Source organism: Dermacentor andersoni, chromosome 6, assembly GCF_023375885.2.
Source record: "Dermacentor andersoni chromosome 6, qqDerAnde1_hic_scaffold, whole genome shotgun sequence".
Taxonomy (NCBI): Eukaryota; Metazoa; Arthropoda; class Arachnida; order Ixodida; family Ixodidae; genus Dermacentor; species Dermacentor andersoni.
This window is the reverse complement of record NC_092819.1, coordinates 11,247,322-11,391,500: the sequence shown is the minus strand read 5'-3', so window position 1 is coordinate 11,391,500 and position 144,179 is coordinate 11,247,322.

The window sequence follows — 144,179 nt, the reverse complement described above, 5'->3', positions numbered from 1 at the left end:
CAAGCAGTTAAGAACAATGTTAACCAAAACGTCAATGCATACTTTGGCTGATTACAAGGGCGGATACTCAAAACCGATGCTAATCTCCTAATTTCTGCTGACCATATATATTGTTTTATTGCTATATAGCTTCATACCTGCAAATATAACATGAGCATTGGAATAAATCACTAAGCAGTTAATAACTGGCTCTTCTTGGAGATCGCGCAATAGCCAGCTACCTGGAGATAACAATTGATCATGCGGATAAATTACAGCTACAAGTTAGCGCGAAGACGACGTAGAAAAACAAACAAACTAACAAAGATGTGGTGTGCCTGGTGCTGTCAGTTTGCCGAGCCTTAATAAAAAGAGTAATATTGTCGCGATTGCAAACAACATTTCCCGTCATTATCGCTACAATGATGGTGCACAGTACACAGTAGTTAGTATGTCACCTTACAAAATCGTCATGCCTAGGTGGAAGCATCTTTTTCTATATTTTGTAAGAAAAAAACCTCAGAATTGTTGACGTAGAGAAACCCTCAAGTGACGTGGCGCTCTGCAAGCGCTTAATTTACTATCCGCCAGTTGCTTGACACGAACTCTGTTTCTTTGTGTCTGTGTGTTTGTGCGCGAATGTTGAAAGAAAAACCTGGAGTGAACAACGAGAAACATTCTTCTTACTAAAAATACCAAGAAACACAGATAGCAGCACTAGTAAAAGAAAAAAAAAATGTAGTTGATCCCTCTTTCGTAGGAATTGGTAGAACACGAAAATGAAACGGCCCCGTAGTCCGGCTCCGTAGTGTCTCGGGCAGCCAGTTGAAATGCGACGCGCTCAGCTTGATGGATTGCGAGTGGCATAGTTCGCAGCGTGCGCCGCCAACGCGCAAAGGCGTCTTGCTCGCCTGGTCAAAGGGAGATTCGCTCGTCGACCTCATTGCCTTACTGCGCCGCTTATCGCAGCACTTTTCTTAGTTCGTGTCATCGCAAACGAAGCAGTAGGCGGCGTGTCAGCCCTACTGATGCATGTTGAAGCTGCACTCCGTAGGCGAAGATGCGTCACTGGCTAATCAGACCCGAAAGAAAAACCATGTGCGGAAACTGCGCCGTCAACTCAGCAGAGGGCCTACACTGTCTACACCAGGCGAGACCGCGTTGGAGCCCCCGCTGCGCTGAGACTACCGAAGCGCTCAGTGTCTGCGCTCGTTAGTGTCATGATGCAGTATTTCGCTTCGCCATTGCTAGGTGACGGCGCCACCACGTTGAAGTTTGAAGGCTCAGTTTATTCATACACACAACGAACACATACATCTAGTATACAGACGAGCGGCCCCAAGTATTAGTACTGAAAATGGGACGCTCGGTTTGAAACTACAACATAATTGTACACTTGTTGGCAGCATAACAGTGTATGACGTAATAATATATAGATACAAGAAAACCGAATGTTAATAAAGAAAACCCAACAAACAATGCTCTAATGTCATGTAGCCTAACAGAAGTAACAACGGAAGTGTAAAAGATTATAAAATTTTGAAATGTTGAAGAACAAAGAAGAATGACCGAAAAATAAAAAGAACGTGTCGCAGTGAGAACACTGCAACGAAAAAAAAAGAACAGTTGCGTGATGAGGGCACGAGGCAGATGTAAAATACAAATATTTATTAAGGACACTTATCAGAGGTTACCAGAAAGTCTTTTAGCGAAGCTTTGAAACAATGAAATGTAGGCACTATTTTAAGGGAAGCCGGAAAACGATTCCAGAGTGTAATGGTAGCGATAGTAGATGTTTTTTTTTTTACCATAGTTAGTGCGAACGGATTGCCACAAAACATTATAATTAAAAGCGAAAGTAGTAGCGTTGGTATTCTTAAGGGAACTGCTTTGAATATATTGAAAGGTCAGCTGGGAATCAAGTAATTTGTAAAGCATTATTGCTAAATTGTAGTTGACTAACTTTTTACACGTGAATTTCGTACTGCTCAAGTAGGCCGATGACATTAGAATGGGGTGAATTGTCGGAGAATATAGGTATTGCTTAATTTTATATGTCCCGGACTGAAGACAAATAACATATATATGTATCACCCCAAATAATTAATCCGTAGTTAGTGTGCGAATGAATGTACGCAAAGTAGAGTAAAAACAAAGCTCAAGAAGAAAAGTAGTGCCGTGCCTTGATAAACGCACGGATACCAAAAGCGCACTTGCGCTTGACGTGGTTGTTGTGCAGGTGCAACTTCAGATGGCTGTCTAGGATAACACCTAGAAATGAGACGGAATCGCTAATGCGAATAGAATGGCTGCCTAAGGTTAACGAAGGAGCAATAATTAGCGACTCTTGGTCCGAATGGAAGACTAAAAATTTTGTTTTAGATGGAATAATAATTAGATGGTTGCCGTTGCACTATTGGATTAAGCAGCCAAGAGTCTTATTTAGTTTGATTAGTAGAGAAGAGATACACTTATCAGCTACAGATATAGTTGTATCGTCAGCGCACAGAACGTAATGATTTAAGTTGGTGACGAGGGGATATCATTATAGTAAACAGAAAAAAGCAGAGATTCCAGTATCGAACCCTGTGGTACCCCTTGGTTAGGTTCCGTTTTTAAACCGGGAAAAAATTTCCTCCCCATATACAATAAATTTCCTATCAGGCAAAAAAATTTTTAAAAACTCTACGGCAGGGCCAGTTATTCCATACGCTTCAAATTTACGAAATATAATTATGTGATTAACAGTATCAAAACATTTTCAAATGCCTCAAATGCGGTCTAAGAAAACGGAAACAACTAAGTCGTTATTGTCAGGACTATTCTTGTCAAAATTAGTTAGACAAAGTAGAGCTAAGTTAGTAGAGCTCCCAGACCGAAAACAGAACTGACAGTACATAATTATTTGAAATTTTTCCAAATACTTGCTTAATCTGATGAAAATATTTCTTCGATATTTTTTAATTAGAGAAGAAAGAATAGAAATTGGATGGTAATTTGATGTTAATTGTTTATTATATTTCTTAAAAACTGGAATTACCTCTGCATTATTTAGCTATGGCAAAAATTCACCAAATTTAAATATTAGGTTAATTACTACTCTCGAAATCTGGCAAATGACATCTGAGGCTAGTTTTAGGTTGCGCACTGAGATACCGTCTACTCGTGGACTTGTGTTACGAAGATGACGCGTAGTCGAAAACACTTCATCCAGAGTGGCAGGATGAAGGAAAAATGAATGGCTCAGGCGGTCCCGACATAAAACACACTCGTGTCAAATTAAAACAAAGTTAAAACAAAGGCGTAGATAGTTTAGATGCCAATATCGACATATCTTCTTTTATTTTCCGTTTCGTTTCTCTGCCTTCTGCTGTCATCCTCCGTTAGTATGCATTTCGAGCGTATCGAGGAGGTCGTCTATCATCGGCTCCTTAAAATCGTGCTGGATGTGTTTGCAAAAAATTTTTTCTCTATTTTCTCGATCTTGGAGTATTTCAAGGGTAATGAATGGTTCGTGAAACACCGTTCAGCTTCTAATAGTGTACGACCTATCACATAGCTTACTCTTTCTTTACCACCTTTATGATTTCGAGATTTTAACTAAAGCTCGAAAAGATTTTATATAGAGTGAATTCCACACATGAAAGCTTCGAACAATTATAAGCGTCAAGACAAAACACTAAACGGGGCATTTTCTTTCACAAAGATTTGTTATTAAATATTCACTTCCCCTTGGCCCGACACATTCAAGACGGAGCAAAATTGAAGCATTGGGCAATGCAAGCTATATTCTGTTTCCCACACTTTGTTAATATCCCAATAAAATTACGTATTGATAAATGTGATAATTTCCTAGAACGTTGCTTTTCCTCTTTTAAATGCAATGGTATAACAGCAAAACTATGTAAGGGAAATTTTCTGCACTCGTTACAAAGATTTTGAAGCAAACGCACATCGAAATAGATTGCACCGTAGTATTGTCGATTTCTATACCCTAAATTAAATTATTCTTTTTTATTTTTTATTTATTAAGATACCCTAAGGGCCCACAAGGGGTGTTACATAGTGGGCGGACAAAAAGCAGGACATTTTTCACAAGGAAGGAAGAAGGAAAACAAGAGGTCAAAGACAGAAGGGTTCACTAGATTAAGTGGCCGGTTGGTTACTCTGAACATGGAGCGGGTGTAAGTGCAGAAGCGATAGGAAAACAAGAGAAAATTAAAAGAAGAACGCATCAGTTCGCACATTCTATAGTTTGCAATGAGTGCTGTTTTCCTTAAAAAGCACACTAGCGTTTTTAAAGCAGTTTGTGCTGACGTCGGCTGGGACCACGACATGAATTTTGCCTTCCGTAAGGGGTGGGAGTCAATCCTATCGAGCGCGGTGCTGAGCACTTTTGTGCGTTGAAACTACGACAATCACACAGAAGGTGCGTTATCGTCTCTTTGCACCCGCGAACTTCACAATCTGGACTTGTGGCCATTCCGATGAAGTAAAAGCACGCATTGGTAAAAGCTACTCCAAGACATAGGCGACAGATGAGAGTTGACTCCAGTCGGGGTAAGCCATGTGGAAGGCTGAGCTTCCGATCAGGATCCAGGGAACAAAGGCGTTGGTTTTAAAGTCGGCTGAATTCTCTTGGGCCAACGTAAGCTTCGCGAGCAGGCGCACGGACCCTTCCCGCTGCGCCCGTTCTTGACAGCGGGATAGCGACGCAATCGGCACTGGCATGTGAAGTTCGAGTGGCTGCGTATGCTTGCTCGCTTCCAAGGATACCACGATGACTTGGCAACCATTGTAACACGATGTCATGTCTTTTCTCAACTGCCCAACTGCCTGATGGTAAATTTCACGTCTGTCCGCGACAAGTCGTTGGTGGGGTCCACGGCGTAATGCAGAGAATAAACTCTGGAGGGTGGCCTTGGAATCGCAGAAGATTGAGCATTTCTGGTGTGTTTCGTGATCAATCAGTTGAATTGCTGCACGCAGAGCTGCTAGTTCGACAGCCGTCGTTGATGTCAAGTGCGATGTCGTGAATTTTATCACTGTAGATTTCGCTAGGAGAAATACTGCAGCTGCTGAACTGGAGTGCGTGACCGACCCCTCGGTGTAAACATGTATAAGCGGTCACGGTGGACCTCACGTAATAGCAATTATGCTGCCTGCTTCAATGGTGCTGACTGCATTGATGGCTTCTTGATGTCTGGAATGGTAAGACATATTCGAGGGGAATTCAGAGGCCACAGTGACAAAGAAGGCCATGCCGCTGACACGTAATTAGATAGCGATGATCCGCGCGTAGTCGTAAAGTGGCTGAATCTCGTATGCGGCATAATTTTTGACAGACAGGCAAGATGATGAAAGAGTATCCATGCGACATGTCGTATTTGCAATCTTAAGGCGTCGACCGCAATGTCTGTTGCTATAGGGTGGTCACGCGCTATGGCGATTGTGGCTGCTGTGAATGCACACTTAGGGAGAAGTTGGGCTCGTATACTCTGGAGTGTGCGAAGGTTCGTTTTACCGGTGCTTCCAGGCCTGGGCAGGGTGTATCTCGAGAAGCCCATAAAAATACATGGTACAGCTGTAGCATCAAATGCACAGATGCGCCCCAAGACTTACTGCCGACAAATTCGAACACATGTACTATTGAAATCGACTTGTTTTTCATGCATGAAATATGTGACGTCCCAAGACAAATCACGGTCGATGATGACTACAAGGAAACAGTGTTTCGTTTCGTAAGCAATTGCTTGTCCGTTTACGCGTATAACATATGGAGTCATTGTTTTGCGTGTAAATGCAACTAATCGGCATTCTACTGAGGAGAGTTGTAGGCCTTTCGTGTGCAGGTAAGAATACGCTTGCGTGACCACCTTCTGCAGCCTGGCTCGCATCTGTGGACGTTCCACGCGGACGCCCAGATGAAGATATCACCTGCATAGATGGATACCTATACCGTCCTTCCGTCCTTGGCAATGATCCAACAAAGGCCCAACAGTGCTATATTGAAGAACGTGGGCTCCGCCTTGCGCCAAAGCTTTGCTGGTTAGATGGTGGGATGTCATTCCATCCTTTGTAAGCACGAAGAAGGGTCTATCCTCCAAATAGCTGTGAATCCAGCGCAGTGCACGGCCACCAATGCCCACACCAGTCAAAGCATCGAGGATTGCTTGGTGTGCTACATTGTTATACGCGCCTTTGACATCAAGAAACATCGCCACCGTTATTCGCTTCTTGCTCCTTTGGTGTTGAAAAGATGTTACCAAATCAAGCACGATATTGATGGGTGACCGACCGCATCTCGAACGCGTCATTTCATTCGGATGTACCTCATTTTGCTCTAAGTGCCATTCAAGGCGCATCAACACCGTCCTTGGCATTAGTTTCCGAGCGCAACTGGCAAGAGCGATGTGACGGTATGATGCCAAGTCTAATGCAGATTTAGAACTCTTAAAGGGCCCCTCACCAGGCCTCGCCATCTTGAGCTGACAAGCGCAGAGCATACAATACGCGCCGAAATCGTGTGTGCAAAAAATTACATCGCTATGCGCCGCGGAAAGGTCTGAAATTTCAATCGGAATGCCGTTTTCCCTTCTCGCGGCCGCTGCACTCCATGCCTGACGGTGGTGTACTGGCGTCCCTGCGCCTACGTACTCGGGTCCTTAGTGTGACGTCTCTCGTAGTGACACGTGACTCCGAGAATTATTCAAGGCACCATCTGTTGTTTGTGTGATCTGTTGCTTGAATTGACGAATTGAACTTTCGAGAAATATTAAAACACACAAACGGAATGTCGGCGTGTTTTTTTTTTGTTTTACTTCGCACGGACGCAAGGGAGATGTACTTCCGCTTCGTCTGCTTGTTCCTACGGTAGTGCAGTCTCGTGCGCAGATACCGAAACTATGCCATTTTCTACCGTGTTGCAGCGCATGATCATGTTCGGCGATCCGCTTGTTCTGCCTCAGTATTTGTGTAGCACTGAATTATACCGCTTGTCATGTGTCCTTGTGCACAGCGCGGAAAATCGAACGAGACAACAGCTCGCGCGAGACGCCGTCAGCAGAAGTGCGAGCGCCGAAAAAAAAAAGAAGCATGCAGAAAAAGAAATGATGGCGGGGCCTGTGACGTATGCGTCACGCGATCCTGGAGGTACGTTATGGGAGAACGCATGGAAGGAATTTTGCTTGCGGAGGCTAGACGGGGCGAGTGGAGAGAGCGTCTTGCTTGGCAGTCGAGCCCGCCTGCTGAAATCATGGTTTCGCGGCACTGAAATATTTCTTTCTCGGTTATTAGTAAGCCGATTGGAAAAATTTTTCCGGGAGAACACTCCCTAGACGACATGTAACAACTTGCAGCGTATGACCAAAATTTGCTATGAGGCCTGGTGAGGGGGCCTTTTGTAAACGTACTAAGCGGCTGACCTTACACTCACAAGGAATCAATTCTTTGCCAGGATTCATTGTGTCCCCTCAAGAGTACACTGCAGGCTTTTTGGCGAAGGTTTCCAAGGGCCTTGTATGTAACTCCACGGAGCCCAGGCGATGATAACTTCCCACAACACATTTCGGTGTTGGCGAGTAATCTTTCTTCCCTGAGCGAACGAGTAATCACGTTAATATTTTTTATGGCATTGGTGTTTGGGACAAACACCGTGGGATTCTTCTGTGCTCTGCAACCTTTTTTTTATATAGAATAAAGAAAATAGGGAGAATCATATTTCGGTCGTCTTTTTGTTGTGAATACAACCGTTTAGGCAGGACTCGCAGCGCCATTAAAACAAAGATCTAGAGAGCTCAGGAACCACTTTGTTTTTCACAGCAATGAGTTGTTTTTATTTTTATTTTTATTGACAGCTAATCAATTTCAAGCCGAAGACTGTTGAACTAAATTCACCTATCCCTTTCCTTAATGTTATTCTAAGTTCGATGGTTTTACTTTCATGCAATGAATACACCTTTATTAGCTACATAACCCTTTCATGCTTTAGATCAAGCTTCCCTGCAGTGTGCTAAGAGTCCTTCCATGATTTATATTCCGCATTTCACTGAAACCCTTCAGTTTAGAGATAACCTAGGGCGCCTGGGGCACTAACTCCGCTAGACGTCAGCACAAAAGTCTTAGCATTATTCAATGAACAAATCTTGCTCCCTACATTTAAATCCTCGGAGAATGTCTAGCACCCTTTTCACAGGCGCTAAGTGCGTTCTATCTCATGTTACACTGAAAGGTGCCGCAGTGACTGAGTGCTTGAAGGAAGGCTAAATCCTTAATGAGACTGTAAGTATTGAAACAACATATGTACAAGTGACAGTTTCACCAGCTGTGACAGGCATGTGGCCGACTTTTCAGCGGACAATAGGGGTGTGTTGGAAATGCGATAAACATTAGATGGATTGGTGTTCAAACAGTTGAGTGCTGCATTTTGCACCAAGGGGACTTTTTAACAGAGAAGCTGTATAAGCTTTAGTTCCGCCGTGGAGCGTTACCAGAAAACTCAGCCAAGCTGTGCGTCGCCTAGCTTTACCTAGCAATCACCTGCGAGAGCACCAAGCCACATAACCTCTTCGCACCCCACGCGCGTAAAGTGGAGTCGTGAAGTCACAGGCGAGTAAAAGATCAGAACAGCCGGTTCGGCGACACACCTCTCGCCTCCTCTACTGCGTGCGTACTTGCTGCTGCCATGGGAAGACCAAAGAAAGTCCGGATGCCCGAAGAAGAAGCGGCTTACCAGGAAGAGTGCCGTGCTGCCAAGCGAGAAGCGATGCATTGCCGCCGAGCTGATCCGAAACACCGCGCCGAAGCTGTGGCTGAGAAGAGGCGACGCCAGGTCGAGGATCCTGAGTTTGAGTCTAAGGAACGCGAGAGTTGGCGGCTGGACGCTCGACGTCGCCGAGAAAGCGATCCCGGCCTGCCACTGCTCGGAAACTTCTAGCGTGAAGCCCGCCGAGGCGACTTCGCAAAACCTTGCATAACCTCGCGAAATTTGGAAACAACTTAGACAAGCCTACCATAACTTCGCAAAACCTAGAGATGACTTAACCAAGCCTGCCAACAACTTAGCAAAACCTAGCATAACCTCGGAAAACCTGTAAGAAACTTAGGCAAGCCACATAAAAGCTAGGCGATCACAAGCTCCGCTGTATGACATTCTTTTTTTTTTTTTTGCTCCAAGACAGCCGCTGAGTTGAACATTCAAAAAGGACGCTTAATGCACTGCAAGCTAAGATAGGGTATTTATCTTGCAGAGGCGGCGGCTTCTCAGCAATGATGGTGATGTCGACATATACCAGCTTCGTGCTACCGTGCTCTTTTGTAAAGTTCACTGTTTCGGCAATGTGCTTTGAAAGTTGCAATGATTGTCATTGCTCTCATGCATCAGATTACCACATATTGCCACTGAGACGCCTAAAGAGCACATTTGACCCCTTTCACTTTTACTATCACACCATTTAGCTTGTTTACCGACTACACTCTATAGTGCTATGGCAAGCCAGCAAGTTTCACCACCATCTGGCTTCAAGCCTGCAAAGTTCCCAGCATCTGCATCATGGGGCCTCCAACTGCCTGACGGGTGCCTCTCGATTCTTGAGAATGTCGGAAAGAGGGATGCATGTCGTCACTTGCCCAGAACTAGCTATCTCCTTTTCTCTTGAAGGATTCCTGCTTTGACCTTGCACATGTTTACACAGAGGGTTCTACCCGTTACAACAGCACCAACATATCTATAATTTTTCCATCGAACTTCGTGTCTATACAATTCAAACTTTTGATTATTACAACATCGGCAGGACTTGGAGCTCTTCAAGGTGCCGTCAGTTATTTGCGTTGCCAGCCGCGTAATCGATGGAACGTTTTTTTTTTGCGATTTGAAGGAAGCTTTTCAGAATGTCTTCTTTCGAGCGTCGTGGTTCTCAGTAAACGTGAGACTATGCAATCCGGCAATAGCACTCCCAAGATGTCGTGAATGAATGTAACGATCTGGTACAATGGCGGCCGAGTCACTGCGGAATAGTCATTAACGGGAACGCTGGCGAAGCTGCGTGCTCGGCTGACGGACAACGTTAGTGCGCACCTATACCGCTGTCAGGAACGAATGTTCGATTTAAAGACCCATGTTGCAATAACGCTATTGCAGCGAAGTACTGCACGAGAAACTTGCTCGATCTTATAAGCACGATCTGTTGTTTAGATACTCGTCGACAAAATGTTTTTTTTTTCTAAATTCTCATTTTCAAAACAGGGCGTACAAAGCACGCACGAAGTGCAGCCCATGTTATGCTACCCATGCTGCCTACGTCCCTATAGTAGCGGAACGCCATTTCCACCGAGCCACCGTTCTTATGAAAGATGAGCGGAGCTCTTCCTTTTGCGTAAGGGATAAACAAGCCGATATACCGGGAAATGCATTTCTCGTAATTGCCTCGAGCGACAGTGGTATAGAGTTCTGTAATCGAAGTGAGAGAGGGGAAGGGTTAAAGCTCGCCGAAAGACGAGTCCAGTGGCGGCGGCATAACGATGGCACGACAAGAACATTGCGATGTAATCACATTGAATTTGGAAACATTCAAGAGGCCATATCTGAATCAGGCAACTATTCCGAAAAAGAATGGCTAGACTTTCCTTCAAGTCATTTCTTGATGTCAACTGTATGCTGCGGCAGATGAATCCCATTCCGTATCAAGTTTCTGTGTCTTAAAAGCGGTGTTCTAGCATTCTACAATATTGTGAGAGCATAGCTACAGATTTGCAGGCGTGACGTTTGTCATGAAAGACATCTTTACCCCTTGATCGCTTGTGTGACAATCTTGGTCCTCACTTGAACAAAGCATTCGTGCTATTATTGAGGTTATGAAGTATTCCCGCAAAACTTACGCTGTAAATTGCATTAGCGAAAACTCCTCTCTTACAAGAAATTTTGGACTGTGAACAGCCTAAAATTTGGGCTCTTTCGTCCGTGAGGTCGGGAAAATATTGAATAAACTGCGAAACGTAGTGCCGGTCTTCCGCCATCAACAGCACTTGAAAACAAAATTGCAGCAATGACAAGAGGAACGAAAAGTACAGGTGTAGTGAAGGAGACACGCGCAGTGACGCGAGGCGCGAGATTTGGTTGCTGTTGGTGCTGAGAGCTGGAACTGTTGGATCCCTGCGTGTCTCCGTCGCCTGACAACTGCTATAACAAAACGGCCTTAACACAAGAAATAACACGCATTTAGCGGTTAGCTGGAGTAACCAATAGCAATTCCCTTGCGCTTCAAAGAACTTCGGTGTATTAATTTCATTTTGGAGGAGGAGAAAAAAAGAAAACAGGGATGTTAACGAGAAATGCGTCTGGTTGGCTACCCTACTCTGAGGGACGGGAAAGCGGGAATATAAATATGAGATAGAGAGGGAGGGGGAAGACGCCGTAAGCTTGCGCACGCACGCGGAGGGCCTGAGCAAGTCAAAGACGTTTACATAGGCCAGTCGCTCTCAGGAAAAACAAAAGGGCTTCACACCTTTGTGGACCCATCAGCGTTAGGGACGGTGTTCAAGTAGCACTTGCATAGTGGGGTGTACATGGAGAAATCACAGTTCGTTTTTTGTTCGTTGGACTCCCGCTGTGAACATTTATTAAATTATATAGGCGAATCATCCCGTACTTTGCGGTCCGTGGCTCCTGCTGGGTGCTCCTGCGGCTGTCTTGCTGATTAGCTCAGACCTAGCACAGCACTCATACAAGAAATCGGCTTACATATAATTATATTTACAATGTGTGCAGATGTGCCGCTAGCCAGTTCTATTATTTACGTAATTATGTAATGAAGAAACAAATGCTACGTAAGTATCTTCACTGCAACAATAAAATATAGATATTTCAAGCGTAGAACCACTTATCAATTCCATGCCTTCTTTTCGGAGATTTGGCTCGTCTGCTAGGTCGGCTTCTTGCTGAGTAAAGTGGGCCGATCCTGACTGCAGTGAGCTGGGCTTATCCCGGATGCAGTGTAATCTGCGGTCGGGGTCTCCGCGTCTTGCTGATTTGGTGGGCAGGCAAGTAATCGCTACGATGCAAAAAGGATGGCAGAATATCAACAGTTTGAATACATTTAGTTAACCGCGAAAACCTAGCTTCACATAGATTCCACCATGTGCTTTGGATTTGTATAACGTTTTTGTTTTTTCGTACACAGCGTAACATAACGTTTTTCATCATACACTAGTAATGTTCGGTTGTCGAGTGCCGTTGGATATTTTACGCGCACTATTTCAAAATATTCAATATCCACTGTGGCTTTCGGAGAATTGCATGAGTGCTCCCAAGCACTATAGCCTAAACCACGTTTTAACGACATTCCAGTTTGTGCGACTGCCTATGATGGAGAGCAAACCGAGCACAAGGTAAAAGCGGGAGCCAACGTTTCCACTAGTAGACTTGCCTTTTTCAAGGGAAGACAAATCCACTTGTCGAAACGTTGGCTCCCGTTTTTACCTCGTTCTTGGTTTGCTGGTCGTCTTGAATTTCCATCTCCAGCCTTCCCCGTGTTTTCCCTGCCTATGATGGAGACAGCTATTAGGTTTATCTTATATTTTTTTTTGGGGGGGGGGGGGTTGACGAGCCCCTTTTACCTTCTTCCCAACGCATTTTCTTTTTCAACGCAGTGCAGGTAAGCAAACTGGAAACTCTAATCTATCTAACCTCCCTGCCTTTTTACTCCCTCTCTCTGGCACTCTCTGAGTTCATTCGGCTCACACACTCTGACTTCTATCAGTTCCTGCGTGCTGATATCTTGATTATAATATCGAAGTGATACAGTTTGTTTCCTGAAACAACAATACGCAGCACTCGCTAGAGACTGGGGGGCTTTTCAACCGGTCCTTCGTTTTCCTGCCCACACGAAAATTACGAATAGCCGAGCACTTTACGTCGGAGTGAACACAAAACGTGAATATTTACCCATGCGGCCGCAACTCGGCCATTTTCACGCCTGCAACGCTAGTAGTAAAATAGTCATTGTTTCTAGACTAGTAGATATACACGTAACGAACTTAAATAATGTGTGCATGATTCTTTATGCGCACGGTGACACGACCAATGCGTGAACCAAATGTTCTCAACGCCTTACGTTTGCGTGGACGCTGTTTACGAGCCTCGAATTGCAGCGCCTAACGTTTAGAACTACATGTGCGTGATTTTATACGCGTATAAATAGAGTTGCAAACCCTCGTCTGTCCTCTTAACTAATGAATGTTGATGTGGTGCTAGGCAGCAGTAGCTTCTTTCCCATGATTCGGTAGCGTGCGTATTTGCGGCATTATGCAAAAAAGAGGTGAGGCGTGCAGAGAGGACACAAGAGTAGAGAAGTGGACAACACAAGCGCCGGCGTTCGTGTTGTCCACTTTTCTATTCTTGTGTCCCGTCTGCATGCCTCGCCTCTTTTTTGCATAATGAATCCTTAACAACTAGCTCAGCTTTCTGTCGTTATTTGCGGCAGTTGACTTCATACCGCCTCGAGCCCCTGTAGAACATACACAACAGCAAGAATACTTATTTTCAAGTGAAGCCAGCTTGCAAAGCAAGAAGAATAGTGAACTAGGCGAGTTGGAGTACATTCACTCTGTACTGCAGCATAACAATGGTACATAAACGAGAGACACGAACTAAGCTAACAAAAGAAACCAAACACTATACAGGTGTCGTTACGTATTGCTCAGGCAAGTACATTCAACTTGGGTTAAAAAGATCTAGATGGTTGACTTTCACACACAGACTGGGCGATGCGTGAGTGTCCGTTTGAAAGGACGGTGCAACTCTTGAGAAGGCACGCCAAATTCTCACCCGCCGAGAAATTGCCGTTATTGTCATTGCACACCAGGCTTCTCAAACACGGCCATCGTCTTGAGACACTCAGATCAGTGCACACGAGAGGTGACTAAGGCTTATCATATCCACAAGCAGGCAAGTAAAGGTGCGGGTGAGTCAACTTTCTATCTATTCAACGCAGAATGAATTTGCTTACTTGAGTAATATGTAGCGACACGTATATGGTGTTTGATTTTTTTTGTTAGTTTACCTCTTGTTTCGTTTTTCGTGTGGTTCACTGTGTATGTATACATTTATCACGTGTCATTGAAACTTCAGCTGAAAGACGGCACTGGTGTTTTCTCTGCAATTTCTCCATCTCCACCAAAAAAGAAAAAAGAAAGAGAAAAAGGAAATCCATTGGTTGCTTACACTGTGCTGCGCCAGAAGGGACATTAATGTGTGGGTACGCTTCAGTGTTTGTCAGTGGATACGTCCTTTAGTTGAGGCCATTAAATTTGGGGTTCGGGTAAGAATGCGAAAAACATGGCAATAAAGAACATCAAGTGGCAAGCCGGAGGGGCTGAGATATTCTAATGGGTGGCGGCAATGGAAAAGAAACCTGCTATGAGTAACTACTTAAGAGGAAAAACGAAATCAGGAAATAAACAAATTATGATAACTGAAAGGGAAGCTCATTATTTTTCGAAGCGAGATCAGGATGCCTTAGAACACGCAATTATATAGCAAGATATAAGAAGGAAGAACAAGCACGTGCTTGCTGCGGTAAAGCGTGGGAAACAATGGAGCATGTTCCTCTTGAGTGGGCAGGAAAGCGCGGCTACAATGCGGACGCCCCAAATCTGTCTTTGCTTCTCGATGCAGGTCAGTTCTAGCCCTGCTTTGCACTCTAAAGGCTCCAGCAATACTAGCTTGCTGCTCTTTCCATGCCCAAACACCATGTTTAGCATTGTTTGTGACAGTGCGTATGTCATGAAACTTTTGCTTCTTTTTTTTGGGGGGGGGGGGGTGATGTCGAAATTAATTTCGGGCCTCTGAAGGAGGACCCTAGCAAAAATTCTAACGACCTTCTTTCTTTGATAAAGACAGTTAATGTTAAAATAGATAAAAATCGTGCAGAGGTGCTCTCAGAACTTCATACAGTAAAGGAAATTCAGGTGAATCTAAAAAAGCAAATGACGTATTTAAATGACAGGTTGACAGCTGTTGAAGAAACATTAGCAGCATCTGAAAACTGTGCTGAGGTAGAAGTTGCCCGAGCAGTAACTGAGGCTGTGGGTAGGGAAACGGCCTGCATTAATAGTCGTTTTGGCGAACTTGAAGGTCGGTCAAGGCGCGATAAGCTGATATTTTATGGCTTTGCTGATGGCCAGACAGAAGCATGGGCTGATTCTGAAAAAAAAAAGGGTGGGACATAATTTCTTAAGCGCTCAAAATTGAACTGTCGAATGAGGCCATATCTCGTGCCCACAGGCTGGGAAGGTTTTCGCGAAATAAATGCCCTCCGACAATAACAAAGTTCACCACTTTTAAAACAAAAAGCGAAATATTTTCCTCAACATCCCAAATGAAAATGACAGGTATCACTCTAAGCGAATATTTCTGCATTTCTACCCGCACAGCACGCAAAAAGCTATTCGAGTTTGGAAAAGCTAGCGGTGAACAATTTTCAGTACGCTACAACAAATTGATAATGAGGAAGAAGGCTTATATGTGCCACCCATCTACTAACAGTGTCTGTGAGATTGAGTCCGGAATCGAGGCTGATGAATCATGCTTGCCTCCTTCGCAAGCCGTCGTTCCATCTTCTGCGCATGACACACCTCCCGCATAACTAACCTCGGACACACACCGCCTTGCACCTGATATTAATCTGCTTTTTTCTCCCATTCGTAGTGTTGCAAATAAACGTGATGACATATATTCCATAATCGATGCATGCACTGCCGACATCGTCACTTTAACAGAGACTGGCTATCGTCAAAAATATCCAACAACAAAGTATTCGAATGCCAACAACATGAAATCTGTCGGTGTGACCTTGGTACTAAACGAGGTGGCGGCGTGCTTATAGAAGTGGCTGACAGGCTTAATTCACTTCACATTCCTCTTTCTTCCGGTTTAGAAGCAGTCTACACAGGAATTAGAATCAACTACCATGATGTTATTTTTTGCTCATGCTATGGGCCACCGAGCGCTTCCTCTACGTTTTGCGCTGAAAACTTCATGACCTGCTTAATACCGTCGTAACAAGCTTTCCACACTCACAAATTTTCTTAATCGGGGATTTCAATTACTCCAACATAAACTGGTCCTATCCTGTGCCAACTGTATCTGACTCGTCCAGTGATGGCAAGGCATTTCTCCATTTGTGTTTTGATTTCCATCTTACTCAGCTGATTACTCAATCCACTCGAACTACAGCAACCAGGGCTAACATCCTCGACTTAGTTTTGACTACCACTCCCGATCTTGTCAATTCTTTAAGTATTTCGCCAGGGCTTAACGATCATTGTTTTATTCATTTCCAGCTTAAAGAAAACATCACCCGTCCAAATAGCAAACAAAAACACATTTGAGACTACAGTAAAGCCGACTACGTATCAATAAACACACAACTTGAAGCTTTTGTAGAAGAATATATGCCGGACTTTTACACTCGGGGCGTTGGACAGAACTGGTAGCTTTTTCAAAAATTAAGTTGATGAAGTAGTACAAAAGTACACGCCCCTCCGAGTTTTTCGGTGTAACCATTGAGCAGCGTGGTTTAATGCAGCCTTAATACGTATCTTTAACAGGAAGAAGCGGCTGTTTTGCCAAGCTGAAAAACAAAAGACAACTGATAGCTGGATTGCGTATCAGCAGGTTGCTTCACTGTTCAAAAACACTGTCAAACAACCTAAACGCGTTTTCTTTTACGATACACTTCCATCTCTGCTGACTGAAAATACTAAAAAATTTTGGAAAACTTAAGGGCTCCGAATGTAGCAACAGTGTTAACTGATGTAGATGGTGCTGCTGTTCCCCAAGAATCATATTGTTCTGTACTCAATGAAATGTTTTATAAATAATTTTTGAATAACGTGTTGCCCTGTACTTCATTACCTGAAGTTGTTAAGATAAATTTTCCTCAGATGGAGCCCTTGCTCATTGATTACGATGGTGTCGTGAACTTGATTCGTAAATTAAAAATTTCGTCATCGTCAGGAATAGATAATAATTCCATGTTTTCCAAAAATACCGAAGTGTACTCCTCCATAATTTTGTGCAACATCTTTTCGCAGCCTATTCTGTCGGGATCATTACCAAAGGATTTTAAAGTTGGCAAGGTGGTTCCTTTATTTAAATGTGACGACGTGCATTAACCTTTAAATTACAGGCCGATTTCTCTACAAGTGTGGGATGCAAAATTCTGGAGCATATAATATACTCTAATCTCATCAACTTCCCAGAAACAAACTCATTTTTTTTTCATCTCGTCAGCATGGGTTCCGTAAATCGTTTTCCTGTGTTATTCAACTTATTTCGTTTACACAAGACATCAGTGCCGCGTAGGATAAAATATTTCACATTGACACCATCGTCCTAGACTTTTCTAAAGCATTTTATCTCGTCTCTCACCAGTTACTTTGTCTAAAATTAAATGCACTCAACATATTGACCTCAATATTATCTCGCGGATTGAAAACGTCTTATCCAATAGAATACAATTCGTATCTTCTAACAATTTCGACTCTTCACTTTGTCCTGTCAGTTCCGGGCTGCCGCAAGGTTCTGGTCTCGGACCCTTGCTTTTTCACTTTTATATTAATTATTTGCCTAACTGTGTAGCGTCCTCCACAATGTTATTTGCAGACTATTGTGTCATTTACAAAATAATATCATCAAATTCTGACACTCTAAAATTACAATCCGATTTAGATCTCGAAGTGTAGTTTAACTAGTACGACACTTGGAAACTGCGACTTAACAGCCAAAAGTGCAAACTAATGAGGATTTCCCGCTATACTGCTTAGTCTAACCTATACAATTATCACTTGATGAACTCTGTACTCGAAGAAGTCACTTCCTATAAATACTTAGCCGCCCACATAACATCTAATTTTTCCTGGCAAACACAGATAAACCACATCACTAACAATGCTAACCGCACGCTCGGTTGCCTCCGTCGCAATTTCTCTATGGGCCCCCCTAACTTAAATTTACTTCTATACAAAACACTAATACGTCCTAAGCTTGAATATGCCTCTTCTGTCTGGGACCCGGGCTTAGATTACTTAGCAAATGCAATAGAATCTATACAAAATCGTAGCGCGCACGTTTCATTCATACTGACTATTCTCGGAGATCAAGCATAACATCTATGAAGGCTACTTTAAACCTCCTTCACCTCTCATCCCGTAGGAAGTTAGCACGCTTATCACTGCTGCACAGAATTTATCGCTAAAATACGGAATTAAAAAGTGAACTTTTCTCCGAACCTGCATACATATCATCTCGTACTGACCATCGCCATAGTTTGAGCGTTCCGCATTTCCGCACGAACCTATTTTTTATTCATCTATTCCTAAAACTACCAATGAATGAAGTCATCTGCCGGCCTCAAGTGTTAACATAACCGATACGCCTGCTTTTAGAACTGCTATTGATGAATACTTTTGTTAATCTGCATTTTTTTATTTTTTATTATTATAACCTGTCATCTGTACATGCTCTGTATTTTGTTCCACTCAGTTCTGTAACGCCTTCGGGATTTGAAGGTATAATAAATAAATAAATAAATAAATAAATAAATAAATAAATGTTTTATTAAAATGTGGAAATATCTGCCCAGCGGTCAATTTAGGCATCTCTGGCCTCCTTGAAGTCCTTGTGTTCAGCGAAAGCAGGGGAAATGTAAACATGTCCGCAGGAGAGATTAGTAAGCGGCGATTGGAAGATTGGTGGAAGAAAAGTAGGGAAACGACAAACAACGGAGGCGTGCAAAAACAAAGTTCGCAATAGAGGTTCACGCAGTTTCGTTATGGGAATTCATCGTGCGGCTTTTTTTCTTTTTTTTCTTTTTTCTTCCATAACATAAGTATGTCATTAGGCAATATAATAACAAGAGATTGGTTGCGGTACCCACCACCCCGTTCCAATGGGGACGCTCATAGCATCCATCCATCCACAAAGCACACGCTGTTGTAAGGACCCAGATAAAGGTCCTTCAGCGACAGGTCAATTTAACATTACCCTAGCCATGTCGCGACTGGGATAGCAAGGGAATAACAGCCAGCAGTAGTAATCGTGTGCAAACTGGTCTATAATATCGGACTTGCTCTGTCATTGTTTTGCCATTTTTATAGACGTTTTACAGGTGTTGTTGGCCATACTCGTGACAAAACCTTTTTTTTACGTTTCATAGAAAGACAAGAAAGAAGAAGCGGCACTTTGTATCCGCACGGCCGCAGTTGCTGCACAATTTTTATGCTGTTGTACTTTCTCAATTGCAAAAGTACTTGAGCCGTGCAGAATGCAGTCTCCAAATGAAGTCTGTTGAGTGCTTTTGTTTTCGTGCCGCCATCTCGCCTCGTCTCCTCGGGCTTGGTCTAGCAACACACCGGAACTTCCAGCACGCGCAGTCAGCACCTCTCCAGAGGCACGGTGCGTGGCAAGGCGTGGTAAGCGCGCTGGCTAAAGAGGCTGCGAATTTCGCCTAGCGGGAGGCGCATAACGACCGCCCTCGTTTTCGCCATTCAAACCTCGCGCGCGACCATGTAAACAAACGTGTGGCTCGAGAAATTGTCTTCCTTGTTGCATACGTGCTCATGCAAATGAGGAAATGTGTTGGCGCGCAGCTCGCGGGAAGAAGAACTTTGCCTTGTTGCGTGTACACAAGCTTAATTTTTTTTTATTTTCTTGACTCGTAGCGGCAGCGCTTTGCCTTAGGGAACCGTCGTGTAGAATAGCTACTCGTTAGAAGCTGCCGAGATGGACTTGGACGCACTCTACAGCCCAAACTTTTCTTACATTTTTGCCGCTCTTTCGTTATCTCGAAAACCCCTCAGGTGCAATAAATGTGGGAAGTACTGCGTAACGGCACAGCTAAACACTCTGCGTATTGTACTCCTTTTGATTACATTGAGTACCTAAATGAGACTGTGTAAACTATTGCTTGGCGGCTGTTATAAAGCATGCATACAACCCCTTGTTGCTTCTTAAGAAATCAAACCATAGATACGTTACGCACAAATGGAGGATTACGATGTATCATGCATGTACGAGTCAAGGCAAGTGTTCGTATTAATAGGCCTGATGTTATTATGGCTTGAAAGCGCTTAATGAACAAGTTGTGGTGTATAATGCTTGAACAGTGCCGATTCGCTGGTGTTTTTTTGTTTACACATGTAAGTGTTTTAATTGGCATAATGCTCATTTGTACGCTGGCTCTGCTGTCTTGTTTTAGGCTGATTAGCTATGAGCTCTTGGGAAACTGAGTCACTGTGGCCTTTGCGATGAAGATCGACTATTTTACGGAAGTGTTTAGGTGCCACCATCTTGGGCTGTTAACGCTGCTGTTTTGTGTCTTTAACGAAGAAGTGTACATTACTACAGTCGATTCGCTGGCATAAAAATAGTTGTATAAATGCGTTGTATAAAGTCGCATTTCGGAATGGTCCAACCATTGAAACAGCAACTCGATGTAGCACAATATGATGCCTCCGCATTAAGAAAAAAAAGCTAATAACATAATCGGGTAAAATTGTGCCATCTTTCTCAATGTGGAGCGTCGATCATTACTAAGCGCGACACAAATACAAGATTGTTGTTCCACGAATCTCTTGCAGAAATAACATTCCGGACCATTCCATCGCCTCAAAAGACTCAATGATTTGTGTTTACATGCTACGAGTAAATACATGGAAATGCCATTAATTCCCTCTGAGAGCAACATAAAAAAGATCAATCAAATTCTTGGGTATTACGTGGCAAATTCACGATCTGACTATGAGGCACGCCTCAATGGGGAACCCAGGATTAATTTCGACTATCTGGGGTTCTTAAACGTGCCCCCTAAGTCAAAGTACACGAGCGTTCTTGCATTTCGCTCGAGCGCAGAAACGCAGCACCATAAACTGGGCTACCTCGGAGGGTATGAATATAATTTGTTTTTCCGGTGCTCATCAATAAACGGTTTGTCAGAGACAGTTTCTGCTCTGCATTCATGTCCTTCAGTAGCCTGTGCTTAAATATTCAATATTGTCACCCAGCTATGACAACTAAAACAGTTTAGCACCGACAGATTGAGAAAAAACGTCTGCCTTTAGCGATGGCTGGTCCTCAGAGAGCACGCGCGCAACCACGAACTTCGTCGTTCTCGCCTTAAGGGTCCCGTGTCAACACGTGCAAACCTATTTCGCGTCAATATGTGCACTGTCATGTAGAATAAAGTAGTGTTATAGTATTATCTCTATAAATAACAAATGCAGTGTTGTGACCCATAAGATATTCGGTACTTATGATATGCGTTGATAACAGTGATCCGTTAAGATTGCGCAGACGGCCATTCCAAGAATGTAGGGTTTAGCTCCAACGTTTCATTGTGTTTTACTGTTTTCGCACACTGGTAACTTTATGTTTCTTCACTGTATTGTACTCGTAGGCTAGCCAAAATGTAAATACTTCACGTGTTGTAAAATTGTACGGATTAGCAAAATCAGATGTCGAAGTGACACACGCAAGCGCACGTACATGCTAACACACACGTTAGTGCGCATGCACGCGTACACAAGGAGAGACAGATAGTCTACTTACCTCATTTTCCTCTATCGAGAACACAAAACATTGCAATAGCATGTTTCAGATCTATCGGGATAGATTGTGAGCATGTAGAGTAAGAAGCAGTGCTTTAATTTACTTGTGAGTTTTTTGCGGACTTCTTTTAGTCCTTATGACATAGCCGTAAATCAACGACACTCAAAGAATGCAGTTATAACATAATTGATGTGTTTATAGACAGTGACGCTTCGTTTTCACAATTCTAATTACAAAAATTCAAGTTCTTTTTCAACTTTTGAGCCCCGAATGACAGAACACTACTGTGCGAATAGGCCTATAGAAAGATAGCTTGGAAAGATTACCATGACATCTATCACGAAGAAAGTGATTCGGAAGGGCCGAAGGACAACTAAACTTAATCGTTTTTAGGAATGTCTAGTTTATCCTCGGCTTGCATGCGATGACAGACTTCTTTGACATTTTATGTGGAAAGCGTCTTACATGTACTAATATTAACATGCGAAAGGAGATATTGAAAGCTTTTTCGCAGTGTTCACTTCAGAAAACGCGATCTCTCTTCATGCTTTGGCAGTAATTTCAAAGGTTCCACTGCCATAATATTTACGCACTAATAGGTAGCTATACTAAGTTAGGGGCTGGGCCGCGGTGGCTGCATTTCGATGGGGGTGAATGCAATAACACGAATGTCCCCTGCATATTGGGGCACGTTAAAGATCCCCAAGTGGTCAAAATTAATCTGGAGTTCCTCCCTACGGTGTGCTTCACAATCAGACCATGGTTTTGGCATGCAAAACCAAAGAATGTAGTGTAATGTAGTTAGGGCTGTGGTCGGCCAATTGTAATTTAACGCCTTATTACTCACGGATTCTCACCAGAGACAGAAAGAGTACAATGCTGCCCGGAAAAACATCTTGTGTAATTTCTCTTTATTATTCACATAAAATATTTAACGACAGAACTTTTTCTAGTAAAGAGTCATTCCCCCAGCAGAAATACAGCTTTTAAGTACTGTTTTAAAATATGAGAATTGTAAAGGTGAAAAGATAGAATAATAGTTTGTGTCGATGATAAACTGCAGGAAAGAATTTGTTGACAGCCTTTAGTCTTCCCATTGGGAGAAGTAGAAGCCACCAGAGACTAAAATATTACTGCTCAGTCTTTGGTAACATGCCTATATCTGTTCAGCTGAGTTCAATTTTATTCGATTTTGGGGGTAGAAAGCGAGACTGGTAAGAAAAAGCTGCGATGTTCTGCACCAGGCGAAGTCAGTTTCAATACAGCCGTGAAAAAAGTTTTCAACAGCAAATTTTATTTGGCCTTGATCCACACAATTCATTTGCTTCAGCTTGGTACAGTCCATACTAAAGATGTCCTGTATAAGTTAAGAAAAAGTGGCAGCCCTACATGTTATTGCGAAGAGGCTGAATAAGACAGACTACGTTCTTGTTAACTTCAAAATGAGTATGCTAAGAGGCTTTAGGCAAAACTACAGTCTTTGCATAGACAAGCACATTATAGGAAACATTAGGAAAGCTTTTGAGGCTTTGGAAATCAGAAAAACTTCAACACAGAACTGCACGCGTGATGTTTTAATTCTCTGAGAAATCAGTAGTATTAAAAAGTTACTTTGTCAAGTAATGGTCCCGTTGATCTTTTCATTCTTAGTCAAGCTGGTATTTGTGTTCTTCTTTTAGAAATAGTAGCTATTCTTGAAGTGTTTCTTTATATACTTGTGTTTCTGGGGCTTTTGTGTCCGAGTAAAAGAGCTTAATGCATGGAATATGGCACTCAATAAACATGTCGTTTGCTGTTTCCCGAGAACACTCATATTATAGGAGTATTTATATTTTGCGAATATTATTCTTTCTCCTGTGAACATTTGTATTGTGTCAACATTACATTGTTGTAAGCGAACCTTTTCTACGAAAATGTCCAAGTGCTTTTTTTTAGAATGTCTTGGACTAACACGATGCGCCTCGACTCACGCAACAATCATGATTGCTAGACACTTCTTGGTTCCAACATATATAACGATTGACAACCTTAGAGCACACATTCAACATCTATGTCTAGTACCCAGTCATTATATTGCTGCTTTGCCAGCGCAAATACCTCAAGCCACATTTTCCAAACTTGCTGAAACACGACAAGGCTACCTTCCGTCGGGCTTCACACCAGCAGCAAGGCCACTGTTAGCCCTGTGATGTCTACAACAGCCACAGGTACTCCTTACTATTCCGAGAATTACGAAGAAGACCCGCCATTAAACAGTGGCTCTGCGTCAGTTCACACTGTCATTACTGAATGAGGCATATAAACAAAGGACCCACACTTACACCGATGGAGCTGTCTCGGCCAGCAGCTCCACAGCTGCTGTTATCATTCCGGCCTTACAAGTCACAATTATGTTCAAAGTGGCCCATATAATGACCTCTACGGCAACAGAACTTGTCGCTCAACGTGCGGCTGTTCATTACATCGCACAAGCCAAACCTTGGAAGTGGGTCGCTTTTTGTGACTCCAAGGCAGCCCTTCAGAGTCTGCAGTCAGCCTTACGACGTAAGACCCATGAACAACTGGCGTGTCTGAGACCAGATAGGTTCTTCATCAAGCCCTAATAAACGGACATGGCATCATTACGTGGCATCACCCCTACGTAATGGCATCACTCCTACGTAATGCCTTTATGGCGATGTAGGTACTCTGTAAATAAATAAATAAATTAATTAATTAAAATTTTGCAGTGGCTTCCGGGGCGCTGTGGCATCGTCGGAAATGGCCTTGCTGATGATGGCACCCGGCCACCCCATAAAGAAGCCCTGACCCTTTCCATACTCTTATGAAGGACTGACGCTTGAGACGGTTCTTCGTTTACTTGCTCAAACCAAGACGGAAACTTTATGGAACACCCCCATGTTTTCCAACTGCCGCCTACACGGGCTGGGTCCTACACTGAAGCTGCAGATTCCATCGAACTTCTCCCGCCATGATGCAACCTTAGTGTGCCGTGTACTTCCCAGGTAGGTGTCTTTTACGAAAGCCTACTCATTCCTTATTGGAATGTCCGACACACCGATATGTGACTCGTGCAACTGTGAAGAAACGATTGAGCACGTGTTGTGTTTTTCTGATCTCTATGACAACTAACGCGACGTTTTTCAGAGGGTGTCAAACCCATTAGATAGCATACCATTTTCAGAGACTAAGATGCTCGGACTATGGCCCCACGCGTCGCAGGCTTACAAAGCGAGGCGGACACTGCTACGTTTCATGAAATCCACTGGCCTCAGTGGCCGGGTATAGGCGTAAAGTTGTGGACAACCGCACGTATTCACACTGATAGTACCTTCTTTCCTCCCTATCCTTTCTTTTTTTCCCTTAGACCCCTTCCCCTGTGTATGGTAGCAAAGTAGACGTGTGTCTGCAGGGTTGACCTCCCTACCATTCCTTCCTTCTTTTCCTCCTCCTCCTTTCCAGGATTTTGCTTACTTTATGAGCATTATGATGAAAACTAGCATGTCGGAGAAGAGTAGCTGATGCCACACATCGGTACCAACCGCTTTTTAAACAGAGTTATTTTAAACAGTAGTGTTTGTGACATCACGAAACATCGAGGGATTCAATGTATGATTATTCATTCCATCAAACTTCAGTGCGGTGAATTTGATTTCCGAAATTTGGATTGCTTTCTATACATCCTGCCTTGTTCGCGAAATTAAGAAAAAAAAAAGATATATATATATATATATATATATATATATATATATATATATATATATATATATATCATAAACCGCACAACCAATAAAAGAAACTCCTCCTTATATGTATGCCAATCCGAACAACTCATGCATCGACGACAACGAAGCCGTAAATTTGAAGTATGCATTTCAAAGAAGACATAAATACAGAAGGAAATATCATTGTCAAAAGACTGAATACGAGACATCTCGTTAATACGTACATCAAAGAAAAATAACTACACACTGAACAGCATCAGGTTATGCAGACCGGCTAACACCACACAATGTAGAACAACTTTCAGTGAAAACAATAATTATGACACAAGAATTCTGGAAACGAAATGTCTATGTAACAAATATCTCTTTAAGCAAATTCCTTTAAAAAAATCAACGTAACCCTCTTTCATACGGGCAGGCAATCGCTTCCTTGTTGAAACAGTTGAAAAATTAGCAGTGAACTTGCCGTAATTAGTGTTGCGCTTAGGTAATGAGTAAATATTTGATGTTGCAAGACGGGTTGAAGGAATATATGGAAACTGACAGGGACGTAGGAAAGGAAATGTAAGCTTTCCAGACACGTACATGATAATACAAAAGAAGTCTGTTGAGATTGTGTACAGGTGATGTGTTCTGTGCAAAAGGTAACGACGAAGCATTAGATATGAAACCGATTATGTTTAGGATAAGTGAGTAACGTACGTGCTGCCCCATGATGAGATGCAGTAGATTATAGGACTATGAAGGAACCCGGCGTAATAGAGCGACGAATTTATTTTAAAACTTAAAAAATACGACCTTTTAGCAGAATTTTAATCACGTATGGCGCTTTGCGAGTAAGCAACGCTATATGGTTCCTGAACAAACAAAGAGAAAGCAAGGAAAATTTCGGTGAGCAGATAAGAAGATAATAAAATTACATTTGCTACCATTGATAAAGAGTCCATGCCTCTGATACCACTCAGTAATATTTATTATATAATAGTCAATTTTAAGGATTGGTGCATCGAATTGATTAGCAACAGTCAGAATAGTTGTATCATATGCACAAAGTATACAACTAGAGTGTACAAGGGATTGAGGAACATCTTTCACGTTTATGAGAAATAGAAGTGGACCAAATATTGAACTTTGAGGTACGGCGCAATTAGTTGTTTAGCGATAGAATAAGTGCCTCACACATAAACTACTTGTTCACGTTCTAGTAAGTAATTGTGAATAAGATTTGAAAGAGGACTGGTTGCACCAACAGAGTCCAGTGTGTTGAATTATAGGCTATGTACGATAAAATTAAACGCTCGAGGAAGGTCGAGGAATAATCCTCCCACAATATTACCGTCATCATTGGCAGTTTTAATTTCATTTGTTAAGAATACTGGAGCTAAATCGGCAGAATAGCTTTATCTGAAACCAAAGTTCTATTATGAAAGTGTCTGAAATATATTAAGATAACTTCGTAAGTCATCAAAAAAATTTTTTTCAATAATTTTGCCGAAAAATTTAAGAATTGCTCGCTATTCATCGATAGTTGGAAATAAGGCGACTGTCAACGTTCTTAAAAACATGGATAATCTTAGCTTTTTGAAGCCTACTAGGAACAATCCAATTTTAAGTGTGAGGTGTATGATGTGACAAAATACGTTACAGATTAAACGGCCTATCAGCTTTAATTGATAAGCGTGAAAGTTATCGAGTTCAGTGCTCGCATTTTTCAGGCTGTGAATAACAATGTACACTTGTCAGTCAGTCAGCAACTGGATAAAGAAAAATAGTGAATGTAGTAAGCGTGGGCGTGGGGAACCAAGATGCGCTGAAGGCACGGGTGCCCATACGCCGAACGAAGTGTTAAATGCGGTTGCTACATCAGACAGGTTGTCTGTCTATAAGCACAATTCACTCCGGAGTGAGTGGTGGTCATCGCTGCGTTAGACTTAGACCTGCCATGAAAACAATTCACCATTTTCAACTGTAGCTTGCTACCACTACCAGCTCACCTTATTTCGTTTTCAAAATATCTTCTTTTAGCGACTTTGCCCAATGTGTTAGAATAGGCTTCATACCGCATGGGTAGGTTAGCATTGAATGGTTGCCTTTTTGCCCTTACATACAAACTATCTTTTTTTTTGCAAGAATTTTAGAAGATTTGATGTCAACCAACGGCTAATAGGGGCGAACTATACTTGTTTTCGGAAGGTGCTACTGATGTGTCGGCTGTAGGCGCACTGGTGATGGAAGCGTAAAATACCGTGCAAGTAATTTCAGTATTTTCACACTTCTTAACTGAATACCAATCACATTTTTCAATAAGTCTAAAAAATAGAAAATTCTTGAACCATTTTCTGAAAGACCCATTCTGGTTTCTTTCACTAATAATGGTTAAACGAGGAAATATAAGGTAATGGTCACAAACTACTTCGATAGTGGCTGTGTCGGAGGAATTAACAAGATTAGATTAACAACAATATTAACAAGAACTAAGCCTAAACAGAAATCAGTTACTGAAGTCGGCAGTGATCGATAAATACAGGCAAAATCTATATTTTTATTATCATGGGAAAATTGTGGTTCATGGAGTTCAATTCATACTTATTTAAACTTAGTAAGATTTAACGGTAAGTCGACTCGTTTGTGATATTGGCTACATGTGGATATGGACATAGCTGCACTACCATAAGAACTTTCGTTTCGGGGACAAATTTCAGAACAATATGAAAGAAACATGTACCAATTCCTGTCGTCTTCGCATAACCATATTTCAGTAACACACATGACTGAAAATCTGTGACCAATGCATGATAACAAATTAGAGATGTCATCGGCATTACTTCTTAAACTGCGCGCATTGAAATTTATAAACTATCTGCTAGGTATGGAGAAATGTGTTGCAAGATCAGCAGGCAAAAGTATACATTATGAAAGCAGGCAAGAGCAACACGTGTGGAAAAGCAGTTCTGACACCCTTCGGAATCCTAGTGGTTTACGCAAACGCTTCAATCTATCACAGTTTCGTACAGAGACCAGTATTTCTCCGCTAGTATTATATAAAAAACGAAATTTTGTGGCATGCACATACATATAAAAAAATATGCTAAGGGAAGGTCATTGGGAAGGTGACAACAGCACAGGTGACCATGCACTATAATATGTATAGATAAAAGAAGCAATTGTTCTCTTCGTACGCACTCGATCACTGAGCACCAAAGGCTTCGGATCATTTAACCGCGAGAACATAAAAAATAAAACGTTCATCTTTGCCAAAAGCCCAGATGCGATAACCACAAACTGTTTGTAGAATTGCTTACCTCCAGCGCAGAGCCGGTAAAACGTGGTGTGAGAAACAAAAATTATCAATTACTGCCTAAAATAAGTCATGCAACAATGTTGCCTATTCGCGCGAGGCATATACAAGGCAATTTTTAATCTATAACCAATATTAGTTACATTGCAGAGGGTATTCGGGGCTTGGTCACAGGCTTGCGCTACTGGCTGTATTGTCATTCGATACTGCGCCTCTACACGCCGGCCTTCACCGACGGCTTTCACTGTCACCGAGTAAAAACTATTACGGAACTCTCCTTAACAGCACCGCTGTAAATAATTAATGTTGTAAAATATTACCACTAGCTGCATACTAACCACCAACTTGCACACTAAAGGCCAGCTCTAAGAAGCCAGAGTTGCAAAAAGGGCTTCAGTTTGTATTAGCATGCGGATTCCCTCCAAATTGGCACGTATATGTGTTATCTGGAGCCGTTGGTTTCAAACGTAGTAGAAACAAATGTATGGAGCGAAGCCTCTCTTACTGTGGCTGGCTTCATGATGATAGCAGGTATTGATTGTAACATGTGGGAGCACTTTTTCTGCAAGTTTTCGTGACTATGCGGAGAAGTTGTGCATGAATAGTACCATCAATATAGCGTTATGAATATTCTACAAGTTTCTTTTTTCATTGTTTCTTATAGAAAGCGTATGGTCTTCCAAGAGTGACGATTGCAGAGAAAAAAGTTACAGTGACGTTTCACTACGGGAACTCGGGTGAGGCACAAGCGTATGGACGTCGCGAACATGCACAGCGAGCATGACAGCGTCGAAACACAAACGAAAAGGGCGCGAACTTGGTCGCGGACGCTACACAGATATCGACGGTTCGACGCCTGGTGTGCCACAGGAAAAGCGCAAGTGCTACACATGCACAGAAGAGACGTCGCGAACATGCACACCAAGAACCGCGGCGTGGAAGCAAAAACGGAAAGGGCGCGAACGCGGCGATTCTCCTATCCACCTCCAGGCGCCTTCCTCCTCCGCCGCATGCTTCCCCCCTCGCGGCTTCGTACGTAGTCTCACCGATTTCCAGACGGGTGATCTACGCTCACGCGTAAAAAAGCAAGTGGTACAGGAACGCGTGCCGCAATAACATGTACGTTATACGGTCTGTTACTCGTCATGCGTCATGGAGAGTACGCCTATCTCGGGCGAGCACTAGGAATCTTGTGTTCAACCGGCAGAATTGAATGCCAAAGCCAGGTGTCGAAAATTCTTGAAGTAGACAACCAAGGACGCCCATTGTAGAATTCTTTATTGCGGAACCTTGCATTTTGTGGAAAGCAATTTTCCGCTTCCGTGCGCTCTCTAAATTTTCCATTTCCTACAAGCCGTTATCAAGTGCTTGATATATTCGAGGTCGAAACATGTGCTGCGTCACTATTACCGTTATGCTATCCAGCGTGCAATGGTCGGATGAACACGTCCCTCATATTTTGCAGTATGGGAAGACCTTTGCATGTACTTCGTCAATAAATCCGTGCAGCAGTGCGAAATGTAGAGCCAGTATTAGGTAATCAGACGTTGATGTTGCAATACTGGATGCTAGTAAAAACAATTGTTCGTTTGGCAGCGCGGTTGCTTTTAGCACAGGAGACCGCAAGAAGTAGAACAGTTAAGATGCTATTCAAGAAAGTACTGAATTACCAATTCGACTCTGTATTTATTCATCACTGCACGCTTCTAACTGCTGCAAATAAAACTGAACACGTAGCTATAGATGTTTCTCTTTCAGTTGTCCGGAAAACCATGTCGTGCAAACGACCATACGACACCACAATCTGCTTAAAGAGATATGCGGAAGTTGCTACAAAAGGACAAAAACCAAGCGCTCTCCTAAGAATACTGGGAAATAACCGGACACTTGAACAAATTGGGACGTGTAGACGTCCCTTCTTGCAGTCATGTTAAAGTAACGTCAGTGACAGCTCGCATTATAGTGTGTAGTTCTTGTTTTGGACTATATGCTTCGCAAGTTTGAGAAAGCTTCGCTTTAAAAATCAGTGAATGGCATGGGGATTGATGCTCCTAAGAGACTTGTTGTCCCTCGCAAGATCAACGTTTCCTCCTTTTAATTTTTTGACTTCCTCATTCAAAAAGTTCACACTGTTTTTTACGTCTCTTATTTCCTTCTGTAGTTCTCTCTCAATTGCAGATTTGAATTCAAGCATTTCTTTTCTCATTTTGTCTCGAAACTTTGCTAATTCGCTGATATTCACAACACCAAATTATCCCTTTAGTAGCAGAGAGGCAGCAATTTGAATGATACTTGTGTAGTAAGAAAATGATTGCTAACCTGCAATAAACGAAAACAGGCGTGTGAGGAACGAACTTTCGCTGCCCTCGCTGCTGCCAAGTGAGGTGCAGGGCTCCAATGCAGCAGGTTTGATAGGAGGGTTCCCCTGGCGGTGCCCTGCGTTGGTAGTGTCCCTGCTTCGTGATGCAGTGATCGTGCCTCGGCACGTGTCGATGCGTCGATTTGCCTCTCGATACGTGTGGTGCAGTCAGCAATGCGTGGCGGTACAGTCAGTAGACCACGTGTAGATGCGTCGATTTTGCCAGCGCGCCGTCAACTGCGATAAGCGAAAACAGGCGTGTGAGGAACGAACTTTCGCTTCCCTCGCTGCTGCCAAGTCTCGATGGATACGTCGATGGATACATCGCGATGGATACGTCACTTCTGGGCCATCAGTATGCGATGCGTTGGCTAGTGCTTGCACATCTCCCCAACATCCAGAAGTACATGTTGCTGGGCTAATCGGTTCATACTATACTGAGTAGACCTGAACATACATGATGCAATAAATACATCGTAAGAAAAAACGAAATTGTGGCCTAATGGTTAGAGCATCATGATGCTGTGCTGGAGGACCATCATCAGTCCCATCACCGTCCACGCGCTTCTTTTTTTGCAGCGAAGCTGGCAGCTCATAGTTGGTCGGAATTTTTCGCGGCGCGTCCTCATGGAAAGAAAAAAAATCATTGAGCGATTAAAAAAAGTACCTCCAGCAATTGAAGTGAGAAGAGCATACATTCTTTGGTATCACGCACACAACATACAGAACGGCATTTGTTTCAATAATGAACAAGCAATAAACAAGCATGCAAGCCACATCATTGATGCTAAGGCGCTCCTGATAACAATGCGAAGCACGCAGCGCTCCCCGCATACGTTTCCCAGTAAAGATTACTGTTGCGCAAGCTTCCGCGGCGACGGCAGCTTGCGACGAGAGGAGGTACGCCGCTAGTCTTTCATATGCAAAAGAACCAACCCACCAACCGATCACAGTTTTGTTGCAGCAGCGCAATGGGCAGGCAACGCATAGTTAGGAACGCATAGGAGCAGCGTGAATCAGAGAAGCGGCAAAGTCAAGAGAAACGGCTTGTCTAGATCATATGAACAAGACTAAACCCATTTTTGCTCGAACAGAACGATTCAAATGCTCACCTTTGGTCCTGGCTATCGAAGAGTGGAATTCGCTTCCTTCTAGCATTGCGGCTATCGCTGGAACATCATCATTTCAAACAGCTCTTTGGTCATACTTAGAAAATTCCAACGCAAAATGATGTGCTTCTTTGTTTTTTCCTTTCTTTTCTTTTTTTGTGCGTGCCGGCCGTATCGTTCCGTGAAATGTTAGATGCCATGTTTTGCAACTTCTGAAGGCGCTGTCTTTTTTTGTGTGTGTGTCTTGTGGAATTTGCTACATGTGCAATTTTCCCGATCCTGTTCCTAGCCATTTTTTCTCTTAATAAGTTGTACCTGGCTTCTTAACTTGTTTATTTCTGTCTTCAGCCGTTTATACCCTGTGTTGTATATTTATAAGTTTTCTTTGATGAATCCCCCCCTATGTAATGCCCGCATGGGCCCTTAGGGTATCGAAATAAATAAATAAATAAATAAATAAATAAATAAATAAATAATGACCAGCGGCAGCGCTCTGACAAAATTACCATTCCTCCCATTACTACCATTACTCTACAGCAATAAGGCATTGCAGAGACCCCTCAGCAGTTGTAGTGGTGGTTTTCAACAACTTCACTGGACATTCACGTTCGCAGGGATCGGGATGGCGAGTCAATTTCTTATTTTAAGGATGAAATATTCGGCAAGACCGTGGTAGCCCCGAGAAGCCGTGGCCAGCAATGTTTGGGAGAGATCGCAAAGAAAGCTTCGCTTTAAAAAGTGCCTACTGAAGATGCCCTGATAAGCGCTTCGTGAACGATCTCTAACATTCGAGAGTTCTTCCGCTTATATTCCATCTGAAAGCAATGAAGTCGTAGAACGAGTTCCTAATCAGGCTTCATTTTCCGAGAGGGCAAGAAAATAAGGATATTCAGGTTCTCGTTGTCTGAATGATAACCTTTGCCCTTTCAATCGCATTTTCCTTCCAGTTTATCGAATCATTTTCTTTCGCGTTTCCATCGACCAGCTTTGCGGTTTAGACATCGCAAAATGCGCTCGCAAATGTACGCAAAAAAAGCCACAAGTTATTTCCCGCTGACATTACGAAGGAAAATGGCGCTTCCTCATGTCATTTCAAGCTCCCAATTCTAGGTATTTTTCCTTTTATCATAAGCGATGCCAATAGAACCTTCCAAGTGCGTTTAATGAATACAGGAAGACGCCTAATCCTCAGGCATCGATGAAAGACTCAATTTCACAACCGAATTGATATTGCAAAAATCGATTAGATTTCATTGTCGTTTGGGCATGTGATGTTGCTTCCTGCATGAACGAAACTTTAGCGTTAGGTCGAAAGTCCCAGCCCCCTTAGTCAAGTGGAAACAAAGACCTATCTGGAGACAGAGACTACTTTTTGCTGAGTGTAGCCAACGTTTTTAGTGTTAACCGTGATACCGGAACGGAATATGAACTTGCGACAAGAGGACATGTATATAGTACTGTTTAGAAAAGTTGATTGCACTTGTTTGTTTGAAGAAGCTCTCTCAATTTATCTGGTTTCCTTCCTCTTATCTACCGTTTTGTTACCATTAGCTCTTTCACGGCAAGTTTAAGTCCTCCATTCGCTAAGAGATATACTTAGTTTTTTTCCGACATTCAGTATCAAATTACACACTTTTTTGACAGTTAGTTCTTTAAGCTATATAAACAACGAGGAAGGCACTGTGACGGCAAATTTCTACGAGGATGGCTCGTAATAATTTTAACCCTCAGTCAGTCACTTATATTTATGGAGCCGCTTTTTAATTGCAGTGCTAAAAGCTCTTTCAAGATGTCCAAAAGGAGGTCAGTCACTCAGCGATATTAGCAGCTTTCTGGTATTCCTATTAAGCCGATTGCGCATTAGCCCACCTGCTGGACTCGAAGACACCAAGACAAGTGATTCTTCAACTCCGATTACTTCTAAGGAACTCAGTTGCATTTACTTGTACCTAATCTATTAAGCATGCATCATACATTTACCATCACATTGCGGATTACCCCAACATTTATGAATCTAGCCTTGCGGCAGCGAATCTGGATCCACAACATTATGCGCGGCTTTGTCGATAGTTTTACGGGTACCTTCTTAGTCCATAATTTGTGTTGTCTAGGGAAAGGAAAACATCGTTTGCGCATAGTTATTCGTGTAGATTAAATCCTGTTGTTCTTTTTCTAGATCATGCTTTCCATTTGTTTTCGCGTAACTGAAACACCTGATATTGCTCACGAACGTTCCGTGTCGCCACAAGGCTTATTGACGACGAGCCAATCTTAACTCTCTCGGGCAATGCGGAAAACTTTTTTCGATTTCCTAGAATTCTGCATTGCGTTTACGGCCAACTTCAAGGCTATAATTTTCGGTGACGACGGAATAATGGGTGACTGAATTGAATATATGATATAAAGTGTGAGAAAGAGGATCTTGGATGTAATTAAAAGTATAGCTATTTAGAATTACAGTACATAAAATGCTACTCATAATCAAGGGAAGAACGAGAAAAACACGTGCTAAAGATAACAAAGAACACAAATCAGTGAGCCTAATGGATGTGCGGTGCGTGAAGAAGCGTGATGGTGACTGAAGTACACGTTGCTAATGAAGACGATAGAAGCAGCATGGGTATACGCTTGCGATAAGCTCTGGCTCCGGGCGAAACTGTTAAGTGGTGCAATCTGTTAGGAACGGCGAACGATGCAGCGGTAATTAATTGGGTAAGCTACGTTGCCCGCAAGCGATAAAATCGTGAAGAGAAAAAAAAGTGAGTGAGGAGAATATACGCACCACCCCCCTTTTTTTGCCTCTCTCTCTCATGTAATGCGTCAGAGAAGGATTTAAGAAAAGCGGCAGATGTGATGGTGTGGGAAAGAAAGCAAAGATGCCCGTGGTGCTCGAGATTGAATCAATTTTGCAGAACAGCGGGTCAATGCCTGCTTGGTGCTGCTCCCCCGTTGTAGCGGCGTCGCCGCTGGTGGGATCGTGACACAGATCGCCCGCGGCGTTAAATATTCCCGCGTCATTATCAGCCTCCGTTACCCAACCCCCCTCCAGCAGTGCAGCTCCGTTCTTCCGGCTCGCTATTATTTCGAGTAAAGCTATAAATAACTCTTGTAAACAGAGGCTAGGGAGAAGAATTGTTAGTGCTGCTACGCGTGGAGCACTTTGTCAGCTGTGTGAGAATGCGTACTTTTTCACAAAGATGCACGATTGGAAAGCAAGCTTTTAGTGTAGCCTTTTTCATTTTTAGAGTGACGTTGTTTATGGCACCCCGGCCCTCAGTCCCCAGCAGCTGCGAAGCAACTGACCACGGCGGCGGTCAGACCTGTGACGCTGCAGAGGGTGCTAAGAATCACTGGCTCCGGACAGGCCGCCATTGGAATATGAACCTGGCAACGTTTAACGCTAGAACGTTATCTAGTGAGGCGAGTCTAGCAGTGCTATTGGAGGAATTAGAGGGCAGTAAATGGGATATAATAGGGCTCAGTGAAGTTAGGAGGCCAAAAGAAGCATATACAGTGCTAAAAAGCGGGCACGTCCTGTGCTACCGGGGCTCAGAGGAAAGAAGAGAACTAGGAGTCGGATTCCTGATTAATAAGAATATTGCTGGTAACATACAGGAATTCTATAGCATAAACGAGAGGGTGGCAGGTATTGTTGTTAAACTTAATAAGAGGTACAAAATGAAGATTGTACAGGTCTACGCCCCTACATCCAGTCATGATGACCAGGAAGTCGAAAGCTTCTATGAAGACGTGGAATCGGCTATGGGTAGAGTGAAAACTAAATACACTATACTAATGGGCGACTTTAATGCCAAGGTAGGCAAGAAGCAGGCTGGAGACAAGGCAGTGGGGGAATATGGCATAGGCACTAGGAATAGCAGGGGGGAGTTATTAGTAGAGTTTGCGGAACAGAATAATATGAGGATAATGAATACTTTCTTCAGCAAGCGGGATAGCCGAAAGTGGACGTGGAGGAGCCCGAACGGCGAGACTAGAAATGAAATAGACTTCCTACTCTGCGCTAAGCCTGGCATCATACAAGATGTGGACGTGCTCTGCAAGGTGCGCTGCAGTGACCACAGGATGGTAAGAACTCGAATTAGCCTAGACCTGAGGAGGGAACGGAAGAAACTGGTACATAAGAAGCCGATCAATGAGTTAGCGGTAAGAGGGAAAATAGAGGAATTCCAGATCAAGCTACAGAACAGGCATTCGGCTTTAACTCAGGAAGAGGACCTTAGTGTTGAAGCAATGAACGACAATCTTGTGGGCATCATTAAGAAGTGTGCAATGGAAGTCGGTGGTAACTCGGTTAGGCAGGATATCAGTAAACTATCGCAGGAGACGAAAGATCTGATCAAGAAACGCCAATGTATGAAAGCCTCTAACCCTACAGCTAGAATACAACTGGCAGAATTTTCGAAGTTAATCAACAAGCGTAAGACAGCTGACATAAGGAAGTATAATATGGATAGAATTGAACATGCTCTCAGGAACGGCGGAAGCCTAAAAACAGTGAAGAAGAAACTAGGAATTGGCAAGAATCAGATGTATGCGTTAAGAGACAAACCCGGCAATATCATTACTAATATGGATGAGATAGTTCAAGTGACTGAGAAGTTCTATAGAGATTTATACAGTACCAGTGGCACCCACGACGATAGTGGAAGAGAAAATAGTCTAGAGGAATTCGAAGTCCCAAAGGTAACGCCGGAAGAAGTAAAGAAAGCCTTGGGAGATATGCAAAGGGGGAAGGCAGCTGGAGAGGATCAGGTAACAGCAGATTTGTTGAAAGATGGTGGGCAGATTGTTCTAGAGAAACTGGCCACCCTGTATACGCAATGCCTCATGACGTCGAGCGTACCGGAATCTTGGAAGAACGCTAACATAATCCTAATCCATAAGAAAGGGGACGCCAAAGACTTGAAAAATTATAGACCGATCAGCTTACTGTCCGTTGCCTACAAAATATTTACTAAGGTAATCGCAAATAGAATCAGGAACACCTTAGACTTCTGTCAAGCAAAGGACCAGGCAGGATTCCGTAAAGGCTACTCAACAATAGATCATATTCACACTATCATTCAGGTGATAGAGAAGTGTGCGGAATATAACCAACCCTTATATATAGCTTTCATTGATTACGAGAAAGCGTTTGATTCTGTCGAAACCTCAGCAGTCATGGAGGCATTACGGGATCAGGGTGTAGACGAGCCGTATGTAAAAATACTGAAAGATATCTATGGCGGCTCCACAGCCACCGTAGTCCTCCATAAAGAAAGCAACAAAATCCCAATAAAGAAAGGCGTCAGGCAGGGAGATACGATCTCTCCAATGCTATTCACAGCGTGTTTACAGGAGGTATTCAGAGACCTGGATTGGGAAGAATTGGGGATAAAAATTAATGGAGAATACCTTAGTAACTTGCGATTCGCTGATGATATTGCCTTGCTTAGTAACTCAGGGGACCAATTGCAATGCATGCTCACTGACCTGGAGAGGCAAAGCAGAAGAGTGGGTCTAAAAATTAATCTCCAGAAAACTAAAGTAATGTTTAACAGTCTCGGAAGAGAACAGCAATTTACAATAGGCAGCGAGGCACTGGAAGTCGTAAGGGAATACATCTACTTAGGGCAGGTAGTGACGGCGGATCCGGATCATGAGACGGAAATAATCAGAAGAATAAGAATGGGCTGGGGTGCGTTTGGCAGGCATTCTCAGATCATGAACAGCAGGTTGCCATTATCCCTCAAGAGAAAAGTGTATAATAGCTGTGTCTTACCAGTACTCACCTACGGGGCAGAAACCTGGAGGGTTCTACTAAAATTGAGGACGACGCAACGAGCTATGGAAAGAAGAATGATAAGTGTAACGTTAAGGGATAAGAAAAGAGCAGATTGGGTGAGGGAACAAAGGCGAGTTAATGACATCTTAGTTGAAATCAAGAAAAAGAAATGGGCATGGGCAGGACATGTAATGAGGAGGGAAGATAACCGATGTTCATTAAGGGTTACGGACTGGATCCCAAGGGAAGGGAAGCGTAGCAGGGGGCGGCAGAAAGTTAGGTGGGCGGATGAGATTAAGAAGTTTGCAGGGACGGCATGGCCGCAATTAGTACATGACCGGGGTTGTTGGAGAAGTATGGGAGAGGCCTTTGCCCTGCAGTGGGCGTAACCAGGCTGATGATGATGATGATGACGTTTATGGCTAGGTTCTGACGTATCTCGACTCTGTGGACACCGACCAACAATTTTTCATACGTAGGTCGATCGCGAAGATAGTGCAATGCTGGGCCGACCCGCGCAGAAAGTGAAGCGGGCGTTAAGCACTCCCCATACGTGGGCCGATCCCGAAGAATGTGCAATGCCGGGCCGACGAATACTCTGACGCAATTTACTTTGAAAAATTTAATTAGTTCAATAAGGCACTTACACGTGGCCGAGGGACTCGAAGAATGTGGATATATGCTGCGCTTCCGCACACGTACGGGCACGCGTAACGTACCTCGCCTGTAGTAGTGGTGCTTATCCAACGTAGGCAACAGCTTCGCTGTACATCCACTTTCGCAGGGTTTAATGGAGGCGGCTTTTTTATATACAGCGTGATACTTTCTCCCACACACGATGACATTTTTAGCTGGCCGGAACAACACGTGCGATAGCTGTGCGGCCACCTATGGAGTACTTCTCACGTGTCCACAAAATCTTATAATAAGGGGCGAAATAAGATATAGAGACAGTGAAAGCAGTTCTTTCTTTTATATTCTGTTTTGTTTGTTTTCTGTATATTCATATTTTTTTGGACTTCTTAAAATATCTAAAACAGACCCACAATGTAAATATGGTCCTTTTACTCCATTGTACACATGCTTAACAGTCGTATGGCAGACCACTTGTCCTCGTTCATGTGATTATGTATATAGCCATGTCATTCGTTGTCGTCAGGGCAGTATCAAGCTTGACCTGTACATCTCAACAAAAGAGAGCAACTTCAATTCGCAATATCTGGAAGCATAGATACCCCAAAGCCTCGATCCACGGGTATAACGCTTTGCGCCCCACGCTCTCAGCACGGTTCTATTTTACGGCTGACCTCACGATGACACAACGGTGGCCTATGGACGTCACTGTAGAAGCGCTAGCACATAATTTCTCAGTTCCTAAACCGCGAGGAAACTGGTTTAATTTACCGTGGGATTTGTACAGCGCCAATGAATCGCAAAAGTACAATACCTGAAGGCGAATTCACAAAAGTTTAATTTGTAAGTGCAATTTACCATATGCCGTCCACCTTTGCTAATAGGTAATATATTCAGCATCATACCAACAGCTTCACCGAAAGAACGCTTTTGTGAATACGGGCCCTGTTTTTCTTCTCTTTCACTCCCTCAGCTGAACAAGCTGCGTGTGCGCATTGACTCTTATTATGCATGACTCTGCGGTTTGAATGTCTCATGCCAATGTATCCAACCTAACTCCATGACAGACAACTTCTCGTGCTAGTTTTAGGACGTGCTTCCTGGAAGGCCTCGGGAAAAGCGCAGGTTTCACATGTGTATGAAACCCCGGCGACGGCATTAGGACACTTGAAACTTATTTGGCTTTCATGCGCTAGCGCAGGACGCCCTTTGCGTCGTTCGAACCATTACGACTTGTCCTAGATACGAGAGCATCCAATTACATCACTACGACGACAAACGGGACACATCCTTTCTCGAGGGAGTTGACCCCGTTCACGAGAGAGAAGAACGCGGCAGTTGCTAGCCCAGTTACGCACATTGATAAATTATAGTAATCTACGAGAGATAAGAGGCGCAAGAGAGGGGAGGGGGAGATTACAGGAAAAAGAGCATAAATGCTGTGACACGCCCTGCTCGCGCACAATTTCCCCAGTGTTCGAGCAACGTGTCAGTCTTGCGGCCCCCATGGTTAGTCAGAGTCGCTTAAACCTTAGATTTTCATTAAAGCCCATTTGACAGTGAAATCTGATGCTTTTCCCATGAGAGCAGGAAGTAAATCAGGGGGTCCAAGCAGGAACGGACGGCAGAGCACCCGCTGATGGAACACAGCCGACTCTCTTAGTCAAGTCGAAATGTTTTGAGGGAGTTCAAAAGCGTCGTAGCAGGGGCGTATGTGTGCCGGGGGCCGGCGGGAGAAGGGGTGGCGCATCATGGGGTCAGTGGGTAAATTACCTGCAGGTGCTTAGACCGGACCCTGTGAACAAACCTTACTAATAAAGACATCCTTCATTCAGACCCATCCCGCCCACTCTTGCAAAGAGCATTTAGTTCAGAAATGATGAAGAGAGGGCGGCGTGAAAAATCGCGGATGAACAAGGAAAGAACATACGCCTATTTTGGTTGTACGTATTTCTCCATTCGTCATCCACATTTTTCTCTGAAGGTCTGCTTGTCTGCCCTCCCGTAGTAAATGCAATGACAGAGATGACGTTGTGACTACGACAACACATAAAAATAAAGTTCTTCGCAAATCAACTTATATTTCACCCGCCATTGTTACGCTTGCGTTAGTACATATTCATCATAAACATATTTCTCTGCATTGGCGACTTCGTTACCGCTGACGTCCGGTCTGTAATACATGCAAGATGAACAGATCGTACTCCTTTCGGAAAAGTAGGGAAATTTATAGACAGTTCCTTCGAAGCACTCACAAAGCCAAACGTCATTGTCTGAGATCCAGCGAGCTGGTTATCTGTTGCAGGAATGTGGACCGAGATGAGAACTGCAAAGACATGTTTCACGTTCGTAAAGGAGAAGCATATAGTACAGGGTAAAAGAAGTTGGCGACTATGTTTACGTTCATTTTCCACTTGTAGGTATTTTTTTTCTACATTGATATTTGCTCTTTCGAAAAAAAATCTTTCCGAAGTAACTTTTGTAAAGTTGACAGCATCTCTTACTCTTGCCTGCATAGAAAATTTATCAAAGTAAAAATTGTCCTTTTCCTTCCTTTTTGCTTTTTGCTCCCACGGTATGTGATGCCACTGCATTCGTACTTTCGTGACGTCACACTGAGCAGCTTGTTCGTTAATAATAATAATAATAATAATAATAATAATAATAATAATAATAATAATAATAATAATAATAATAATAATAATAATAATAATAATAATAATAATAATCTTTTTTTGTTAGAAAACCAACCAAGAAAGACGCACACAGGAAATATACAAAAAGAAAGGAAAGAGGGTTTTTTATGTCTTGTATGTTTCCTGTGTGCGTCTTTCTTGGCTGTTTCTTTTTCTTAATGCAATCCACCAACTAGCCCAACACCGTGTTTTCCTACTTTCATGTCCATTGCAAGGCAAAGGCCTCTCCCTGCGATCTACAATTACCCCTGTACTGCGCCGACTGATTCCAACTTGCGCTGCGCTTGTTCGTTATGTTAGCCCAAGCAGCAATTATAGGAGATTCGTGTCGCCATTTATAAAAAAGATTTCATGGGTATACAGTCACCTGGTAAGCAGAACTGGCGAATGTCTTGATGCAGACCTACTCGTCCAGCACGTTTGTCAATGAAGCGACACAAACATGCAAACGAAAAAGAAATAAATTTATACTTCCTGCGGAAGGGCCCACGACGACGTGTACTCAGATCGGAGCTATATCTCAGCTCGTTGCCTTATAATAGAGGATATTATACCGAAATAAAGTAACTCTAATACATCTTCAAAGGACCAATGGGCATCAAATTTATCAAGCTCTCTGTATTAACGTGGTGGTTGGAAGCATCAGCAATGCAGCTTGACATTTTGAAGAAGCTTAAAGCAACAGAATCTCCCGCCAGCTTAGGCGCACTTGTAGGGCCATCACAACTTGCTCAGAGTCCACTTTTTTCAACCTTCCTAACCACAATGTTTTTGTGCTCTGTACTCGCACTGACCTCACGAACCATTTCAATGTTCCTTTATGGCTCGTGGTCGAACATTTTCACCGAGGGACAGCAGAAGGATCGACAACACATGCGGACACATATTGTGCATTTCTTTGCATTTTTAGCCTCCTCAAATTTGTCTAGCAGCGACATTCGCTGAAACTGCTACAGCTTTGCCCCAGGCATTTTGTTTGGCGTGCTCATTCTTCAGTGCTGTTATGCCTGTTATTGCTTATTTCTGTTATTGTTGTTGCTGTTATGCCCAGTATCACTTATGAGGCACATAGCAATCGACTAGAATCGCTCAGCGAGTCTCACGCCCGAAAAGTGTAAAACCAGCTTTGTCTTTATTAGCTGTAAAAATGACGAGGTGCCCGCCACAGGTAAGCTCTCCAATATGAATTCGTATGCCGGATTTTTATCAGTGAAATCCCCGAAATACAAAAGTAACAGACACTGCGTCTTTCATTTTTACGCACAGGAGTGTATTGTTAGTTTCGTGAAGGAGCTATTGAAAGCTCTAATATTCTATCAAGCAGTTAATTCGCCCCGTCAGCGTATACAACGCAGCACACTTTGAGGCCTTACCTCCTGGTTCTTCCCTTTGCCCTATACTCTCCTTAGGCAGAAGGCACCGATTGTGGTTCACTCCGTGACAAACCTCTCTCCAATCGAGACCGCAATGAGGTACGCCTGCCGAGTCATTCGAGATGCAAATCCGCGACCCCACTCCCACCCCTCAGTTACCGATCGCAGGGAGTACGTGGTTGCCCTATGTTTATCTAGAGGCTTCTGACGGAAGACGGTTGTGCCTCTCGAGTGATTTTCGAGAACGGCTTTTGAATTACAATGGAAGAGCGCGCAGGTTGAACCTCTTGGGAACCACGCAACGGTCACCATCGCAGTTTTGCTGATTAGACATTTCCGCAACGAAACCACTCTTTGAAAGGAATAAAAAGAAAAGGATTACACAAGAACTAATTATCCGTCCATATCATCAGAAAAGTACCATTCTCAAGGTCTGATTTCCCGGCTGCTTTCACAACTCTTAAAAACGAATTGTTACTATTAGCTGAGAAGCTCTGAGATACCCGCTGCGCACATTCTGTCTCTGCGAGCTTCTGATACCGCGCACGAAGTCGCGGGTGTGATTCCCGGCCGTGAAAACGCTTGCGTGATGTTCTTTGGCTGCTCCGTAAAGCGCGTCGGGGGGCCAAATTAATGCAGAGCACCATCGTGTGCTTCAGCTGCAGAGCGCCCTTGCTAAAACACACAAACCCAAGCCTTCCCTTTAGCAGCTCATTAAATTCATGAACCTCTGACCACGAAAAAAATTAGGATAGCAGTGTTCGCGAAAATAAAATTCTGGAGATCTTTCACGCTGTGGGAATGGGTGAAAGCTAAGCATCCATGAGCTAGCAAGGCAAAATGGTTCATTACAATAAGAGAGGAGCTGCAGATTTCGGTAACCAACGCGTTCCATGGTTGGTTACCGCCAACCTCACTGGTTGCCGGTGAGCAAGTGCAAGTTATATTCATCATTAAAACGTGTTGAATCGCAAGCCACGACAAACTCAACCATGAAGAAGTGAATCCCAGTAGGGTGAAAGACCTGCAGCGAATTTCGGTGATGAACGCGTCCCGAGATTCCAACTTCATCGTCTGCCAAAATATGCGCGCGCTCACTTCTTTATAAGTAGATTTTTTGCTATGTGACGCGACTAACGCGTCAAGCCTGTAAAACCGCTGGTTTGCACGAGGGAAATTCTTAAGGGCGCTTATGGCGCATGCCGCCTTATTAGGCATGCGTCTATGGCCTAATTATGAGGACATAGGGCTTCTGTACTGAAATAACCGGGTTCGAAACCAGCCGTTGGACATGTACAAGTTAGCATGTTAACGTCACCCTCAAAGTCAAATACATGGCCGGAAGGCGCTGTGCGTGCTTTACACTCCGCTACTGAGTTTCGGGCTATGTAGCGAAGCCGTGACAAAATCTTTCCGTGCTCTGAAAACATTTGTGCTCAGCTGTGCATTTCCGTGCTCTCTACGAAGTTATGTTGCTTGTGCGTGGACATGAAGTTGCTTATTATTGTACATTGAACTGGGGTGGTAATTGGTTCATAAAATATAAATAAAAGTGGTAGGCGACCCTAACCTTAGGCGTCTCTTACTGGCACTCGCACCTCGGCGTTGGTTTTCTTTCGGTTAAACGAGCGAACGTCTTTCCCCTGGCACGATATACGGGCGAGGATGTATGTATGTATGTATGTATGTATGTATGTATGTATGTATGTATGTATGTATGTATGTATGTATGTATGTATGTATGTATGTATGTATGTATGTATGTATGTATGTATCTATGTATGTATGTGTTATGAGCGTCCCCTTTGGAACGGTGCGGTGGGTTGCATCACGAAGCTCTTGCTATTATACTGCGTAATGTCCTACCTAGGTTAGAAAAGAAAAAAGGGAAAAAAACGCACGATGATTTCCCATACCAAAATTTCTGACTCCCTATTGTGAGCTTTGTCTTTGTACTTCTCCGTCTTTTGTCGTTTCCCTACTTTTCTTCCACCAATCTTCCAATCGCCTCTTGCTAATCTCTCTTGCGGACATGTTAACTTTCCCCCTGCTCTCGCTGAACTCAAGGGCTTCAAGGAGTTCAGTGGTGCCTAAATCGACCGCGGGGTAGATATCTTCACATTCTAATAAAACATGCTCCATCGTTTCCCTAGCTTTACCGCAGCAAGCACATGCTTCTTCTTCGTTCTGATATCTCGCTTTATAGGTGCCTGTTCTAAGGCATCCCGATCTCGCTTCAGAAAGTAATGAGCTTCCCTTTGAGTTATCATAAGTTCTTTCTTTCCTGATTACGTTCTTTCCTCTTAAGTAGCTACTCATGGCAAGTTTCTTGTCCATTGCCGCTACCCATTAGATTATTTCAGCCTCTCTGGCCTTCCGCCTGACGTTCTTTCTTCCTGTATTGCTCCCCCTACAGGCCGCATACTTGCTGGTAAGCTTCCTAGTTCTTTTCCTCCACGGTGAATCAGCGTTTTTACTGTACAAATACCACAACGCTCTGCCATCCCATTTACTTTCTTCCATATTCCTCAGTTGTTCTTCATAATCAATTTTACTGCGAGCTTCCCTGACTTCAAAACTTGTCCAACCCATATCACCCTGCACAGTTCCATTTGTAGTCCTCACGTGAACGACCAATGCGAGGCGTTCCACTGACCTCTGGTTGCCATGGAGTCCTGATAGTACCCCTGATTATCAGCAAACAACCGCATTTCGAAAAGTAAGTCCTGGAACCATTACAGCTTTTCACATAACCCGGAGCATATCTTATCTATTGTATCCCCATAGCGCTCAGGACTTCATTGTGGGTACATTTCCCTTCCCCTTTACTGTTACTGTTTTTTCCTCTGTTTGAAGGATGAAGTGCACCGTGCGCCACCTGATGGGGCGTAGCGCCTAGCGAGCGGAGCACGAAGAGCACTTTACGCGCCCTCTCCGGTGCTGACATCCGAGCTTCTAACGAATGAGTGCGCGCGCAGCTGTTGTGAGCAGGTGCGCACCGGAATAGAAGCGAAAGAGGAGGGAGTGACGTGATATCCGCTCTGCCAGGCAGATGTCCAGTCAATGCAAGGGAACTGCTTTTTCTTTAATTAGCCGGTTAAATATCATGGCATGTCGTTGTGGGCGACGTCATAAGTGACGTCATAACTTCCGTTTTCTACTTCCAGCTTTCGAAGAACTTCGCCAAAGTCGTGCTCACGTGGCGGGTCTCTAAAGTCTACGATTCTCTGTTTTGGTGTGCTGTAATCAGTTATTTCTAGTTAATTCTAATTATTACAGGCACTTCTGTAACTCAACTTAACAAAACTTATGCACTGATATCATGTCTATAATGAAACCCATGTAACTTGTACTCTACAACATTTTTTTTATTTTTCTTTCTCGTTTATATTGAATTTTATCCCTGGTCGTCTCATGGAGTGAACCCGAAACGCTGCACAAAAAACGAGTGTCACTCGATGCTCAAGCAACTAAAAGGCACATAAAAACAAAATATTTAGTAATAACTTTCTGAAGTACTCTTTCAACTTGCACGCAGAGACTGCACAAGCCGAAAAAAAAATTGGCTGAAGGTTGAGCTTGGTTAAGCCTGGAAGATTGCGAAAGCAATACCCTTGGCTGCGCCTTGGTTCGGCTGATGGTGTGGACATGGTTGACCTTTGTTAAACTTATGCCTATACATCATCCGACATAGCGCAAGGCAGCGTGCCGACCACTGCGAGGAGCCGAGCTGTAGCCCCATTTATCCTCCTAGCGTGACGTCACACCAGCGAGCGCCCTCTCTCGGTAGCGCCGCAGCAGCGGCGCGCAAGGCTTCGCCTCCACCGTCGATGCCGCGAGCTGGGGCCCCGTCTCTCGGTCTGGCGTGACGTCACACGGTCACCTGACGCGCAGCTGTCTAAGGAGGCGCCACGACCACCGATGGGCAGAAAGTGCGAGCACTATTGCTTTCGCAATAAAAACCTGCGCTGAAATTTTCGCTGCTGCCCAGTGACAAACAGACCAATAGGCAAGCATGAAAACCCCCCCGCACAGATGCGAATGAAATTAACCGAAGCACAAATATGTGCGTGCAGATTCATTACAAAGAAATGTCGCCTTGCACAGCTTCAAAGGGAGTTCAATTTAGATGGCGTATATTACGCCGATATTAGTTAAAATGCATGCATAATGGCAGCTGGGAGCGGACAGCTTCAGAGTCTATTCATAGTGACCACGAAGGCGCATATACAACGGGAAACAAGGTTCTTAGTACGCGGCATATGACAGGAGCCATCCTTTCATATGGAATGTCCTCTTAAGGCATTGATCTGTACATACTGTTCCAAGGAAAGCATTGTACCAGATACGATTAGATTATTTGAATCCTCCAATGCAGCTGATGTACCCCTTCTCACCCCCTTGCATGGATTTCTACATGAATTCTGAAGCTCGCGTTTTAGCGTGTAATGGAACGCCCTTCCATGCAATTTTGTACATTTCTCTCTGTGTGTATGCATGTCAGTTTTTCTTTATGAAACGAATTGAAATTTAGGAGCGGTGATAACTGCGTCTACTTTAAACCATTGCAAGTTTGCTCCCCTCTCAAATGTCTTGAGTTTGTGTGCGATCTTTTTGCCACAAACCATGCATTTACTAAAGCTTTCCTTATTTATTTCTTACTGAGCTTTTCTTATTATTTATTACTAACTTTCTTACTAAACTTCCGCTGCAGGCTTGTCGCACGTGCGTGTATCAGTTTCTAGAGTCCATTTTTCAGTTTCTGCGCTGCTCTATCACCTCCTGACGTCGTTTCATTAATTTCGCGTAATTTACCCAGGTTAACTGTTGCGTCACTAAAAAGATTCTTCACTAAAAAATTAGCGGCGTCCATGCGCACTCGCTACTGTGGCTGACGCCCGCAACCCGTGAGTCTGATGCAAAGGAGTCCATTCATCAAGAGTCAGCGCATCTGAGGAATGTTACAGGGACGGCGTAATGGTACCTTCACGCAAAAAATTTACTTTCGCGAAAGAAAATGCCTGCTGCTGCCTCCATTTCAGTTTTAATGGAGAGGATTGTTGAATGGGCAGACACACATCGGGGGCCAAGATTTCGTCAGGCTTTTCGCCTTTAGTCTTTGCCTCCCTCAAGAAAAAAAGTTGTATTGTTTTTTTTTTTTGCAAATAAACATGTTCATTCATTCACTTCGAACAGCGGAAAAACAGAACCCAGGTGTACGCCCTTCAATCCAACTTTTACGCAGCATTTACGCAGCCATCCTGGCCTCTTCCCTTTAAAACAGGGGGCCCCAGATGTCCCTTGCTGACAGGGCACATCTTGGTTCGCTAAACGACCATCCAAACAAACCGGCACGTTGCGCCTGGCCAGGCACACCACGTAAGCGCCACTGAAGTTTTATTGTGTTGTCTGTTTACTCTTTCTTTGTCTTCTGTGTTCCTTTTTCTTCTTCTTGCGGAGAGAGTGGGATGAAAGAGGCAACACGAATTCAGAAGCAAGACAGCCTCAGCGTATTGTGTCCCTCTGTAACCTGTCCAGCAAACGGCTCTGATGGCTCTGGGCAAAACTGGAATTTTGTGCCTCCATCAGATGATAGTGACCTCCTTTCCACCTCATCGCGTTTTTCCTTTCCCCTTTTGAACAAATCAAACATGTCTCGCCCGTTTTAGCTGATCCTGTAAGGCGGGCTCAACCGCGAAGACCCGCTTACGTCCACGAGCCCACCGAATCACGTTAGCCTTCTGTCCAATTCTTCCAAATTGGCGCCATCTGCGAATGGTGCCTGAGAATGTGTTAGCCAAAGCAGCATGCGACAGATCGATCAAGCAGGAATGTGCAATGCACAACCGCGTCCCCCCCACCCGCCCTCCTTCAAGAAAGGCGGGCGCTCTCGTTGCTAACAGTACTGTGCGCTCACTCACAGATTCCAGCGTGCTGGCTCAACGTATTACTGGGAGGGGTGGACTGCTCTGGCCAGCTGGTTTAGTGAGGCAATGTACAGCGTATAATGGCGGCACTTGACAGTTCTCTGCTCGCGCGAGTCGTTCAAGCAGACGAACCCATATTGGAGATTGGAGAACTGCAGCGATATACAATGAATATCTGTATTTTTGTCTGTTCGGTGAAAATAAACGCACAGTGTATTTTGTGCCATCGCCGAAATTTAGTCATTGCCTATCGCAGGGTCACACAGTGTCACTTCACTCAGAGACCCACTGCCTCCTTTCCGAAGTGCGTGGTAGTGGCTGCAGCTGTTATTAGGAATGCCAGTAAAATTACAGATATTCCGTATTGTTTAAATAAACTAGGGTACGGCGCCGCGGCATTGGTGCATCTGTAAAATGTCTCGTTCCACATAATCGTGAGTTATTCTACATAAACATAGTTTTCTACCTTAAGAAATACAAGCGCGCGTAGGTCCACGGAGTGGCTTCATATTCCATTGTAGGTACTAGCACTTGCAATATATATACAACCCTCACTCTTCCACTCATAACTTTTGCTGCGCTTTTGTGTCGGAAGCTGGAATGCAATGCCGAAGACAATTAAGCTACTCTTTCAAATTGTGGTGATGCTTTCTTTTTAATCTAGGAGTTCGTTTTGACAGTTCTCAGTGATTCACGAAGCTCTCCCACTAACCCAGCACAGTGGTCCCCACATTGAATCAGCGCGATAAAACTAGGGCATAGCCTTCTTCTGTATCTCAAAAGCTCTCATTTGGTTTATATTTAAACAATTACTTCTATACGTGCACTTATGAGTTGAGTTGAGTTGAGTTGAGTTGTTGTAGGCTACTGGTGGGATTAGCCTTGCAGTTGCTGCCGGCAATTGCTCCACCGTAGCGACACTTAAAATAAGTAAATCACATAATCAGACACAGTCCTCACAAAATACAAATGGTCACTCCTCAGTTCACCATGTGGAGGCCAAATCTGTGTCCTGTAGGTAATTTAAAAGAAGGCGAGAGACCTCCTTCCTACACAACCGGTTCCCGCGCGGGAAAACAATGTCTTGAAAAGAGCTGTGAGGAACACCTGTCTTCTTGAGGGACCCGAATAACACCCTCCTTTCCGCGTTATACACAGTACAGCACATTAGGTAATGTTCTATGTCACCGCACACACCACACGTTGAACATAATGGTGATAACGCCAGGCCAGTCTTATACATCCATGCAGGGGTTCGAGCAGAGCCCGTGCGAATGCGGAGCAGTAAGGTGGCTTGGTTTCTTTTGAGGCCCTTGATCACACATGGCTTGTGAGGTGAGCTCCACAAAGAACTGAGGTGGCACAACACTGCTTCTCTGAAGAGTCTGTTGTCGTCTTGAGGCACTCTTCTCAATGGATTCCCAGACAGCGCTCTATGGGCGAGGCTGTCCGCCATCTCGTTGCCTATGATACCTGTGTGCGAGGGCACCCATTGGAAACGTATGGAGAAGCCTTTGATATGGAGATTGTGCACCGAGCGTAGGGAGCTAAGACATAAGGCATCAGTAGGGAACCCATGCTCTAACCTTTGAAGGGCAGATTTTGAATCTGTAAGAATAACAACAGGTTGAGGCGTACAAAACCGTAGTTTCTTTAGAGCTGCCTCAATGGCAACGCTTTCGGCCGTTGTGGAGGACACGACTGCAGTGAAGCGAACAGACCAATCATACTTCAAAGAGGGAATGTGAAAAGCAGCTGCACTAGATCGTTTGACCTTGTCCACAGAGCCATCAGTAAAGATTTGAAGATGACGTGCATATTCAGACTCAAGATGTTCCAGTACCAGCGAACGCGTCGCCGCCAGAGGAGAATTCCGCTTAGCGCGTACGTGAGGAATTGCCAACGAACAATCGAGGCTCGCGAATGACCAAGGTGGTTTCAACCTCTTAGTTCGACCTCTAGTGTCAAGACCCAGGTAACCAAGAGTATTTAGTGCCAAGTACGCTCGGGACTCAGATCTCTTTCGAAGGCGCTGTAGAAGGGCTCGGCCGGCTGCCGTCTGTTTGAGGCGGCCAATTTGCATCAATAACCTTTGTGAAGCGACTAGGCTAAGAGGTCTCGATAGAGATTCACAAAGTACTGCTTTGTTAGGAGCAGTCTGCGGAACGCCAAGAGCCCTTCTCAGGCCCTTTCTGTGCAGAACCTCAAGTCGTTCCAGCTGTGATATCGAGGGGGAAATTAAAGGCAGCTGATACATTATCCGACTCGTCACTAGTGCATCGTGCAACCTGATCATTGAGGAAGGGTGATTTCCCCATTGCTCACTCGCAACTCTACGGATCACATTGAGACGCGAAGATATCCATGTCACAACCGAGTCCACAGCTCGTCGCCACTGTAGACGGTAGTCAATAATGACACCCAAAAAGCGCTTGTGTTTCAATTGTCGAAGGCAAGATTGATCAAGGTCTATCTTCAGCCGCGCATACCTTCTTCCTCTACCTGGAAACATGATGAAGCCAGATTTTTCCACCGAGAGAGTCAACCCAACACCTTGGAGGTAATTTTGAACTAAAAGTAATGCCTGTCGAGCTATCAGAGCTAAACGCTTGTGTTGATATCCGGTTAACCAAAGGCAAATGTCGTCCGCGTATATCGACATATGGACATGCCTGCAATGTTTTTGCACTTCAGCGGGAAGACCAGCCATCACAACGTTAAAGAGCGTTGGGGAAAGAACACTTCCCTGAGGTACACCTCGTGATACCGCCCTTTCGGTGCTTGTGGTACTTCCTAACCGCACTTGAATTTTACGATCACTGATAAATGAGTGAATGAATCGCAGAAGATAGCCCTGTACGCCCATGGCCTGCAAACTATTTAGTATTGAGCTCTGAAGGACGCTATCATAAGCCTTTGATACGTCTAGGAAAATAACTAGTGTTGAAAGACCGAAAGCTCTATGATGTTCAATATGGCTTATCAAGTCCAAGACGCTATCTTGCGCGCTTAAACCTGTTCGGAATCCAGTCATGCAGGTTGGTAGAGCCCTTCTATCTTCGAGCCACCAAGATAAACGCTTACTTGCCAGCTTCTCCATGAGCTTAGCCACGCACGACATCAGTGATACAGGACGATACGAGGCCAAGTCTGTCATTTCTTTGCCGGGCTTCAGCACTGGGACAACACAAGCAACCTTCCATGAAGGAGGAACGTCGCCAGTCTCCCACACTCGATTGAGATAGCTTAGGAGCATCTTCCGGTGTTCCAGAGGTAGGTTCTGCATCATCTGATTGGTGATGCCGTCAGGACCTGGTGCACATCGACGCCGCAGGCTGCTGAGTGCTGTCTGTAGCTCTCGAAGTGTAAACGGGGCGTCCATCACCGACGTAGATGTTGCAGCCGGAGCGCAGGGATGAATTCCTGAACTTGCACTTACGAATGCATCTGCAAATTCCTCTGCCAAGCACACGAGAGGTTTCTGCTTGCGCAGTGCAAGCGCTTCAAAAGGTTTACTAGGACGAGAATCACCAGCAAGACTGCCAATGACTCGCCAAATTCTCGTCATCGGTGAGAAAACCGTCAAGCTAGCGCAGAAGGACGCCCACTGCGACCTACAGAGCTTGTTCGTATGGCGTCGAATGGCAGAGTTAAGCCTATTGAAGGTCGTCTTCAAGGATCTGTCGTCCTTCTTCCGCATCAGTTGTCGCTCCGCCCTTCTGCGCGCTGCGCAAAGGTTCCTGAGTTATACGTTATTTTGTCTAATTAATGCTATGCGCTATCTGCCTGGTTTCGCGAATATACAATGTAGAAGCTGATATGGAAGACAGAATAGCGTGGGCGTTTATGATCGATTCAGGGCCGTCCTACGCGCCAGGCATTCTTCGGCGCCAGAAATATGGTGATGACTAGCGCCCCCAGTCGTGAGGATCGCTGATTTTATCTCCTTCTGCCCCGCATATACCATCTACTTACCTCACCCCAACCCCTCCCTCCCGTCTTTTTCGCTTTATATGTCAACGCGGTTGCACGGCTCATTGTGACACTATGTACCGAAGAACATTGTGCATTGGTTTGTTCTCAGTGCGTCAGTATTGTAGTCGTCTTTTTCGAACACCTCTACTTATTTGTTTTTTTCTATCTGTGCTCCATATATCTGGCGAAATAAGCGGGGAGGGGGGGGGGCGGTATACGAAACTAGAACGTAAAACGTTTTGTCTAATATATTGAGGATTGTCAGCTTAAAAGGCGTCCTTGTTTCCACAGCACAGGATTGTCAAGAAGATTAAAGTCTGCATCGCCAGCGCTGTTCCGTTTTAAAAGAGAGCAACCAACGCGAGTTCAAGTGTATGTCAGTGAATTACCGTGTGCACGCAAATAACAGAGAGTGGTGCTTCATGCCATCGTATTCTACATTGTACCATATACTTTTTATACGTTAGTAGATGTATGTTACAAGTACATTCTTGCTTATCCGCAACACAATACGGAATAAGACAAATGCATACCTAAATATATTCGCAATTCTGCAGATATCAGCTCTAGATTTTTAGAATTCTGTGCTATGGCACGCAACTTATCAGCCAGTACGTCTGACACAATTTATTTTGGTTTGTTTGCCAACAATTTTCGTAAACAAGTAGGAAAGACGCATCGCAAACGTATCTCCCCTCTCTCGGACACACGACATATGGCATATGGTTTCTGCAGTTTTAGACCTGTTAATTAAGGTCTCACTCATAAGACATCTGGACTGCTTAAAAAGAGCCCAGACGCATTAAAAATAATGGCTAGAAATAGGTTGTTTTTATGCTACTACGAGAATTGAAGTAAGAATGCCCATGCAACTTTCTTCGCTGAACACACAAACTGATCATAAACAGTGACTATGCGGAGTGACTGTCTTTACTCTATCGTAGCATTATCCCAACCAGCAAGCGCATACGACAGTAAAGTCGGCTACAAATTGTTTGGTGTTTCGTATTTCTCTGTTCTACTGTAAAATCGGAAGGATTCATCGGGTGGCCAAATTCCTATCGCACATTTTTTTTTTCTCGGTTCAGTGTACTTTGTCTTCCACTCTTCATTCCGCAGCTCTAAAGATGGCAGCGTTACGGATGCATGGCAAAGCAGTTCTGTGGAAGCCCGCAAGGGGGAGTAACGTGCATGAAAGGGAGAAATCGTCATCCACCTGAATTGTAGCACGAAGCTACAAAGCAACACCTACGGCGCTCTCAGAAAGAAAACCTCGCCGTTAAAAAAAGATTCGTCCTGCTGTGGGGTTCAAATCCGGAACCAACACCTTACCGGGGCGGTCGCTCTACCACTGAGCTAACCAGGAGGCTAGGACATCGCAGAGCGAGGGCGAATTAATGGACAACTCGAGGCGCTGGGACAATGAGTATGGCAAATCAGTCCTTCGGAAGCCAGCAAGGGGGAGGAAAGTGCATGAAAGGCTTTTCTGTGTGGCTTCATGTTGTAATTTAGGTGGATGACAATTTTTCCTTTTCACTTTATGGATATATGTGACAGAATAACGTAAAAAAAAGAAGGAAGAAAGAAAGTGCATGACTCCTAGTCCATGTTTCCCTCTACTGGTGGTACTTAAGGAGGCGTGTTCTTCCAATTTAAAGGCCTAAACACTATAGAAAAGATGAACTTGCAGCGTTGTTTTGATATTAGTGCATGCTTAGAACCATTTTATACACAGTTCTATTTCGACTGCTCTTCAGAGAGGCGTTTTTCTTTCGCCGTTACCTCGCACGTTAAGTAGTTCCACCCAGACACAAGATGACGCTAAATACTGACAAACAGAATAAAATTTCGACGCGCCGCTTTTTCCTATCTAACGTCGTGTAATGATGCAGAGTTTCTAACTACGGGTAGTCAAATTAACTCCTTCATCGAACGTCACATCACAAAACTGTGCCACTGAAAAATTTTATTTGGTCATTCAGAAACGTATGGGGTTATATGGAAATTCCATCAAATTGTTTTATTTATTGAATATAACAATCATGTGTTCTTTACATTATATATGGCCTAAAATTTTGTATTTCTGTTCCTCTTGCATGTCACGGTGAAAAAGAGAGAAGCAGCTAGAACGAATACCTCTATTCATGCTATCAATTGGCCTCAGACTCACAGAATAAATAACGTTGCAAGGTGAAATTCCCAATGCCCCTGCTACAGACACGACATGAATTCTATGTAACTCCATCAGTGGCATGCAGCATCACCAAGTCGCTTTTGAGAAACAACTTCGTGACTACTCATTGCTTTAGGACCGTTTTTGTTCTGTTTGTTTTGTCGAAGTGCTCTAATTTTAGTTTGTTCACTTGATCTCAGTACAGCCAATCGCGTTTTTATTCTGATACAAGTCGCCATTGGGTCAGAACGTAAAACTATCGCTTGAAATTGACTGTTCACAGCCGTGCACCTCGACGTATTGACGCTCCTGGTGGAACTAAACTTAACATTACCACACTGGCTTCTGAACAACATTTCATCTTTATGAAATGGCGACGTGCGCAGAAAGTATGCCTGTCTGAAAATACACTTTTCCAAGGATAAGGTAACTGGATCGAAGTGTGAGCTTTTTCGTGATTTAGCGAAAATGTGAGCCACGCTTTTAAAGAAACGCCGTAGTTCCAAGTGAGTACTTGCAACAGGCAAGTGTTCGTGAGTGGCGTGAAAGGTTATTTTCACCAGAACGAGGCGTCAGTTCGCATTGGCTTCTTACGCATAAGAAGGCTGCGGCAATGGAGCCAGCTGCACTCGACTGCGTCTTCCTATATATCGGCGACACGGAAAACGTTAAGCCTGTGTACAATCATCGTAAACATAGCACAAACAGGCAAAAAATAAGAAATGCGGCGAAATTTTGTTGTTACTATACAGAGTCCATCTTCTTTAAACTCACGTGCTTTTTGCCTTGGACGCAAAACACGGAGCTGACTTGAAAGGGAAGATGTCACCGGCATACTAGATTTTGGATCCCATTGTACCCAGCCGGTTGATATGCTGCACTGTTGGCGAGCTCATCAAACCGAGCTCTCGTTGCTACTTGAGCTTATTTCTATTTCCTTTCTTCTTTAGGCGCTTGAAGACTTTCTTTTGAAGGAAACCAATGCAGTCCTACGTATACTATTGGGCGGCTGTCGTGTCATTGTTATGCTTTAAAGATAGCGAAAGCTTATGTGCTCTGGCAGCTCTGGCAGCTCTCGCATTCTTCATGCTCTTCGCATTCTTGAAGAATCTGCTGCCAGGAAAAAGAGGTTTCCCCGTGGCCGCAATATGTCTTTTTCTTTTTACTTCGACAACGATGACATCGCCGCCAAAGTAAAACTTTTTGCGTTTTTATTTTCTCTTCCTTGACCAGTGTCCGTTCCGTTAGGCAAATCGAGAAAAGAAAAGCTCATACGAGTTCGTCTAGTCGATTTCTTCTTCTAACGTATGCTGTGTCGCGCGGAAATTATGTGGCATTGATATTCGTTAGCTACCGTCACCTTATTAAGAGCCGAGCTCACGAAGTTGTAGATGTGACCGGCTGACACCTCCGTACTGGTCAATCACGATGGCTAAGGTTCAATGGCCAACAGAGCGTCCATTCAGCAAACATCATCACGTGTGGACGGCTTTGTGAAGTCCTCCCTGCTGGTGACAGCTATGTAGCGTCAACACTCTATGGATTTGTGAAGTAGGCTAAAGTTCTGGGTACAAGGTGAGGTGGAAAGGCTGCTGACCTGTAATTCTGCTAGGACAAGTGAACAGAAATCGCGGCAAGAAGAAAAACGCCGGCACCAAACAAGCCGCTTCCAGCCTCCTTCGTACTGACCCACCACTTCTTCAACGCCGCTAATGCTAACTCTTCTCCGGCTACCCGGGGGTCGTAATGTACAATCCCGAGGTAAGCCCAAAGCCGATAGGTAAATAACGCTTGGAGGTGATGGGCATTGGTTGCGGTCCTAAAAGCCGTGTTTCACGGCAACCGAGAAACGCCGCTGAAAATAAATGACTCTTCGACACGACAAACGCCTCCGGCGACGCCGCTGATGCGTTTCCATTGCTGGGTGCTCGACAAAATGAGAACTTAGTGGAGAACCAGGTTGTGTTTCGCCGGCAAGATGAGTTTTGCTAGAAAGCAAGAAGGTGGGTTCCAGTAGTGCAGTGAGAAGTGGAGCACAAGGTGTTTGATTCCTGGGGCATATTGCCTATCAGTGATCTAACACATTCACTTCTAGCGTATGTTGTTCCGCCAATTTTAACATCTAGTTTTTTTCACAGCGAAGCTATTTATGTGGAGCCTGTGCCATTGTTGTTGGAGTTCGCTAAAATTATCATCACCAGCAATGGCTCGAGTGTCGTCATCGTCTTCCACAGCTGGCTCAGTTGCCGCTCGTCATTCTAGGATAGAATTTCACTTCTGTCGTTGCAATAGGGAGGTCATGTTTACGGCGGTATGAGCCATTGCTTAAGGGCGTATGCGCCATTCATTGTTTTGCGTGACGGACAGAGTTTATTTTGAAGCACAAGGCTGCGATTGTGAAATGCAAACACTGTCACTTGTCATCAACTCAAGAGCAAGCAATGCACGATCGAACGTCTCCAGACAATGCACTGCAAGCCGAGAAAGCACATTGAGCAGTGCAGACACAATAGACGACAACTCAAGATCAAGCGGTAGAAGAGACAACACGAGACCAAGCAAATACAAGATTACACACAAAATGTATAAAAAACAATCAGATTCTTTTCATTTCACGCCAAACCTTGCTCTTATTACTGGCGCGTAAAAAAGGGGGCCGAGCAAGTTGAACGGCAAAAAAAGAAAGCACGGCAAAACACAGACAGAAAGCTCAAGCGCAATAAAATGACACTGGGATGGATGGAGGGATACAACTTTATTGTAAGTCGGGCAAGGTTTAACGCGACCCGCGATCAGGTGTCCCACGCGGGAATGTCAAGGCCCTGCCTCAACACCGCCTCACGGCCTTGCTGGACTGACCACGTCTGGATTCCAAGGTCTGAGCTGCGCAAAGTGGCGGCCCACCTCGACGACAGGGTCTCCGGAAACACTGCCATCCTTCCTATAATTACATTGCACTCCCACAGCATGTGTTTGAGTGTTGCTGGTCCTTCCTGGCACAATTTGCACATGTCGCCCTGATGCTTATCTGGAAAGATACGTTTCAGACGGAAGGGATTAGGGAACGTGTTCGTCTGGAGATGTCTCCAGATGACGGCCTGCCTCCTGTTCAATTCGGGAATCGGTGAACCGCAAAAAAAAAGCACTCCTAAAGCGTGCTCACCACGCGAAGCACCCAAAAGTGAAAATGAGGTGAAAGAATGGTGAAGCAAATGATTTACAATATAGACTGCTTGTGAAGTTTGACTTGCATGCTGTAATATACAGCCTAACAAAGACAGCATCGCTGTGTTCGTGTTTGTTGAAGATGGTCGAACAGCGAAGTTGTTCGACTATTTTTACAGACTGGTAGGGGCGGTGACATTTTGTCTCGAGATCTTCATTGCGGTATTGTAATGTGCGCTTAATGAATCTACATTGGTTCTAATCCCAGCGCCACCGTGCATCCACTGGCTTGTTTAATGAATTTATGCATAGCCATAGTATCGACATATCTAACTTCATAATCATGGGAAACATTAATGAGCCTGGTGTTGACTGGCGCACACTTTCAGCTTCCGGTCACAATTCTTGAGTAGGTATTAAAGTGATAAATTTTTCTTTGTCTTGAGGGTTGAGTCAAATTGTCGAGGATCCTACTCGAGGCAATTCGCTTCTTGATCTTGTTCTTCTAAGTTCTAGTCTTTCAGCGAATGGCTTCACCTGCAAAGTAATCGATGGAATTCCCGATCACAATGCTGTACTTTTTTATGTCTTGTTCCGTTCCAAAACAACCATTTCATTTTACCACATTCTCTGTTTTAGATCATGCTGACGATACGTCTATCCCGGGTCGGTTGTGTGATTTTCTTTTTTCAGTGATATAAATTTGAATGATATCAGTTGAAACCTTGGTAAATGTTTTCGAGACGCCGGGGAAATCGCGCATTCAGTGTTTTGTTCCGCTTAAAACAAAAAGGAAAAAGCACCCTAATGCCTTGAATGAACTGACATCTAATTCACCTTTCACGTCCGGTAAGCAGACTCAGGCACTCAAAAAGCTACAATGGTCCTAATAGGCTCACACGATTTCGCGCTGCGAAGGAAGTACTTGGCTTAAGATAAGCATGGTAAAAAAAATTTAATGAAGTCCTGGAAAAAAATTATTACCAGGTAGAATTACCGAACTTATTAAACAGAAGCCCGCGAAAGTGTTCGCGCCCTGTCTTGGCCATGGTATGTCATGTAGCACTTCCTTCATGCGTAATCATGAAATTATCACTGACCAATCGACAATCGCTAACGTATTTAATTCCTACTATCATTTCGTTTTTGCACGTGTCAATACCGATATTCCGTCGTTTATTTCCTCCTCTTCTTGCTCTATTACCAACGTTTCAATCAGCATATCGGGTATACTTTATTCTTAACCAGGACGCTGAGGAATGCACTGGACCCAATGGAATCCCCAACTCCTTTTTTATTCGCTATACTCGGTGTGGACAGCTCGGTATATGACAGTAATTTTCCAAACGTCTATATCGTATGGCGTGGTGCCCTCTTCTTGGAAATTACCTAAAGTTTTGCTTATGTTCCAGTCCAGAGACACGCATACCTTGAGTAATTATGGACCCATTTCTGTGACATCCTATTCCTATTGAACACATCACTGACAAGCATATCATTCACCTTCGTGAGGATAACAGTTTGCTGTCTAGTCTACAACATGGTTTTCGGCTCGGTTAGAGTACTGTAACCCAAATCATTGAATTTTTTCGTGACGTTTTTTATCAACTAAACCTTAGGCTTCATGTCGATGTTATCTTCATTGATTTCTCGAAGGCGTTTGATACCGTGCTTCATTATAAGCTCATGTTAACGCCTACTGCTATTTCCAAGAAACCTCAACTAATAGAGTGGATTTCTAGTTTCCTCACCAATCGCCCAATATACGTTTGCTTTAATTCTGTGAATTCCACCACTGATAGTGCATCGTCTGGCGTGCCACAGGGCTGAGTACTCGGTTCATTAATATTTCTCATCTATAGTATTGATTTCGCAAATAACATAACTTTGAAGGTGTGTCAGTGTGCTGACGATTGTATACTGTATGACTTAATCAAGACCCGAAGACTTGGAAACTCTTTCAGCATGATCTGCGACTTGTGTGATACCTGTGAAGTGAATATCAATTTTACTAAAAAAGTGGCTATATCTTTTGCTAACAGTTCAACCCCCCTGTATTCTGACTATTCATTGAATAAACTTTCTTTGACCAGAGTGTATAAGTATAAACACCTTGGTGTTGTTTTTACACGTACCCTATCATGGTCAGTGCATGTATATATTGAAACCAGTAAAGCAGTTCAAAAGCTTGGGTACATATAGAACGCACGCTTTCTGCTGCTCCTAAAGACACGAAGCTACTGATTCAACCTATAATTGAGTGTTGCTATGTTTTTGGTGCCCTTTCTACTAGTGTGCTGCTAGTAAAATTGAATCTGAGCAAAAAAAATATCTGTGCTTTATATGACACAGATACGACCGATACTTCTCAACCTCTACTACCCCTTCTTCTTACCCTTTCTTGAGCTTGACACCACTCTTAGCGCACCGCGACGTGGACTCCCTAAAATTTTCGTATAACATAGTTTATTCTTCCTCCAGTCTATCAAACTGTGCGCACCACTTAACGCTCGCAAAGAAATCTTCGACCAGAAGTCCCCACAAACTTAATCTGCAACCTTTGTACCTATGCATAAATATATTTAAGTAGAGTCTTATCCCACAACAATGTATCTTTGTAATTTGTTAGCTGGTAATGTGCGTTCCGTCCCCTTAGCGATTTTGTTTCTGCAGTTGATTCTAGTATAGCATGATCTGTTACCTAGTGTTTTGTAACATTGGCGTCCATGTTCGGTCTTTGTAAATCCTCTGTTGTACCCACTTCTGCTATAGCCCTTGCAGGGCCGCAGTATGTAATATACAATAAAAAATAAAAATAGAATAACGACCAATTACTTCAGCTACTTAATTGTTAAACTAAATTCGTCGCTCACATATTTTGCTCGTGTGTGTATTTCCAACTGCGACAGTTTTCACTATCCCATCTACACCGATAACTTAGTCAAGCCAACATTAGCTGGAAATCGTGTGGGGATCTCGTAAGTGAATTTTTTCATCTCGGCTACCCTCAGTCGCCAGACTTCAACTAAACCGTCACTGCGCTAGCTGCACTGAGGGCCGTTTTTGTTTATATTCTGGACCGGAGGACTCAGCCTTGGACCACTTTCACCGAATAATGAACGACCCTGTCTTCGCTAAGATCACCACGCACGCAGATACAACTCACCAGCCATGTCAAGGATGTGTGTAATAAAGCTGGTAAGTTGCGACAAACCGTTATTTTGTTGTGGTTACTTGCTCACTGTGGCGTATAAAGAGACGTTTACGCTGACCCATACGCTTAAGCGGCATACAGTATTTAGACGTGGTTTTTGGGAAACCAACTGACATGAAGTACCGTTTTCAAGAATTTGTAAGAAGAATTACGTTTTCGGTGAGGAAGTAGTGATAGCAAGATCCCTCGTACTCGGACAGGCTTTGTCTAGTTATGCACAAAGCAAAAATAAGGAAGAGCGGATATTCTTTGTGGGCGGGAAAACAAAATATGTCAATGGCGGCAACAGCAGCAGCTAAAACAACGGCAGAAAAAAACAACTACAGCGGCAGGTCAGTAATAACAGCATCAGCAAGAGCACATGAGCGAGAACGACGCAAAATAACGATGAAAAAGAATGAATTGACATATACGAGACATAAGAAAGGGCGTTGCATGATGAGGAAGGGCGCAGATTTGTAGTGTCGCAACAGCCAAGGAAAGGGAGGAAAAGCGGATGCCTGGAAGCAACCGCTTTAGAGAATAAGGGAAGTAGCTGGTCATTACTGCGACGAGAGTTCCATCAGCACCAGCATCTCGAGAGCGGCTCGCCCGCCGAGAAAGGCTAAGTGGCCGCCGCGTCTGTTCGCTCCTGCTTCCCCTTTAGGATCTGAAATCCCGCGGCCTAGCGCGAGATGTAATTACGGAGCTCGGCATCGCCACCGCCTGTGCTTCTTCGTTGTCGCTGGCGTCGATGCCGATCCCGCTGTTTCGCTTCGCCTGAGCCACAGCGGAACAGCGTGGCACAACACGCACAAGTACACGCGTGCACATACACGTATACACAAACATACGCACACGCCCGTGCGCACATTAGCAAACACAAAGAAAAAGGAAGACCGGAAAGGATAGTATTACAGCTGGCCAAAGGCATATCGCAAATAACAGCACAAACACCTAAGTACGTAAGGACAGAAAAACACCAAATCGGAGTGCTACCTGTGAAACCCAATATCAGATTGAGGCCCTTTTGTCCTCCGCAGACGCTCCATTTCATGTAATGGCACTTTGGGCGCGTTTGTTTAGTACGTGTTTTGTAGTACGGCAGCTCTATGCTTGTGTGGCATAGTGTAAACGGGCGCGTTCCTTTATGCCAGATGCGGCATTATCAGTCCCTAGCTCATCAATCAGATCTCAGTGCTATAACTAAGTGATTACATTTAGACACAAATATACACGGAAGACTAGTTCCGAAGAGGAAGCATGGGTTAGTGGTGAATGCGAAAAAGGTGACCAGTATCCGATCTTACAAGGCTCCCTATATAGAACTAATACAAATAAAAACTTCCTTACAATGCCCTGACTCAAGCTGTTTCGTCTTAGTTACCATAAAGTGTACTGAGCATATAGTGAGCTGTGTTCAACGATTACCTTTATATGTCGCTGAGAGTTCACAATGTGAATCTATTCAAAAGTACCGAGACACGATAAGGCCTGCAACAATAGATATCCCTTCAAATTAAAGAGTCAAAATTTTCACAGCAGAGCTCAGTGGCTGATGGATTATTAAAATTATATAAATCGCTGCTTTCTCACTGGCTGCCCTGTTTAAGCTCATGGGTGCGAAGTCCACAAGCGTGATTCCACGGGAAGAATATGCATATATCTCCGTATGTTCTGCCACCATGAGGGGTCAACACCACGTGGTTATAATTGTTGCAGAAGATTGGGTGTATTTCGCGAAGACACGGCTGCTTCTCATGACGCATTCTACTAGAAGACAGCGTGTGTTTAGGTATCAAGGCCTTAGAAGCACTAAGCTGTGAAGAAACCGCAGCGTGAGAAAATCAAGGACATTTTTCTACTCGGCAGTGCACACCTAAACAAACGTTATTGATGATTCTCGAGGCGAGTTCAGAAATTTCGCTGCGCTTGAATAAAAAAAAAGTTACGTCAGAACTCATCTCACGATGACTGTCTCCGGTAATGCGATTAGCCTTCGAGCAATGCAGCGACACACCGTATTCCTGAAGTCAAGCTTATATAACATGTGTAGGGTTCATTCTGAGAATTTAGTTGCTAGGAGTTTATGCGACTTACTCTGATATACTCGCACTTTGCCTATGGCACTAGCTTGCCGAGGTCGCCCATGAGAAGGCGATACGACGACAATTATATGACGCCAACGCGGTAATATCAATAGAGTGGTGAAAAAGGAATCACGTCAGTGGAATGACAAAAGCGTTATAACGACAATGAGGTGTCGATTCCTAAATGTTGACCACGACAGCGTGATGACGGCGATATGAAGACAAGCGGATGACGCCGAGCTTGTGACGACGATGGCGTGACCACGATGATATGACTGCAGCCGTATGACGGAGCTGGAAAGATAACAATAACACAGCCACGACGGCCTGACGACGGCGGAATGACAAAGGATACATGATAACCACTGCGTGACGACGACGCAACCACGAAGCTGGCACTACAGCGGCAGTATAATTACGATTGCATAACAACAGCAGGGTTAAGATAGAATGATGAACAAGGAATGACCTCAATGGATCGATGAAGGCATGCAGACGATGGGATGACGTTATTGAAGTTATGCCAATGGTAAACCGACAACCTGACGATGACAACTGATTGACTGCGATGGGTGACGATGACGGCATGACGACAGTCGGATGTGAAAGTTAGAATGAAGACGACTGTACGATCAGGATGGCCTAGCGACAACTAATGGACCCAGAATGCATGATGACTGTATGACGACGATGTCATGACAACGGTATAAGAGCAACTGAATGGCGACAAGTGTATGGTGACAATGGCGTGACGACGACTGCATCATGAATCCTGTACGACGATGATGGGGTGACGAGGATGACATGATGAGAGCCGGATGACGATGCTGTGGGGACGATATGACAAGATCACGACGGCCTGACGACTACAGTCTGACTACAGATAGTAAAGCAACGAAAGGGGCTAGTTGGAGGGCGTTCATGATTATATTGGCGCTTAGTGTTACACTGACGAACACAAGGGACAAGACGTCGACGTAGACACGTAGCGCAAACAACCAACTGTTTAATACTGTTAAAGAACACGCTTATATACAAGGCGTTGTGGCGTGGGCCGGGGGGGGGGGGATATAAAGAGTTATGACAAGGTGACCACATGTGATGATACTTCGGGCTGGAAATACATCGTTCACTTGCATCTGTTCGCCCTGGCAAACTCGACCTCAGCTTCGATAAGCACGATGAACGGAGTGCTTACGGACATTTCTTTTTCTTTTGCTATCGCAAGTGCGTCCCATATTTCTTGCCCAGTTTTTGTTTTTTATGGGCCACCCGCCGTGGTTGCTCAGTGGCTATGGTGTTGGGCTGCTGAGCACGAGGCCGCATTTCGATGGGCGCGAAATGCGAAAACACCCGTGTGCTTAGATTTAGGTGCACGTTAAGGAACCCCAGGTGGTCGAAATTTCCGGAGTCCTCCACTACGGCGTGCCTCATAATCAGAAAAAGATTTTGGCACGTAAAACCCCATAATTAATTTTTTTTATGGGCCAATGACTGTACCTAGAGGGTGCGTTTATCAAATGTAGTGATAATGTGTATATATGAGCAGAAGGAGAAGGAGCTCCCGTGCTTTCCGACTTATTTTTAAGTATGGGAGACAGAAAACTTGGCGTCTTGTTTAAAGAAACTAACATAACTACCTGTTTTAGATATGTTGACGATTATTTGGTGGGCATGGAAGAAAACCAGAGCGAACCATTTAGCGTAGACACTATCATGAGCATGTTCAAGAAAGCGCATGAAGGTCTAGAATTCACGTACGAGACTCCTACTGAAGGTCGATTGCTGTACCTTGGCATAAACATAAGACTCAGCGGCTCCCCCATGTGCTGGTGCTACAACACTAGAGGAGAGAAAAAAATCCTGAGATATGACTCTTGTCATTCTAAAATCATAAAAACAGGCTTCGCCAAGGCTTTCATCAGTCAAGAAGTGAAAAATTATACCTCCATGCTGTTATGGAGAGCATCGATTTGCAAGTAAGCCGCTTATTAATTAATTAATTAATTAATTAATTAATTAATTATGGGGTTTTACGTGCCAAAACCACTTTCTGATTATGAGGCACGCCGTAGTGGAGGACTCCCGAAATTTTGACCACCTGGGGTTCTTTAACGTGCACCTAAATCTAAGTACACGGGTGTTTTCGCATTTCGCCCCCATCGAAATGCGGCCGGCCGTGGCCGGGATTCGACCCCGCGACCTCGTGCTCAGCAGCCCAACACCATAGCCCCTGAGCAACCACGGCGGGTAAGCCGCTTATGAAACAGTGGGTACCCGAAAAGTATGGTGGTGCAAATATGTGAAAACACGTTGCCCGAAATCAGAGCCAACAGGAAAAGGCAAGAAACACCGGAAAAAGAAAAATTCAAAAAACGCGTGGTGTTGCCTTACATGCATGGGTTGTCAGATAGAACAAAAAGACAGCCCAACAACATGATATTCCAGTACTGTTTTCCGCTCCGCAAAAGCTAAAAGGAAAATGCAAGAGGGTGACCGCAGGATCCAAAGAAGGCAATCCAAGTGCAAGATTCTGTCAGACTAAGCACGTCAAGAAATACGTGAATATGTATAGATTCTGAATCACTGTTCAGTATGCGTTTTGCCTCAGCTTTCTACCGATGGATTCAATTCTTCTCGATTCTGTCAGTATTAGTTGTCTAATTCAGAAATTAAACGCTTCCTCGTCGTGTGAGCATGATTCCTTAAATTCTAAAATAATCAATGGTACTGAAGTGTTTTCTTCTACTATTTTTGCCTTAACTTTCCACACGGAGAGTGCTCCGTTCTTCCCGATTACTGTAATGTAGGCAAGGTTGTTCCAGTCCAAAAATCAGGTAACAAGCACTCTCCTAATAGTTACCGACCCATCTGATTAACAAGCCTACCACGCTAGTCATTAGATTACATATTATATTCTAACTTAGAGGAGCTGCTAGAATCGAACTCGTTTTTTAACACTGCTCAGCATGGCTTCCAAAAAACATTTTACTTGTGACACAACACTTAACTTTCACTAGTGTTCACTAATGTTTACAAATGCTAATCTTGCACTTCTTGATGACTGTACATATTTAGACTTCGATAAAGCCTTTGATACTCTGTTACACGACCTATTCCTTTTATAAATAGCTGAAACTAACAATAATGAAGAAGAATCCTATTACATTAAAAGTTTCCTGTCTAATAGGGCACAGTATGTACTTGCAAATAACTTATCTTCAAGTCTTACCTCTGTAAATTCAGGCGTTCCCCAACTTTCAGTTTTTGGACCACTCCTTTTGCTAATCTATATTAACGATCTTCCTATCTGCCCCAGTTTTTAATCTATTATAATGTTTGCTCATGTACGCGTTCTCTATCCTAAAGTTACTTAGCAAACATAGCAAACATAGTTACATAGCAAACTTCAGCACGATCTTAATGATGTGTCAGAGTGGTGCTCTAAATGGTCATCATCAGCAGCATCAGCCTATCTTATATCTACTGCAGGACGAAGGCCTCACCCTGCGATCTCCAATTATCCATGTCCTCCACCAACCGATTCCTACTAGCAGCCGTGAATTTTCTAATTTCATCGCACCACCTAGTCTTCTGCCGTCCTCAGCCGCGCTTCCCTTCTCTTGGCACCCATCCTGTGACCGTAATGGTCCAACGGCTATGTAACCTGCGCATTACATGACCTGCCCAGCGCCATTTCTTTCTCTTAAAGTCAATTATAATATCAGCTATACCCGTTTTATCTCTGATCCAAACTGCACTTTTTCTGTCTCTCAAGGTTATGCCCAGAAATCTTCGTTCCATCGCTCGTTGTGCGGTCCTTAAGTTGTTCTCGAGCTTCATGATGAGTCTCCAAGTATCTGCCCCATATGTCAGCACCGGTAAAATGCACTGATTATATATCTTCCTTTTCAATGATAATGGTAAGCTTCCAGTCGGGAGCTGAGAATGTCTGCCGCATGCGATCCAACCATTTTTTATTCTTCTATGAATTTCCTTCGCAGGATGAGGGTTCCCTGTGATTAATTGACCTAGTTAAAAGTACTCCTTCCCAGACTCAAGAGGCTGACTGGCGATCCTGAACTCTTGTTCCCTTGCCCGGTTATTCATCATTATCTTTGTCTTCTGCATATTAATAATCAGCCCCACTCTTACACTCTCTCTCTTAAGGGCCTCAATTATTTGTTGTAACTCGACCAAAGTGTTGCTGAACAGGATAATGTCATCTGCAAATCAAAGGTTGCTGAGATATTCGCCGTCGATCCTTACTCCTAAGTCTTCCCAGTTTGATAGCTCGAATATTTCATTCAAGCACGCAGTGGATAACATTGGAGAGATTGTGTCTCCTTGTCTGACCCCTTTCTTTATAGGTATCTTCCTACTTTTCTCGTGGAGTACTAAGGTAGCTGTGGAATCTCTGTAGATATTTTCCAGGATATTTACGTAAGCGTTCTGTACTTCTGGATTACGTAGTGCCTCTATGACTGCTGGTATCTCTACGTGATCAAATGCCTTTTCGTAATCTATGAAAGCCATATATAGAGGCTGATTGTACTCTGCGGATTTCTCGATTACCTGATTGATGACGTGGATGTGATCCATTGTAGAGTATCCCTTCCTGAAACCTTCCTGTTCCGTTGGTTGACTACAGTCCAGTGTTGCCCTTATTCTATTGGAAATTATCTTGGTGAATATATGATATAATACTGGGAGTAAGCTAATGGGCCTATAACTTTTTGAGTCTTTAACGTCTCCCTTTTTGTGGATTAGCATAATGTTTGCATTCTTCCAGTTTTTTTGGACCTTTACAGTCCATAGAGTCTTCATATAGATAGCCGCCAGTTTTCCAAGCATTATGTCTCCTCCAGTTTTGATTAAATCGACGGTTATTTCACATTTTCCTGCCACTCTTCCCCGTTTCATGTCTTGCAAGTCCCTTCTGACCTCATCGCTAGTTATAGGAGGAGTTTCTCTACATTGTTCGTTGTTGTTTCTAATGGAGGTATCCTGACTCCTCTGGGTACTGTACAGGTCAGTACAAAATTTTTCTGCTGCGTTTACAATACCTTCGAGATTGCTGATGATATTACGCTACTTATCTTTTAGTGCATACATCTTCGTTTGTCCCACGCCAAGTTTCCTTCTCATTGATTTTAGGCTGTGTCCATTTCTTATGGCTTCTTCAGTCTTTCAGACGTTATAATTTCGGATACCACTTATTTTCGCCTAGTTGATCAGCTTTGACAGCTCCGCTAATTCCATCTTATCTCTTGAGTGGGACACTTTCATTCTTTGTCGTTTCTTTATTACGTCCTTTGGTTCTTGGGAGAGCTTGCCTACTGGTTGCCTTGGTGCCTTGCCTCGCGCTTATGAGCTGACTCTGAAGCCAGCCTAGTTACGGTTTCATTCATTACCTCTATGTCATCTTCATCTCTCTGTTCTAAGGCTGCATATTTGTTTGCAAGCACGAGCCTGAATTTATCTACTTTTACCCTTACGGCCTCTAGGTTGACCTGTTTCTTCTTGACCAATTTTACTCTTTCTCTCTTTAAATTGAAGTGAATCCTAGCCCTCACTACCCTATCATCACTGACCTTTACCCTACCTATCACTTCTACATCCTGCGCTGTGCTGGGATCGGCAGAAAGTATGGTGTATGGCATTAATTACCGGAAAATCTAAATTCATGTGCGTGACTCGTCGTGCTAATTTCATTTCTGCGCGCAACTGTAATGTTAACGGTTATCCCTTGTCGCCTGTCACATGCTACAAGTATTTTGGAGTTCTAATCACTAACAATCTATCATGGCGCGTCGACGTAGACTACATTTCTAACTAAGCTAACGGCACGCTTGACTATCTGCGTCGGAATTTTAACTCGGCACCGTGTTCTCTTAAACCATATCTTGATAGAAAACGTCTGAGGCCAGAACTGGAATAAGCCTTTGCTATTTTGAGTCCCGGTCAGCTCATTCTCATTAACACACTTGAAATATTCAACATAGAGCCGCTCGTTTCATTCTGATTATTCACGTCATGTCAGCGTCACGTTGACGAAGACCAGTTTAAAGCTTTCAAATATTTCAGTGGCTCGTAAGCATCCCCGTCTTTGCGTCTTCCTTAAAAGTTGCTGTCATAAAGCTGTTTTGAAAGAAGTTATGTTATCTCCACCCACCTACACTTCATCCAGGTTCGACGACAAGTATTAGGTCGAAGATCTTGCCTCCCGTACGAATACGTTTAGCGATTCTTTCATCCTTAGGACAAGCACCGACTGGAGCCACCTTTAACACTCTAACAAATTTAAATTTACTGCGGGTAATGCTTTCTCGTGAACAAATTGCATATGTCCTTCTTTTTCTGTCACATTCCTCTCTGTAATGCCATCTGGCCTTCATAGTATTTCAAATAAATAAATAAATAAAACTTGAATTAAGACAACTATTGGAGAATACATATTCCAAATGAGCCGAACTATTTAGGATGGTCCAATCGAAGAAGGACACCAGTACTTTCAGTGAGCTTCGACTGCGTTTGTAGAGCTAAGACGCACATTGACAACGGCACCCATCTTTGCATAAGCTGGAACTATGGACTAGGCACTGCCCTTTTTTTATCACAGCAGGGCAATACATCTGCCAGTCCACACCAAAATCCGCTAACGGGTTTTTTAGCAATTTAATTCAAACGTCCTGCCGACATCGCATATTGATTTCGCCATTAGGTTTCAATTAGACGCGAACATTTCTTTTCTGCGCATGGAACGTTCGTTATTTTTTTCATGGGCAGGCTACACAATCAAATAAAAGCGGCGCTTAAACAAAGTATATATGTTGACATACGGGGAGGAAGGTTTCTTAGCCCTAACGAGAAGGGCGAAATATAGAGCTGGCTTGATAATGAGAAAGCGAATTATTGGTGCAGTCATTGACGCTTCTCCAGGAGATTGTAAAATGCTGCTTTAAGAAGTGCAGAAAAATTGGTCTGGCGATGCATGTTGGCCTTAACATTGATTTCTTTGGCACGTGCGAAGTTAAGCAAAAGAATAGGTAGTAAAATGCACAACTCGACACACACACGTCGTTAGCAGCGGTGGGTTATTTCGCTACCCAAATCAGCACAGCAGATCAACAGACAGAACCAGGTAGAATTCGATCGCTTCACTACCAACAATCCCTCGCCATTTGCATTCGGGCGGGACTATAAATTCTGACACATTTCAGTGAGATGTAGCATTTGATATTCAAATCCCACAGACGCAGTTATCGGTAACAATAGATCATGTTGGAGACACCCTTTATAATCTTCGATGAGAAGTGGCTGTGTACTTCTCGCAAAAGTACGGATAACAAAGAGCTACAAACGTGTAAGGTGTGAAGGTATCTCGTTTTGCCACTGCGAGACAGAAAACGTATTTTCGTTCTCTAGCGTAGAACTAATGCTTCATAAACAAGAACAAAAACTGTCTGCGCGGATGACGTAAATTCGACTCCAAGCGTAAGACCTCGTCACCTTTCACTCTCTGGCAATTTAAAACACGCCTTATAGGAACGTGCATTTTGACGCAACGAGACACAAGACAAAAAAGAAACAACGGTCAACGTACACGTTTAGAGGTACTGCAGCTTTCCTCATCGCGCTGTTCCATATTGCTGAATACAAAGGCGTGCTGAGCAGCACACTTTATTGTAGCGTTGAAGATTTAATGCGCCTCTCGGGTGCGGAAGGCGCGTCCTGTATAATTTCAGCGCCCAAGAGACGACGCTGGTGAAAACAGGTCCACGCTGGAGACAGCGGGAGGACACCGCTACCATGCAACGTGTCGCGTCGTGGATAACCATTCAGCTGCGCGAGATACGCTTCTGCAGCCCGCCCTGGCTCTACCCTTTTCTTCGGGTATCTCATACAGCATTTTCCACGAAATTGATCGCTACTCTTGCTACGCTCTCGCTTAGGATCGTTTACTGCCGTCTCGCTTTACAGGGACAAAGCCCTTTATTCGCACCAAGGAAAAATAAGAAGTGAAAAGAATTCTACACACTACTGTCTACGCCTCCCCTCTGGAGTATCTTCGTCGGAGCAGCCAAGAAATTTATTTTGCTCCATTGCATCGTCGCAGATACCAGGCCTCCGTCTCAAACCCCTCATGCCCTCAGGATACCGAACTTTGCGTCTCGAGGGGAAGTTGCGTTACGAGACTCTTGGGCAACCCTTTGTCACTCTCGTGTCTCCCGAAGGATTTCTCAACATGACAGGGGGACCTGCTTCAAGAACAAGATTACACTGCCGTCTTAATGTCTTTTCACTTTCTGTATGCAGTGTGTTGCTCACTCCTTTACTGTAGTTGCATTTTCCAGTTGCTGATCGGCTAAACAACAGCACAAGCACAGACGAAACTTAATTACCACGGCTCCGGCTCTACAACGCTATTCGGACCCAACAACGGTAACAAATGATACCGGTCAGTACAGACAGCGGACGAGATAAGAACAAGCCCAAGAAAAAAAAAGCGAATCCTTCTCGAAACGTTTCAATTAAGCACTGCAAAGAGACATGTCATGCGTGTAAATAATGCAAGTCAAACGCGCATGTTGTAATCTATGTGAAGGAATAATTGGTTGCCTCAAACAACTCCTCTTGACACAGGTGTAATTACTTATCTGTAATTCCTTGTTTGAAGGAAAAAAGCTATACTGGCTACGCCAGTATAGCTTTTTTTTTTTAGCGTTCACCATCGTCCAATATGCACGAAAGCAGCGAACAAGGAAGGCATCAAAATGGTGGCACCGTTGTCAGGCAATCGGCAACCACGCCACATCAGTTTCACGGTATTTCCACTTATTTTACCTTTCGCGTCACAAAGAAACTCGTTTAGTACATCAGCAGGACCTAATTAGGAGGCTAAGCTTGATCACTGTATCTCGTTAAAGGTTCATCCAGATTAAAATGGAAACTACGTGACAGACAACCTTTACGCCGTTCACCTCCCGCCAACCTTTTTGACGAAGCCTGCGGAAGCGTTTACCATCGGCAACGCATTACCAAAAAAAAAAAGAAAAAAGGTCAGTGGGGACATTGCGAGAGTATACGTGCCAGGAATATCGAAAGAAGCCGACGGTGTTTCCTCTTCGCAGCACATGGCCACTTTTCTGACCTCTGTTCAATCTGCGATCTGCATACTAAACCACGCGGGCTGAGGCATACAGCTGGGAATTAGTGCGTTTAGATTTTTCAACGAAGGATAGAGAGAATTGGGAATCATTGCTTTAAATCTCAGCTAGTTACTTGCTCCTAGCCAAGGGCCGTTTAAAGCGCAGGAAACGACAACGCACAAATATGCATTTCGCTCGAAGTAACGACAAAATGAAAGTGAAGTCAAATATCAAAGTGCTGTTCTGAGCAGCACGAGCATAGAAGATACCTCTGAACTACCCTGTATGAAGTTCGAAACAAATTAAAGGAACGATATGCAAATGGGAAGCCCGCATAGAAGCAATCCCAATTTCAAAATTGAACCCACTTTTTCCCCTTGCACGAATAACGAACAGACTTCCTCTGATTCTAGACATGCACAGACAGCACAACCTTTTCGCATGAAGTTCAATGAGATGATTAAGAAGATGGGGGCTGAAGCAAGTGGCATGTACACGAATATATGTCGGCTAACGACTCAGTTTTTTAATAAAGCGCTTTCCCTTTCTCTCTATCTCGAACCTCTGGCGGCTGCAACGCTACACACGAAACCACGTCGCATGACATGATGCGTGCGTATATGGGAGCTAAGTAAGCTCACCCCTATAGCAAACATTTTCTTTGTACTGCCATTTAAACATATACTAGTCATCGGAGTAAACAATGACATGTACAATCAGCGTTAAAACTCTTGCGCGTCGTATGATCAGCGAAAAAGCTCAATTTCCGCGCAGTTTCATTATAGAACTTTGTCAGACTAAAACACCGTGATGGCTGCACATACTACAGCTGCCGACAAGCTTTGATGTGATCCGCGAGCCCAAACTCAACGCAGAAGTTGAGCATTTTCGAATGTCGTTCGCCCGGTAAATATTAAATGCTGATATTTGATATTGCCCTTTGGAACGGCGGGAAAACGACGCCACAACTAGTTGACAAGAAAAAAAAGGAAGCTCGACTGACTTGTGCGGTCTCGCAGAATAACAACTAACATTTTAGTACAGCAGAGTCCAATAGAAAGAAGCCGATACGTCGAAAATGCGTTCCCTGTTTTCTTTTTATTGCGATAGCAATTATACAGTGTATCCCAACTAACCTTGGTCAAGCTGTCCAGCAAAAAAAAAAAAACAAAAAGAATTAAAAGGGCACTGTGTGTGTGGGTGTGAAAATTTTTATTGAAATGTGGTCCGAAGGCTGGACTTTTTAAGCCAAGGCGGGCCGCTCCCACGTTGGCACTGACAGGCCAAGCCCTTCGGCGACGTCATGGGCCCTCTGGACGGCCCTGAGTTGGTCTTCAAACAATGGGCTTTAAATCCTTTTTTCCCACTGTGTCCATTCTTCAACGAGGTTGGGGAAAGTCGCAGGGCACCCCGCCAGCATATCTCTGATTCCAATGGTGTAATTACAATCGTTGCCGTCCATCTTAATCTCCCTCTCTGGAAATATTTTATTAATGTGGTACGACGTGGGATGTGAGCCTGTTTGCAATAAGCGCAGAGAGCCATGAGCCCTGAGCCCTGAGACCTACGGTGGTCGGTTGCCGGAGGTCTAACGGCCGTACACTGTAGATGTTAAAATCGTATCTTGCACTATCTTTTTTTAGTCTTTCTTTTTGGTTTATTATCTTGGATAACGTTAGCTGTGACATCCTACATCAACAGACCAAGCGAATTTCCGCCGTCGGCAACGGCGTCGCCATGGTGTTCTGTATAAGGTCCGACTGCGGTACTACCGCGGCCGCGCACCGTGTGCTGTGGGTGCGAGTTAAGGCATGCAAGGGTGAGGAAGGCGGGGAGGAAGCGCGTCGTCTTCCATCGCGCGCAAGGAAAACAGGGGGGCGTCGTGCTCCGGCGACGGCTGCGTATGGCGCGGCTGAGCGTGGGCGATTGGGCGCCATCTTGAAAGCGACCTTCGGTGGGGACAGAGTCTAGGTGCACCGAGGGCTGATGATAGAGTTTCATACAATAACTACTAGATCAAACTGTGGCGTTAGTCTCTATGGGAGCTGCAAATGTGGTAGTTTAGCTCGTGCTTCTCGCTATAAACGGCTTTGTGACTTTGCAAACTGACCATTTCCAACAAAGTAATGCGTTAGAAATAATTAAATAAACGCTTATAACAATCTCCGACAGCAGGTTTCGAAAACAGGACCAAATACACGACGTAATGGTTTCAATATCGGGCACAGAAGCCCGATAATGAAACCATTACGCCATGCATGCATGCGTCGACAACTGGCAAGAACATCCTTAAGGTATATCTTAGGTAACCCAGCTTAATCAAACTCTTGGCGTGTTTCAATTTCGCTACTTCGACAGGCGGAACTGCAGCAGTTAGTAGCGATTATGCGTGTTTGCACAGTCTTATTTGCCCTCTGCATTTAAGAAAGTATAAATTGCTTTGAAATTTAGGCTCACGCAGGCAGATGAACGTCTGAAGCCACAAGCACCAAGATCAGACAAATCCAGCTACCAACCATCATTCCCACGGTGACTCAACGATGGCATCACCACAGCTGACTCTAGTAATTATTCGAGGAAGCGCTATTGGGGTGATGGCTTCTTGTGCGCTGTGTTTTCGTCGATTAGTTCGTGTCGAAGCAAGAGGCAGCACGAAAGGCAATTAGCTCGCTTCTGCTGCCACTCTTCCTCAAGCCTGCGTTTTGACAGTGAGTGTACACGGTCATCGAGTGGGATGTGTTCATGTTTGCCTGTGCGCGCGTTAGACCATGTTTGTTAGTTTAGATAGTTGACGAATGTTTACAAATTTATACAACCGACAAAACTACTCTCCTCACTTTATATAGGTGTCTAGCAATTTTCAATCGCAATCGAAGCTTGGCCTTTTGGGAGAAATTGGGGCATTTTTGCTTCTTTATTTTTATTTTTGATAACTTGCCCTGCGGCATGAGATGGATTGTGCGCGTTAAATGTGTAAATTATATTGTACCTTTGAATCGCGCTTTTCAGGGATTTATCAACCCCTCAGCGCCGAAGTCTGGTCGATGATCTCGAACCCATAAACAGGCGGCAGCAGGGCTGCGAGCAGCTGCCACGCAGATCCTTCTCAGTGCAAACTCCTCATGGCCAGGGAGACGGCATGGGTTCTCGCACCGACAGGAGGTTACCGATGTGTGTATGGAGCAGCGAATAACTCACTTTTTGTGAGATTCATCAGAGCCGGGCGTTGCCGGAAGAGCGGTAAAGGATATGTGGCTGAAGGTTCGTGACTGGCTGCATCTGCATGAAAGTGTCTTGAGGAAGATCAACGGTATATCCTGGAGGAAAAGAGATAAGTAGAAGGCTGGGAGGTTAACCAGAATAACGTCCGGTTGGCTACCCTACACCGGGGGAATGGGAAAGGGGAAACAAAAATAACAGGGAGAGAGAGGGGAGGAAAGGAAAGAAGGAAATTGCGGTGAATTCGCTGACGTGTGTGGTCCAACAGAAATTGAATTAAAAGTCACAGATGGTCGCACAAGCCCGTCGTCCTTAAGAAGCACAAAAGCGCCTTCATCGCTTTATGGGCCGACGGGCGATGGGGGCGGTGTTCCAGCAGCACCTGCACAGAAAGAGGTCGATAGTCCAGTTTTTGGAAAGCTTTGGCAAGTTCTTGTCTCTCTGGAGTGTACCGTGGACAGTGGCACAGCAGGTGGTCGATGCTTTCTTCGGTGCCACAGACCTCACATGTTGCACTGTCAGTCATTCCAATTAATGTAGAGTATGCCTTTGTGAAGGCAACTCCTAACCAAAGGTGACAGAGAAGCGCAGCTTCACGTCGAGGAAGTCCGATTGGAGGTCGGAGTTGCAGGAAGGGTTTAGTCGATGCAGTCGTGTAAGTCGTAAGTTTGGCGAGTTCCACTCGGTCAGTGTGAGACTGCGTGCCACGTGTCGAAGCTGCCTTGCGGCGTCTGTCCTCGAAAGCGGAATTGGAACGCTGTGCTCTTCTTGATTTGCTGTGCGAGCAGCGTTATCGGCGGAATCATTGCCACTGATTCCACAATGGCCAGGTGCCCATTGAAAAACGACCTCGTGACCATTTTGTTGGACGTGATGGTAAAGTTTCGCGACTTCGTATGTCAATTGGTCATGGCATCCGTGTAGGAGAACTGACTGCGCGCACTGTAATGCTGGTTTTGAATCACAGAACACAGCCCATTTTGTAGGTCTTTCAGAATCAATGAATTCCAGTGCTCGACGCAGGGCTGTTAGTTCTGCCGCCATTGGGGTCGTGACATGCGATGTCTTGAACCGCAGTGTCATTCCTCGCGTTGGTATAACTACGGCGCCAGCAGAACTGCACGACGTAGTCGATTCGTCGGTATAGATGTGCATGTGGTTGCTGTACTTCTCATGCAAAAGAAGTAAGCTCAGCTGTTTTAGAGCAGGGGCCGGTATATCTGTCTTTTTCTGTAGACCTGGAATCATTATATGTACTTGTGGACGGCTCAAACACCATGGAGGAAACGCTAGCTTGGCCGCAGGTGCGTACCCTGAAGTCAACGACGCACGATGTGCACTGACAATACCACTAAATGTCGAGCAGGGCCTTGCAGCAGTGAGGCTCGCCAAGTAGTGGGAAGGGGTCCTAGCATAATGCCTGAGATGCATACGCATTGTCTCAACGGTAATGTGCGTCGTGATTGAGTAATCCTGCGCAAGGGCAATGGTTTCAGCCGTTGATGCACTGCGTGGTAAGCCAAGACATATCTTAAGGGCTTGGGCTTGAATACTCTGAATCGTACGCAGGTTAGTCTTGCAGGTGTTGGATATTGCAGGCAGGCAAGCGCTGGAAACCAACGAACAACGCCATGTACAGCTGTAACATAGCCTGTGTAGATACTCCCCTACTTTTTCCTGCAAGGAACCTGAACAGGTGACAGATAGCAGTCAGCCGCTTTTTCACGTAATTCACGTGCGGAGTCCCAGATAGGTCTCTGTCAATTACGACTCCCAATATCCTGATAATACCACTAAGTGCATGGGTACACCTCGACACTGCGGCATGCGCTTTTTCTGAGAAAGGCGATGCTTTCAAGATTTGCGTGACGTCTGTCTCCGCTTGGGTCCGCGTTCCTTGTCGTGACCTCGTAGCGCTTTCCCGGCAGCGTGGTGTGCTTTCAGAGCCTGTGGAACTTCTCTGCAACGTTCATGCACCTCTTGTCGCGCCAGGACCAGCGGCGTTGAACGTGTAATCACTTGCAAGTAACGCTCTCAATTTGCCCATCTGAACTTTGAAAAGTACTTTAAACTGTTCATTTTAAGCGTGAGAAATATCACACAAGACACAGAGAGGGAAAACGAATATACTATAGAAAGACAGGAAGCTTAACTACAGGAACTTATAATTCCTATCCCGCACTGGGGGAAGCAAAAAAGATTAGAAAAATAGAAACAGAGCGTAAGTAGAAAGAAACAGGGAGCACTAAAGCTATACCGCGTACACTATACCGCGGTAGCATGCGGCGTTCTAAAAGTTCATGATTTAGGTGTGTAGACCTCAGGAACTTGAGGGAGCAGCACAAATATAACCTTAGGAGCAAGTTTCCCAATCGGGGAATTAACCTAAAAAATGTTGCTCTGATAATGAAATATTGCATAGTCTTTCCGGTACTAGGCGCATCACATGTTTCTCGACACCATATCGTGCGTACGGACAATTAATGTGTGAGAGTGTCTCGTCACAGCTGCATGTGTCACACGTGGGCTATTGGCCCCTCCAATTAGGAAGGTATAGGAGTTGGTAAACGCCACCGTAGCAAAACAGAAGTCAGGTAGACCTGTACGCTTTCACCAACAATTCTCTATTCTCGATATAAAGAAATCCGTGAAATTCGGCGACGGTTTCTACACTAAAGAAAGCGCTGACTCCAGAGTACAGTTTTTTTTCTTTGTCCTCCCCTCCCTGTGTGGCGTACCAAATGTATCCGGTGTTGGCAGTGGCTAAGCTGCCATATAAATTTCCGAGCCGATCCCCCAACAATGTTTAGCCTGCCACACTTGGCTCGCCCTCTTTGGCGCTGCTTTTTTCGTAGACGAAACAGGACGCCATGCGGTCTCGGTGGTGACAGCGAGCGGCAGGAACGACCCCGTGTTTCGCATGGCTGAAAGCGTTGTGAACAGGCTGCGGCGGTCGCGCTATCGCACCGGCCGCGCGACACGCACCGCGCCGGACCGATACGCACTCCGCCTTAAGCACGACGACCGAGTGAGCACCCAAAATATTTCGTGTTGAAAGAGCTGCCGTCGACTTTCGCGAGACCAATGTAATTCCTCCCTAGGGAACTTGGCCAGGGAATGGAAGGACTGCTAGGGAACTGGCAGGTGAACATGACGAAAAGTTATTTTTCTCGTTTGTTGAGGCTTCGCGGCACCCCGTTCGGTAAGAAGTTTGTGAATCATGCATTCTTTGCATCGTAGCCACAGTAATCAGAACATGCCAGTATGTTTCCCCTGTACTCGTTATTTTCCTTTCTACAATAATTTGGCTTAACCGGCGCGGTAGCCTCGTGACTGCGCTAGTATGGTGCCGGGAAAGGGGCCTCAGGATCAACTTCTGAGCATGGAAGCCATGGACCTTTTGTTATTTTTGCGGAAATAAAACAATTAATTGGGCTAATATTTCACTGCGCCTTACTGAACCACGCATAGACAAAACTAAACCAGCATCATCCGTAGACTGCGTCATTCTGGAAAAAGCATGACTTGTGGGATGGTTAACGAATAAATTATGGTGTTGTTTTGCACACGCATGCATAGTTGGTTAGTTTTTCTGCTGTACTTTGTCAGAAGCTACATAGTATCCCTCATCAATACCTAATGCATGCTCTCTTCGACGTCGCTGCTCTTACCAATATTTTAAACTAAATAATCGCTAAATAACCTTGTTCACTCTTCCTTAAGCCTTGAGGTTTTTAAGCCTATATGGTAGGAATGCACATTGCAAAGACACGCGCTAATCACCTTTCAGATATTTGTGGAAGTGACAGCATTCGTAAAAAATGTTAATTACAATGTGTATTATAACCTGCTACTAATTGTGTTGCAAGCTGACCGAAGTAATAATGATAGCGCATATTATTTCTTCTAGGGTGTCCTTATCTTTTTCATTGTGGCTTCATGCTGTCCGGCGTTGTCTATTTCTGCGAGCTGTGTTAGTGCGTATGAGCGAACCGTCTTTATGCAGAATTATGACGCCACATTGCGTAATATTTGAAGTTTCCTTTTGCTTAATCTCGTATTGGGGCGCTTATCTTTAATATATATTCACTTTCTCTGAAAAGGAATAACCGATGCACCAGCACTTCCTTATACAAATTATGTTATAACGTAAAACCGTCAAATAAAATATGACCCTGCCAATTCCTTCATACGTGCTGTCATGAAGTTCGATTTGCGTGTCGTTAGAGTGGTCAGAGTCACTTTTATGCGAGGTAAGACCGGAAAGGACAAAATTCCCAACTTATGTCCTGCGTTATATACAGTATTTGTATATTTTAGTAATCAACCAGATATCTATTAGCTACCCCCCCCCCCCCCCTGTTTTTTTTCGTCTTTGCGGCGCCATCTTCATGTTACCAGGACCTGCTCAGGTGGGGCCAAGATTGGCTATTAAGCGCGCGTCACATGGCACTGGGCCCTGTGCTTTTTGACATCACTTCGCGGAGCCCCTGTCTCGCCTCGTCGTGACGTCACCTCGCTCCCCAGCGCAAGCGAGTGTGGCGCCGACGTGTCACCCCTGGTGGCACCCCAACTTCTACGAATGTCCAACGTATCAACATTTACAAGGCTTTCTATGATAAACTTGCGGATTTAACTTGGTGCGATGGTTGTGAAAATCTCCTAGCCTTATTTACTAGTCAGTTACGCTGAGTATACAGCGATTAAAGCGTTCACTCGGGTGCAGGCTGGAATTTCTCTCACGCATGGAGCCACTGTTGGAGTAGCACCCGCAATATAGAATGGTACTAGCTTGAACGACCCATCTAGTACGCAGTACTTGCCAACACTTAGTGCCTGTGCATAAGTTGAAATACCTCATTGACAATTGTCATAACACTGGGCTCACTTATAATCCAATTTTCCTGTTTGATTTTCCAGCGTGTTTGATAATATTGAAGGGCGTTAATTATACTTACACCATGCAGCTACTCAAAGCAAAGCTCTGTAGAGAGGCTCCAACGGCTTGTTTCATTTGAAATTTCTTTTGTTTAATGGCCTACATGAATGGAGTCTTACTTTTATATCACGCTTACGCTGGCTACGCCTTGCTATAATGGCGGTCGCATTGGCTGAAGCTCAAAAATAAGATCCAGTGTAGAATAAAAAAACACAGCGAGCAAAATAAAAAAAATACGTAAATATAAATAAATATTAAAGAGATTATGTCATATTGGCAAAGAAGAGATGCCAACACGACGGGTTAATTTGATTTCTGAAATATTAGAGATCGGAGTAGGCTTCGGGTAAGCGACAATTGCATCATTATTGTGCAATTATACAACTGGTGTTCATTCTCTCTGGACAGCAATATAATTAGAGAGAGAGAGAGAGAGACAGACAGAGAGAAAGACATAAACAAAGGAAATGCAGAAAGGTTAACAAGAAAAAAATGCCGGTTTGCTACCCAGCAGTGCGGAACGGAAAAAGGGATTCGAAAAGATAGGAAGCGAGAAAAGTGAAAAGCGGTACGGAGATCGGCGCACAATATTCTCAGGCGGCACAAGCCATTATGGCAGTCCATATCGCAGGCCGCGGGAAATGATCTAGCGCTCTGGCCAAATTTGGCCCAAACGTCCGCTGTGACCACTGTCCAAATAATACTTTTTGCTCTGGAACGCCTTTTATGTGTGTGTGTCTCCATGTGTGCGTGTTTTTTTTTTGCGTTTTCCTCTCTGTCATCTTTCTAACCCTTATCTTCCATCCCCAGTGTAGGGTAGCAAACCGGAAAGTGATATCTGGTTAACCTCCCTGCCTTTCCTCTTCATCTCTCTCTCTCTCTTTCTTTGCTCTGACAATGTCCGGCTATCCGGTGTAAACAGCACCTGGCTCTCCGTACTACATGTCGTATATAATAAACAATTTAGCATGAGACACTGCAGACAAGCATTTAAGATCATATAAAGCGTAAAAAAGGAAACTACAAAAAATGAAGTAAAAGAAACACTATTAAACGCGCTAAGGCGCGAAGATGCGAGGGGGCCGTTTCATCTGCCCCTCTGCTGGTATTGCCATGAGATAACCACGTGGCTGCCAAATGCTGTAAAGAAAGCAATTAACATCAGCTAACGCTATTAGTCCGATCTTCTAGGGTCGAAGCCTTTCCGACGATGCGTGTCGGCGAGATGAACAGAAAGCAGAGCCCGTGTTGTGTTAGCCTCGCGGCAACAAAAGCGAGAATGCCGGAAGGAGAGCAAGTGGCATTATGGTGCCAGCCAGACCGTAAGCGACGATTGGTTTGCGCGACAAGAAAAAGGGCACGGTCGGACAGGCACCGATAGTCGTGCGGCAGGACCGCACAGAGCGAACGACACCAAATCAAATTACCCAGCGCACGATAAATGGACCGAGAATGCTGCGACCGGAGAACATGGCCCGCGTCGAACGTAGTCGTCGAAAGACGACCTATTCGAGTCTTGAACGCCGGCGGTGGACTTACTGACGCTTTGCGTGTTTGTTTCCTTGCTTGTCACACGATTCTTACTGATGCCGTCGTCTCGGTCTGTTTTGGCGTTCGTTGCGCCACATGCAGCAATGCGGCGCCTGCTCACCGGCATTCTCAGAGCAGGCTGCCTACCGATTGGTAGATGTTCTTTTCGCAGACACGACAGCTTTGCCCCTCCTTTGGGCTTTATGGTGCGTATTTCCTGCTTAATAAAATTCCTCGGATTTCACTGGGACCCGATTTACTTTTCATGGCAATCATCTTTCTCAATGTTCTGAGCTTGTTGCTCTCTATTTATATTATTAATTCCTTTTGCTACTCCTATATGGAGAGCAGTAGCCTGTCGCTGTTGTGGGGTGGCTAAATCTCGTCTACTTGCTTTCATTTCAGTACCAAAAGATGTATGATTATTTCAGTATCATGTCACCATTTCGGTGATATACCACATCAGAAATGCGGCAGCAAATGTACGTTTCACTCTGGTGGCCACACTCGTGCAGCAACTCACTGCTCTCACACAGTTCGCTTCTCTCGGAATATTGTTCAGTACAGCACAGAAGACAGCCGGTACGCGTCTAAATTACTACACTGAAGCAAAGTTGCAGTTCTGTCTCCAGTGTCGCTAAAGACTGTACACCACATGTTTGCCTCAAGCTAGAGGGGATGCGAGACAGCGCCGTGTTCCTTGCGTTTTAGGCTCCCAGACTTAGTTTTCAACAAAGGTTAGTTCTCTGTCTAGAATTTTAGGATTGTAGCACTTGTGAAAATAGTTTTTATATGTTACATTTTTTTACCTGTGCCCACTGTGACCATGCACTGTGATGCAGTTCTCCATATGATACTGTTCAGACAATCTAAATTCTGTGTTCTCTTTCTTTTTCTCCGGATTGAAATCGCCGAGAAAAGGAAATGAGTAAGTTTATCAAGTCGTCAATGTTACGCACAATATTGTCATCTTTGAGGACTAAATCTTGCTTATATGACTTATACCTTTATAGCGAGCCGAATAACTAGAAAATGAATCAGAAATGTTGGGGGTGGGGGCGGGGTCCCGCTCAACATGAAAAGTAAGGATTGTTTACTTTGACATAAATAAGATGTCGTGACGCTCTTTTCTTATAGTTAACTTTGATGTCCTTATCCCTCCCGGCTATTCAGGACCATCCAGCTAGCTCTCTCATGAAATTATTATCGTTTAGTTGCCAAGTCGCGGGCACAGACTTCTGTAGTGGCCCGTATTTATTTTTCTTTACCCTGTCGTCATCGCTGCCCGAACGACAACGATGACGCAATAAATCACGCCCGAAGAGCAATATGCGACCGACAGCAAAGACGGGGCTGAGCGGGAGTTTGTCTACACCAGAAGCCCCAAGGAGCCCTGAGGCAGTTGTTCAGACCCGCAGCACACGACTGCACTACGTGCTGCGACCGGAGCTCGTCGGGGTGGCGTTCAGTAACTGCCGGCGCAGTTGACACCGGCGGGCCAGAAAACATTGATCGCCAGAGGTGGTCGGTGAAGCTATAGAACGGGCGCAGGCTTGGAGAGTGAAAGTATAACATAAAATATGCAATAAAATAAGAAGACTAGCGGAAAAATAAGAATACGTGTGTTACCGAAGCAGCAAGTAAACATAAGAAATTGAACACTTTGCTTCCTGTCGCAATGGGTAGCGAATAGACTAGTAGGTAGGAGTGCAGCTTCAGACAGCACTTTGGATCTCTTCGAATGAAATGAATGGCTTATTTTTCCACCTGAAAAATACATCTATGTCGTACCACGCCAAATCAACCCGCGTTTTTTTTTTTTTTTTTCCTTCACAGATACACTAGAAAAGCTTTGCACGTGCGTATTGAGATAAAAAACTCATTCTGCCCGTTTATTTTTCTTCCACAAAATTTTGTTGCATTTTGGAGAAAATGTATTGTTGTTTCCCAACTTAGTTAGAAGGTACCAATAAATTTTTTTTTTCAAAGCGACATTGCACGATCCAGGCATTCAGACGATGTGTGTATCAAGACAATGAAGTGGTGTGACTGCCAAAACAGCCAATTTTTAAATATTTGAGCACTTCGAGTGCTTTTGGAACTGGCAAAAGCGAGTAAAATTGGAAAGCTTGAATGTTTTTTTATCAACACACGAAAATTCAGAAGGCACAAAATAAATATAGGCTGGTAGCCCAACTGGCATAATATAGCCGAAAAACATTTGGAGCTTTGGAGTTTCAGCAGGTCGCCTAAGAATAACTGCACAATTACAACTTCTTGCAAAAAGCTTCGTGTTCAAGGTTAAACAGGTTCCTTTGGTGTTCGGCCTAAGAATATCTTTGATGCATTATTGCATAGCCCTACGTGTCTGCTATGCTTGTGAGAAGTTAAAAGAGGTAATAATTTTTAAACGGGAACAATTGTCGCGCAGACGGCATAAATACATGAAGCCTTGCCGTCTAACAAGTAGAAATTGTTTAGAAAATGAGCCCGATAAACTATGCAACAAACTGGGACTCTCTTCTTTTATCAATACCAAGACAAGCGACGTCAAGCGGTGCAGCGTCCACTCATTTTTTTTTTTACTTTCCCATTGAAGTGGACATCCACCACGACAGAGCACATCAGCCTTAGCAGGGCACACAAGACTTTTATAGCCGAGCCTGTTCAGGATGTTGAAGTTGTAATTATGAAGGCGTTTTCTACTTGCATCGCCTTATAGAAGTCTTACAAATGTTCCAGGGAGCCGGGCGCAGTGTACTGCCCCCTCATTATGTCACATTGCATTGCAGGTCACAATGCAGGTTGGTACGTTGTATTGCAGTGCGGCATGTATTTTAATATGCTTTGTCTAAATGATAGTGATACATGCATAAGCGTGTTTCTTGTGGCCGATGCGCGCGGGCGCCCCGACGAAGACGACGAACGCTCTCTGGCTCTCGAGCTGTCAGCAGAACTGGCCAGCCATACATTTTCTTTTGTAAATACTTTTGTAAATAGTCTCCAATTCTTAATCTTTCGTTCGCGTAACATTTTGGTGGAGGGTGCCGTTCCCCGTCCTCGCCATGGAGTTCCGCAGCGGCCGCACCGTCCTGCTTTCCGCCATGGCTCCCGGTGACGACACCTCGTCTCCTTCTACTCCTGCGACCCCACCAACAACGTACGTTACGGTTATCAACCCCCGCGATCCTAGCATATTCTCCGGCCAAGATCATGTCGACGTTGAGGACTGGCTTAACCTGTATGAGCGTGTTAGCCGAAACAACCGCTGGGAGCCTACCATATTACTCTCCTCTTATCACCGATATTTAGACGCACCGGGAGGGTGCTTCCGCCGCCGGGGATAATGAACCATGCATAAGCGTGTTTCTTGTGGCAGATGCACGCGGGCGCCCCGACCAAGCCGACGAATGCTCTCTGGCTCTCGAGCTGTCGGCTTAACTGGCCAGCTCTACATTTTCTTTTGTAAATACTTTTGTAAATAGTCTTCAATTCTTAATATTTCGTTCGCGTAACAATATCAGCGCTAATTCTGGATTCACCTTCTACTTAGGAGCAAATATTTCTATTTATAAGGTGCATAAAACGTGCCTATCAACTCTGCCGGGCTGCCTGACTCAGTTAACACGTTGTAATATTTTATGTGCAATGGCTGTGTGGTTCACCTGCTACACCTGCTGACCAGGTCTGGCCATCTTGAGATGACAAGCGCAGAGCATACAATGCGGTATAACGATTATGTCTGCAAAGTATTACATCGCTGCGCGCCACAGAAAGATCTGAAATTTCAAACCGAACGCCGTTTTTTCTTCTCCTCGCGGCCGCCGCGCTTCAAGCCGGAGGATGATGTAGTCGTGTGACGTCGCTCGTGGTGACAAGTGACTTCACGTGACGCGTGACACGTGACACGTGAAATTTATTCAAGACATCTGTTATGTGCGCGATCTGTTGCTTCAATTGACTAATTGAAGTTTAGAGAAATCATAAAACACACAAACGTAATGTTTGTGTGTTTTTGTGTTACTTCGCGCCGAAGCACGACAGATGTACTTCCGCTTCGTCTGCTTGTTCCTAAGGTCGTGCGGTCACGTGCGCAGGTACCGAAACTATGCCATCTTCTACCATGCTTCAGCGTGTGATCACGCTCTTGATCCGCTTCTTCTGCCTCAGTATTCGTCTAGCACTGAATTATACCGCTAGTCATGTTTCCTTGTGCACAGCGCGCAACATCATGCGCTGCGCGAACGAGACAACAGCTCGCGTGCAACGCCATCAGCGGAAGTACATAGCGCCGAAAAAAAAGCGAGGAGAAAAAAAATGAAGGCGCGGCCTGTGACGTATGCGTCACGCGATCCTCGAGATATGGGAGAACGCAGGGAAGGAATTTCGCTTGCGGAGGCTAGACGGGGCGAGTGGAGAGAGCGTCTTGCTTGGCAGTGGTGCCTGCCTGCTGAAAGCATGGGTTCACGGCACTGAAACATTTCTATCTCGGCTATTAATGAGCCGATTTGTAAACTTTTTGCGGCAGAACGCTCCCTAGAGGAGACGTAGCAACTTCCAGCGTATAACAAAAATTTGCTATGGGGCCTGCTGAAGGGCCCTTTAAGCCGCATCGCTTCAGAACGTGCGTCTCTTGGCAATACAAGGCAGACAATGACACCATTTCTGTGTCACCTGCGTTGCAGACGAAGCCACCTTTGTCGTCTACCTCTCATGGCAGCAAGCTTGGACGCACGTCGGAGAAAAGCCGGCGCTCACATAAATGCTAAAGAAATAATTTTTCGGGTTGAAATATGAAATACGTTCTGTAACTTCTCAGATGCGTAGCATACATGTCGACCTGTCTAATGATATATCAGACATATTTTTAGGCCGACCACAAAAGCTACTTTTTGACCTCGAACACGAAGCTCTTTTGCAAAAGATTAGACCTTCACAGCCTTTTTTTTTTTTCAGACGACCAGCTGAACCTTGAAAGTTTCAAAATATTTTCAGCCTTTACGCATGACAAATACAAGGAAACACCGCGTGAGCACATTATGCAGGATTTCCTGGCACTACAAAGAAACATATAATGAATATATCGAATTCTATATGGACGGCTGGAAAACACAAGGACGTACTGGAAGTGCCGTTTTATCCAAACACTCAGAATCTTGCGTTAGACTGCCACAGTTTGTTTTGCAGCTGAAGTATGTTCCTTGTGTATAGCCGTAAAGGTAATTGTATCAGGGAATTACAAAAAGGTGGATGTGAACAGATTCCTTAAGTGCACTAAAGGCTCTACATCTAAAATCTGAATGTGAATCTTTTCTAGGAAACATGTTGCGGATGTGGCGAAGAGCAGAAGAGCACGGCAAAATAATCCGCCTTGTCGAGCGGCCGAACCCTACTGGTATCGCAGGAAATGAAAGGTCAGATAAATTAGCACGAACGGTGGCACGCGAAACATTAGTAGTTATGAAGGTACCTTTCAGAGATTGTATCCACGAACTTCGCACAGCGTTCTACTCAATGTGGCAGGAGGAATGGGACTCCAGGGTACACAACAAACTCCTAACCGCTTAGCCCATTCTACAAGAATGGAAGTCGATTTACCACCAAGAATAATATTATTAAAGCGATTTATGCCATCTTCGTATGGGACACACACAGTTCACACACTTATTTACTAAGAGGAGAACAAAAAGTGGAGTATGAACAATGCAAAAGACCTCTCACTGTGAATCAAATTTCAGTCACATGTCCGGCGTTCGGGAATGATAAAAATATTTTCACGAACTGTACAAAACACCGACACCATTTCACCCACATTTATTACTATCAGAACATGCACTAGCACCCCTCGATAACATTTTTATGTTTTTGGAGGCCACGAGTCTCATAAATAAGCTGTAAAAGAAGGTCTTATTCCTTTCATCCGTTTCACGAAACTCTTGCTTGAGCATTACCTTGTGGCTGGCACACCATCGCCATAGTCGGTTTTTCTCCATTATACTTCACATAACTAAGTAACTAACTCGCTAACTAACGAACGAACTAACTAATTACCTAACTAACCAACCATTCTTCAGTTTTACTATGCCACAAGTGCTACCATTCTGTATTTAATCTGTGCCTTCTGGATTTTCTTGCGTTCCGATAAAAAACTTAAGCTTTGCCATTTTACTCGCTGTTGCCTTTACCAAAAGCTGTCAAAGTCTTCAAACACTTGAAAAATCGCCTATTTTGGCAGTCACATCACTTCATTGTCTTGCCATACACAACAGTTCACCAACTGAATCATGTAACGTACCTTGTAAAAAAACGTTGATTGATGCCTTTTTGGTGACCTGGGCCGAAAAAATAAATTTTAGCTGAAATGCTACAAGTTTTAAAATAAATGAAAAATAAACGTGGGGAACGAGTTTCTAACACCAACAAGCATGTGAGTGAGTGAGTGAGTGAGTGAGTGAGTGAGTGAGTGAGTGAGTGAGTGAGTGAGTGAGTGAGTGAGTGAGTGAGTGAGTGAGTGAGTGAGTGAGTGAGTGAGTGAGTGAGTGAGTGAGTGAGTGAAACAACTTTATTTGGTCCACTGTAGACGTAAGCGAACTCCACGTCACCTGGCTAGGCCCACTCGGGGACCATCAGGTGAAACCTGACGGCCCTCTCGCGAGCCGTCCACAAGCATGTGGAATTTTTATTCACATATATATCTGTGATGTTCGAGAAAAACTTCTTCGGCTGAGGCACTTACGACTGCTTACGTGCGGGAATGCGAAAGCATTGGACTGTTTGTAGGCCTCAGAACGCCATGAACGCGCTCATGTTATACACTAATGACGTGGCGCCACCTCTTTCCCATTGGTTGCGCCGTCACGTGCCCAATAATGATGCTCACACTAAGCCACACGCTTAGTCACTCCGATGACTGCGACTTGACGCTTGCAATAATGCGTGCACTAGGTACGCCTTTACTCAGCCGGAATCGTGGAGCTGCCATGTTGTCGGGGAAGCGTGCTCGTCTCGGACCCTGGAGACCCGAATAAGATTCCCACCCAAACCAAAATTTACCAAATTTTCTTTCCAGAGCCATTATTTACTTTGTTCACAGGTACTTCCCTGTGAAATATGACGTCAATTCGAAAATTTTTTTCACGTGTTTTTACTGTATGCGCCATTGACCATTTTTGCTACCATCTTCGGTCACGCCAACGACGCCGACGGATTTTCGTATAATAGGGCACATAATACTTTCGCACTAAAAACACTGGTCGATTTGGTCTGTAATGACCCGTCCGTATTTCGAAAGAAGCCGAGCGCCGCGTAAATAATCAGTCAGTGGAGTACTCAAAGAAGCGGAAAAATTAGGTTCGCTACAGAGGGGTGAACGCTTGCAAAGACGTGCCAGCAATGTTTCCGGCCGAGCGTCTCGTTGTAACGTGTGTGGAGTTAAAGATGCCCCAATGTTAGGCATGTTGCGATCATTTTGCGTTAATGCTACTAAAATAGAATAACAAGATTAGGAGGGGAGAGAAATGGACCTGTAACGGCAGAGGCATTCTGCTCTTTGCCAACATAGGGAGACTTAGAAATAGGTCTAGCAACGTAGCATTCCCGAACCGTACGCGTACACAAATTCTGGGTACAGAGATGCAGGAGAGCTTTAGAATTGGGATGAGCACAGAAGGATCGGGTTCAGGGTTGATCGCATCACCGTGATGATGAAAAGAAATCTGCGTAAAAGCAAAAATATTACTCTAAGAGCGCTTTCTAACACAACATGACAGCCATGTAGTATTAAGAAATAAAAAGTAAGGGTATTTTATACTAAAGGTGAACACCCTTGCTAATTTTACAACTTATTTTCACCATTTCAAATCACGACAAACTAAGCTCACCGGAACGATCACTCCAAAGTGAAACAAACTATGAGTCAAAGCTCATCTTCATATGTTTAGTGGCAACGCTCTGCCACATCTGCTAAACGCAGGGCGGCTACACAGATAAAGACGCTTAAGTATGGGCGGAAGTACCAATGGGAGCAATGTGTTGTGAAATTATGAGAAGGGTCATCTTCGAGAACATAAATGAACCACAAAACGAAGAGCAAATTTGGGAGAATGCTCAAGGAGACTGCAGATAGGCGAAGCTTAAGACAAAGCTGGAAATAGCAAACGAAGTTCGAGAGACATAGCTAATGGCAGAGCAAAATCGATCTCTAAATGAAGCAGGAAAGGTTAGGCGGAGGGCATTTGTGCCCGAAGAAAGACGAGGAATGTTCTGCGTTAGCGAACATGGATAAAAAAAAATGAATAATTGCCGGCAGGAACAAAGCTATATCGTCTCCATTCTATACCGTGTGGGACAATCGGAATGCTATTGAAGGAATAGAACGTTCGAAAGCGTACAGAGAAATAGGTGGAAGGGCCTACTTTAGAGGAGGCGGAATAGCCTCAAGGTTGGAAAGCAAACAGAAGACCTCGTGCATTTGATAGGAAGCACACAGCTTGAAAGTGTGGTTTGAGCTACATTTTTTGTTATGTTTAAGATGAACAAATATACTTTTTTTGTCGTCCGCTTTAACAGCCCACCCTTTCTCGAACGAATGTCGAACTGGAAGGCGCCACTCGTAGGCAGACGTCGCGCATCATTAATAAGACCACCGAGCAGGAAACGGAGCCGTTCCGTATTTATGAAATGCGCTCCAAAAGAGATCACCCCGGGTGCAACGCGCCACAATGGAACTGACCCATTATCTGCATATTCCGCTGCTCTAAGTGCGTGCAGTGATGCGGTGTCTAGAGCTGATCCCACCGAACAGTGAGACGAATTTGAGGACTCGGCGCGTAACTAAAGAAAGATCCATTATTTCTTCTACCTCTTCAGCTGCTTGACCACTAAAAGCTAACCATAGAAATAAAAGGTATACAGAAGTCAATGAACAATTGATAGAAGTCTTGATAATTACTTTGTCAGCCTATATATTTTCCTTTTGAATATGATTATCGTATAGCATCCCATAGGCAACATAATAATATTGGACTTTAAAGTTATCGAACTAGAACTTCGGTACTTGTACATATTGTATGTATATCCAATACATAATCATTCATCAACGCCTCTCTTTAGGCGCCGGTTATCTACAAAGTATATATATATATATCTATATATATATATATATATATATATATATATATATATATATATATATATATATATATATATATATATATATATATATATATATATATATATATATATATATATGTATATATATATATATATATATATATATATATATATATATATATATATATATATATATATATATATGTGTGTGTGTGTGTGTGTGTGTCGGTGGGATATTTAGACTGACAACATACACGTACGCAGTCTAATAATATGATTCTAGCGCAGTCAGTCATTAGCGAATGGCTTGTTATTTCGCTCCCCGATAGGCTGACGCTAACTTTAGCTCCCACAACACTGTACAGATTAGTGAGGGAAAGCGTAGCCATTTCGCTTGTTTGGCGACGAATGAAATGAGGTATTGAGAATGTAGTGTCCTCTTTCAAGTCACAAAAGCTTTGAGTATGCTCTCATAAAATCCTAATGAGCCAGTACAACACAGAGTCCTAGCAATGCGTTTAACTGAAGGAAACTATGACATTCATCACGTCCTTTCCACGAATTCTTCCCAGTCTATTAAAACAGGTAAAATGCATTCAAGGTTGTCTTTGCACTATCTGCTAGAAACGAAACATCTGCTATGTACAGTCACAGATCCTAGTGATATTGATGAATGATGCACTAGCTGTGCATCAAGAAGGATTGATTTGGAAAACTCTCTCTTCACGCCGGAAAATCCTAAGACTGAAATTGCTTTACAATATATACAAAAGTAAAACTGGTATTGACAAAACATTTTTCATTAAGGAGCCACATAACGTTTCATTTAGGAGAGACCACGCTTACGAAATTAGACCTTATCGGTGGCGTACCAGAGTGTTTAAATATTAATTTTTTCCAAAAACGATTAACGAGGGGAATGAGCTCCCTAATGAAGTTATGGCAGCGTCTAGTATTGAAAATCTATTGAGAGACATATCCTTTTAATGTTCTTTTATTCTTTTCTGAACATACTTACTGTGTGCACTGTTTTTCCATTTTTGTTGCTCTAGAATCTATTGTACTCTTTCTTAGTTTGTCTTCCACTATTTGGAATTTCAGTGCTTAACCGATGTTGCATTTACTGATGTATACTTTTGATACAGAGCATTCTTCCATTGTGACCCCCTCTATTGTAACTCCCCCCCCCCCCACCTACAATAATGCCTTATAGGCGATGTAGGTATACCGTATTAAAAAATGACGAATATTGGGCTTAGTAAGCTTTAATAACCCAGCTATAAAGGCAAACAGTAAAGTCGTCTCACCACATGCTGGCTTAACAGTAGCCGCTGTCTTCCTTTTATACTTGCCTTCATAATTTTAGCTTTCGATTTCCGAGAAAGCTTGTTTATCAAGGCTATCTTGGCGATACCAAAATTTAACGAAAAGAATTGAAGTTATTTTTGTGTCAATAATCTATTCCCGCTTGCTCGGGAACTAGCAGTCATGGTGCTGCAGATACACCCGTATCAGGGCGCAGGATGGTGGGAATTTCTATATCAAAGTGACAGACACTGACACAGGATATGAGCTTCGAGCATATCAATATTCCGTTTACTGCTCACCGGTCTCGAGTATTGCTTGGTGGATGTCACGAAGTGCCCGCTGTATGCAATAATAAAGTCATTCTGAAAGCATTATTGACATTATTCTGAAAGCAATATTGGCACACACACTTCTTTCACGTATAGAGCTGCGCTAAAGCTTCGTATCAGGGAGTATGGTAATCGTCAGCGAAGTTTTCTTTTTCTTTAAGATTTATTTTAGTTATTTTGATTAGGCGCACTTCGGTGGCGCACGAAGGCAACTTCTTTTTATTCTTTTAGGCCCAATAACATTTTTTCTGCCATGGAGGCAACGTTACAAGGACATCCAAATCAATATTCTCTTCAGGAGGGCCTACGCCCACTCATGCAAGACAAATATGTAATAAATTGACCCCTTTTTCATAGGAACTGGTAGAAAAACGGAAGTGAAGTTCACAGAAGCTGCTGCATGTTTGCTTCGTTAACTCATGGTCCGCTGCGGCGAAAGGCGGACGATTTTAGGGTCGGCGACCGTGTTCCAGGTTTACTTGACGCGCGGCGTCCTGCTGGCGAGTCACTTGAGGAAGTTGCGAGCATGTTGGTCCGGCTCCGTAGCGTCTTGGGCACCCAGTTGAAATTCGACGCGCTCAGCTTCATGGATTGCGAGTGGACCAGAGGTGAGCGCCGGATGCTGGTGTAGAAGAGAGAAAGAAACTTTTATTTGAAGTAGTGATTTGTCAGTCGACGTGGAAAAATTAAGTTTTTTCTTTCTCTGGCACAGTGTCTCTGGTCCCGCCAGCACGCGAAGGCGTCCTGCTCGCCGGACCAAAGCGAGCGAGAGAGAGAGAACAACTTTATTGTGTACCCGGGATGGGGTCAAGGGAAGGGCAAGAGGTGGGAGATCGTCTTCTATCTTCTTCCCCCTTTACGCGGCAGCCAGGGGTCCTTGGGCCCCGGCGGCGTCTTCAGCCATCCGGACGAGTCGGACTTGCACTTCCGAATCGGAGCTTAGCAGCGCGGTCTCGCACTACTCCGCAGACCTGATTTCTAAAGAATGTTCTTTCTGTTGGACGTGATTACGTTTGAGGGCGCACGACCAAACCACGTACTGAAGGTCTGCCCTGCCTTTGCAAATTTTGCATTCGGCTGCATACTGTCCTGGGTAACAACGATTGTAGGCTACAGGGTAAAAAGAAAATGCGAAAGGGCCGAGCCTTGCGGCGTGCTCCTGCTCCCCAACTCCAACTCGACAGGCTCAATTCCCCTATCATTAGGACGGCCGTCCGTTTCGTCAAAAATGATATCACGTTGTCGTTGGTTCGAGGGCCCACGCCTAGTTTTCCTAGATTTTCAGCACCGCTTCGTGCCTCACTTTGTCAAAGGCTATAGTGAAATGCAGCCCAGTATTGCCCTGGTGTCTAGAGGAGAGCAGCCGTATCCGTCGCTAAAGGAGTGTTTGAGCCTCAGTAACACGTCCTGAGTCGACAGCTTGGATAGAAATCCAATCATAGTATGAGGAAAAAGCCCCTTCTTATCCATGTAGCTGTTGAGTCTGTTCAACACTTCTTGCTCCTTTAGCTTTCCCAGGCACGAGGTAAGCGAGATGGGTCGGAAGTTCTCCAACTGAAAATTTGTTTTCCCGGCTTCCGCGCCTCTCCCGCTATTTTATCGTCAATGAATTGCTGAAGGTTGTCCCGTTTGGGGCGGTACCCGTGGCAATCCCACTGCCAGATTACGTATTTTGGGTTAATCGGTGCCGTAGTGTTTTACTCGTGCGTTCTCTGAGCCGGTTCTAGGTCTGTCTGAGGAGCTGGGTCTCTCATAGCGTTTGGTCGATTTCATCGGACCGGCGTACCCACCTCCGTTCCCTAACCGCGGTAGTGCTGCCTCTAGCACTCATGTTCTGGAGTTAAGCGCGGTGAGTTGCTTGCCTATATTTTCGGCAAATTTGGTGAGTTGGGCTTTGAATTTCTCGGTGAGCCTTTCGGAGAGCGTTTTGCTACATTCGTTTTGCTTCTCCTCTAGCTGTTACATGTTTACAAATTCGGTGACCCTTGCTTTTTTGGGGGGTCGCGGTGTGATGGCAGTCGAACCTTCCGCCTTGCGTTTAAGGAAAAGGGATTCAGATTCCATGTCATCGTTAATTGGGTCCTCAGAAGGGCCGGTCCGTGCATTGCCTGAAGCTAGGACGGATAGTTGGGTAGGTTGGTTAAGCATGATCTGAAGTGAAGGTGCGACAACGACGGTGTTCCTTCTTCGTCCACCGTCGTTGTCGCGCCTTCACTTCAGATCTTGCCTGAAACGTTCTGCACATGGAGCTATGAGAGTGTCATGTGATATCAGGAGGCTGCGCTGCTGTGGGGGCTCCGTACCCACGCATGTGCTTTTGAGCTTAGTAATCTCTGCTTTGAGGGCCTTGTTCTCAGCGATTACAATTTATGTCATCTGCCTGAGTTTAGTGATTTTTGCCTGGTGGCTTCCCTCGTCCGGAAAGGCGGGGGAATCTATCGGGTGAATATTAAGCGGAGCAGTATTGGAGACTGCGCTAGCTCAGATCACCTTGTTTCCTTGCCTGGTGCCTCCTGAGGGTCGATGCTCACTGCCCCGGGACGCCGATCTTGAGTGATGATGTATCCCACGTGACGCCGACTATGATTGCCGCCGGTCTTGCGTAGTAGGGTTGCGTTATTCTGACCTGGAACTTTAGCCGTGTAGCTGCTGGCGTTTACCCGGCAGTGTCTCCGTTACCTGCTTCGTGCAGCAGCAGGCGGGGCAAGGAGTTCGAACGATCTCTCGTCCTTCCTCCCTTTTCTTCTCCCCCGCAAGAGCCCCTGCGTTGAAGCTCAGGCGTCGTTGTCGCGTTTGGATGGCTGACGCGTTGGCCGGCGCCATTCTGCCTTTGTTCTTTCGCTCACTGCATTTTCCGATGGAGACATAGCGTCTGGAAGCGGTTTTTGCATTTTTGTTGTCTCCCGTATAGAGCGATTTCTTCCACACAGAGCGCATGTAGGATCGCACTGGTGTGCTTCTTGCAGATTTGTTTCACCGCAGGAGGGGCATGTCTTGTTTTCGCGCGCTGGGCAGACGTCCATGCGGTGCCCCACCGTGCCGCAGGCAGATCATATTTCGTGTTTCTTATTGTGCACGTAGTATCTGTGCTCCGCACCACGGTAATAGACGTAACAGGGAACCTTTTCACCTTCGAAGACTATGAACACTGAATTTGTCTTGCCCATCCTTCTTGCTTGGAGAATGGTTGGGTTTTTCTTGTATACTAGGCTTCGGGTGATGCCTATTTCTGAATCGTAGTCTGGAATGTTGCAGATCACTCCTTGGATGTGCCTTCAGGCGACGCTACGTAGGCACTGACCTCGTATGTTCTACCCGCTTGGGTAAGTTCCAATATGCAGTTGTATTTCGTTGCCCGGGCCATGCTGGACTTGCTAGCAATGACTATGTTCTTCTCCGGTTTGGTACGGAAGATATCTTCTGTCGTTTCTTGGGCCGTGAGGCCGGTGGCTCGGAGGACTCCATCGCGTAGCCCCGCGGCGCTGAACTTAGTAACATCAAGGCCCTCTCGAGGTTTTAGGAAGATCTTTGTGTCTTCCCGCGGGAAGGCGGCCTGCCGACACAACGATTGTAGGTGATGTGGTTTCCGACTCGTTGCTCGGGTGCCGGCGTCTTCCTTGGTCGTAGTCCTTGTCGTTAGGCTTAGCTGGCCGAGGGCTCTCTTGCTACGTTGTCGGTGACTCGCGAGCCATGGAGCCTGCTTCTACTGTGAATTCCGCCGGTGAGATTTCCTTACCTGCTACTTCGACGTAGTCCACGCCGGAGTCCGGTGGCCGTTGGGATGGCTCCGATAGTTCCGGGTGTTACCCGCGTTGAAGGCGTCGAGGTTGGGCCTACGGCCACCGCCAATACCGTGCCGCTGGAGGCATGTTCCTCTTTAGCGTTGGTGGGGCGGCGATTCGTAGACATGGAAACTGGCCGCCCCGGGCCAGCCGATGGCCGGATCTTCGAAACTTTGGTTTCCTCGGGTGGGGAATACCTTCAGGCACTCGATGTCGTGGTCCTTCTCTAGGAATATTGAAAGTTACACCTCTGGAGTTGGTTTTCTTTTTTGCTGAGTAAATGCGAAGCGCGTGTACTCCGCGTCGCCTTCTAGTGGTGTCTCCAGACCAAAGCGAGATTCGCTTGTCGACATTGTTGCTTTTCTGCGCGAGTTAGTTCGTAGTTCGTGCCGTCGCAAGTGAAGCAGTAGGCGGCATGTGAGCGCCGCTGATGCATGTTGAAGCTGCACTTAGTAGGCGGCGAGGCGTCACAGGCTAATCCGACGCGAAAACAAACCAGGGGCGCTATAACGTAAAACTATTCCAAACTTTTCTATTCCAATTCTGCTATCAGCCCTCCACGATTGGTCAAAAACTTTTTTCGACCACCCCCACTTCACCTGTCTGTCACGCGACGTCACGAAAAGCGCGATACCTCCCCATCTGATATGATGTGTACACACTGATTATGCACGATTTGACAGAAAAAAGAAAAACATTTATTTCTGATTCGACCACTTTTCGCCATTAGCCCTCGGCTATTGGTAAAAAGTTTTCGGGTTGCACCCACTTCACCTGCCTGTCACGCGACGTCCCAAAACCGCAAGAACTCACCGCGTCAAAGTGACGTGTACGCGATAAAGATGCATTAATATGCCGAACAAAACTGAATTTTCTTCGGAATAGCCTCAGGCTGCCCCGTTCCGAAAGGAATAGAAGATGGCTGCCGCCGATCGCTCAGACGCTGGCTACTCGCACCTGCCGGAGAGCATGGGTGTATTTGCGTATAATAAAACTTCTTGCATGGCCATGTAACGTTTTCGAGCACTTTCGGCACGTTTACCCCCTCATTCTGCCAACTCTTCTTTGCTGAGGGTCCGTTTTAGCGTCGTTCTTGAGCTTCCGTAGCATGCCGCCGCGATTTTCGACCAGCCACCGCAAGCTAAGTAAGGGAAAGCCGACCAATCGTTGACGCCGGCACCACCCTCCTCGTCCGGTTATCGACTTTCAGTGCAGTGGCTCGGCCGCGTCGAATCCCTCTCCACTTGAGCGTTCTCCTCGCCTCTTGTCAGCCAAATAGATACGACAAGCCGCTCAGTGTAGGCAATGTTATTCGTTTTTCAAGCAAACAAAAGTGACCTCCTGTGAACGAGGAGAGCTTGTGATTGGTCTGTTCAGACAACCCTGCGGGTGACCGCCTGGTGCTTGCGTTGGCGGTTACGCAAATTTGACGTCAGGAGATTGGAATAGAAACATATTGGAATAGTTTTACGTTATAGGGCCCCAGGTGCGGAAACAGCGTCGTCAATTCAGCAGTAGGCCTGCACCATCTACACCAGGCTATGCTGCGCTGGAGCCACCGCTACGATGAGACTACCGAAGTGCTCACGGTCGGCGGTCGTTAGTTTCATGATGCAGTACTTCGCTTCACCGCTCCTATAGATGGCAGCGCCATCCCTGTCAAGAGAGAGTATATTTGACGCGTTCGCGCTGACGTCACATCCGTCACAGGAAGTTAATGGTGGACGCCGGCATAAAACACGTTCGCGTGAAAACAATCTCAGGAATAACGCCAGAAAGTGGCAACATTGCAATGCGCCCTAGCAAACGAATTGGGAAAAGTTGGCCATGGTGGGACAAAGAAACGAATAAAATTTGGGTTGGCCAAAAGCCGCACTCCGAAGTTTCCGTAGGAACGCAGCGTGTGTGGTTTATACCGTTCATCGTATATAGCACGAAATGTCGTGCCCATTCAAAGAAACGTTCAAGCGTGGCGCGTAATCCACAAACTGATCGGTACAGTACATAATGTTGCGTATGAAGGAGTGCAGGTTCCTTCCGGCGTTTCCTGTGGAACAGCTGGCTCTTTCGAGCTGAGCTTTTTTATAGTTGGTGAATTTTGTGGTTTACGTAGTTTTATACCACGTTTGGATTTTCCATATTCGCCTGTGTCAAGTATCGGTCAGAAGTACGCGTTGTGTGCAGCCAATGCCGGAGAGAGCGAGAGAATAAACTTTATTAAAAACTGGTCCGGCAGTTTTCCTTCGGGGCGAGAGAAAATGCTAGAGAAAATAAATAATGTAGAATTTGCTGGTACTTGATGTTGGCGACATTACTGAATGCAAAGTCGCAACAAGAAGTGCTCAGGCGAGTACATCCATCGTTCTATTTTAGAAAATTTTTCCTTCGTGTATGGTGTTACTTCAGAAGACATGTATGTCTCATATATTTGCGATTAGATAGGCTAGTACTGTACACTCTAAATGTGGTCAAACTGCACCCACATCACTGCAAAGAAAAAAAAAACAAGTCAGTGTGAACGATGTACTAATCATGCGCTTAGAGGTCATTTGGTTAAAGGACAACTCTCGCTTTTGATCTGATGCTGGCAACAAAGGCCATAAATGAAGGCCTTGAGGTAATTAGTCAGTAATTTATTCTTTCAATCTTGCGTTAGTGCATTAGTTGCATTAAATATCATGGTACGTATTCTGCATAGAAGCCCGTGTAAGAGGTTGCAATTATTTAGGCAACTCAAGCATCAATGTGTTAGTATAGATCATACAGAAAAACTGTGCTCACATATTTGTTTACTTTCATGCTTTCCACCAAAAGCAGTCAATCTTAGCTCCAACACTTAAGGTAACTTAGACGAAATTACCCAATAACCAGGCTTAACAAACAGTCAAGTAAGCACAACATTTTCATATTCGTGGGCATCAATGACGCAGTGATCATTCGCAACCAAAGTCTAAGCCCATCTCTCTGTTTTGTGCCTAAAAGTTCGTCCAATCACTCACCCTTTCACAACCTCTACTCGCTTTGGCTAGTTCCTTCGAACGGCAATCTCAGGATCGGAGCTTCCTTTACCCATTCACTGCTGTCAAGATCGTTATTCTCTGATCGCGCTGCTCATTTAGATTCATCTCTGTGTGCGGCAAATTTGGGAGCTATGAAAGACCCTCGGTTGCTCCACCACCTTCTATCGGTCGTTTTTATTTGCTTCTCCAAAGGCAAAGTAACACGCGGCAGGCCGTAAATCTCTAAACACCCGTCTTCAAATGCACAAAGGTCGGAGGTGTAGTTCACTTCACCTGCCCTGTGCGATACGCTGTCATGTAAATGTAATAAGTTTTGATAGGTCGGCTAGTGTTTCTTGTGCATAAGTCTATACATGAAAGTCACGCACATTAAAGTTATGAATATCGTAGTTAACATTATGGATATTAATTACAAATATCCTAGGTATCCTACTAAATAATCGCGCGTATATTCCAGAAACAATTAAAAATAAAGTGTGCTCGTATTGAAATGCTGCTTTTGGAAACTAATGAAGGATTCAAATTTAGGGTCTTGTAGATCACGCTGTAGGTTCATCTTTTGAAGCAAGTTTAGATTATCAAAAAGGAATGCTGTTTTGCATCCGAATGGACGATTCTAGCTTCCCAGTTACACTTCAAGCCCTAGATATATCTTGCCCGTTTTCTCATCTCTAGGAGCTGGTTTTCAAGTGTTCTTGGTAAAGCGACATATTCTTTTTCTTCTTTTATAGAAGTTCTGTAAAAGAGAACTTGCCAGGCTCCATCTTGTATTAAGCCTGCTTAGAGCATGAGCTCATGTGCGCAAGCTCAACCAAAGGAACGAAAATAGAGAACTGGCCGCTGAGTTTTCAAACTCGCGCAAAGTCCATACTATAAAGCATCGCTCCGCCCCCCCCCCCCCCCCGCAATCTTACTCCCGACCGCCCCCTCCCCCGAGTTCTGCTTGTTTTAAATGGCCGAGTAAAGCTCGTGCGTCGCATAAAATAAAGGTAAGAAATGCTTGGTTATAAGCATGAAGATAACATGCCAACTGCCTTACTCATCTATGAGCAGCACAGAAATGTAAGTTGAAACGGCCTTCTTCTTTATTGCTCTATACAATGCAATTTCTGCAGCATAATCTCCTTCTTACCTTAATACCAGTTCGCGCAGAATGAGGACAAAGCTCCGTGCAGTAGACATGGCACGAGCATCAAGTGTCCTTACCCAGACAGGCTCTTGAAACGGGTGGGCGTAATCAGTCCACCGTTCTATTCTCAGAAACCCATGACATTAAAAGCTTCCTTGAAATGGAGCGGAAAATGCCCTGAAATGCGGTGATACCAAAGTTTGCCAAGAGTATGTGAAATAAATAAAAACAGAGAAATCTGCTAACGTCTGACTATATTGCTTTTAGTCGTAATGCATGGTGAAATCATTTTCAGATATTCACTTAAGGACCAACAAAACACTCCTGGGAGAAAAACCGGCGCGATTGCATTTGGCATATAATCTATGTACTGAAAACAAATTCGTACAAGTTTTATGCTGGAGCCTCTCTTTTCTTAATTTCTTTTCTTCCACACAGAAGAATTCATCACAATTACATCTAGGCATGCGCTTTGTTTTGTCTCGAAGACCCTCACTATGCGTAAACGATGCTATGCTTTCAGCTATGCTTTTCATAGCAGTTCAATATTAGTTTCGCGTTAAGAAGCGCGAAAAATCTGAAGATATTGCTTTCCAACAAAATTTGTTCGAAAGAAAGCATTGCGCTGATTTCGTTGACTCGAAGCCAGACAACAAAGCTTAGCGTGTTTACACGCGCGCCAGGAATCGCACAGGCACTGCAGGTGTTTTTTTCCCGTGCGTGTATTTCCTGCAAATCAAGAAATAGACACTTAATCAGAGCAGAAAGAACCTTTCCCGCTTTTGCGTTTAACAACAGCCACGGATACGGTGGACGCAAAGATAATATATCTACATTAGGGCACAGCATTTGGCGGAAGTAAAATAGTTCAGAATATGAGAAAGTTCGTTGATCATCTCTGTTCTTAGACAACGTAACACAGGACAAGGGCAGGGTGTCCTTTTCGTCCTCGCTCTGTGCTGCTGTATATAAAGTTCAGGAATATATATAACAGAATAAAGTAAATCAAGCAACATATACAGCCATATTCATAATAGGAAAGCTTCTTTTCCTCATCTGCGTTGCGATTTAGGTATGAAAATGTTGTCAGCCTGCTAGTATCAAATTACGTGAAGGTGGTAACAAAATATTTTCTCACACTCTTGATTCCAAGACCTATTCAAAAGTTTTGAAGTCAAGTTATGACGTTTGCACATATCGAATGTTATCAGACTTGCGTGCACCATGACAAAGCAAACCGAAAGAGCCGTTCGCCTTAAAAGGAAGCTGAAGAGTCTGTCGAATTCAAGAAGACGCTCATATACGGATGCGGGAACCTTATAAACCATGAAGGTAAAATTTCGGGGGGGATTTTTCACTTAGGAGCGACGCAATCGTCGGCTAAAATTGCGCTCTAGCTCCGCCCCCCGTCGAGCGCCGCGCGCTGCTGCTGACGCTGACGATGCGAGCGGAGACCGGAAACGGCGGCGTAATGACGTCAACACTGGTGTTCCGCTCCTTCGCAGCCTCCGCGACCGTGCCTGACCGGGCTTATTTCTGCGTGCGTGCCGTCCTAATCTGCTTCGCTCGACCCTACATTCCTTTATTTGTGTGTATATAGGAGCGGTAGTTGACGTGCGCAGCATCAATTCAACTTGTAGGCCGATTATGCCGGCGTTCTGTGCAGCCTACGCTTGCACGAACACCAGCGGCCGCGACGATGTTCCGATGTTCCATTAGTTCTTGCAAGACAAGAAGCTTTCAGCTAAGTGGGAGGCTGCTGTGAAGCGTAACAACTTCAAGCGCTCAAGAACAAGTGTTGTGCTCTAACCACTTCCGTGACGATTACTACCGGAGTTTATCAATAATGCGTGCTTTGTGTTCTCCTAAAAAAAATAGTTAGCACGCTGAACGGAAGGTGCATGTTTATCGCCCACCCTTGACGCAGGTTTCATCGCCAAGCGCCGCGAATTTTCTATTCAAACGTGTGTTGTGAAACAGCCTGCATGCAGCTACCATAACGCAGTGCAAGCGTAAAGTTCGCATGTGTTGGAAAGCCTGCTCACGCCAAGACGCTGCACTCCCCCTTCTCTCGCAAACATAAGAAACCGACCATCTCACGTAGCCGACGGAATTCGCCGGTTACGAGTAGCGTGCGGATGGCGCGCTGATGAAGGTTCTATACTACACGTGCTACAACAACCGGTAAACTATTCCCGCGTTTAAACCGTTTGTGTAGATTGCCGACAGCTTTGGGGCAGCGCACAAATGCTGAAGATCGCATCACCGCTTACGTTCTACGAGGAGGCATGCAGGAACATAACACTAAAGTTGTTTGCCCGGAAACGTACTCACTGGAACGCTGAATGTAGCTTAGCAAAAAGCATACTCGCCAAAGAACATTTCCAACACAAGGAGATGCTAACACTTTGCCTTCGTTCGCGTGGAAAGCAATGCTTGCACCAGCATTTTTTGCTTCTTGGAGAGACCGGCTCTTCGCAATCGGCTCGTACATGTAGTATGTACAAGTATAAACCCCTTACAAGTGATCTTGCACGCGACAGCGACAGCGCTACAAGCGAGGCGATGGCTGTCGCGTTCACTCGTCGTCTGCAAGCCGAACTCCACGCGAGCGACGGCTTTGAGCGACGACTTCCCGGAATGAGGGCAGCAATATACGCGCCGAAACTAGCGTGACGCGTGCTTTATCAATTTAAGTTGATGTATTTTACTGAAGAAGGAGCATAAAATATTTCTGAAGGTCTTGCACTAGGTTCTTATTCTTGCACGTGCAAAATTCTATAGTTTGCTCGTTCCGTGCGACAAACAGCAGTATTTAAGTTATGTACATCCAGTTTCGGCTTCGCACAATTGGCTAGTCGCTCATAGCATTTCCAGGCGACGAGCGACGAGTTCTAGATTTCTAGAAACGAGCGATCGAGCGAAAACACCGAGCGATTTGTTCAAGCGACGGCCCGTTTTGTCGCTCGAAGCCGTCGCCCGTCACCGTCGCGCGCAAGATCGCTCTCGTAGAGTTTGGACTTAACGCCGAACTCCTCAGGGAAACGCAAGCTCTCGAAAATTTCCATGACCGTCTCAGCAAAACACCACCAAACTACTTTGCACCGTGCTTCGTGTGTAGCGGCAGCAGTCGGTTCGGACGAACACCATTGTTGACGTCACGAGGCGCCCGACCAATCACAGGCCGAAACGAGGCGCGCGAGCTGGGCATGTCTGCTGCTGCACTTTTCGTCGAAATAAAATATGTTTGCGCTTTCTTCCGCTCAATTTCGATGCGATATTCGAATTCAGAGGGTTGAAAACCACGGCGTACTGCTCTTCACTCATTTTTTTCTGGAAAACATTTCAGCTTCCCTTTAATAAAGGATAGAAAATAAAAATAAAATCATCGCAGTCTGACTGCGGCTAGTGATGACTGCTTAATATAGTGCTTAATATAAAACAAGCTAAATCAAATGCACCCCAGGCTATTTTCTGAAGCACAGAATCATAGGTCGCAGGAAGCGAACGCAGTAAATGGAACACATAGTGGACTACGCAGTATACGCATCGAGCAACGGAAAACAATGTGCAGAAGACGGAGGAAGAAAGCACATTTGCAGCAACACCTTTACTGTTTTACTGCACATAACAGATTAAGTATTGCGCCGCAAGCTGGTCAACAGGCGTCTTTCTTTGAGCGTGCACGCATATTTAGGTAAAGGTTGTAGATCTGTTTATCAACAAGAAGTATTTACGTGGTGTAGTGGTTCTTGCTAGAGCTACAGGAACGGGCGACACGCCTCGACCTACAAATCGTGTCCTGTACGGGAACAGGTAGACGCGAAAAGTATCGGTGAAACCAGCTGTGCTAAAATTAGGAGAAACCACACCTTATAATTTAACTCCGTCAATACCAGTTCAGCTTATTCCTGGGAGTTCTATGGGGAGAGAGCTACTGAAACATTTTACTTTACTGATAACAAGAAGAACGAGGTCGTTGTACGTCGATTGAAGTAACCGATGATTAGGCGCGGTTCTCTGGCGAAATGATGCGAAGTTTCGTGCTAAGTGAAGGAGGCGGCATCATAAAACAGGACAGGAAAGCAGTGTTCTCGCGACCTATTCGTGTTTGGGCAGGTGTTGAACTTCCCACGAAGACCAGCAATCAATTCATTCGTTCTCCGGCGCAATGCGTAGGCGACGGGGCTCGCACAATACGCCGAGCTGTCTTGCATTGTGTTCTTACTGCTCGCACTCGTCAGAAAAAAGCCCTTCATTACGCTGTCATGCCCAGAAGCTGTGATGGGTGAACTTGCCGATGTCCGCCTGTTTCCGTTGCCATGGCATTATTTATGCAAGTAGCGTTCGAACTGGCGCGTGCACTGGCGAGCACGAACCTGTCTCCGATTCAGCTGTCGTGCGAGGTGATATACGCCATAAGGCGCTGGCCTATACGATGGCGAGTACTCGCGCTCATTATTCACAAATCCGCTACAGTGCCCAAGCAGATCCTTATATTTGCTAGCATAAACTGTGAACTTGCTCACAATTTTGCATAAGAGTGCAAGAATACGGTATGTTTTACCACCTTGCTTGTCTTTTTCTTTTTCTCCAGTGCCATCAGGATCTGAGATTGTCGCCTAGTTCTTTATTTTAAGTCATACAAAATATGAGCGCTGCACAAAGTACAGAAACTTCTGATGTGCCATGTATTCTGAACAAATTGTAATACAGGATTTCTTTTTTGCTGCACCAAATTTTGAAAAATTGTCGGTGGCAGATAGCACATTCTAGCCCTCTATACAAATTACTCGATGCAGCGGCCATTACTTCTACAAAAAAACACAATGCATAAATGAATAATTAACATAATTATGCTAACTAACGTTTTAATTAAGTATTCTACAGCATATATCGTAATCTAAGAATTGTAGCTATTTACTACGCAAGTATCCTCTTAGAACGAATTCTCAGGACTTCACCATATCGAGATATAATTTCCTAAGTGTCCGAAGAAATGCATTGGTGTTTCAGTTCCTCTTGAGCTTCTATACATAAAACAGCGTCTTTGTAAATTTTAAAGCGTAGCTTGAATGTCAGTACATTTCGTCGGACACATTAAAAATTAACATATCAAAACTAATACAGTCCTGACAATTCTATGTCAGGACTGCACCATGTTGATACGTCTTGCCAACTCCTCGGCTATAATTCGTGGATTGAAATATGTGCCGTAAAGTTATAAATTAAAAAAAGTAAATTAGCGTAATTATCTTTATTCTTAATTTAAACAAATTGTTTTTTCGAAGAATTAAAGGACGTGAGATCGAGTAATTTAGATCAAAGGTCAGAATTATCCTATCTGCCACAGGCAAGTGTAAAAAATTTGGTGCAGGCAAAAGAAAAAGCGCCTCATATATTGCGTTTTCTGATGCTGAGGTAAAACATTGGGGATGGCCTTTCCACCACGTATCCCTGCAGCATTTCAAGTATTTACGCTGGGGAAGTTGGTTTAGCATGATCGCCGAGAATAGGTGCCAATAAGTAGGTTGCGGCGTTTTTCAATAAAACAATACTAACTGGGGAATTTGTGCATTGTACTGTTTTTGTGTTTGGTCGTCTGATACGTATACTCTCAATCAGCATTGAAGCTATTAGATTTCGCACTGGCTGGCAAGAAGAACAAGTTGTGCTTGCCCGTGTGGGTCATAGAGGAGCCTTTATTGGCCATGTTTCTGGGCAATGTATCTGCCTTTATATCGTCACATAATAATTTGTGCGTAATCGTTTTTACTATTGTATTTACACCTATTCTGGTACCTACCTTTTTTGACACAGCCCTGTACCAACCCCCACATTCAGAGAATTCGTTGTAACACTGCGTGCTTATCAAATGAAGCAGCTTCACCAGCGCCACCCTTAGACCAGAATCGTAGCCTCTTTCGAAGGCAAACATTGCGTTTTGTGGCGTGCTTATAAATGCTGCAAAACCATAACGTCACAGGGAATGGCTGGTTCCATCTGGCAATGTCATTCTTTTTATTAAGGGCCAGCAAGACAATTTTAGTTAACCCGCCGTTGCTGCTTAGTGGCTATGGTGTTGGGCTGCTAAGCACGCGGTCGCGGGATCGAATCCCGGCCATGGCGGCCGCATTTCGATGGGGGCGAAAACACCCGTGTACTTAGATTTAGGCGCACGTTAAAGAACCCCAGGTGTTCGAAATTTCTGGAGTCCACCCCTACGGCGTGCCTCATGATCAGAAAGTGGTTTTGGCACGTGAAACCCTATAATTATATTTTTTTTTAATTTTTAACAATTTCAGTTGCAAAGTGTAGGGCAGAGCGCAAGAAGGATGATTCAGACATCAGAAAAAGCTACATTCCGAAATGTCTCAGTTATTTTTTTCTTCTCGAACGATACGTTCAAGCCTAGCCCTATCCGCTTCTACCAAAAGAACTCGATCAAACAAAGATGATCCAAGGCCACCTGTAGCATTCGGAAATGCCCCAGGCGTATGTTGTGTGGCTGACTCCTTGACTTCTTCCTTGTCGATTGCCTACTCTCCCTCTTTTTTTCTTCTTCCTATTTTTGTGATTTCTTTTATATTGGCAGCTTTTGGTTTCTAGTTTTCATTGCCACGAAAGAAAAAATATATATGTAATGCATGCTCGAAGAAATAGAAGAATAATGGGAGCAAAATGCAGAGCTTTTCGTGTAGTAACGTGCACATACACGTTTCTCCGGTTTCTGCCAGCACGGAATTCGGCCAGTTAGCTTTCTTTTTCAGTTTGTTTTACTTTGGGGGGGGGGGGGGGGGGGGGGGGCAGGCCGCCAAATGAACATTTGAAGAATAAATTGCATTGTACAAAAAGAAACATGCCATCGATCAGACAACGAGAAACATGGTGACAAGAACATGCTGCTGTCCTGATTGGTGCATGCTAAGGAATTACTAAGCTTCGGCACAAAAACATTACCATTGCTGGGCGACAGCTTTAGCGAGTTCTCCGTGGCGCTCGTGCTTTGTGGCCATGTTTTCTTGCGCTGAGGTAATCCATTAGGTGGCGACATATTTAGTGACGCGACTCATCACTGCTATAGTTTAAAGCGCACACGTCACTTTGCTGGAGCCGATGGTAAAACTTACGGGGTTGTCCTCTACTCCCACAGACAAGAAGGCGGAAAAGAGTTAAAACGTGCCGCGTGCTCAGAGCGGTTGTGCACCAATGCATGTATACGCTTACATGTCCGGCTCGTGACGACCGATTCGTTATAGCGTGGTGCACAGAGCTGACAGTTGTCGTGCATGCTGGTGCAAATAATACGCAAGCTCAGCTATAAATTCTCGCAGAACGTTTCCGCACTGTCATGTATAGAGGTCATATGCCCTCATAACGTTGAGGAAATCATAGAGGCCCACAAATGGGCTCAAACAGTTCGATTATCCGGCACACACGTGGGACGGCGGATCCTGGACACCTTGGGGTATCGCCCAGCCTTAGACATCCCGCAACGACCGCGGATACATAACACTATCCGGGCCAAGATCATTATCCCCCCGCTTCCGACAAACATGAGCACTGAAAACAGTGGTAGACCTAAAGCTAGGGCGGCGGCACTCTGGCAATGTTACTAAAACCAACCCGCCATATACGTGGATGCTGCTCGCGCCAGAGATGGTCGACACACCATATCCGTCACTACTGGCGACGGACACACCATCAGCTGTGCGACGGTAAACACATTTTCCATTGTGGAGGCGGAAGAGGCCACCATCGCCATGGGCACCTCCATTCCGGGCACCAAGATTATTATATCAGACTCGAAAACAGCAATTCGTAACTACACCTCAGGTTTCATTCCCCTCGAGCATTCAGAATCATTAACAAAAAACTCAATAAATTGAAGTTGGCGTGGATACCCGCTCATGCAGGCAACTCTGGCAATGAGGCCCCCCACTTAGCCGCCCGAGCAGCTAGTAACCGGGAGGTGGGCCTGCCCGACGGGGTTGACCGACATGAGGGTATCCATACCTTTAACGAAATGACCGTTTATTACCGCGAATCCAGGCGAATATATCCATCCCCGCACGAGATACTGACAAGAATACAGGCCACTAACCTCAGGAGAGTGCAGACTAGATCTGTACGTAGTCCAAAAAGACTAGCTGCAATGACTGGTGGTGAATATCCACCAAACTGCAAACATTGTAACTGCCCCCTGGTGGACCGAGATCACATCTTGTGGGGATGTCAAAAGAACCCTCCCCCGAGAGAACTCTTTAGGCGAGCTGCTTCACACCAACAGTGGGAGATGAAGACGAAAACTTCCAACACGCAAGACAGATACGGTTGACGAAATGGGCTGATAGTGTCGCGGCGCAGCCACGACGATATCAGTTTATTCAGCCATCAGCCATCAGCCCACGACGCCACACTAGCCCACACTGCTGGGAAAGAAAACTCCCCTACACCTTGAGAATAAAAGTTTCTTCACTTTCTCTCTCTCATACAACCACACCACTTTTCTTGCTTGAAGACATTCCTAAATCAGAACTGTCATTTCAAGTAATGCATGCACGTTTTATGCACCTTCTATTGATATAGTAGAAAGAGAGAGAGAGACAGAGAGGCAGAGAGGCAAAGGAAAGCCAGGGAGGTTAACCAGAGATTATCTCTGGTTGGCTACCCTGTACTGGGGGAGGGGCAAAGGAATGCGATAGGGGAGAGAGGGGAAAGGATAAAAAACAAAAAAGAAAAAAAACTACGACAGACATACACACGCGTACACATGATACACACGAACTGTTTCTGTGGGCACTGTCACGCAGTCTGCGAAGGCTTTCCTAGTCTTCTGAGCCATCGATGTAAACGTGTACGCGGCCACTGTGCACCTCAAGTAAATGTCCTAATGTGGCCTGCTGCAGGGAACATGACGGCATGTTAGCTTTCTTCGTGATTCCTTGGATGTGGAGGCGTATTTCAGGTGTTTACAGGCACCATAAAGGTGAGGATGGTCTTGCTGCAGGCATTTAATTCGATGGCAACGAGGTACGGTTGGCAGCAAATATACGACTGAAAGTTGTGTGGGGCCTTTCTGCGGATAAAGCGGCAAGATGGTGAGATGGTGGTCGGGCAACGTGCCGAATATGCGCCGATGAAATTGGGTGACCTCTTGCTATGACAATCGTTGCCGCTGTAGGCGCACACTTCGGAAGACCGAGAAACGTCCTTAGGGCTTGAGCTTGTAGTCCCTGGAGTACACGCAGGTTTGTTTCACAGGTGTTACCAAGCACAGGGAGGCTGTATCTTGCGAAACCGAGAAACAAGGCGTTATAACGGTGGCAGCACTGACCGCACCGACTTTCCCCGATTTGCCGAGAAATTTGAGGAGATGTATTATTGTCACTAACCTTTTCTTTAGGTATGAAACGTGCGGGCTCCATGTTAGGTCGTGGTTGATGATTACCCCTAAAAGCGGTGTTTCCATCCGTTTGCAATTGCTTGCCAGTTGACACCTACAGAGTAACGCTTCATTGCCTTCCGAGTGAATATAACAAGGCAGTATTTCTCTGAAGACAGATCTAAGTTCTGTTTTGGCAAGTACAGTGATGTTAACGTAGCTGCCTTTTGTAGCCTTGCTCCTACCTGCAGTCGTGATACAGCAGATGCCCAAATGCAGATGTCGTTAGCATAGAGTGATACTTTAATTGTGTTGGGAAAGCATCTAAATAGGCCAATGAGCACTAGGTTGAATAGCGTCGGGCTCCCCCAACACTCCCCCTTGCGGTACTCCACGGGATGTTTGGTGTTGAGTCATGGCGCCATCCTCGGTCATCACGAAGAAATGCCTGTCGGTCAAATAACTGTGCAGCCACTGAAAAGGGCTGCCACCGATTCCTGCTTCATCCAGAGCCTATATAATTGCATAATGTGCTACATTATAATAGGCGCCTTTTATGTCGAGGAATAATGCCACAGTAAGTCGATTGGGACGTTTTTGATGTTGACCAAGCATCACCAAATCGATGACATCTGTAGATGAACACCCAAGCCGGAAGCCAGCCATAGCACCTTGGTACACGTTGTAATTTTACATGTACCATTCCAGGCAAGCCAAAATTCTTTCCATTATTTTCCCTATACAACTGGCCAGAGCGATGGGGCGGTACGATGACAAATCTAATGGTGATTTACCAGATTTCAGAAGTGGAACCAAGCGGCTACATTCCCATTCACGTGGAACCAAACCGTTGCGCCAGGACTCGTTGTAATGGTTTAGCAGCATGAGTCGTGCTTCATGCCAAAGATTGGCAAGTGCCGCATAGGTAAGGCTGTCCGGCCCAGGTGACGAAGAGCTCTTGCAAGTCGCTAGTGCCGCTTCAAGCTCCTCCACCGAAAACATTACATCCATGCGGGAATTCCGAGGCACAGGAGTCGCACATGGTGTAAGGGCACGTTGGGGCTGCAAGCTGGCACGTCAGCGCTTATCTCAGATATGGAGAACCGTGCGGGGACTTCGCTTATCACCGCAAGAGCGTGTTACTTTCAAATCTCTCGCTTTGCATCTGGGCCGCAGAGAACTTGACATCGCTGAAGAATTTTGCTCAGGACTTGATATAGTAGGCTCGTTAGATAACCAGTAGGCTCTTTTTTAGCGCTTTGCCGTGCCACCCTTTGACATCTTTGACTTCTCTCAAGAGGCATTTGTCTCGTTAACGTCACTGGCTTTCCTTGATTTTTTTCTCATTTCGCCTTTATGAAAGCATTAGCTTCATGTCGCCCACTGCCGCAATGACTGCTGTTACATGAAGGCGCTCACTTGTGCATTTGACGGTCATAAATGCTCTCGCTATATGTCCCTAAGATTGCCCCAATGGCAAACCAGCGCTTCCAAGGGGGCGCTCGTGAAAAACGGTCCTCAGCGCCGTGAGTGCGAAAGCGTCATAGCTTTTAGTCTTCCAAAGAAACATTAGGCCGAGGGGAAGATGTTCTTTTTACGTTTTATGAAACTGTATGTAGCCTTAGCGACCTTGCCGTGTTTGTCGTTTTCCTTTTTCTCACTGTGAATTTATGCTCTAAAGGTGTCTCACGCAGAAAACTGGGAGCCACCAGCACCTGCAAGCATATGTGCCGCCGATAGCGTTGCGGTTTGGTTTCTAAACAATGGACTCGCTGTAAGAGTTATTTCATACAAAATAATTCGAGAAGTGCGAGAATTGCATGCTTGCATACAGCAAATTGTTTTTTTACGTTGAGAAAATGACACCTAACAAAGGTGGTTTAGGGATTCAGCGAAATACAAGTCACGGTTGGTTAATCTCTAAACAAACGCCCTCGGAATTCAAGTAAGCGGTCCTTTGTTGCATTTCTGCATATTCGTGACGCAAGTTCAGACATTTCCTTCGTAAACAGCGATAAACAACAGGACCAAGAAAGGGACACACACCACAGTGCCGACCTATTTGTTAAAATACCGCGATGACCGCGCACGTCTTATTTCCAAAGCCTTTGACATTCCTAGTAGTGAAGAAGCATGTGCAAGCCTCCCCTACATTTCTCTTTTCCGAAGGAGATAGCCTTCCTGTCTCATTAATTGCAATTCATTGCTCCTGCGCATGCTGAACTTCTGTTGCTTTTGTGCTTTGAAATAGCGGTGCAGTATATATATATATATATATATATCGTGCACCTAAATCTAAGTACTCGGGTGTTTTCGCATTTCGCCCCCATCGAAATGCGGCCGCCGTGGCCGGGATTCGATCCCGCGACCTCGTGCTCAGCAGCCTAACACCATAGCCACTGAGCAACCCCGGCGGGTATATATATATATATATATATATATATATATATATATATATATATATATATATATATATATATATGCTGACTGAAAGAACAACGGCACTTGGATGTTAGCGCTGTGTCCTGTGTCCCTCTCTTCGCCCTCTTGCTTAGCGCTGTTTACTGCTCATAATCATGAACAAACCAGCTCAAATGCTTACTTTTCTGCATTTCTTTCGCAAGCAGTGTGAGGCTAATTTCTCGGGAACCGCTTATGGTGTCTACGGCGCCGGAACTCAAGGCGCGTCAATGATATATAGCAGCACGGGAACTTGCCGCACGCCGTTTGCCCTTAACGAACCACCGGGAAACGGCGGTCTTGCTGGCAAACGACGAGATCTCCCTGTCGCACTGTCGATCTCCCTGTGAGATCGCCCTACGATGCAGCAACGTGGCCCTTCAGAGACAGAGGCTTGGCTGCGGCTACGCTTTGGCGCGGCCGGCAGCCTCACCGCCGTTGATGTTCTCTATATGCCTTTTCCGGCTCAGTTCGAGTCTGTAGCTGACGGAGCTTCAGAACGAACCAATGACACTCCCAAGACACAATGTTTTGTTACCGTTGTTCCCGCTTGGCCCTCTTCTCACAAAAAAAAAGAAGGAAATATATCCGAGGGCACCTATGCACTTCTTATGAGTTGTGAATGCGAAAGCATTATAGTCCAATTTAACGCCTCTGAGCTGTCCTTCTAGTTACGAACTCCTCGCGGGCAAGCGAGCGTGTTGAGACGCTTGGCCAATCCGTGACGTCATGCTACCTTGACCAACTGCCATAGAATCAAAGCAACCGAGTGAGCCGCGGTTATTTATGCGTCAGCGCGTTTGTCACGCCCGGCTTGTTAATGGAAGTTTCGTCCAAGTAGCATGATGTCATCAAGCATAGTGCGTAGGCCTCCTATGTAGGAGGAGCTGGTTTAGCGCAGTGTGTAAGGCACTCGGTTTCTGAGCTTGGGATCGTAGGTTCAAGACTCCCGACCACAAACGTTTCTTCTTTTGAACTTACTCAGTTTTTTAGACATCAATTTCCTTATAGTCATTACCATGGCGAACTTAGAACGTAGGCGAGAGCTTGCGCGGAGAAGGAATGTGCGGATAATACAGGACTCAGTGAGCGAGAGTGAGGATGAAATGACATCGCGGCAATGGCCTCTCCCCTCACGCACACCTAGCACGCCAGAGCTACGTCATTAAGGGCCGTCATGCTGCTACAGATACCAGCTTTTTCACTTAATGGGCCCTTTGGTGCTTTCGCATCAATAATTTCACACAAAGAAGAAAACATGTCGGTGTTTGTGACGCCGCCGGCTGCGGTGCGAGCCCGGCCAGCCGGTTCGCCGTGCGTCGTTCGTAGGCATACACTGCAGCTGAACTGTGTTTGTATCTCGTTGGTGCTGCAGGTGCGATCGTGGACATCGCTTTCTTGAGGCGAAAGCCTTAGGTGGCTCTTGGCTCGAATAATCTGATGACCGTCTGACGTTATGCGTCCAAAATACAAGTGCTTGCGCCAGGGAGCCATCAATTTATTTATCAATAAAATTGCTCTATTAGCTCTTTTCGCGTTGAACGGACACCCTTCTACATAATCAGTGAGGGCACAAAAATGTTTGCGTGTGGTTTTCCCAGTTTTGTTCATATTTACTGAACACTGTACACATGTCTTATGATGTTTTGGGGAGTACAAGTACGCCTCCGAGAACTGGAAATAAATCTGCCGTAGAAAGCTGGCGCCGCGTGTTTGCCTAATTTCCATTCCGTGTCGCGCTCATTCTGCCTTCGCTACAAGAAAGTAGAAGGCACCATATACGTATACAAGGCCATGTAGCTACGCTCGTCGAATAAAGTGTTAAAAGAAAAAATGTTAATTCTGTGAAACTGCGTATGCGTTTTAATGGCCTTCTTAGACTAGCCACGACCATGCTAACGTGCCATTAATCACGCAGAATCAGCGCCGATGTCTAGGTGACCAAACAAGGCAACAAGTAAAGGGAAAAGAAGTAGGAAGTAACAACGCATTCAAATGAGAATGTCAAAGTAATTTAATGAATATCTAGTGTGCTCGCAGGCTTTCGCCTTCATCCTCTTTTGCGTATGCTAAGGTGACTCAACTTTTAATATGAAGATTACGCCTCACTTTATTCGATCGGGCATCATTTAGCCTGGAATAACAGCTGCATAGCCAAAACAGTGTTGTTTTGCCGGTTGTGGGGATGCGCTGTTTCGGCATGCAGTAAACACGAAATGTTCACCGCTTATGTTCACTGTGAGACTGTATGATTGGCAATGTAATTTGCTGACTTTTTGTTTTATCACCAGACACTGTCAAACGCGTGCACTGCTGGATACCCAGTGGGAATTTACGCCGGCTGGCAGCAGTGTTACCCTTTCTGCTCCCCATAAAATTCCAGCTGTATATATTTTTGTTAGAAACATGATCTCGGTCATTCCGGTCTCCGCTTCCAGTAAAATCAAATGCGCACGGATATCTTGTTCGAGAAGCTGTAGAAACAGTTCAAAATACGTGCGATGGCGCCTTGAATGAATCCAAGGAATGTCGCCGTCACTCATGCTCGCATTTTTCAAAAATAATGGAGTGATAGGGCTATATTACAGCTTTTCTATTTACGGCAGGAACGACTCCCTTCAAGCTTTACTTTCACGGCTTTCGCCTCCCCCCGTCTCGTGAGAGAATAAAAATTTAGTCTGTGTTTGGAACTCATCGCTCACGGTCTCATTGCTTTTCGCTCGCGCTGGCAACTAACAGTCGTGATCCAACATGAGAACGCACAGCAACACCAACCCCACTACTGTGCCTGCAGTCGAATTGAAGCTGCCCCCATTTTGGACCCGCAGACTCGGAGCTCTCGGTCATTCAAGTCGAGGCACAATTTGCCGCCCGGCGCATCACAGCCGACCCCACGCAGTATCATCACATCGTGAGCACTTTACCGCCAGCTGCGGCCAGCGGGGTCCGTAATTTGCTTCTCGCCCCACCTGCGGAGGACGCATACCCTACTTTGAAGGATACACTCGTTCGATGCCTCGTACCATCCGAACCAGAACGCTTACGGCAACTCCTGAACCACACGGACTTTGGCGACCGCACACCATCACGACTACTGCGCCACATGCAGCGACTTGTGGGGAGTTTTACAGGTCTCGACAGCACGCGCGAGATATTTCTTTAGCGTCTCGGCGCTTGCCATGGCGACTGAAAATCTATATAAATGCAGAAGCCGGGGACAGAAATTAGACGAAGCCTAGTGGTATTGGCATTTCAGAGCAACATTCTTCTTGTTTTCTTCTTCTTCTTTCCTCTCAAGTTTTTTTTTATTACTTCAGTACTAGCGGGCAAGCTTTCTTTTTTGAGCCACCCTGCAGTACCCTCCTACCCCCTTTTCACACTTTTATTTACTAGTTCTCTGAGAGATGGGAGTGGCTTTCTGTTTAAACTGTATGTGGCGACTTATGACCTCCAGTTAGCACAATTCAAATGGCGCTATGAAATCATGAGTCATACTGCGAAATAGAAATTTTCCTAAGGTTATTCCCATCTTCTCAATATACACGTATAAAGAAACACCGAGGAAGAAATAATGTTAAAAAACTCTTTCAAGGATGTTTTTTTAGCACAGCGATGCTTTCGGCAGACATTGTCAGAACCTGATTGGAGGCTTACCATTATCCTCAAAAAGAAAGGTGTACAATCAATGCATTCTACCAGTGCTGACATATGGGGCAAGAACTTGTTGACTGAGAAAGAAGCTCGAAAAGAAGTTAAGGACCGCGCAAAGAGCGTTGGAACGAACAATGTTAGGCGTAACGTTAAGAGACAGGAAGAGAGCGGTGTGGATCAGAGAGCAAACAGGGATAGCCGATATTCTAATTGACATTAAGAGATAGGAATGGAGCTTGGAAGGTCACGTAATGCGTAGGTTAGATAACCGGTGGACCATTAGGTTTACAGAATGGGTGCCAAGAGAAGGGAAACGCAGTCGAGGACGGCAGAAGACTAGGTGGGGTGATGAAATTAAGAAATTCGCAGGCGCTAGATGGAATCGGTTGGCGCCGGACAGGCGTAATTGCAGATCGCAGGGAGTTGCCTTCGTCCTGCAGTGCACATAAAGTAGGATGATGATGATGATGATGATGATGATGATGATGATGATGATGATGATGATGATGCTTTCTTCGAGATGTTACAGCTCTTGTAACACTTGATAAAGAAATTTGATGCGTCCTACGCAGAGAGGCATTTGCTGGGGCACAATAATAAAAGTATTCATAAGAGTATTGTGAATACACACTTGGCCTTGAAGAATTGGCCTTATTAGAAGCGGCGGGGTCTAATTACGCAGCATGGAAGCAGATTCCAGCACTTATACTATGTTTCATGCATCAGGTGCAACGCTGTGGAGTCTAGAGATACTTCCTGCAGTGGCTGCGTTTGCACTTAGAAACATTTCGGTGTCTTTTGACCGATTTTTGTGAAAATGTTCGTTATATAAAGTCAGTTCTGAATGAAAATAAGAATTTACCCATAGAAGCAGACAAACCATGCGCTTATCCGGCTGCTAACACATTGTTTTTTATCAATTTGCTTTTCGTTGTATTTTTTTTATCTGCATCCCGCCGCGGCAGCCGCACGTGCATGCTCGTGCGAGCAAACGCCACTGGCGCCCGGCGAAGCACAGACGGAACGCGCGGAGTGATAAAATTAGAAGACCGCACTACTTGCCTAGCTTCCACACCGTTGCACTTTATGTATGAAATGAAGTATAGTAATAAACCTGTGTTACTGTCGAATGCATTACTATAGACAGGAAAGTAAAAGTATTTTTATCCATCATTCTTTAATTTATTGCTTACTGACCGTAACCAATTTCGCTACGATCCATCACTTCCCTCCCCCACCTGTAGGGAAGTAAACTGAACATGGTCGCGTTATCCTCCCTGCCTTTCCTCCCTTTTTCACCATGTCTTTCAAACAAGGAAATGAAAGGAACTACTGGCATATCGCAGTCAAAGCAAGCATGCGCAACTTATCATATATTTGTTCTGTATTTAACTTAATATATTCCAAATTGTCATTGCTTTATTTCGACCTGTCGTAATCTCCACTGAAATGACTTAGTTGAAACTAAGAAAAAGTTAACACAAATACAAGACATTTGGAAACCTTAAATGCGAACACTGTAAGACCCCGGAGTGGCGTCTGCGTCAGCAGGCGTTTGGTGTGTTGCGACGCTACGTACCCGAGCACACGAGGGTTGGAACCTCCCACGTGTTGCCGTGCGCGGCTCAGCCATGTCCGGAGCAACGGGATCCCGGAGTTTGAGGCAACGCCGGTTGTTTGGACCTTTACGGCTCCTCGGTGACGGCAACACACCTCATTGGCCACCGCTTTACGCAGAAGGCACCCCCGGACTGACGCACCCGAGCGAAATCGGTAGTTGCCTCTTCCTGTCCCGCTCTCAAATCTTCGCCTTTCTCTCTCACTTTCAATCTTTCCTGTTTCCTACTCACTTCATTTTACTTCTCGTTTTCAGGCAGAAAGGGTTAACCGTGTGTATCTACCCAGCCTCGGGTACATATATTAGGTTATAGCGGTGTTGTATGGCTGACGTCTACAGATATTTTCCTAACCTCGTGGCGTCCCCTTGTTGAGCTCGGTGGTGAGTGGCTACCATCGCCGTTGAATATTCCAAGAACATCATGGCAAAAGCAACCCCCCCCCCCCCCCCCCACACACACACACTTCCAGATCACCCTTACAAAAGAGGGCGCACCGAAGCGATTTTTGATTTCACTTTAAGAAGCAACTTTGAAGGCTGTAGGCATCACTGTTATATGATACAAAACTGTTACCATCTGTTCAGCTTATATTCCACCTCACACCCACGTTACGATTAGAAAACTAGAAAACTTATTAGAACACTTGCCTAAGCCTTTCCTTTCAGTGGGAGACTTTAATGCTCATTCTGCTCTTTGGGGCAGCTATAAAACTGGCCAAAGAGAGCAGATTATTGAAGATTTCGTTTTATTTAATAACATTTGTCTCTTAAACCCAGGTGCGCCAAGCTATTTTTCGCCCACATCACGGAATTTCAGTTGCCTAGATTTAGTCTTTTGCTCGACATGTATTTTTAGTGATCTTAAATGGGAAGTCGGGAACACCTCATATGGCTCGCTGTCATGAAACTCGCATCATCACTACTAATTACAAATTTTAAACTTCGTCGCTGGAAAGTACATCTTGCCGACTGGCCGCTTTTCGTGAAACATGCAAAACTCGACGAAGTACTTTCAAGTGAACTCAGCGTAAACGAAATTATTGAAAAGTTCACGATGGTTTTAATTTCAGTGGTGGCAAAAGCAATACCGCAAACATCTAGCCTGGTGCGCAAACAAAGCTAGCCCTGGTGGACTCCTGAGTGTACAGAAGCAAAGAAGCTTCAAAATATGGTTTGGGGAATCTTACGAAGACACGCCACCAATAACAACGCCTTATGCTTTGAACAGGCCAAAGCCAAAGCACGATTTATCCGAAGGTAGGCAGAAAAATAATCGTGAAATAGTTATATATCTTCAATAAACACTTCAGTCACATCTAAACAAATGTGCGCACAGGTTGCAAAGTTTCAGGAAGATTACTGATCTCACACAATACCGGTACTTGCTAGTTCAGGCACACGAACAACACTACAAGAACTGGCAGATATACTTGGTGAACATTTTTACGATGTCTCCAGTTCAGTGAATTATACAAAGGAATATTTAAAGCACAAACAGACTGCTGAAAAACAGAAGCTGCCCACTACTGGCGCGTCAAATGAACCGTACAATTCCCCCCTCACACAACAAGAAAATAACAGAGTCCTTTGTGCACGAAAAAAAAAAAACGCGCCAGGTCACGACCGTATTCACTACGCCATACTGCTACATCTATCTCAAGCATGAATAAATGCCCTCCCAAAATGTTTCAGCATACTCTCTAGGCATCTGGTATAATGCTGGAAGAGTGGAAGAAAGCAATAGCAGTTCCATTTCTAAAGGCTGGTAAATCCCCAACATCCGCAAGTAGGTACAGACCAGTTGCCCTCACAAGCTGTTTGGCAAAACCATATGAAAGCATTATCAATATAAGACTCTCATTTATTTTAGAATCAAGAAGCCTAATACACCCCCACCAGTGTGGATACAAAAATAGTCGTTCAACTACTAACCATCTTGTCCATCTAGAACATGAAATTCGATGTGCATTTTTACACAAACAACATTGTCGTGCAGGTTTCTTCGATTTAGAAAACGCCTATGGGACCACGTGGAGATATGCAATTTTAAGAGACCTGGCTGACCTCGGGATCCCTGGTAAAATGCTGAACTGCCTGGCTGATTTTATGTCTAATAGAGCATTTCGTGTACGCCTCGGCTCAATGCATTCTCATACGTTTACATAGCAAAATGGCGTTCCACAAGGCTGTTTATCTCAGAATGACACTCTCCATAGTAAAAATGAACTCGGGTAATAAGATTATACCGTCGTCTCCTATGCACTCCGTTTACGTAGACGATCTCCAAGAGGCTTGCCGCGCCTAAAATTTGTCAATCGGTGAAAGTCAGCTTCAAATCACAATAAATTTACACAATGGTCTAACAAAACTGGTTTGACTTTTTCCACACAGAAAAAAGTTACTGTTTTGTCCTCTCAGAAACGAGGGCTACACAACGAGCCAGTCCTACAATTTAATGACGCAATACTGCCGGTGAAACAAGATCGCAAGTGTCCAGGAGTAACCTTTGAAACCAAGCTAAACTTCATAGCTCACATAAAAACACTAAGGATTAAAGCAAACAACGCGTCAAATATCCTCAAATTTTTATCTCATGAGCACTGAGGTTCCAACCGAACGTGTCTTTTACGTATCTACGGGTCTCTTGTGCGCGGCATTCCAGACTACGGCTGCGTGGTTTATAGCTGAGCCAGACAGCCTTACATTCGACGATTTGATTCAGTACATAACCTTGGATTGCGGCGGGCAAGTGGTGCCTACAGAACATCACCTGTCCCAGGAGGAAGAGGACGCTGTTCGATCTGTTGTCACCTCCGCTCTGTAATTCTTGCATATGCTTTGCTATTCATTAAGTGAGTTATTTATATCCTTGGAAGACGGCCGCATCTTTAAGGCGGTACTGTCCCTATGGGAAGGGTACGGCTGCTCCGGCAACGGCACCTTTAAAGGGACAGCGCTATCCGAAGGAAGCCAGCGTGGCGGAGGCGGCCATGGACTCGCAAGGTGTGGAGCTGCCAGACATCAGGGACGATAAGCAGTCCAGTGCGTCATCATCACTCAGTGGGGACGACACAACTATCGTCGACCCTGACGAGGAAGTGGCTGATATGGCGGAAGTGGACAGCAACGGCTTCAAGGTGGTGAGTCATCGGAAGCAAAGAACGGTCGGAATCCCAGTGGTAGTTTTGCCAACAGAGAAAGGTGATGGTTTGAAAGAGCGGAACCCTATCAGGTTCTTCGAAGCCATTAAAGTACTGCTGGGATCTGCCCCGATTCGCAGCCGCTTAACAACGCAAGGTGCTCTTTATTTAGATATCGCAACGGAAGAGCAAGTTGACATTCTTCTCCGGTGCTCTCACATTGGTGACATAAGAGTTAAAGCCCGGCTGCCCCACTCCTACATGGCTAACACATGTGTTATTAGGGGAGTACCAGTGTGCTATTCGGAAAGCGACCTTCTTGACTACTTGAAACCGCAAGGCGTTCTGCACGTGAAACGTCTGATACGCCGGGAGGAGACTCAAGAAAAAGAATGGGAAGCTAAACCTACTAACCCTGTTGTGATAACGTTTGCTCCCAACACCGAGCGCCCCGAAAAAATTGACCTCGATTTTACCAAGCATGCAGTCAAAGAATTCGTTGAACCTCCTCCCCGATGCTTTAGGTGCCAACGCTTTGGGCATGTAGCCAAAGTTTGCATCAAAGATCAACGCTGCAAACGATGCGGTGGCGCCCAGTTACAAAGCCTGCAAGGCAGATTTTGCTTGCGCTAATTGTGGTGGTGACCATCCAGCGAGTTTCGGTGGCTGCCCCTTCCGTGTAAGCGCCTTACACCGCCGAGTGTCCTTCATTAGTGGTCCCAAACCACAACCTACTGAGAAGCGGATACCTGGAAGTGACGAGTTCCCGGCGTTAGATTCGGAAGTTGAGTTCCCTGCGTTAGAGTCGGAAGTTCGTAGCGTGGTAACAAGCAAAGTCAGTGAGCGACGTGAGCCTAGAAAGACGGCAAAGTCCTCTGTGGGTGAGTCGGTTGTTCGATCTGCTGCAGCAAAAAGTGTCCAAGTTTCTCAGCGACTAGATCACAGCCAGACTCGACAACATAGAGGACATTCCCTTGCCTCAAAAGAGATGAAACCAGCTGCAGTGGCCAAGAGTGGGTCCCAGTCCGCAACTTTTGTTGAAGTTTTGAGGCAGTGTGTACTGCAAAATAAGGAGCTCAAAAATCAGGACCTGTCCGACCTTCTGCGAGTTTCGTTTGAAGTCCTGCGTTCATATGTTCAAGCGATGCAGACTGGCACCCTGAAGAACTTTCTACCGCTCGTTCTTTCCTTTGAGTCCATGATTACCACCTTCGCAGCGACCTTTACCTTATAATATGGCTAGTCTTCTTCAACCTCGTGCAACTGAAGATCACCCGAAAGTGCCGTTTATTATGCAATGGAACTGCGCTGGGATTATAAGTCGATTAGCAGAACTTAAATTATTTCTCAAAGATACGTGTGTTCCAGTATTGGCCCTCTCGGAGGCTGTCCTACCAAGCGGGAGATCTTTGAGTGGATATGTCGCCCATAAGAATTGCAGCATAAAGTCATTTCCCGCGGGAAGTGCCGCCCTTTACATACGAACAGAGATTCCTCATGGGGCTTTCAACGTCACCGATCTTCGCACCGATAGTATTGAGGTAGCGGCTGTGAGGATACGGCTTTGCTTCCGAACTCTTTCTGTTGCATCCGTATACGTGTCTCCGCGGAAGAAGGTAGCAATGGATTTGTTTCTCCAGCAGCTTTGTGACCGTTGCCCAGCGCCCCAAATTATCTTCGGGACTTCAACGCCCATCACTCTGTCTGGGGTGACAGGAACACAGATTCCCGCGGATGCAAACTTGTAGAAGTTATCGACAGTTTGGACTTGTGCGTGGCCAATGACGGAAGTCCCACTTTCTTCCGGCCTCCAGCCTCAGCCACTTCTATAGACCTAACCTTGCATTCATCTGACGTCCGCGTGAAGTGGTCAACTGCACCTGACCGCATGGGAAGTGATCACTATCCAATTTTAGTGTTTACTGCCGACTTCCATATGCGCGGCTCTAAAATTAGCCATGTTGTTAATTGGGACAAATACAGGGAGCAACCTGCATGTGTTTGTGGTGATGTGATAGACAAAATGATTTCTGGTAAGATGGCTGCTACCACAGCGGTCAAGTTGCCTAATCATTTTCCGACTCCGGATTTAAAACTCAGGAACCTTTGCGCAGCGCGCAGACGGGCGGAGCGACAACTGATGCGGAAGAAGGACGACAGATCCTTGAAGACGACCTTCAAAAGGCTTAACTCTGCCATTCAACGCCATACGAACAAGCTCTGTAGGTCGCAGTGGCGTCCTCCTGCGCTAGCTTGACGGTCTTCTCACCGATGACGAGAATTTGGCGAGTCATTGGCAGTCTTGCTGGTGATTCTCGTCCTAGTAAACCTTTCGAAGCGCTTGCACTGCGCAAGCAGAAACCTCTCGTGTGCTTGGCAGAGGAATCTGCAGATGCATTTGTAAGTGCAAGTTCAGGAATTCTTCCCTTCGCTCTGCCTGCAACATCTACGTCTGTGATAGACGCCCCGTTTACACTTCGAGAGCTAGACAGCACTCAGCAGCCTGCGGCATCGATGTGCACCAGGTCCTGACGGCATCACCAACCAGATGATGCGGAACCTACCTCTGGAACACCGGAAGATGCTCCTAAGCTATCTCAATCGAGTGTGGGAGACTGGCGACGTTCCTGCTTCATGGAAGGTGGCTTGTGTTGTCCCAGTGCTGAAGCCCGGCAAAGAAATGACAGACTTGGCCTCGTATCGTCCTGTATCACTGACGTTGTGCGTGGCTAAGCTCATGGAGAAGCTGGCAAGTAAGCGTTTATCTTGGTGGCTCGAAGATAGAAGAGCTCTGCCAACATGCATGACTGGATTCCGAACCGGTTTAAGCGCGCAAGATAGCGTCTTGGACTTGATAAGCCATATTGAACATCATAGAGCCTTCAGCCTTTCTACACTAGTTATTTTCCAAGACGTATCAAAGGCTTATGATAGCGTCCTTCAGAGCTCAATACTAAATAGTTTGCAGGCCATGGGCGTACAGGGCTATCTTCTGCGATTCATCCACTCATTTATCAGTGATCGTAAAATTCAAGTGCGGTTAGGAAGTACCACAAGCCTTGAAAGTGTGGTATCGCGAGGTGTACCTCAGGGAAGTGTTCTTTCCCCAACGCTCTTTAACGTTGTAATGGTTGGTCTTCCCGCTGAAGTGCAAAAACGTTGCAGGCATGTCCATATGTCGATATACAAGGACGACATTTGTCTTTGGTTAACCGGATATCAACACAAGCGTTTAGCTTTGATAGCTCGACAGGCATTACTTTCAGTTCAAAATTACCTTGAAGGTGTTGGGTTGACTCTCTCGGTGGAAAAATCTGGCTTCATCATGTTTCGAGGCAGAGGAAGAAGGTATGCGCGGCTGAAGATAGACCTTGATCAATCTTGGCTTCGACAATTGAAACACAAGCGCTTTTTGGGCGTCATTATTGACTACCGCCTACAGTGGCGACAAGCTGTGGACTCGGTTGTGACATCGATATCTTCGCGTCTCAATGTGATCCGTAGAGTTGCAAGTGGGCAATGGGGAAATCACCCTTCTTCAATGATCAGGTGTCACGATGCACAAGTGACAAGTCGAATAATGTATCAGCTCCCTTTAATTTCCCCCTTGATATCACAGCTGGAACGACTTGAGGTTCTGCACAGAAAGGGCCTAAGAAGGGCTCTTGGCGTTCCGCAGACTGCTCCTAGCAATGCAGTACTTTATGAATCTCTATCGAGACCTCTTAGCCTAGTCGCTTCACAAAGGTTATTGATGCAAATTGGCCGCCTCAAACAGACGGCAGCCGGCCGAGCCCGTCTACAGCGCCTTCGAAAGAGATCTGAGTCCCAAGCGTACTTGGCACTAAGTACTCTTGGTTACCTGGGTCTTGACGCTAGAGGTCGAACGAAGAGGTTGAAACCACCTTGGTCATTCGCGAGCCTCGATTGTTCGTTGACAATTCCTCACGTATGCGCTAAGTGGAGTTCTCCTCTGGCAGCAACGCGTTCGCTGGTACTAGAACATCTTGAGACTGAATATGCACGTCATCTTCAAATCTTTACTGATGGCTCTGTGGACAAGGTCAAAGGATCTAGTGCAGCTGCTTTTCACATTCCCTCTTTGAAGTATGATTGGTCTGTTCGCTTCACTGCAGTCGTGTCCTCCACAACGGCCGAAAGCGTTGCCACTGAGGCAGCTCTAAAAAAACTACGGTTTTTTACGCCTCAAGCTGTTGTCGTTCTTACAGATTCAAAATCAGCCATTCAAAGGTTAGAGCACGGGTTCCCTACTGATGTCTTAAGTCTTAGCTCCCTACGCTCGGTGCACAATCTCCATATCAAAGGCTTCTCCATACGTTTCCAATGGGTGCCCTCGCACATAGGTATCATACGAGATGGCGGACAGTCTCGCCCATAGAGCGCTGTCTGGGAATCCATTGAGAAGAGTGCCTCAAGAGGACAACATACTCTTCAGAGAAGCGGTGTTGCCACTTCAGTTCTTTGTGGAGCTCACCTCACAAGCCATGTGTGATCAAGGGTCTCAAAAGAAACCAAGCCACCTTACTGCTCCGCATTCGCACGGGCTCTGCTCGTACCCCTGCGTGGATGTATAAGACTGGCCTGGCGTTATCACCATTATGTTCAACGTGTGGTGTGTGCGGTGACATAGAACATTACCTAATGTGCTGTACTGTGTATAACGCGGAAAGGAGGGTGTTATTCGGGTTCCTCAAGAAGACAGGAGTTCCTCACAATTCTCTGCAGGACATTGTTTTCCCGCACGGGAACCGGTTGTGTAGGAAGGAGGTCTCTCGCCTTCTTTTAAATTACCTACAGGACACGCATTTGGCCTCCACATGGTGAACTGAGGAGCGACCATTTGTAATTGTGAGGTCTGTGTCTGATTATATGATTTACTTATTTTAAGTGTCGCTACGGAGGAGCAATTGCCGGCAGCAACTGCAAGGCTAATCCCACCAGTAGCCTACAACAACTCAACTCAACTCAACTCAACTCAATCACCTGTCCCAAGTTTATACGTTGAGTGTAATGAGCCTTCCTTACAGCAGCGCGGAGCGTTACTCACTTTTTCCTACGTGCTCGGAGTTCAGTCCTCACCACAACACATATGCTACAACATCGTTACACGGTGCAACTCACGCTTACAATAGACAAACAAACCGAACATGATTAGGCCGCTTGTCCTGCAGTATGAGGAATATTGCCGGGAGTATGACATTCCTCATGAAGTCCTCCAGGATGCCAAAAAGCCAGAACTATTGCCACCGCTGTTCGATTTCACACAGTTATGGGACTGGACAATAGCGCATTTAAAGAAAAGAGACAAACCACACGAACACATTATACAAGAATTCCGTGCCCTTCAGGACAAACATACAAAGAACATGAAATTTAACATTGATGGCTCTAAAACAAAAGAACACTTGGGGGTAAGGGCCGTAACGAAAAATTGGCAAGCAAGTATTCGTTTACCAAAGCATGCCTCTGTTTTCACTGCGGAACTTTATGCTGTATGGGCTGTAGTTAAAAATTTATCACTGACAAACACAAAAGCACAGTCATATACACCGATTCCTTAAGTACACTAAAGGCTCTACATTTGAAATCTGACTGTGAGCCCCTTCTGGGGGATATTCTAAACATGGTGGCGCTAAAGAAATACGGAAGATCAATTCGTTTCTTCTGGGTCCCAAGCCATGTTGGGATACCGGGTAATGAAGCAGCTGATAGATGTGCTTTGATGGCAGCGTAAAAAGACACAACAAAAGCAACACTTCCATATAAAGATAGTATCCTTGCGATTAGGAAGGCCTTAACGTCAAAGTGGCAACAGGAATAGGACCATTGTGCAGACAATAAGCTACATCTCACTAAACGCGTACTTGGTGAGTGGAAGTCGTGTAACCGCAAGGAGCGGTTCTTTGCAGTAGCCTTATACTGACTAAGCATTGGGCACACACACCTCACACACAATTATTTACTTACAAAAGAAGACGCACCAACATGCGAGAAATGCCAAGAACCACTAACAGTTATGCATATAATACTGACATGTATACATACAGAAGTACTCAGACGAAACATATTGCGCAACTTATATCAACTACACATACCTTTACAATCTGCTTTAATTTTAGGAGATGATCCCATGGTCCCTTTACCTGACGTGCGTAAATTTCTAGATGACATCGGCTTTTTACACAAAATATGAACTAACAAAACCTTTTTCTATTTAAATTAAATTTTAATGAACACCTCGTGTTTGGTGCAGCATAGCCTTAGCCGCTTTTGCGCCACTAAACCACATTTAACTAACTAACGTATACTGCAAGAGATTGTTTCTTCCTCGCACACCACCAATTGCGAAGAATATACGGGGCTCCAAGCAACCGGGAGAATCTCCGAGCAAGCTCTTGTGACGTATGATCTGATTACATCGTTAATAAAGGACTCCACGCTCCCTTCTTCCCGTAATTAGGTCAAGTCAGGCGCGAAAGATTGACCGGACTCAAGTTCTTCGCGCGGTACTAAAGGCCTGTTACCCGACACGCGAACGCGCTTAATGGCGCATGATAATTGGATGCCTGCAGTGGCTGCCATGGTTCGCAGCCGACGCGGTTCGATTATGTGACCACGAAGCACTTGTTATTGGGGTTCGGAGACGACGGTGATGAGTGCCGTTGTATTTTGAAATTATCAATTGCAAGCGTCCTAGTAGACAGATGAAGCGCTCTCTGACGGTTTAATAAGATACAGATAAATGAGATAAGACATCACCACTCTCTGCACCCTACCCCAAGCACGCGTTCACCGACCGACCGACCGACCGACCGACCGACCGACCGACCGACCGACCGACCGACCGACCGACCGACCGACCGACCGACCGACCGACCGACCGACCGACCGACCGACCGACCGACCGACCGACCGACCGACCGACCGACCGACCGACCGACCGACCGACCGACCGACCGACCGACCGACCGACCGACCGACCGACCGACCGACCGACCGACCGACCGACCGACCGACCGACCGACCGACCGACCGACCGACCGACCGACCGACCGACCGACCGACCGACCGACCGACCGACCGACCGACCGACCGACCGACCGACCGACCGACCGACCGACCGACCGACCGACCGACCGACCGACCGACCGACCGACCGACCGACCGACCGACCGACCGACCGACCGACCGACCGACCGACCGACCGACCGACCGACCGACCGACCGACCGACCGACCGACCGACCGACCGACCGACCGACCGACCGACCGACCGACCGACCGACCGACCGACCGACCGACCGACCGACCGACCGACCGACCGACCGACCGACCGACCGACCGACCGACCGACCGACCGACCGACCGACCGACCGACCGACCGACCGACCGACCGACCGACCGACCGACCGACCGACCGACCGACCGACCGACCGACCGACCGACCGACCGACCGACCGACCGACCGACCGACCGACCGACCGACCGACCGACCGACCGACCGACCGACCGACCGACCGACCGACCGACCGACCGACCGACCGACCGACCGACCGACCGACCGACCGACCGACCGACCGACCGACCGACCGACCGACCGACCGACCGACCGACCGACCGACCGACCGACCGACCGACCGACCGACCGACCGACCGACCGACCGACCGACCGACCGACCGACCGACCGACCGACCGACCGACCGACCGACCGACCGACCGACCGACCGACCGACCGACCGACCGACCGACCGACCGACCGACCGACCGACCGACCGACCGACCGACCGACCGACCGACCGACCGACCGACCGACCGACCGACCGACCGACCGACCGACCGACCGACCGACCGACCGACCGACCGACCGACCGACCGACCGACCGACCGACCGACCGACCGACCGACCGACCGACCGACCGACCGACCGACCGACCGACCGACCGACCGACCGACCGACCGACCGACCGACCGACCGACCGACCGACCGACCGACCGACCGACCGACCGACCGACCGACCGACCGACCGACCGACCGACCGACCGACCGACCGACCGACCGACCGACCGACCGACCGACCGACCGACCGACCGACCGACCGACCGACCGACCGACCGACCGACCGACCGACCGACCGACCGACCGACCGACCGACCGACCGACCGACCGACCGACCGACCGACCGACCGACCGACCGACCGACCGACCGACCGACCGACCGACCGACCGACCGACCGACCGACCGACCGACCGACCGACCGACCGACCGACCGACCGACCGACCGACAGACAGACAGACAGACAGACAGACAGACAGACAGACAGACAGACAGACAGACAGACAGACAGACAGACAGACAGACAGACAGACAGACAGACAGACAGACAGACCGACCGACCGACCGACCGACCGACCGACCGACCCATTGATTGATTGATTGATTGATTGATTGATTGATTGATTGATTGATTGATATTTACATACCCAATAGAAACTAGGGACTCTGAGAGGCGCCGTATAGTCGAGGACTTGAGAATAACTTTTACTGTGGGGTATTGTTCAACGTTGTTGTGCTGGTGTTCCTTCTAGACAAAGGATGCACACTGGCGAACGTGCAGCTATGGAATGCCATTCGAGCTTTATGGCCTTTTGGACGTGAAACAGCTGGCGACAGAATCAGTGTCAGGTCAATATAATTGACAAGCAATTATGTGTGTTCAACAAGCCGGAGCTCACGAACGAGACGAGTTCTGTGGCCCCACACTGTAAAGGGGTAATCGACCATGTGAAACCTACCAATTCCTGAAGAGGCTACGGTGATGACTTCGTGTCAACAGCGTCGACCCCGGTTTCACACGAAATTGCATCTTCATTGCATCGAGGGCGGGCCCGAGGTTGGGCACCAGAGGCGGAGTCCGGTGGGATGGTGAGACACCATGAGGGAGATTCTGCAGATTGCGCGGCACTTACAATTGGCCGCAAGGAAAGACATTGAATTTCCTCGTCGAGTGCGAGAAGGAAATCAACTGCTTAAATATTGGAGCTGGAGTGTTTTGAGGGGTGCTCGGACATGCAAGTACTTGGACGTGTAGTAGGCTCCGAGAATCATGGAGCCGTCCTTGTAAACAATCGTGACGCAAATTTGTACATAAAACTTGTTTTCTCATTGCTCAGACGTCGCTTTGGACTTCTATTTCTCCCGGCACCTGGCACGGCACCAACCATGGAACCTTTGTGGCTGCTCGGACAACCAACTTCACAACAACGCGCACCGAAAGTGCGGTGCGGGAGCCTGTTTACATTCCAGACCCACTCAAACGTCATTTCTTTCTTTTTTTCATCCCTTTTTCTTTTTGAACTTCGCTCACCCAGTTTAGCAAATGTGCAAAATAATGGGGCCTTATCGCATCGTGTTAAATTTATGCCAAGTATTGATGTAAGCGCAAGTCCATGTTTGCTACCATACACAATATGCGCGCTCCTCAGGACCGCGCTTGATGATAGAGTTCCACGCGTAAGCCGTGATACCAAGAAAAACCTACCACTTTTGTAGATGCCCCTTCTCCTCGCTGTGTATGGAACCAGAAGAGCAGAGGGTGAGCAGAAACTCGATGCAAATCAAGTTGAAGCGGGGTCGCAAAGCCACCGAGCGTCCTATGTTGTTCTATGTGCTGCCGCCGATGAGTCATACAGAGCAACACAGTAAATGCCTATCCACCCGATCAGCTGGAACGACACGTCTTACGGGAATGCCAAGCGCGTGTCGAGAACAAATCACGCTCAAGGCCTGACAGCTTGCCCTCAGGGCTAGCTGCGTCCTACGCCGGAAACACCAGGCTAAGAATTGGTACTACGATACCGAAGGCTTGGTGTGATCTACGAATGCACTAACATGTGCTGTTTTTGAATTTCCAGCTCAAGTATGTGAAAAAAAAAGAACTAAGTGGTTTGGTAACAATAACGGTTGTTGCCGTGGCATGAATTGGAAAAATAATGTGGAAAACTCAGGAAGAAAGAAACAACCTGAGCCTGGTTGGCTACCCTCCACTGAAAAGTATCAAAATAGCTCAAAAAGACAAACAATCTAAAAAAATAAAATAAAATATTGTCATTAACAATATCGGCTAATATAAGTGCACCGACATTTAGACTACGAAGGCCATTGTTGCTAATCTTTCTATCTAGTGAAATCTGGAATGAAGTTTCGCTAATTTCTTCGAGCACGTATTTCCCTTTACCTTGTTACCAACAAAGCGTGTCAGTAATAATTTAGACTGAAAGGCGCACGGGTATTTTAAGGTTAGCGATCTGCATATTTAGCGTTAAGGACAACCTTTGCTGATCCACCTCTCCGGGCTGCCTATGTTTTCGCGCCATGGTCGCCTGCTATTTGTTTTCGCAGAGACAGGGCCTGGGTCGACGGGTCCTGAGCGGCGCCCCAGATTTTTTCTCGCTAACCCGAATTTATTAGTGAGAGTGTAAACAAGCATGCAAGAAGACATGCGAACTTCACCATACTTCCAAGTGTCTTGTATTTGCATATAGCGAAAGACCATGCGTCAGAAGAGCGGTGACACGCAGAGGAAATAAAGCTTGAGACAAATCCCATAGGAGTATTGCATAAAGTATGTTCCCTAACTCGAGCTAAAAGAAAGCTATATAACATTCGAATGAAGCCATCTTTGGAACCCAATATTCCTTTTCAATGAATAAAGGAATGAATAAGTGCATAAACAAATGTTTGAAGTTTACAAGAAACGGATACAGAAAGGAGATCCGCCATGATGATTGACGTTTTCTATTCTTTTACTCACCTTGCTTTGCGACAAAAAACACAAAGACTGACGAGGTACAGAATATTTTATTAAGTTAGTTTTGACTCGCGAGATTGTACCATAGTAGACTGTTGCAACTTCATACACTAATGTGAGGAATAAGAATTGAAGCATACCGTGCAGAAAGTTGGCCCTTTTCATCTCCAAATTGGTTGACTGAAATGAGCTTCGTTAAGCAGGCATTCGCCTTAAAATGATAGCAGGCGATTGTAAAATGGCAAGGCATCCTAAGCAAGAGTGAAAATACTCAACACAAACTCGTAGATGGAAGAAAATGTCGATGCAGGACTTTGGTCAATACCCCTTAAAGAAGAAGCTGCCGCCACTTTCCTTAGTATTAGCAGTCTTCGTATACGTATAGCTATATATGTAGCGGTGTAACTCGCACTAGGGAAAATTAGAATTCGGATCACAAATACGCATAAATGTATCCATGTGTGCTCTAAAAGTGCTGCACTTGAGTAGAAAGGGCGCCGAAGATGGCAGTGAATGTGTAGGATTGACTTACATAGGTGTCGATGGGAACTGCGTGTATTTGAAAACTAGGTCGGCCTGTTTGTACTTGCATACATTTCCCGCCTAGAGTCATGAAAAAGCATCTCGGATTAGCCGTTGAGGTTTGAGATATGGCGGAGATATGGAACCAATAAAACGCACTTTCATGTAAAGAAACTACTCAAGAAAAGCAACGGCGACAATCACAATACTTAAACTGCTTTTTTGGACGGCTGTGGTGCCGCAAAATGAAGAAAAAGAAGACGAATTTAGGCAAAGCGCAGTGCATGCGGGAACATGACCTGTCTTGGTGCACGTTGATTGTCTTGGAACACACCTGCCGTTCTATAGGAAGCTTTTGTGCGAAGGCAGAAGCTACGTGCCAAAGAGCATAACCCCGTTCTCTATATAAGTTTTATCTCCTTCTAGAAAACATCAAATCAAGTTTGTTAAAGCCTAATAGAAAAATATTGCTAAAATACTACGCCAAATGTATCGGAACGCTTATATACCAAAGGTAAATTTATGGCGTGCTATCTTCCGCATAGTATGTCCGTGAATTTTTGCTTCATTTTCAGCTGTTCTCAGAAACAAGGTAACTTTTACATAGCCTAGTGATAGAAGAAATTACGAAAGCATGTACTAAGTCAATGGGTCGGAACATCCAGCAACGCGAATGGCCCGATCAGCGGCAAACAACTGTATCTAGATTAAATATGACAATGATAATTTTAGCACAATTTTCAAAATTTGATAACTTCTTCTGAATTTCCTCATATTGCTGTATTTTGTCTTTCCCAGGAGAACGATTTATTATGTACAAAATGCTGGTACACTTACCATTGTTGGTAAATATTTATGTGAATGCTCGGGAATTGCGCGGAAAGAAAATAGAAGAAAGCCAGGTAACCTTCGGTCGTTCGTACAAATTTTTAGCGCTAACCGTTTCTCTAGATTATACTACATAAAGGGTACCCCAGCGAGTATATAAAGAAATAAACTTGGATGATTTTACGTGCACAAAACCAAGCAGACATTTCACTATCACAAGTTTGTTTTTTTGTTGATGACAAGCAATAACTTATTCATAAACAGTTATCACACTCGTTATATACTGTCCTAATTGAAAATCGTATTGTTATCAACACAAAGTCGCGTGAGCATCTCAAGTCAACTGTGAATAGTACCTAGTTAGTCTTGTTCGCACCATTCATCATTCTTCTTAGGCTCATCAGTTCATAATTTTTTCTTTAACTCGGGCTTTGTTGGCTACGGCACCCCGTATATCTAGCTTTCAAACAAACGTTTGTAGTCAGTCTGGACTTGTGTTGTCTGGTTTTGTCACGTTTTTTTTTTTCATTAACTTACTAAGCAAAATATGCGTTGAAAGCGACGCTCACGCTCGTTTCTCTGGAACAATACTGCTTCCCACAATAAAAAATACAAATTGCCGAAGTTCGGTAAACACGTCAAATTCATGCGTTATTCATCAACTTAAGAGCGAAGCTGGTGTGCTGCCCTGCTGGAAGTTAACGTGGCTGGTCGCGCAATTGCCTAAAGCACGGCTTCCCAAACTTTTGGCCTTGGGAAACCCCGCCTGCCTACCCAGACTGCCGCACCCCCTTTCCTTTTTTCCCCCAAAAATGTGCTTATCAACAGGCTCGTGTTAATTGTTGCGATGAATGAATATTGCTCACGAACGCTACCGAACTGAGTAAGCGGCTGTTTTAATTGTCTAATTCAAATTTTAATGTAAAAATCTACCCAAGGTAGGATGGAGTCTTACGCGTTTTCTCCGCTTGCGGAACCCTAAAATACTATTCACGGAACCCCTGGGTTTCGCGCAACCTATTTTCAGAACCTTTGAAAGAACGGCTCGAGTTGCAACCAATATGTATATTCAGTATTATATATATATATATATAATACGGAACATACATATTGGTTGCAAAGTGATTATGATTATGATTTTATTATGTTTATGAATTATGATTGCCATATATATAAAGTATATATATGGCAATCAGTATAATGAAGGCGGGTACACGAGTAAACGGAAGGCTGATAATGAGCACTGGAAAATAATCAAACGGTATTCTCCACGCGTAACACGTTCTTCGTGTCGGATTTCGTGGATGTGGCTCGAGGATGCCGATGCGAACATACAGGCATCCAATGTAGGGGCCACCAATTGATTGGTATGACTGCGTCAATTATTTCAAGCCGCCTACGACCACTGCTAGCAAATTAACCTCGTGCAGGGGCGCAATCCCTGAGAAGCACCCATGGTCCAACACCCGTGTCCAATGATCTTTGGCGGAAGGCGTAAAGGTGTGTGGGTCGCTGCGAGTGGGCTTAATCACGTCGTGCTTCCAAGGTACCGCGCTCGTCCGGAGGCGTATATATTGTGTAGTGCCTTTCGTAATGCAGAGGGAGGTACGGGCTGGACACATTCCCATCAATTGTAGCATGGCACTGCGAAACAGTTTGGTTTGTCCTTTCCGAGTTTCAATCTGTGCTACCGTAGTAAGCGTATCGTTTATTTCGTCACAGAACACGAAAGATGGTATAATATGGTTCTCTTGGGTGCGTCTATAGAAGGGGCTGATTAATTTAATTATGGGGTTTTACGTGCCAAAATCACTTTCTGATTATGAGGCAAGCTGTAGTGGAGGACTCCGGAAATTTCGACCACCTGGGGTTCTTTAACGTGCACCTAAATCTAAGTACACGGGTGTTTTCACATTTCGCTCCCGTAGAAATGCGGCCGCCGTGGCGGGGATTCGATCCTGCAACCTCGTGCTCAGCAGCCCAACACCATAGCGACTGAGCAACCACGGCGGGTAAAGCGCTAATTGGAACATCCGTGATATGAAACACAGATAAAGAACGTGCAGTCGGAGGAGCCTCGCGGACTGCGCTCCATGGTTGCGCTCTCATTGAAACATTCGAGCGTGCAATAATGTACATAAATGCTCAACCAAATCGAAATAAAATCCGAGTAATTGTATCATAACATCTTAATGAAATTATGGAGTCTGACCTCCCAAAGCAACTCACGGGTTGTAAACACTCCTTTCTGGGGGGCTCTTAATTATTGTCGACTATTTGCAGTTTCGAAGTGCACGCAAAACAGGTGACATGAGTTTGTATTTTTCTTGTTCTTTAAAAGCGAATATCATTTTTCTTTTCTCTTTCACCCGTTTACGTACTTGTTCGGTGGTTGGTGGTCGGACTTGGCAAGGAAAACGCACATTCGTTCGTTCGTTCCTTCTTTCATTCGTTCGTTCGTTCGTTCGCTCGTTCGCTCGTTCGCTCGCTCGCTCGCTCGCTCGTTCGTTCGTTCGTTCGTTCGTTCGTTCGTTCGTTCGTTCGTTCGTTCGCTCGTTCGCTCGCTCGTTCGTTCGTTCGTTCGTTCGTTCATTCTATTCGCTGACAATGACGATGATCGTCCATTGTTTCTGCAATATTTTGTCTTTGTGTTCCGCCCTCATCGAAATGCCACCACCATGGCCGACAATAGAACCCGCGACTTGCTGCTCGTTAGCAGACCGCTACATAAACTACCAGGGTGCATCCAAAATTTTATGCACTACGTATAATACAAGGCCACAAGCTGCGAAGAGTACTGAGTGCCAAGTTGCCCAAACGTTTGCGCCGCCTCTACCAAGAGCGGTGCTTTTATGTGTCCGCAATGTCCGGCCATTTGATCGTACGACTGAGGCACGCCAAGAAAAAAAAAGAGGGCAAACAAACATAATAAATGGCGACACAGATAAGCACAAGTCAACGCTTTCGCAACGCCCACTTGTGTGCGAACAACAACCTTCTGGCGTCGCGTGGTAGTCAGGACGGGGCGTAATACAGCGTTCTGAATGGCGTGAAACGTCGTTTGAGACCCTGCATGTTGTTTCTGCCGATGCCTGTAATCGGCAGCAAAAGCTCGACAACGTGACGAGGGAATTGCACATTGAGAATACAGCGCGCATACCCCTTTTGTTCGATATAGGAAACGACCACACAACCAGCCAGTATAGGCCACTGCTTTTTTGTTTTGTTGTGGCCATTTGCGGGAAATACACGCCGTTTCTTCACGACAGAACTACGTATAAGGCCACTGTGCTGAATCCAGTTATATTCTTTGCGTCTATTGATCGGCTCGGTCATTGTCAAAACTGCTGCGTCTCTTGGTGGACAGCTAGCTCCACCTCTCAAAGAGTTGATACATTCGTACGACGAAAATAGCGAGCTTGCATGAGATCATGCACGCCGAGCCATCTCCGACACGCAGAGAACACGGACCAACGACTGTGACGAGGATGATGAACGGATATCCAAGAAGTACTCGGACATCCTGGCGCACTACAGGAAGCAGAGGCGTCGCTACCCACCCGCGCATAAGACTATGAGTAGGGAGCAAGCGGTAACCTGGAGAAGACTCCAGGCTGGAACATACCCGCATGGAACACTGCTGCACGACATGTATCCGGGCACCTACGGGCGAGACTGCAAGTTCTGCCCGCCGGACACGCGCGACACATTGCGCCATATGGTGCTGGAGTGCAGAAATAACCGCGAAGTACCACCGTCATCATCACCACCAGGTCATAACATGCAGGAAGAAGCGGATATAGAGGAAGAATCGGAAGACCAGTGGGAGGCTCTGCTGGTGACGCAGGACCCTGACAGCCAGCTACGGTTGGTGAACAGGGCTCGGGCGGCGGCAGCGAGCCATGGCTACCTGGACTGAGGAGGCCACCCACCTTTGGGCTCAAGAAGCCTGGTCTAACAATAAAGATTAATTCTCTCTCTCTCTGCATGTTAGGTTAGAATGTTCTAAACATTGCAGCTGCATTCCCTTTTTTTCGTAGCAGACGTGGCTCTCAGCCTGTTCAGCGTCACTTATTACTTGCACAACTCGCCTACGACGAATGAACCACGAGTTCAAAAAAAAAAAAATCAAGAATCTTGTTGCCTCAGGAGAACCTTGTGTAAATTCATGTACGGCAGCCCGAATGTACCCAGCCAATTGTAAAAAAAGCAATACCTATAATAAATATTAGGGTTATGGTTTTCTGCAGCATCATTGGTCGAAGGAAGCGGAAAGTTGTTTAATAATATCTACACATCATAGCTATTTGCAGGGGCGAATTCATGAGCACACCTTGGTCAGAGGTTGGAAGCTGTCTATAGACAGCCGTATTCTACGTGCGAGGACTCCCACTTGTCGAGATTTTGAGCAAGCTAGCAGCTCGATTTCCAAACTTGATTCATTCGGAGGTCGCATTCAGTGGCGTCATTACGTGAGTCGAATTCAAGCGAGAAGCTTCCCATCTCGGGTCTTCACCATCAACCACGTCCCGCGGCCGACTCTCCTGAAGCGCTGCGCTTAAATTTGGTGCAGCTCTTCTTTTTCGTACTTTGTCTGTTTCTCTTCTCTTACAGTGCTTATTCTTCTCTTTACACCCCTAGGCTCAATGCTGCCAGTAAAAGCATTTCCCGTCTTGGCAGTTCACTCTGCTGTAATTTATTGCTTCGCACGAATGATTGCTGTCATACTTCCCCTCATCTGCACGTAAAGCATGCGCATATTTTTGCATCGTTTAAGAAATTCGCAAGCCTATTTGATAGGCATTACCGTATTAAGCTGAAACCGTAACTGAAACTGTCTATCACATACTTAGGTGTCATGCAAATTCTCGCGTCTAAGCACATCATAGGAAATTTACGACTGAGCAAAGTCCCATCGTATAGAATTCGCAGGAGCTACTCTATCATGCAGCAGACAAAGCTATATAGCAAGAATGACTCGTTAATTAATTTCTGTTTGAATATTTTCATATCGATGGTGACATGCGCGTCTCTCTAGCGTCTGACGACCTAAATGCGAACAGAGCACATGCCTCGTCTGAAGAAACAGCCTTAGTTCACTTACTAAGCACCAAAGGAAGTTGCACGACGCGCAGCCGTATTTATAGGCTACACATGTAACGGTAGACCATAAATATGTCACTTAATGGGTAACACAACCATGCAAGAAAAGAAAGCCACTATATTGTTATAGTGCATGTGCGAGTTATACTACAAATATATGCATTAGCCATTCGCGCTACATTACACCAAACCACATATTCGCATACAAGAAACAAGCACACTTGTTGGCAGTCAGGCCACAAAGAAAGATAAATAATAATATTGAATAAAAAAGAATGGCAAGAGCTTCTTAATTACTTTACAAAAAGTGCAAGGGTCGCCACAGAGCGAAGGATAACAAATGTAGCCAAGTAAACACGTGTGGTAGTGGTAGCTGTGTTTCTTTTACCTACACAGATAATTCAGTGTTGACTTCGGCCAACTTTACTACAGTTTTATTACATATACAGAAGGCTAGGGACGAACAAGAAGAAAGAGTAGTGAAATGGGCGACAGTCCTTGGCTACGCGAAAGTAGTCTCGTGCGATCACGTTACCAAGCGCTTGCTCTCGCGAGCCCACGAGAGGAATCATCTCGGATAACAATCAACGTAGCTTCGCAATGGCTAGGAGGGCCTCCGCTATCCATTTTTTATTCATCTTACAGGCGCCATTCTATTCATCAACTTTCATTACACCATTCTATTCATCAGTTTCTTTCGTTACAAAATATGATTTTTGTTTTGCTCATCTTAATTGATATAATACTCGCACTGAGCACATAGATCGCCAAGAAGCATTTTCAAATCAAATCAAATCAAATCTTTATTCAACAGTGTGTGTACAATGTCAGGAGCACCCACAAAGAGCCATAAGAGAAATGGCTTGACTGGGCCTGTGCTCCCTACAACAGATGAGCATGTTCGAATAAAAACAGCATACCTAAACCCTCTTGAAAGCAACTTAAAAACAATTTGGCAGCATTAACCAAACATGCAAAAGGAAAATCTTGGAATAGGTGTATAGATAATGATTACAAAAGCAAAAATTATCCTTTCACAAATGTTCAGCTGTGCCAGGGTACAAAGTGAATTTACTTGTATTTTTTTGTTTTAGTTAGTATTCACGTTTTATCTCATTTGTATGCGTCCTTCTGTCTGTGTTTTCTTCGTCAGATTCGGTTGCGATAGCAGTTTTTTTGTTAATATACAGAGGTACTCATTATGAGTAAGGTCACTTAGACGTTCTCCCACATTTCGAGATATAACTCGTACCAAAATAGGGTATAAATAATGCAGTGCTTGATTCTTTCTTTTCATCTACCATGCCCGTGCAAGTTCAATGGCCTCAGGATTTATGTCATTTCTGGTGGCTATTCTCACCAATCTATTTCTAATCGACAGTAGAGGCTGGCGTTTTGTGATTGCATAGGGAACATAGTGACGTTGGATGGTCATGTTAGGGACTGCTGGCTTTTTGTAGCCAGTGTTTGGCCTTCCTGTATCAACAATGTACATGAGCTTGCTGTGTGCCCTGCGCACAAGCATAAATTGGCGTCCCCTTTCTGTTATCATTCATGTCAATTTTTCAGTCGCAGAAAATAATCCAAGGTCAGAAGAGCTCTCGAGACCCCAATGGTGTAAGAATGCAGATCAGCATCGATTATCTGACTATTGGGTAATAAAATGAATAACTGGAAAGTATGAACATTTTTGCAATTAGCCAATTAGCCATATTAAACGTTACAGTGGGTGAAAATGGCACGGGGAGTGCGTAGTTTATTTTCATCGCACTTCAACTTTATACGGGACATTACAGCGGCGGTGACGGTAACGATGAACATTTGCCTGGAATGTGCATATAATTGCTATCACTTCGTTGTGGTTTTTGCGGCCCCACACAAGTTCTTGTGTTCTTCGGTACGGCAGAAAATACACAACAAATATACGAGGACAACAAAGGATGCCATGATTCCGCGTTCTTCTTTTTTTACTCCTTCAAATCTCGTCCATTGCAAGAAAATCCGTTGTTGAAATTCTTACGTTTCTTAAGATGATTGCAAGACTGATAGCAAACACTTTGCTGATATTTTACGAAGACAATCAGCAACCGTCAGGGGGAAGAATAGGATGCAAAAACGAAGCAGGAAGCCGACGAAAGCAACGCGAACGCTGGCAAATAAGAAAGCGGACACCAAATCTTCGTCTGAGTCGCTCACGATTCCCACGAGAAGAAAGCATGGAGCCCGCTTTTATTTTTTTCCGGCCGCCACGCATTGAGAGCGATGTCTTTTGGGGGCTTTAAACTTGGGCTGGTGACGATGCAAGGGTGGTACAACCAAATAGTTTTGTAAGGGGGGGGGGGGGGGAGGGGAGGGGCCTGCGTTTGTTTTTCTTGGCACAAATGTGTTTCTTTCTTTTCTACGTGTGTGTGCGTAAGGTCCATGCTGTGTCGTATTTCTGCTCGCACTGCAGACAAGCGTTCCTCCAATCCATTCAAAACCGCGGTTCTCGTTTTGCAAGCTTATTATTTTCTTTTTTGTGTGAGAGGTAGGGGCCAGCAATCCTTAATGTTCTTAGTTATAAATATCGCATTTTCTTAAATTCTTCACTTTGCACCAGCCACAATGCTTCGTAGGTTTTATTTCATCATCATCAGCCTGGCTACGCCCACTGCAGGGCAAAGGGCTCTCCTACACTTCTCCAACTACCCCGGTCATGTGCTAATTGTGGCTATGTTGTCCCTGCAAACTTCTTAATCGCATCCGCCCACCTAACTTTCTGCCGCCCCCTGCTACGCTTTCCTTCTCTTGGAATTCAGTCCGTAACCCTTAATGACCATAGTTATCTTCCCTCCTCATTACATGTCCTGTCCATGCCCATTTCTTTTTCTTGATTTCAACTAAGATGTCATTACCTCGCGTTTGTTCCCTCACCCAATCTGCTCTTTTCCTATCCCTTAACATTACACCCATCATTCTTCTTTCCATAACTCGTTGCGTCGTCCTCAATTTAAGTAGAACCCTTTTCGTAAGCCTCCAGGCTTCTGCTCCGTAGGTGAGTGAGTGCTGGTAAGACACAGCTGCTTTACACTTTTCTCTTGAGCGATAGTGGCAACATGCTGTTCATGATCTGAGAATGTCGGCCAAATGCACCCCAGCCCAATTCTTATTCTTCTGATTATTTCAGTCTCATGATACGGATCCGCGGTCACTACTTGCCCTAAGTAGATGTATTCCCTTACCACTTCCAGTGCCTCGCAAACTATCGTAAACTGCTGCTCTCTTCCTAGACTGTTAAGCATTACTTTAGTTTTCTGCAGATCATTTTTTAGACCCACCCTCCTGCTTTGCCTCTCCAGATCAGTGTGCATGCATTGCAATTGGTCCCCTGAGTTACTAAGCAAGGCAATATCATCAGCGAATCGCAAGTTACTAAGGTATTACCCATTAACTCTTATCCCCGGTTCTTCCCAGTCCTGGTTTCGGAATACCTCCTGTAAACACGCTGTGAATAGCATTGGAGAGATCGTATCTCCCTGTCTGACGCCTTTCTTTATTGGGATTTTGTTGCTTTCTTTGTGGAGGACTACGGTGGCTGTGGAGCCGCTATAGATATCTTTCAATATTTTTACATACGGCTCGTCTACACCCTGATTTCGTAATGCCTCCATAACTGCTGCAGTTTCTACTGAACCAAACGCTTTCTCGTAATCAATGAAAGCTATATATTTATTTATAAGTGGATGAATTCAAGCCCATGACTACCTTTCATTACCTAGAAATCTTAAAAAAGCGTACTGCAGTAGAATACATTGTGGGGCTTGTTGGTTCACAGCTTTCAAAAGATGATGAACGTTACAGTGACGGCGATGGTGAACATTTGCCTGAAATGTCGATATAATTGCTATCACTTGTGTGTCGTCTGTGCAGCCCCACGTTAGCTCTTGTTTTCTTTGGTGTGGCAGAAAATGCGCAACAATATACCACCGCTGAAGTGTGGGAAAGAATATATGGGCGTAATCTGCTGATGTATTAATGAACGCCTGCGGAAGAACAGGCTTTCGCTGAAGAATGGTTATGACTCAATTGCAAGGCCTGCGGGAATGAGAATAAGAAAGTATGTGAAGCGAGACTTCGTGATACAACAATCATGTTTAGAAACAAATATACTGTGGCGCGTGAACTGTTGGAGCTCTAGGCCAAGCAGATTAAGGAAAGAGGAAACGCCTGTGTCAGCCCGTTTCTGAATATTTACAGAAATGAAAATATGTTTTTAGATAGGTTCTGAATTTTCGGTTATCTCGGCATTCCCTTCCTATAGATCTGTTTTCTCGCGCCTGCGCATACCATGTTCAGTGATCCTCCTTTTACTTCCCCCCTCTCCCCATGGCTATATATTCAGCCGCTTTTGACCTCAATAAACAGTTGCAAGTAGCGCCTTATCCTGTCATTGATGTTTCTTTTTTGATGTGGTGTCTCTGTTCGCGCTTCATCTTTTGAAAGTTAAAAAAGGGTCTACGTTTCTATATTTTAAGCACTCATCTTCAATTTCTTTGATGTCAAATGATCTGTTGATGCCCTTTTAATCGCAATACTCGCTGTGTAAAACACAAAAAAAGAAGGCCCAAGCGGCACTGGGTGTAATCGTAACAGTTTCTGAGGACAACACTCTGCCCATGATTGCGAGATCAGAAGTTCTATACAACGCACCACAAAGTAAATATTGCTGGACGCGGAATGTAGACTCTATGCTGCGCCCGCGTATCTGCACACGTTGAAGAGCCCCAGTAGTGTAAACCAAACTTTTGAGTCCTTTATTAAGGCACCGCTAGTCAACATTTGGTATGTGTGAGGCGAAATGGAAATATAAACACGTCGTTTTTGTTGACCAGTCAAAGCTCCATCAGTAAGAACGCTTCTCTGCAGACGTTTTCTTGCTGTGGAGAAGCCCTTATAAAATGTCACAGGGGTGAACTTTCCACGTCAAATCAGTCATCAGGCATGCTTCTCGAATGTTACAAGTGTCCTTAAATTTATGGCAGTACAAGTGAAGAAACAGAACACAGTATTTTGAAGCTGCGCAGACAACAGTTGCGAGCAATATTACTGGTAAAATCTTGTCTGCCATTTTTCTTTCGTGGACAGTGTTCTTTAAACAACAAAGTAGATGTGCTCCTCTTGGCCAGCGAGACGGTAAAACTATAAACTACAAGCAAAGCAACGTAACAAAGCGTAAATATTATAGTGCTCTAAAAGATGCAGTAACCAAATGGACATGCGGCAAGAATATAATAAATTATTTTATATCGATAATGGGAATGGATGTGGTGTTTCTAATACGTCAATGGCGATTTCGACTTTAGGTTAATTTAAATCTTTTCTTTGTACGCTTCATGTCATTGTTTCCTGGAGTATTACAGAGCGTGATGCTGTTGAAACCTAACTCAATACAGATAGGAATTACTAAGCATAGAAAAATGTTGGCAGTTTCACCCGAAGGACAAAGAATCAACAGTGTTAGCAAGGTTTAGCGATGAGCTAAAGCTTCTTGCAAGGTCTTTTTACTGCAGGCCTCTTTTTTAATGGGCGCCGCCATACTGCGTAGATAGTCGCCTTCTCTATGGGCAGACCGTATGCTGGCTCGGGTGAGCGCTCCGTGTTGTATGGCAGGTTTACCATGGACGGCATTTTCTGGTGGTTGCTTTCACACTCGCGTAGTCTATTTAGTATGACGCGGCGTCTTCTGAATAGGAAGCGATTCTGTGAGACGCACTGAACTGATTTAAGTTGGCATGTACCCGCCGTGGTTGCTTAGTGGCTATGGTGTTGGGCTGCTAAACACGAAGTCGCGGGATCAAATCCCGGCGACGGCGGCCGCATTTGGACGGGGGCGAAATGCGAAAGCGCCCGTGTATTTAGATTTAGGTGCACGTTAAAGAACCCCGGGTGGTCAACATTTTCGGAGTCCCCCTCTACGGCCTGCCTCATAATCATAATGTGGTTTGGGCACGTAAAACCTCATCATATTTGTTTAAATCGGCATGGCCGGAGTTCCTGCT